A 144,179-nucleotide genomic window follows, 5' to 3' on the forward strand; every position below is an offset into this window, starting at 1 on the left:
GCAAAGTGATCCCATTTGCCTGGCACTTTGAGTTCAGTTGGCACTAAAAATCTCAAGAGGAAACTTCGCTAGAAAAATTCCTTTCTCAAGCATGTTGTGGTGGCAGCAAATCCAGCCTGTACATGTTTGCTTAGAGATTCAGCGTGGCCTAGGGGATAGAGCACAGCCCGGAGAGTCAGAGGGACGTGTGTTCGAATTCCGGCTCTGTTACTTGTCTGCTGTGGGCAAGTCACCTCACTTCCTTTATCTGTAAAATGGGGATTATGACTGTGAGCCCCAAGTGGGACAGGGACTGTGTCCAAACTGATTACTTTTTTATTTACCCCAGCACTTAGAATAGTGCTTGGCACATAGTAAATGTTTAACAAATACTACTAAACCCTATTCTCCCCCAATCCCTGACAAAAAAACAAAACACCCAAAAACCTGACTTCCCCTGAAGAGTTCAAAACACTTGTGTCACCAGTTCTCTGAACCTGTGGCTGTCCTGGACAACTGATAGAGCAATGCTTGCCAGATGCAGAAACTGTGGAACAAAGTAAATTGTCTATAGAACTACCAAGCTGTTCATAGCCTGGCTAACAGATCAGTGTCTTTTGGACTGCTCTTTCCACTTTTCTCTCCCACATCACTCTACCACCCCTTTGGGAGATCAGGGAGAGAAATTCCTCAGAACCTTCAAATGGAGAGTTGTCCATCTCAATCTAACTCCAATTGGGAAGTCCAGTTCTGCTTTGTGCTTCTTCAGAACTTTGGTTTAGAGGTAGGGGAAATCTATGAATTAGGGTCCATTAGAACAGATCCCCTCTAGACTGTCAGCTTCTTATGGGCAGGAAATGTGTCTACTAATTCTGTTGTACTCTCCCAAGTGCTTAATACAGTGTTCTTTACATGGAAAGCTCTCAATAAATATGATTGATTAATCGATCACCAGTGGCAGCCTGTTACCTTCATTTCCAAGAAGAGAATTTCCTTCCCCTCTAGATGGTGTTAGTGAATTCCACATCTCCTGCCAGCCTTCATGTTAACAAAATAAAGCCATACTTTGGTTGTCAAAGAATGAGAGACTTGGTGCTTTAGAATGGCCAATATTAATGTCAGGGTGCTCAAAACTGAGATCTGCCACAACAATTGCCCTCTAAGCACATATGCAGTCACCTCTATTAACTGTCTATCATGTCACAAGGGCTTTTGACAGTGTTCCTGGGTGGGGGCAAACCCCTTTAGAAATGACACTCATCCTGAACAAAGGAGCTTCCTGTAGCAGGCCCAAAATGCATTTCCAATGCTGGCAGCATCTGTCTTTAGACATCATTGAATGAGTTTCTAGATGCATCAGAAGAGTAGAGGCAGCTAGGGTCACCACTTTTAATATCATTTTAAGGCCACTGATGAGTGAATCACTCATTCCTGGACTTGTTATAATAGCACAGGGATTTAAAAAGCATATCATAATATAAAAATACTGAAAATGTGGGTCCTATTTCCATTCCTCTTGATTCTAGATGATGACCATTTCTGGATTTCTTAAACAGGGAAGGCTGCTGAGTGTTTGTCACCAGAAAAACGTTGTCACTAATGTCACTCCTGCAATGCCAAGGACTGCAGAAATCAAATTTAGGGAAATTGGGAGGCCAGGCAGGCATTGGAGTTGAGAATCTTTGCAAGAAGGGGCAGGGGGACTGATTCCTCCTTGAGGACCTCAAACCCATAGCTCTCAAGGAATTCACCAGATCAATGTGGCTGCTTGCCTGCCTGGTGTTGGAGTCATTCATTCAATCGTATTTATTACCAGTAAGGGGTGGGGTTCTGGAGGCAAGGAGGGAGCTGGAAAACCATTGGGAGGGCAGCATGGTTCTGTGGAAAGGGCGTGGGACAGAGAGTCAGGAGCCCTGAGTTCTAGTCACAGCTCTGCCCCTGGACTCTTAGGTGACCTTGCGTAAGTCCCTTAACTACTGTAGGTCTCAATATCTTCGTCTGTAAAATGGGGGTAATGTAATGCCTGCCTCCCCTTACCTCGCAGGGGGTGTTGTGCGGATGCGATGAGATCATTTATGTCAAAGGGGTTTAGAAATGTAAGATCATCTCTTTCTCAGGAGCCTGGGGACTTGATGATTTCCCTGGTTTCCAATCAATGAACCAATGGTTGCCCCCACTCACCATCCAAGTAACAAAACTCCATGAGATCGCTTTGGCGAATATTTGTGACTTCCCCTCTTATTGTCTCTGGAGCTCAAAAACTACTTCTGCTACTCCCCTCCAACAGGAATGTCCCCATTTCCTCTGAATTTTAGGCCTGTGATTTGGGTGTGTGCAGCCTGATGGTAGTGAGGCTGATGGTAGCATCTGCTGTAACGTCTTTTTCCCCTCAGGAGGGAAATGACCCAATGAACACAATCCCCTATGCCTCAACATCAGTAGGTTGTTGCTTCCAGAACTGAGATCGATTGAAGTCAGACCTGATAAAATCATTTGGTTCTTTTAGAATGTTCTTGGTGCATTTGAAATGAATCTATTTATTTCTAGAGCTACAGGGAGAGGGAAGAGAAGGACTGTGTGTGTGGGGGGGTGGGCAATTAATAATTCAAATCTGCAGGGGCTATTATTCTTCAATGATGCTTTGCCATCCCCATTACTTTCATCAATAAAACATCTCCCTCAGTTGCCTGGGGACAACAGCTAATCCGAGTGCAACACTGTAACTTGAAAATGCAGTGTGTCTCTTGAGCCAGATTCAAATAAGAGTTATTCAAACTGTTGGGGAAACTGCCAATAGAGAAAATGATTGTCTAATTTCCCTACTTATTCCTCAAAGGTAGGAAACATCTTTTGAAATACAGGTCCCTGTAATAGGATGAAGTTACGGAATGAAAGGAATTCTCTTCTTAAAATAGTTCCTTCCCTTTAGGGAAAGGCTGTCTGTTCTTTGGCTTTTCCAGGACCTTTATTTAGTCAATTTGCTGCCTCATGCATTTAGCGGGGGCTGGAAGTAAAAGTATCTGCTGTGTTATCTTGGACAAGTCGCAATCTTTCCGGGCCTCAGCTCCCTCATCTGTAAAATGGAGGTAGGTTACCTGCCCTGCCAACCTCTGGACTGTAACCTCTTTGTGGACAGGGAACATGTCTACAAACTCTGTTGTGTTTTACTCTTCCAAGTTCTTTGTACAGTGCTCTGCACATAGTAAGCGCTCAATAAATAATCAGTAATTGATTTCAATGTTTTGAGCACTTACAGTGTGCACAGCAGTGTACTGAGCACTTGGAAGAATACAATATAACAGACACATTCCCTACCCACAATGAGTTTACAGTCTAGAGTGGGAGACAGCCATTATTATGAATAAATAAATTACTGATATGTACCTAAGTGGGGCTGGGAGGGTGGGGGAGAAAAGGGAGCAAATCAGGGTGACTCGGAAGGGAGTGGAAGAATAGGAAAAGGGGTCTTAAAGAAGGCCTCTTGGAGGAAATGTGCCTTCATTAAGGCCTTGAAGGAGGGGAGAGTAATTGTCTGTCGGACGTGAAGAGGGAAGGCATTCCAGGCCAGAGGCAGAATGTGGAAGAGTGGTTGGTGGTGAGATGGATAATAGAGGTATAGTGAGTAGGTTGCATTAGAGGAGTGAAGCATGTGGGCTTGGTTATAGAAGGAGAGCAGCGAGGTGAGGTAGGAGGGTAGGAGGGGGCAAGGTGACTGATCCTGGGAAATTTTCCCAATCTGCTGTATATTAGGGTGACCCTGACCCTCAGGGAAACAGATTAACTTGTCAAATGCTAGGAAAATCTAAGGGAGTCCTTGAGTGCTCAGTCCTATTATAAAGTTGGGGCCACTGGGCAGATCCACCTTGGCTAGGTTAGTGTCTCTCGGTGTTCCTATTGCTTGAATGTAATTATATATTAGTGAATTTACATTTATCTGGGCATTTCTGGTATCTCCACTGATGTATGTTTTCTCAAAAAGAAGGGGCAGGGGCAGAGTTTCCTCTAAACAAATTCACCGTCTCTGAATCATAGTTTTCTTTCCTCTCAAATTGTAATGATATTGTTGTTTCCCAGAACTTCACTATCCTTAAAGAGACTGGCAGAGATGATCCTAATGGAAAAAAAAAATAGGTAATGATCCCTGCGGAAACATAAGCCATCCTCCTTTCTGTTGAAAACCACAGTGTTCTGGCAGCAGTGTGACGTGATGCATTTCTCAGACAGAATTCCGGCCAAAAGCCTTGGTTTGGGTTACTGGATCAGTGAGCCTGGGTTTTGATTTGTATTTATTGAACAGTCACGTGAAGTCCAAAGACTTGCCAGAATGGGCCTAGTCTTTGTGGCGGATTCTGGGACTGGAGTGATCAGGGACTGGTCCAGATTTCTGGGGACTCTATCCACTGGGAGGGGAGCTGTGTGGAGCCCAGGATGGACAGATTCCCTTCTGAATCCAAGGAGCTCAACAGGCCTTTATCAGCTCTGGAAGGTAGCGAGACAAAGGTTTTTGACTTGCTGCTTTTGGGATGTTACTGTGTGTTGATGGGAGGCTAGATGGAGATGAACCCCTTCCATAAAGGGTGGCTCTAGACTTGAGAGAAAAGCCCCCTTCCAAACTCTGGAAAAGTCCTTAGAAGGGGCTCAGAGCCCCTGTACCCTGACCTATACAGCGGTTCAACCCTGGTTGGGGGTGCAAGGTTTGCTGGCATACAGAGGGATCAAGAGGCCTTCCCCAATTTAAACCCATTTCCCCAAGGCCTATGTAGACTACTGGATTGAGTGCATGGAAGAATAACAGTGCAATAGAGTAAGAAAACACATTCCTTGCCCTGAAGGAACTTACGGTCCTTAACAATTCTGCATCTATGCCCATTCCCAGCGTTTACATGCATATCAATCTCTTAAGTAATGGCATAATTTGTGAATATATATCATCCCCCATTAGATTGTAAGATCTCTGTGGGTAGGCAGTTTCTTTGGCTTGCAATGTACTCTCCCCAAGTGCTCCTTATAGTGCTAGTAGCTCAATAAATGCCACTGATTGGCCACAGCCTCCACTACCCAAATGATCTCTTGAACAAGATCCCGCAATAGACACATAAAATCAGCCTTGTTCTAAAAAAAAATTAAACCCTTTTTATTAGCGCATTTATTTTATATATAAAAGAAATACAAAAAAATGAACACAAAGAAAATGGTATTTATGGCAAGTCAGGTTTGTCCACACTTTCTGCTTGGGCTGCTGCCTCGGATCCACTGGAAGTCAACAAAGTCCGTCGGTTGTAATGTCCCTTAATTATTCCAGAGTTGTTGTTCTCATTCAGTATTTGCTTCTGCCTCTGCCTGTTAAGTGACTGTACAAGTCCGAGGACAACAGCTGCTAAGGAATACTGTCCAGGCAATTTCCTTGGCGGTAAGATTAAAGGATTTGGTTGTACTCTTCCTAGAAGAAAATATGTTTTGATTTTTCCTTCCTGCTCGCTGATGCCCTTGACATAAATCTCTCCTCGGTAGTCAAAGGCAAAGCCTCGGTCCTTTAGGATGAGGTACGTCTCCTCGGGCACTTGAATTCTGCCGCTCACCCCTGTGCTGTCCATACGACTGGCTAGGTTCACCGTTTTGCCCCAGATGTCATATTGCGGCTTCTTCGCACCGATCACGCCTGCCACCACCGATCCATGGCTGATACCTGCCCATGATGCAGAGGGCAAGAAAGGCCAGGGGAGGTCAAACTCTCTACTTGTATTTAATCGCCTAAGGGCCCCACTTCCTTGCCTAATTTTGACCACCCCAAAACTAGGGAGGGGCTGTGACATGGGCAATTAAGTCTAGTAGTAAGGGGAGTGGGACAATGAGTGGGGGTGGGGGGGAAGGAGGAGGGAAGTGGGGGAGAAGGAAGAGAAAGGTAAATGACACTGTATCTCTTGTGCTGCATACAAGAGGCACTAGATGTATTAGAGTAGCACCCGCCCCCCCACCATTGCCTTTTCCAACCCAGAATTCACAAGTCTCCATGAGCCCTTACCCACACTCAGCACTGTGACCTTAACTCTCTTCCTACCCACGTGTACATCGCTATCCTTGCTTGCCCAAATCATCTTTTCATTTCCTCCAAATTCACGAAAGGAAAATTTGTGGGGGGCAGGCCATTATGCGAGTGAGTACAGTATCTGCATGATGAAGACCAATCATCTTATTTTCTAAACATCTGGTTACTATGTAATTGCTCCTGCACCGGTGGCCTGTGAAGCAGTTAGGCAGCCGTATGCTCCCTCAGCCTCCCACACCAATGGACCATAGAGCAGGGTCACCAGCAACCTGTGCTGTCCCCTCTCCCAGTGTCACCTGGAATCTCGCTCCCAACATGCCCTGTGTGAGCGGAGCTGGAGGAGCTTAGGGGTGGTGGTGATACCTCCACAAATTCCGGTAGGGTGGGGAAGACCACAGCGCATATGATGGCACTCCCATGGGCCTGGGACACATTTGTCTTTGGTCATGGGCATTTTCCAGAGACTGCACCTCATACTTACCAATGCGGAGCTCAAAATTGTTAAATGAATGCTTGTTGATCTCCTGGATGCTTTCGTTCAGGGCGAGAGAGAAGTCAGCCAGAGCACATAAATGACCCCACTTGTCTTCGCATTGCTAAACAACACATTCAAGCAAAATATGTTAACTGTGTCATGTGCTTTCCAGTGAAACAGCCATTTCCTCACAGTGCATTGGATTTAGTCAGCATGTACTTCAGAAGTAAATAAGAAATGAGGCGTTTATTAAGTGAAACACAAAGTTAAGAGATTGTCCCACCCAGGGCTTACAGTCTAAGAGGGAGGGAGTGCAGGTATCTTATACCCACTTTACTGATGTGGAAATGGAGGCCCAAAGAGGTCCAGTGACTTGGCCAAAGTCACACAACAGAGTGAGTCTCTTGACCTGCAGTTCTGTCATCTTGAGAAGCAGTGTGCTCAGTGGAAAGATCATGGGCTTGGGAGTCAGAGGTCATGGATTCTAATCCTGGCTTTGCCACTTGTCAGCTGTGTAACTTTGGGCAAGTCACTTAACTTCTCTGTGCCTCAGTTCCCTCATCTGGAAAATGGGGATTAAGACTGAGTCCCATGTGGGACAACCTGGTTACCTTGTATCCCTCCCCTCAGTGCTTAGAACAGTGCTTGGCACATAGTAAGCACTTAACAATTCCATTATTGAGAAGCAGTGTGGCTCAGTGTAAAGAGCCCGGGCTTTGGAGTCAGAGGTCATGGGTTCAAATCCCGGCTCCACTAATTGTCAGCTGGGTGACTTTGGGCAAGTCACTTAACTTCTCTGTGCCTCAGTTACCTCATCTGTAAAGTGGGGATGAAGACTGTGAGCCCCCTGTGGGACAACCTGATCACCTTGTAACCTCCCCAGCACTTAGAACAGTGCTTGGCACATAGTAAGTGCTTAATAAATGCCATTATTATTATTATTATCTTTCCAATAGAAGTCACGCTGACTTCTCTATACTATAATTCCTGAAATGAAGTCTCTTCAGATCCCCTTCTACCTCAGCAGATAGAGGTTAATGGGGAGGGGATACCTTCTCTACATAGATCCCTCTATTACTCCCCATCCTGCATGGGTATTCCAAGTACAGATTATTCCCATTTAGTTTGGGATTTCTGCATTGGCCAATGGCAACAGAAGCATGGGGAGAATGCGTAAGTGTTCCATGACCTACCTCAAGCCAAGGTCTACTGATGGCTTACTTGTTCAAGGGTTGGGCATATAGGACAGGGGATATTAGAAGGTTTCATGAGTGAGACAAGTACCCAAAACCTTTCTCTGTTATCTCTATAGAGCCTTGAACATAGTGGCAGGAATTTGGATTACCGACCAAAGGCCTATATGATTTTAGATGGTAAGAGCCTTGAAGACAGGGACTATACCCTTCACTTTAATTTGTGGTATTTGTTCAATGTTTAGTATATGCCAAGCACTGGGGTAGATACAAGCTAATTGGGTGGGACACAGTCCATGTCCCACATGGTGCTCATAGTCTTAATCCCCATTTTATGGATTTTAGACTGTGACTATAATTTAAATATAGACTATATTAAATATATATATAGTATATATAGTATACTACTATATATAGTATACTACTATATATATATATACTATATACTATATGCACTATATATACTATATATAGTATATATATATAGTATATATTAAAATATAGACTATAATTTAAAATTATAAATTTTAGACTGTGAGCCCACTGTTGGGTAGGGACTGTCTCTATATGTTACCAATTTGTACTTCCCAAGCGCTTAGTACAGTGCTCTGCACATAGTAAGCGCTCAATAAATACGATTGATGATGATGATGGATGAGGTAACTGAAGCACAGAGAATTGGGAGTTGCCCAACAGTGAGGGCAAGCAGTGTGGCTCAATGGAAAAGAGCCTGGGCTTTGGAGTCAGAGGTCATGGGTTCGAATTCCGACTTCGCCAATCGTCAGCTGTGTGACTTTGGGCAAGTCACTTAACTTCTCTGTGCCTCAGTTCCCTCATCTGTAAAATGGGGATGAAGACTGTGAGCACCCCGTGGGACAACCTGATCACCTTGTAACCTCCCCAGCCCTTAGAACAGTGCTTGGCACATAGTAAGTGCTTAATAAATGCCATCATTATTATCACACAGCAGACAAGTAGCAGAGTCAGAATTAGAACCCGGATCCTCTGACTCCCAGGCCTATGCTTTTTTTCCACTAGGACATGTTGCTTCAATTGTACTTCTATTGTACAATCCTCCTTATGCAGAAAATGCTCAATAAATACAGTTGAATTGATTTTTTTTTCCGATCAATGCCTCTGTTGAATCAGAAAAAGGAAGAAAAAGCTGTCTAGGCAGAGAGGGATAGATACAAAAAGATGGAGGAGTAGAAAGAATAAAAGAGAGGGACACTGATGCTGAGAAGAGAAGCCCATGTGAAATAGTAGCAGTAGTAATACTAGCAGCATTTCCTGAGTGTACTATACTAGGCACTTGAGAAATACAGAAATAGAAAAATGGAAACTAAACAAGAATAGAAAGCAGATTGAAGAGGAAAGACTTCTCTGACTTGATGCTTTTTCTTCAGATATATTGGTTTTGTGCTTCTCAAGGCTGAATTCCTCCAGTTTGTTCTTTATCATGAATTCCACACATGCTCAATCCAGAGATGCTCAATAAATATTCTTCAGTGATTTCTACATTTTTTTTCTGTCCCTTTGAAGCAACCTCTCCCCCTTTACTATTTTCAATTCGATTACCTGAATACTGGCTGCATCTTCTGTAGTATTAAAAAAGGCCCTAATTCCTGAAGCCTTTACCCCTGCTGGTTAGATCACATTTCCCTTTCTCTCTGGTCTCTCTGTCTGTTTCCAAAATGCAACAGTCATTCAATTTATACTAATTGAATTGAATCTCTCAGCCTTCCGAGACTCAGCTTCAGCTTTGTGTAAAGACTTGTTCACTGACTAGAGCTGAGACATTAGAGTGCTATTTTAGAGGCACAATCCACATAAATTTTTGAACAAAGTCAAAAGGAGAGGGGCAATGCACTAGAAGACAAGTCTGCTTCACAATTTTTTTTTTTTGCCGCAAACACACAAACAATACCACCACCAGATGGACAATGAAAGGTCCTCAAACCAGCAATTCTGATTGATTGCTGGCTCTAAACCAAGTCTTTACCTGTTTATCAGGTGATAAGCCTGATACAGCCATGTAGGTGCTGCCGATGGTTTTAATCTTTTCAATGTCTTGAAATCGGTCTTCCCCAAGTAACTGGAATGGATTAGATACAATCATGTTAGCCCAGGATTGTCCTATTCCAAACAAGAAACAGGCTGCGGGATAGAGCAATCTCTTCTGAAGAGCTAAGGACTAAACACTTGAGAGATTACTTCACCGACTTGCTCAGATACCCCAGAAGTGAGGCAGGTTCCCTTATTCTCAGAGCACTATACATATTGTAATGTGATGATATATTGTTTCATGAGTTCTGTAAGAAGTCTTTCTATTCATAGTTCCCAGATCGTGCCCATAGGTTCCTGTCAGGGTAAGGCAACAAACCCTTCTGTGTTTGGTAGGATTAACTCCTACATAGCCCACTGCATCTTACCCGAGTCACTGGAATCATGGCCTATGACATACAATGCAAACCAGCATAAACAAATGAACATAACATTCAAATACCACCAGATTATTTCAAGGAAGTTGCCTTGATATTTGATTGAAATGACCCCACAGCCCATTTCTTTCCCCCTCTGAAATCTTGAAAGATAACAATTTTAGTTCACCTTTCTGGAATGGTATCTGAGGAAATAGGAAGGGAACAAAAGTAAGGAGGGTCTGAGCTGCAAGTGGTGGAATCAGGTTTGAAGCCCAGGTCCTCTGACTCTCAGGCCTGAGCTTTATTCAGCAGGCTAAGCTTATTCAATTGGTGTTTGGTCCTGGTTCTGGGGTTCAGCCTGCATTAACCCATGAACCTTTCACTTAGGCTTTTTACTTGAAATGTTTTAGTGGAAACCTACAAATTCTTTGACAATTCTGCCCTTCTTTTGAATAGGTCCCTCTGGCTCTCTGCTCTTCCCAGAGATCACTGTGTTTTGGGCTTGTCATGCTCTCTTGCTTCCTTTCTACAAAGCTCTCTGGCCACAGGCCAGAGCCACGTTGAGGTAAACAAACTCATCTCCACTCTAGAAGTGTATTAGCAGTCAGCAAGAGACCATATTATTCCATTTAATATCGGCACTGAAAACCTATCTATTACACTGCTGAAAGTGTCTGAGGCTTGTTGTGGTCCCTAATTAAACACTTTATTAATTAAACTCTAAGCACTGAGGTCTCTAATGTGAGAGAGCTCGAGGCTCCTTGGTGAAGAGAGATCTCGGCTGAGGAATTCTCCAGGAATGCGATTGCCTGCTGTGTTCCTGCTCCCCAGGTGCCGGTTTCATATTCTACAGTTATTTCCCTGTATTGTTTGCATTATTACGCAGTCTTCATTGATCTGGAGAATAAAGACGATGTTATTTTGGGGCCTGGAAATAATTAGGTGAGAGACAAAATCAATGGTATTTATGAAGAGAGAGGCTGACAGCAGAGTAGGCGTTCAGCCTGTCTTCGGAAAGGATCATCTGCCAACCTGGGGAAAAATTATGGTGCTTCAGAACACAGAGAGTGTAAACTCCTTGAGTGTAGGCAACAGGTAGCTTTCTTCTTCTCTGCTCTTCCAGGTACTTAATACAGGGCCTAGCATTCAGCTAGTGCCCAGTAAAAGTCACTGACTGAGAAAGCTAAAATGATTTTAGTCAAAACTTCCTCGTTCTCCTCTCTTCACATCTCTTTTTCTATTTTTCTTCCTCTTCCTTTCATAATACTGGAAAAAAGCCTCAGGAAAATCATTAGTTTTTTTTTCTGGGTTTTTATTAAGCACATGCACGTGATACTAGACAATCAGAATGGACACATCCCTCCCCGCCATGGGACTCACAATCAAAGAGGGAGGGAGAGATAATAAATATTTTATTACTATTTTCAGAAGAGGGCCCTGAAGAACAGAGAGGGTAAGTGATTTAATGAAGATCACACAGCAGGGCAGAGGCAGAGCAGTGATTAGATTAGAACCTCCTTTTCCCATTTTCTCTTTGCACAGGACCACAGTACCTCCCATCATTGAAAAGCAGCATGTGCTAGTGGATAGAGCACAAGCCTGGGAGAGCACCTGGGTTCTAATCCCAGTTCTGCTATTGCCTGCCAAGAAACCTTGGGCAAAACAATTTCACTTCTCTGTGCTTCAGTTTTCCCACCTGTAAAATAGGTGTTCAATAACCATTCTCCCTCTTACATAGACTGTGATCCTGTGTGCAACAGAGACTGTGCCTAGCCTTATTTTCTTGTATCTCAGTGCTTAGAACAATGTTAGGCACATAATAAGCACTTATCAAATAACACAGTTGTTGTTATTATTATTATTTCTGATGTCACTTCCTGCCTCAGTCATCTCCACCAAAAAAAAAAAGGATGTCATAACCAAAGGTTAATCCTAGCCAGGTCTCTTCAGACCAACACATGGAGGTCTTCCACTTTCAGCTCTACCTTCCATAGATAACCTTTCACTCTCTCCACTGCCAGCCTCTCTCTTCTGACCGCCCAGCAAGAATCCCCCACGACCCCACCGTGCGCTTTATTTGATTCAGAATCTCCAAAGTTACCTCATCAAAGTCAGCGATAATTTCATTTAGCAGACGCAGACATTCCACCCCTTGGTTATTCATTTCCGTCTGAGAGTAAAAGTCGGCAAATCCCGGGATAGAAGCAAACATCACTCCAACAGCATCATAGGACTGAGAGTACAGTTCCTAGGTGGGAAGAAAAAAATACAGTGTAGTCGAGAAGCTTATTCCAAATGGGACTCAGTGCTTCAGCTATGCTGCTTCCTGCACCTGTGATGCCCTGTTCTCCTCTGCCCCTCAAGCCATATCACCAACCAACCCACCCAACCATACCTTAGCCAACCTTCTATCTGTCCCTCACTCTGGGCTCTCCCACCTCCATCTTCTTACTCACACTGTTGCCCTAGTGATGTTTTCTTTTTTTTAAATGGCATTTGTTAAGAGTTTACTTTGTGCCAGGCACTGTACTAAGCGCTGGAGTAGCTACAGCTAATCCAGTTGGACACAGTCACTGTCCCACATGGGGCTAACAGTATTAATCCCCTTTTTACAGATGAGAGACCTGAGGCACAGAGAAGTTAAGTGGCTTGCCCAATGTCACTTGGCTAACAAGTGGAGGAGCTATTAGATCTCAGGTTCTTCCTACTCCCAGGCCTGTGCTCTATCCACTAGGCCATGCAGCTTCCCTTATGGTTGGCACATAGTAAACACTTAATAAATAGCAGAGCAGGGATCTTCTTCCCTTTTACAGATGAAAAAACTAAGGCCCAGAGAGGATAGTGTCTTGCTCAAGGTCACTGAGCAGGTAAGCGGCAGAGGTGGGATTAGGACCCTTGCATGTTCTTATAACCATGGCTGGGGTGGGTGGGGGGAAGGGTATTTTTAATATCTGGGGCTGTGAGCATCACATGGTCCCTTCCAATGGCTGCCTCCCATACAGCCCCTCTCTCCATTCCACCACACTGGCAGAATTCTTGACAAAGTACTGATACATTTCCCTGAGAATTCAGTAGATTCCCTCTCTGGGTCTAAGCACTAAAACAGCACAATCTGTTGTTTGCTGCTTAAACTGGGCTGCCTGGGTCAGTGTCTGCATGGTCATGTGGTCCCAATTCATTGCCTAAATGACAACATTTGGATGGCGGCTGGTAAGCTGCAAACTGAATTTGGGCAGGGCCGTGTCAGAGTTCTGTCTGCCCGGAGATTTCTGGGCAGGGGGGAAGGAAACCAGCCTCCCAGGGAGGATTCCTCAACTCGCCTGGTGATTCCTCTCTGGAAATGATCCTGGAGGCCCTCTGGGAATTACAGGATTATCCCAAAGGCCACCAGCTGCTCTGTTCATTCATAAATCCTCCTTTGCAATAACCCTCTTGGAAAATGACCTCTGGAAGAGCAGAGGCAGACTGTCGGGTGCATCACTGCAGCCACTGAATACTGAACCGATGCCCCAGATTTCTAACATCTGCTCTTAATAATTGTGGTACTTGGTAAGTGCTTACTTTGTGCCAATTACTGTACTAAGCACCAGGGTAAATACAAGGTGATCGGATGCAGTCCCTGTCCCACATGGGGCTTACATTTAAGTATGAGGGAGAACAGGTATTGAATCTCTGTTTTCTAGATAAGGAAACAGGCCCATAACAGTGAAGTGACTTGCCTAAGGTCACTAAGCAGGAATGTGGTGGAGCTGGAATTAGAACCCAGATCCTTTGACTCCCAGGCTCTTTCCATGCAAGTACACTGCTACTCACACTGCTCTTGAAGACCTGATAGTCGGTATTTTTGAGAGGATGCAGAAGAGGTGGCGTGCAAGTTTGTCACCTAAACAAAGGCCCCATTTCTGCCTGGACCACACATGAGTCAAGAATCGTGTCCGTCCTCAAGTCCCTGAAGTCTGGGACCACCTTGGACTCATTCTCCACTCACAGGACATTGATAACAATAACCACAGTATGATTAACATTTGGTAGGTGCCATATTTTGCATTAAGTACTGGGCTAGATACAAGACAATCTTGTATCTTCTCAGACACAGTCCCTGTCCTATCTCATCCCTCTTTTGCAGATGAGGACACTGAGGCCCAAAGAGGCCCAGGAACATACAGCAGACCAGGAGAAGAACTGGTTAGAATATAGTTCTTCTTATTCCCAGACTCGTGCTCTAACACTAGGCCACCATGCCTCCCTTCGGGTATGAGAGGTTGCCAATCCCCTTTCTTAAAGCTATTCAGGAATAGGGAGGCCAAGTTTGTGACCAGAAAACCAGGATTATAGCAATCTGAAGAAAGGAATGACTGAAACTCCTAGAGCCTATTGAAAGCCCATGGAGTGATCTTTGAGTGTTCTACTGCCAGATAGGAACAGCAGGGGAATGCAGTTGGGCTACTTGGTCTCACATCATGCTTGGGTTGGATCCTTGGAAAATCTGGAGAGGCAAAGGATTAGCAACTCTGCACAGTACGTGCTTCCATATTCCCTCGTGTGTACATACAAAGACTCTGTCACACACACAAAAATCATCCCCCATCTCCCCATACACACAACCTTCCCCATACACAAACACTCTTCCCTGCCAGCACACACACAATTTCCCCCCTCTGAGCCCACGCACAATCTGTGTTTTGGATGGGTAACTAGGAGGGAGATAAACCTAATTCCCTCTCAATCTCTAAATCCATCTGTGGCCTTGAGTTGGCCGCTGAAAGTCCCTGCCTCTCTCATCTGCTTTTCCCAAGAGGATAACCCCTTTTCTGGGTGGATTCATTTATTTTCTAATGAGTTTTGGAAATGAAGAAACACTCTCATGCAAATGTCTCCAGGACATTCAGTGCTTTTTTGGTAGAAAAAAGCCAATTTCCAAGCCGTGAACATACTTGGCTTCAAGGCTTGGGAGTTGTTGGGGGCAGGGGGGAGGCAGTGGCGGCGATGATGATGAGTTTGGAAAATGGAGATGATCATGGGGGCAGGGAGGATTGTGTAAACTTCTTTTATTCCTAGGTCTCTTTATTTACAGTCCTGTGCTCTGTCCACTAAACTATGCTGCTTTTCTCCCTCTGGTCTTTGGTTGTTACACAGTAGGGGTCAATTTAACCAACCTGTGAATAATCTACATGCTCATTTTCACTTCCTCTCTCTCTGTATTCTCTGCTCTTTGGGACCGCCAATGGGATTTGGAAGGAATGCTGGAGAATGACATACTGGTGAACATGGCAGAAATTATTAGCTATAATTGGAGGGCCCTTGAAGTAGGGATCAAGGATCTTAATATTTGAAGTTGGGGTGTGGCCTAGAAGCAGGGGCCTGGACTGGTTGACTTTACCTATAGGATTCTTGGAGTTGGTTTGCATTACCAATTGACTGAATATATTTTTCACAGAAGTAGCATGGCCTAGTGGAAATAGCACAGGCCTGGGAACCAGAGGACCTGGGTTCTAATCCTGCCACCACCACTTGTCTGCTGTTTGACCTTGGGCAAGTCACTTCTTTGGCCTCAGTTACCACATCCGAAAAATGGGGACTAAGATTGGGAGCCCTATGTGGGACAGGACTGCATGTCCAACCCGATTATCTTGTATCTACCCCAGCGCCTAGTACAGTGTCCGACACAGAGTAAATGTTTAACAAAAGCCATTGAAAAAAAAAGTAAAAAAACTTGGTCTATGTAAAAATCATGGGGAGCTGAGGATTGGGAGTAGTAGTGCAACTTCCTAAATTTATTTCCTGCTAAACTCTGGGCAAATCCATCGCCCAGTGCTTTAAATTAGTGCAATTAGGGCCAGAAGGCCTAACTGAACTAGGAAACTTCAAGCTATTTTGTCTGTTATAACACATGGACAAACCAAACAAATCGATTTTAGGAACTGTGGATAAGCTGTCTTCCTGCTGGCAGACTTTCCACAGTTGCTGCTATTGCCTGCTGTAAATCTAGGACTTCTAGCTCCGATCCAATTGATCAATCAATGGTACTTATTAAACACTTACTGCATGCAGAGCCCTCAGCTGAGTACTTGGGAAAGTACAACAAAGCAGTGTTGGTAGATGCAATCCCCACCCACAAGGGATGGGAAAGAGAAAAATTGGGCTATGCGAGAGGTTAAAGCAACAGTTCATCTTGCCCTTGGCAACAATCTGATTTAACTTAAACAGAAAGAACTTCCAGAATCACTAGTTGCAGTACCAGTGCTGTAAGACTTATTTCATTTGCCTTCATTCCCATCTCTGACCCTTTCTTTGCTCACGCCCTGGCCCCTTCTGGAACACAAACAAATCTTCCGGACCACACTTCTCCCCATATTCAAAGCCCTCTTGAAATCCCATTCCACTTTAGTTTGGGTTCAGTCTAAGGTCACCCTGGCCTGGCTGGGTCAAGTTTGGCCCCTGGTCCAGTATGAAGACTCACTTCGTTGTCTCGGTCTTTCTCCAGGAAGTGCCGAGCGACATGGCTGGGTAGGATGTTACGGAGCATATTCTCATTGTGCTCCCTGAGTTCCTTCATTTCATTGATCTCCTCTTTGGCCTGCACTCGCCACAGGAAGTCAAGCCTGGCTGTGTATTCCAGCTGCAAGCATTTAAAGGAGAGAAAATTAAATACTAATTACATCACATTTCTCCATGCCTCCAAAACCTCCAGTGGCTATGCAGTTAGCTAAGCAGCGAGCAGAAATTCCTGATCATTGGCTCTGAGGCATTATATCAGCTCTTCCCCTAAGAAAGCAAGGTCTGATTTTTCCATTTCTCCAAAATACATGTATGAGTCCCTGGAAATCTACCTATGTATCATCTACAGTGCTTGGGGCTTAGTATCTGCTATATAATAACCATGCTGGAAAACGTATTGATGGTTAAGGATGACAGGTGGGATTAAATCCAACCATGGCAGACAAAGTCTCATTTCCACATGAATCACCGAGTCAGTCAATCAATGATATTTTTAGAGAACTTATTGAGTACAAAGCGCTGTGTTAAGTGCATGTGAGAGTACAGCAGAAGGCAGACGCATGAGAATATAGCAAGATCGGGGCAGCAACCATTGGCTCTTGTAAAAATTCAGGCTTCCTCTTGCCACCCCAAAATTAGCAATCAATCAACCATATTTATTGAGCATTTACTTTGGGCAGAGCACTGTTCTGAGCACTTGGGACAGTACAATATAAGATATTTTCTGCCATAAGGAGCTTACAGTCTAGAGGAGTAAACAGACATTTTTATAAGTACAATTGAATGAATGAATGGATTATGGTTATTCGTTCATTCATTCAGGCCTATCTATTGAGTGCTTACTGTGTGCAGTGCACTGTACTAAGCGCTTGGGAAGTACAAGTTGGCAACATATAGAGACGGTCCCTACCCAACAACGGGCTCACAGTCTAGAAAGGGGAGACAGGGTATGGTTATGTACATCAGTGCTGTGGGGCTGAGGGTGGACTGAATAAAGGGAGCAAATCCAAGTGAAAGTATGATGCAGAAGGGAGAAGAGGAAATGAGGGCTTAGTCGGGGAAGGCCTTTTGGAGGAGAAGTGCTTTTAATAAGGCTTTTTGGGTGGGGGAGAGTGATCACCTGTCAGATATTAATGGGGATGGAGTTCAAGACCAGAGGCATGACATGGGTGAAGGTACAGATAGGTAAGATTAAAGTACAATGATCAGGTTGGTATTACAGGAGCAAAGTATGCACTTTGGGTTGTAGTGGGAAATCAAAGAGATAAGATAGGATGGGGCAAAACTAGCAGATGTTTAATAATAATAATAATGGCATTTATTAAGCACTTACTATGTGCAAAGCCTGTTCTGAGCACTGGGAAGGTTACAAGGTGATCAGGTTGTCCCATGGGGGGCTCTCAATCTTAATCCCCATTTTACAGATGAGGTAACTGAGGCCCAGAGAAGTGAAGTGACTTGCCCAAAGTCACATAGCTGACAATTGGTGGAGCCGGAATTTGAACCCCTGACCTCTGACTCCAAAGCCCATGCTCTTTCCACTGATCCACGCTGTTTGTTACAATATATGTGATATACAGGCTGCATAATGTGATGTCAGATGAAAATCTGTGGGACCTAAAAACTGTGCCTCAGGGGAGTCTCCTGGCCCCCACCATTGCTCCAGAGCTTTTCCCCTGCTCCCTACAGTTGCCTGTGAACAAAGCAGCGTGGCTCAGTGGAAAGGGCCCGGGCTTTGGAGTCAGAGGTCATGGGTTCAAATCCCGGCTCCGCCACTTGTCAGCTGTTTGACTTTGGGTAAGTCACTTCACTTCTCTGGGCCTCAGTTCCCTCATCTGTAAAAATGGGGACTAAGACTGTGAGCCTCCCGTGGGCCAACCTCATCACCTTGTAACCTCCCCAGCGCTTATTTCAAGCACTTAGTACAGTGCTCTGCACAGAGTAAGTGCTCAATAAATACGATTGAATGAATATATTAGTCATGGCTCTTGATGGCTAGAGCTGAGGCCAAGAGGAATTGGGCATTTAAAAATTACTAAGTGAAACGACTTCTGTTACTGTCTGCAACCGGGCAGGAGAAAGACCAGTTGGAAACTGGACTGTCCAGAATAATAATTATAATAATAATGATGGCATTTGTTAAGCACTTACTATGTGCAGAGCACTCTTCTAAGCGCTGGGGAGGTTACAAGGTGATCAGGTTGTCTCACGGAGGGCTCACAGTCTTAATCCCCATTTTACAGATGAGGAAACTGAGGCACAGAGAAGTTAAGTGACTTGCCCAAAGTCACACAGCTGACAATTGGCAGAGCGTCATTTGAACCCATGACCTCTGACTCCAAAACCCGGGCTCTTTCCTCTGAGCCATGCTGAGGCAGAACCATTTTAAGATATTGGGTCTCAGTCCATTTTTGTTATGGAGAATTACGACTGACTTACAAAACTTTCTAATATTGCAAAAATGATATTTTTAACACTGAGCACCATCAATATTACCAGATAGGCTTTAGATTAGCACCTGACATTTACTCTGTATCATGTGGGGCTTTATGGAATATTTTATTAAAGAGAGGGGAATATGGGCAGAAAGAGGGAAATATGGGCTGAACACTGCCTTTTTTTTTTTCACAGACCCCCTGAGAGGAAAGCATTATTAGCAGAGAGAATGGAATTTTCAAGGAAATCATTTTTGTTTTTCTATTAAGTTATGATGTTTCTGCCAAGATGGGCTTGAACCAAAATGAGACTGTATTAAAAATGGGCTCTTATTCTAAAGTCAGGGCTACCTCTTTAGTTTTCAGTGTACAAAGATTTTTCATGTATTTCCCCTGATAAATTTTGATCAATTTAACTTAGAAAGAAAAAGTAAAATGGATGGTATATGTTGAGATTTCTCTTTGGAAAAGGTTTAGGGAGATTTTTCACTCTTTCACATAAAATATAATTGTCATGGTCAGTAAAGACCCCTGGGTCAACAACTATTTGGCAAATTGTTTTACAAATCCACATTTGGCACCAATGTGGCACTGTGCCATATTGACACAGTGGTACTTACCGAGTGTTTAAAGAGTGCTAAGCTTTGTATTAAGTACTTGGGGGAATACAGCAGTAGCGAGACACATTTTCTCCCCTCAAAATCCTAATTTGCATAGTCCTAATATACTAAATCCTAAATGAACAATCCTCCTCTACCCACTAAGCACTTTGTTAAATGAATTTTTGAGCTGAAAAATAGTGTGGCTCAATAGGCAAGCCCCAGTCCATGTCCATCTTACTTGGTGCCATGGAGAAAGTCAGTTTGTCTCTCTGGGCCTCTTATTTCTCATATGATGATGATAATGATGGCATTTATTAAGCACTTACTATGTGCAAAGCACTGTTCTAAGCGCTGGGGAGTTTACAAGGTGATCAGGTTGTCCCACGGCGAGGGCTCACAGTCTTAATCCCCATTTTACAGATGAGGTAACTGAGGCACAGAGAAGTTAAGTGACTTGCCCAAGGTCACACAGCTGACAAGTGGCGGAGCCGGGATTTGAACCGATGGCCTCTGATTCCAAAGCCCATGCTCTTTCTACTGAGCCACACTCATATGTGAAAGGTAATAGCAATGTTTGAGATTACCTGGCCATAAATTATCAGAAGGCAGGGATCATGAATACTGACTAGATCGTACTCTTTGAAGTGCTTAATACAGTGCTCTACACACAGTATGTACTTCCCAAGCACTTAGTACAGTGCTCTGCACACAGTAAGAGCTCAATAAATATGATTGATTGAATGAATGAATGTACTCAATAATTACCATTGACTGATTGGGAATTATCCATTAATGATTATACAGCCTGGAGTCAATCAATCAATGGTATTTATTGAGTGCTTATTGTGTTCAGAGAACTGTACTAAGCACTTGGAAGAGCACAGTACATGCGAGTCCCATGTGGGACAAGGACTAAGTCCAACATGATTACTTGATTTTTTCAGGGTGATAAGCCCTGGGAGAGGATGGACTTCAAAGAGCAAACAGCCCAGGAAGCCGTCATTTTGGGGGTTTTCAGCTCTGATAGGAAACTTTCAGGTCCGGGCGAGCCTGAAAGTCCAGCTGTCAAGAGTTGTGGTGAATCAAAGGCTTCTAAAGGAAAGGTCACTATTCTCCCAAAGTAGATGAAACGCGGGCTTGACACCCAATAGATGCTCAGCGAACACCACTGATTGATTGTAAATCTGGACAGTGTGGGCTGTCGAGTCAGAGGATTGTTGTTTCTTAGCAGAGCCAGCTGTCTAAATGGATAATATCTTTCAGTGAGCCAACTTGTTGGTCATATTTACTAAGCAGATGCAGGCTCTTGCTCATTCTCTGGGAGTCTGACATTCAGCCATCTGGATGGTGTGAGAGCCACTTTGCGATTCATTGGCTTTATCGTTTGTGAACATTTGGAATGGATCTAGTGATGGTGCCGTGTTGATGCCATCCAATATTTTTCAGGTCTCATGTTGGATAATGATACAGGCAGTGAGGGGCCACTGCTACAGCAGAAATAGAAAGGCAAAATACAGGCAGAAGGGTCTGGCATAAGCAGGATTGAAAATTCCATTGATGGAAGATGGAGAGCTGAGAAAATGATTGAGATAATTTAGGCCAAAGAAACCCCTTTTCCTGAAATAAACCAACAATGGAGACCAAAATGGGTTTTGCCTTTAAATTTTTTTAAAAAAGATGTTTACTTGAATTCTCTACTTCTCTAGGTAGTCCTGGCCAGAATTTTGGAAAAATGAAATCATTCTGGGGCAGAGTGCCTAACAGAGTCCACAATACAACAGAGCATGAATGGTAAATTGGGAGTACAATTTATTGGAAAAATTCTACTCTGGTTCAGAAAATTTGGATCTTGTGTTAGAGTGAGAATCCAGGGAAATGAAATGAAGAACTCCACAAAAAAGATAGAATTTCCTGAAATATTTCAATAGACTGTAAAATTCTTGGGATCAGGTATCAGGTTTTTAACTTATACCGAACTCTCCCACTGCTCTGCCTCTAGAACGGTGTTCAATAAATACTGATGAATAAATGGATTAAATTTAAAAAAATCAGTGGGTCAGAATTACCTAATTCCTTCAAATCTCCAAATTACTTGGCTACTGTCACTAACTAAATTCTCCAAAGAAGAGGAGGAGCACATACTCATTTATCTTGTGAATTTGGGCTGTGTAGAAAAATAATTAGGATTCGGTGGCTTGAATTGCTTGGATAATTATTATTATTAATGATAATAATTGTGGTCTTTTTAAACATTTACTATATGCCAAGCACTATACAAGGTGCTAGGGTAGGTAGGTACAAGATAATCAAGTTGGACACAGTTGTTGTCCAACTTGGATCTCACAATCTAAGTAGGAGGGAGAACAGGTATTGAACTGAGGCACAGAGCAATTAAATGACTTGCCCAAAGTTACACAGATGACAAATGGCAATTACTTGACCTCTTACTTTGTCTTTCCCTGAATATCTCTTCTCCCATGCCAGGCAAAAATTCCATTTTAAGGAGAGAGAGGCAACATGGGACTAGGAGACCTAGGTTTCAATCCCAGCTCTGTCGATGGTCTGCTGTGTGACCTTGGGTAAGTCACTAAACTCTCTCTGGGCCTCAGTTACCTTACCTGTAAAATGGGGCTAAACTACCCACTCTCTCCCTTACATTGGGCCCTGTTTGGGCAGGGGTGGTGGCTGATTTTATTATTTTATAGTATGCCAGAGCTTGACCTATAGAAAGAATTTAATAATCGCCGTAACAACCAGGAAGGAGAAAGATACATTTTTATGTTTGGAAAACTTCCTTTACGGCTGCAATTAAGATTTATCAAGTACATTTTCATAAGCAGACTGTAATTAAGGCCTTTATTATATACATCACTAATTAAGATCACAGTATGTGAAGCAAAGACCAACAAAGGTATGCTTTTCATAGGCCAGTTGACACTTTAAAAGTAATCATTTAAAGCCACCTGAAACACCACCCCTGAAAACTTGGTGGTTGGAATAAAAACTGAGATTACCTGTTGCCCATGGTAAAATACAGCTAGGAGAAACATAGCCATCAGGAGCAGGGATGCCTCTTTGGTCCCCAGGAAATCTTTCCTGGAAAAGAGAAATTCAGAACCGAGTTACAAATAACAGCAATAATGATACATTGTATAAAGGAAGCTTTCTAATATTTTATGGCTTCTAAAGAAATGACAAATGGTGATTATTAAGGCTTGGAGTATTTGTTTGCATTACTGGTCCTTATGACAATTATTGCTAGTGGATGGGGAATAGCGCTTAGTACAGTGCTCTGAACACAGTAAGTGCCCAATAAATACGATTGAATGAATGAACGAATAGGATCAAAATCTATCATGGCTATGTCTCTGACTTTCGGAAGTTTCAGCTGTTGGTGTGAAACCATCAAATGTGAGACTCCCAAGCAACAAGATGGTCCTGAAAGGGTTGATTTTTATCCTTCGGTCTGTGGGATGCATAATAAATCTGACCTGTTCCTGTCCTTTAAGGGCTTGTAATGTTCCCAGCTATTAAGACACATTTCCAACTGTGATGAAGTATCAGCCTGTCAGGATTTGAGATAGGCAGGACATGTCTCTGCTTTATAAGATTAGATGTGCCCGGAATATTTGAAAGCACAACATCACTGAGGGTATTTATAGCGGTCAGGAACAACAGGTACCACTCAGAAGGAACAGAATGCCATTTACCAGGCTTGACCACAAACAGAAGATTACCCCAAGAAGAAGTAGAAGGATTTACTAGAAATACACTTCCAGTATGCACCAAAACAGCATTCTGTCTGGTTCTTTTCAACAGGTGCCAAACACAACTTTTCCCTCATCTACTTACTAACCAACAAAAGACCATGAGAACTTTGGGGGTTCAAAGTGGGGTAGCCAGGAATGGGGAAATTATGGTTTGCCACAAGGACGATGGATGCTTCCATACTGAACAAGGCTAAAAGGAAACTATCCATCAGTCAATTAGGGGGAGTGGGTCTTGAGAGATAAAATAATCATGATAATTGTGGCATTTCTTAGAGGCTTGCTATGTGCTAGGGTAGGTACAAGATAATCAGATAGGACACAGTCCTCTCTGTCTGGAACTGAAGATCTGATGATCAGTGATACAGCTGAATTGAAAAGCTCAAGGAAGGCTCTGATTCTGTTAATCCACTATTGCTTCTGGCAAAATAGGAATCAGTAATAAATAAACCACCTAAATGTCCCTTGAGTCAGGAGACCTGATTGTCCAACTCCCTCCTCCTCACCACTCTCTTTTGGTCTCTTATCTCCTCCCCCCCACTCCCCCCCCCCCACCATCCCCCGCCCCGTCTCTCCTTTGGCAATGCTTTCACGCCTACAGAACAGAAAATGGGATTAGAGGTTTCCTAACAAACCCCAGGTCAGAGTCCAGGACTGGATTTCCACCCAGAAGAAAATGTATAATCAGATGAAGTTCTTTATTGGAGTTTACTAGTTTGAGACTGTGGAACCTCAAATGCCGTTACTCATTTTTAACCGTTTGCCCATTCCCCCTCCTCTTTCTGACCTCTTACCTCTGCTTATTTTATTTGATTCTTGCGTTCTAACCCAGTTGTCCAGAATGGTTTAACTACCTGCCCCGTGACTGACTCCTTTGCACATCCCCTAGGTTAAGGATGGTGGGGGAGGGGGTGAGCATTGGCTATCTGGAATTCTCCTCCCAGCCTGAGAGAGTTTTCAGCAAGACAATTTGCTCCTATTCCAGCAAAGGAGGAAGTGTCTGTTTATATGCGATGTAAATTATAATTCCCAGGTATGTCTTCACAATGCATCATCACTTTCATGAGTGCAAATTCATAGCAGGCAACCGTTAGCACTTACTCTCCATTGTGATTGAAGTTGTCGTAGCGAAGAAAGAGCGATGCATAAATGGTCTCCGTGAGCAGGGAGTAGATGGCGATCATAATCAGTAACACTGCCAGCTTCAGCACAGAGTTGAGCCGAAGGAACACAGCACAAGTCACCATGGCCAGCACCCCGGTAAAGACAAAATACTGGTGGCAGAGAACAGGGGCAGTCAATGCAACAATTGTATCAGCAGCATGGAGTGATGTGCAAATATTCAACCCGGGGAGTTGGAGATGGAAAGACAAAGACAGACATGAATCAACTCAGAGACAAAGATAAACAGAATGAGGAGAGTAAAAGACAGACTCAGAGAACCTGCAGGAAGACAGGCAGAATTAGAAGACGTAGTCAAAGATGGAGTCACAGGGACAGGAAGAAAGACTTAACATGATAGATGGGGAGGAGAGAGTGCTTGGCTTGGGGAGAGAAAAAGTGAGGGTAAATGGTGCGTAGGGGAACTTGGAATAAAAGTTGACAAAGTCTCCCATCAGGAATGATAGACAGCATTTGGTCCTGAGATTTGAGGACAAAGATCCTGTACAGAGGAATTGATTATGGTGCCAGTGGCCCTCTCTTCGACTCTCTGATCTTACGGAGTGCAGCGAGAGATTTGGCAGGCAGTGGTGCCGCACTCCGTCAAGTGCCTGTGCCATCTTCACCCACATTAGTCAGTTATGGGAGAACCAAGACTAGAACTCAGGACTCCTGATTCCCAGATCAATGCTCTGTCTGCTGGACCCACATCAGGGTTTGGGATTGTGAGTGAGTATGTTTCCTATGCATACGTTTGTGAAGCAGGTTTTTGGCTAATGCTAATTAGGCTCTCCTGATATAAAAAGATGACTGACATGTTGAAGTCTTACCCGGCTACTCAATCTGATGCCTGCCTGGACGAAATGACAGGTCTTTAGGAGACTCGGTATGACCTTGGGATCCTGGGAAGAGCAGTGTGTTGAGGTCAAGCAGCGGTTGAAGACAAACTAAGGACAGAGCTATGCCTCTTTAGAGAAAGGCCCACAAGTAAGAACATCCCCTGAATGCAGTAGCCTCGAGAAACTGAGTCAGAGGCTCAGGAGAAACTATCCCAGGCTGGTTGGGAAATGTTGTGGGGATGAAACTAGTAATGTAAAGAGATGCGAAGTGGAGTGCCCAGGCAAGGTTATTGGACCTGTGGGGAGGTGTTTTAGGATTCAGCTTGCAGCTTTCAAGACTCCCTACTCAGCTTCACTTAGCTCTGATGCAGAGAATTCAGGTGATATGTCCTTTACTGAGTAGCAAGCCAGTCACCCTGCAGTGTTTTGAAAACAAATATGTGGCCTATTTAGAGGATTAAGCTATGTATAGTTAAATAGAAGTCCTGTCCTGTTCTTTACTTTTTCTCTACTCTGTGTTGCAATGCTTCCCATTTGTTTCTATGTTCCTCTCTCAAAAGTAGATGTTTTTCTTAATTACCAGCTGAGTACTAGGACCTTATCTGTCAGCCACGCTTTACTAATTTTTTTTAAAGGGTCACACAAATATCTTGACATATGAACAATTCAAGACAGTCCCGAAGCAAATTCTAAATACCTCAGGGTAGGAGCAGATATCTGAGAAGGAGACTGAAGAGTTGAAAGTCTGGTTCTTCATTAGAATCGTCTTGTCCAAGTCACACCACAGCTACAGAGTTTAAAAAAGAATGACAGAATCAGCCTAAGGGGGTACAGAGAGGGAAGATGCTGGTTTCTACTTAATTAATAATAATAATCATAATAATGATGATGGTATTTGTTAAGTGCATACTATGTGCTGAGCAATGTTCTAAGCGCTGTGGTAGATACAAGGTAATCAGGTTGTCCCATGTGGGGCTCACAGTCTTAATCCCCATTTTACAGATGAGGTAACTGAGGCACAGAGAAGAGGCAGACCAGGGTTAGAACCCACAACCTCTGAATCCCAAGCCTGTGCTCTTTCCACTAAGCCACACTGAATGAATCTGCCAGGTCAGCCAAGGTGTTGATCCCCTTACTGGGCATCTTATGGTCTTGAAAATGCTAGTAACAACAACAATAATATAAACAATGATAATAATAATAATATGTATTGTGCAAACTGTCTGTCAATGTAATGTGTTGGGTAAATAAAAGATAATCAGATTGGGCACAGTTCCTGTCCCACATGGAGCCCTCTAAGTCAGAGGAAGACCAGACTTTTAATCACCATTTTTACAGAGGAGGAAACTGAGGCACAGAGAAGTGAAATGACTTGCCCAAGGTCACACAGCAGGCAAATGGTATGAGCAGGATTAGCATCCAGGTCCTCTGACTTCCGGGCCTGTGGTCTTTCCATCAGGCAATGCTGGAAAAGGAAATCTGTCCATGGGAGACCCATTGCTTTTGTTTGCTCTGCAGGTACTGAAGAAAATTAAGGCCTCGTGGGTGCCAGAGTCATGACAGAGATGAGAGGGTTGGAAAGCAGCATGGGAGAGAAGAAGGAGACAAGAAAGAGGAAATATGTTCTAGGTCCACCCAAATTGTGTGGACAGCTCTATCCCCTGCTCCAGGGGGACAGGAATATTTTGGTATGTAATGAGAAGACAACTTTGGGAGGGAATTAAGATATCAACAATCCTAAATTTAGAAATCTATTTTAGAGGCAGTTGAATGGCTCCTGCGTAGGGCTTTTAAAGATATCTCTAGGTACTTTTTTTTAATGGTATTTATTAAGCACTTACTATGTGCTGAGCACTGTTCTAAGCATTGGGATAGATACAAGTTTATCAGGTTGTCCCACGTGGGGCTCACAGTCTTAATCGCCATTTTACAGATGAGGTAACTGAAGTCCAGAGAAGTGAAGTGACTTGCCCAAAGTCACCCAGCTGACGAGTGGTGGAGCTGAGATTAGAACCCATGACCTCTGACTCCCAAGTCTGTGCTCTTTCCACTAAGCCATGTTGCTTCTTCCCTGGTGATTGGGGGTTTCAGGTGTTTTGCTCTGAAACAGTATTTTTGGATTTGGCTCCTTGAAACTCATCCTCTTGTTGAGTGGCCAAGAGGCTTTGTGGTTCAGTGGAGTTGGTGTAGCCAGTCTCAGAACTGGCTTTCTGGGTCACCTTGGGCAAGTCACTTATCCACTCTTGTGCAGCAGTTTCCTCTCCTGTAAAATGGGGGGAAATATAATAATACCTGCCTCTCTCTATCTCACAGGGATGGTTTGATAACAAATATCAGAAGAATGTATAATGGTGTTCTATAGATTCCAAATATTATTAGCTCCATTCTTCAATGTGGGATTATGCCTCAAGGTTATATACTGAGGCCCAAGGAATGAAGGGAAAGGGTTAAGTAATTAGTAGGGGATGAGAGTCAGAAAACAGCCAATCCAGCTAATTCAGGCCCAGAAGAGATCTTTGCTTGGGCCTCTGTTCGAGGTTGACTGGACAGGAACAACCATCCAAGATGTTCCTCTGGCTTCTTACTTTTATGGTTTCAATTTATTCAAAGGGAGCAATCTGCAACTATTTGTGGGAAAAGAGTTTTTCTGAAAAAAAATAGCAACTACTATGGTATTTATTTAACCCTTTTTCTGCACCAAGTGCTGAGGTAGAGTTCACAGTCTAAGAGGCAGGGAGAGCTGCTGTCTTGTCCCCATTTTAAACATCTAGAAACTGTGGTTCAGAAAGGTTAAGTGACTTTCCCAAGGAGTTATGGAAATCCAGGGGCAGAGATGGGAGTGGAACCTGTGTCTCCTGACTCCCAGCCCCGTGTTAATTCCATTCAGTCATGTCTCCCTCCTATGAGGAGGTAAAACTGTGGTAAAGGGAGTGTGGTGAGAGAGGGTTGGCAATTCTGTTTCGAAGAAGATGGTGAGGCTCTTCACTAATTTTCATTGGTGTTTTGCTACTATTTTTTTTCATGGTATTGGTTAAGTGCTCACTATGTGCCAGGCATTGTACTAACCACTGGGGTAGATATAAGCTAATCAAGTTGGACCCGGTCCATGTCCCATGTCTTAATCTCCATTTCACAGATGACGTAACTGAGACACAGAGAAATTAAGTGACGTGCTCAAGGTCACAGCACTCAAATGGTGGAGCTGGAATTAGAACCCAGGAACTTCAGCCTCCCAGGCTTATGATCTTTCCATTAGGCAACGTTGCTTCTCATGGCTGAAGGCCCACTGTTCTAACCGGTCTGTTACCCAAACATTGTGTGGGCGGTTTATCCAAAAATGTTTGCAGAACCACAGAATGGTGTACGCATGTGCATCTGCTTGTGTCTGCCCTTGAGTGTCAAGATTCACTTTTGGCAAGGAATCTTCTATTATTGTTTTTATCTAATGAGTCACCACCTGGGATCCACAGGAGAAGCAACTGGGCACCACAAAAACCATCTGGGAATGGGGAATAAATGAATGATAAGCCTTAGTGGTAGGGATCATAGCAATGCAGTCTTGTTAGGAAATGATGGGGGGGGGGGGGGGGGGGCGGGGGGGGTGTGAACTGAATGAACTATCAAGGACTTTTCTGGCCTTCTGATTCTCTACTTCTACCTCATAGCCCATTAGGACTATGTCTAGGTCGAGCACTTCAGTGAACAGAATCCAGCTAGACAGTTGCTCTCATACCCAAGCAGAATCCAATCTCACATTGCAAACATCCTCTTGATGGAAAACCATATATGTTATGCAATCCAGAACTTTCTCAGTATGAGTGAGGGCATGTTAATTATCTGGCCTATAAATACACTTCGGCGTAAGCTATGTAGTGTTTCAATGCAACTTGAGAAATTTTCCAGTGCATCTGGTCATTGGTGATAAACTCTTTGAGAGCTTTCAGGACCCCAAACCCGAGTTTTCTATTTCCCTGTCAGAATTCCTGAAAAAAATAATGATTCAAAGATGAAAGAATCAACTAGAACCCCCTGAAGTGTCAGCATCAATCAGGAAAAGAAGCAATTTATCCCAAGTAAAATAACACCAGGTATTCTTATAATCTATGACCTTAAACTCCCTGGATTTTTACTGGCCAAGATGTAACACTCTAGAATATAAATCACCATGAAAAAAATTCATTCAGAATTTATTCTTCTTGGGCTCCTCTGGCTAGAACAATGTTATGTTAATGAACCAGATTCTAGTAATGAATAAGTTACTTTCAGGACATCTGCTAGACAGTCTAGGAGATTTTTCAATCCCATAGGGAACAGCAACTTACTTTTAAAATAAATTTATAGTCAGGGAGTATAATATATACCCCTTAAGATCTAACTTTTTCCCACAGGGTCATCAAAATACACTTGATTATGCATTCTGTCTTCAGGGAATATTTCCATTAGTATACAATTACCATTCCAGTGCAGTTTGGATTCAACTGTGACACAAATGATAGGTCGGACCCTGGCTGAGAAGCTAGACAATAGGCTAGAACCAAACTCTTTCCTGTTCCCCTCTCATCCAGTCCTGCAGATTTAGCTTCGAGTTAATTTTCAAGAAACCATCTAATTACATTGACTGACCACAGGCAGGACACAAAGCATGAGCTCTGTGGAGCAGAAAGGAAATAAATAGCTTAACCATGCCAAATAATTTGCAGCTACGAAAGTGTGTCTTTAACAAGACTATTAATGTTGGCTGCCTTAGTGTCTTTAGTCTGATGCCAGAAAAAAATCCACATACACATAATCCACAGCCCTGTAAAAAGAAGATGCATTGATCTTCCTGTAAATTATTTTGTGGGCAGTATGTTAATTGCCCGACTTTCTGATTCTCCGAGGTGCTTACGATATTTATGATCGCTCCCAGAAAATTAATCGTGATGGAGGCAAAGATGATCACATTCCTGGCCAAATAGGTCTCATTTATCCAGCAACAACTTTTTCGTAGCACAAGAGGCAGACATTTATAGTCTTCGGCAGTGGTGATGAGCACAAGGGCCGAGTGCAACATAATTAGAATGGAAAACTGGATGACCATTGGCATCATCCTGAAAGGCAAAAAACATCAGAAACAACAGATTAAGTATCAGTGAAGGAAATACTGGTTCTTGCCATTATAATAATAATTATGGCACTTGTTAAGTGCCTTCTATGTGCCAAACACTGTTCTAGCACTGGGGTAGATACAAATTAATCAGGTTGGACACAGTCCTTGTCCCACACAGGGTTCACACTCAATCTCCATTTTACAGATAAGGTAACTGAGGTCCAGAGAAGTGAAGTGACTTGCCCAGGTCACACAGAAGACGTTTAGCGGAGCTGGGATTGGAACCCAGTTCCTTCTGACTCTCAGGCCTGTGCTCTTTTCTCTCCTGTGTTTCTCAGGAATGCTCCCCTTCCTGTTTTCATTCAAAAGTGTAAATATCTTGTGGGCAGGGAATCTGTTTATATTGTACTTTCCCAAGGGTTTAGTACAGTGCATTGCATTTAGGTGCTCAGTTAATACCATTATTCTTACTGCTTTGAGCTGCTGAAATGTTGCTTTGATGCAAATTTGGTTTTTAGAAGACAGATTCTTGGCTTGGTAGTGGCAGGAGTTGGGATAGAAAGGCAGGGGCAAACACTGGCTACCCTCAAGTGTCACCTGTCCTAGACCAACCAAAGCCTCTGAGGATCTGCCAGGGAAAATAGATTCCTAATTAGAATAATCTGAAACCTTTCCTGGTACATGAGAAGCAGCATGGCTCAGTGGAAAGAGCACGGGCTTTGGAGTCAGAGGTCATGGGTTCAAATCCCGGCTCCACCACTTGTCAGCTGTGTGACTTTGGGTAAGTCACTTAATTTCTCTGTGCCTCAGTTACCTCATCTGTAAAATGGGGATTGACTGTGATCCCCCTGTGGGACAACCTGATCACTTTGTAACCTCCCCAGTGCTTAGAACAGTGCTTTGCACATAGTAAGCACTTAATAAATGCCATCATTACTATTATTACAAGTGCAGCCAGAGGATAAATGAGTATAATGAAGGACTCAGTGGAACTTCATGTCCAGAAAACAAACTCTGAAATACCACTGTCTTTATTGAAGCAAAAAGGAGCCACCAAGTACAAGTCAATTTGAATCCAATTTGGAGGAGAAGGTGAAAAATCATTTCACACTTCCCACTGAGTGAGATGGTTAAGAGTAAGAACAACTGTGAAACAGAGCCTGCCTCCAGACACTGTGGTTGTCAGTTAATGGCCTCAGGTTCTGACGCTTCACAGCTCCAAACAGTCACCTCATTGACTATGTGAAGCAAAATGTGATTAGGAGTTAGTCATCGCTTTTTTCCCTGATTGTGAGAGTCAAAGAGAAGCCCATTCCTGACTGAGGATCAAAACTGGTGCCCCCATTGCCCAACAGTTTCAGCATTCATGAGTTTTGTGTGCTTAGAGAAACAAAGCTTGTTGTAATTGAGCTGCAAGTATTTCAAATCAAGCACTCTTGGAAATCAATAGACGTGACAGTGTGACCGAGCCATCTAAGGTGCTGGATTTATTCTCCAGTACTCTCCGGAAGCATGGGTTTGAATCCCACCACTGCTTATCTACTACTTTATCTCTTTGAGATATTCCATGTTAATGAACACACAATACACACTTGGATTGTTGTAGGTAGCTCTGACCTCTCAAATCAGGCTCTAGCCTCATGAGCTCTAGACAGGGCGGGGACAAGTTCAGACAAATAGCAGACTACCGCATGGTCTATTATAACACAACTATTGTACTGTTTCCCAAGTGTAGTGGTTACCACATTCACCTAACACACAAAAGGTCCCTGGATTGAAACTGGGTGGAAACATTGAAATTTTAGAGAAGCAGCATGACTCAGTGAAAGAGTATGGGTTTGGGAGTCAGATGTCATGAGTTCTAATCCCGGCTCCGCCACTTGTCTGCTTTGTGACTTTGAGCAAGTCACTTAGCTTCTCTGTGCCTCAGTTACCTCATCTGGAAAATGGGGATGAAGACTGTGAGCCCCACATGGGACAACCTGATTACCTTGTATCCCCCCAACCCCCCCGGGGCTTAGAACAGTGCTTCACACATAGTAAGCACTTAACAAATACCATCATCATCATTATTATTATTAAGTTACAAGAATCTCCAAGGAAAGTAAGGATGAAATCCCCAATTTCATTTATGGTCTAAGGAACTCTCTAATAACTGGAAGCTAAGCAATACCTGGCTATATTTTTCAACTTCCTGCCTCCATCACCTCAGGAGTGTAATGTGGAAACTAACAATTTCATTGTTTCACAAACAACATGGACTGGTGGTAGAACTAACAGCATTTACTGAGGGCCAACTTGGTGTGATAGAAGCAGCATGTCTTGGTGGCAAGAGCACAGCCTTGGGAGTCAGAGGAAGTGGGTTCTAATCCCCACTCTGCCAGTTGTCTGATGTGTGACCTTGGGCAAGTCACTTAATTTTTCTGGGCCTCAGTTACCCATCTGTAAAAGGAGGATTAAGCCTGTGAGCCCCACATGGGTCAACCTGATTTGTTTATATCTACCCCAGTGCTTAGAACATTGCTTGCCACATAGCACTTAATAAATACCATAATAATAATTATTATTAATGTTATATATTATATTAGGCACTTGCCTGGTGGTCAGGGAGTGTGTATACCACTGCTATTGAATTGTACTTCCCCAAGTGCTTAGTATAGTACTTCACACATAATAAGCACTCAATAAATTCCGCTGATTGATTAATTGGTCAAAACCACGGCTAACCACTATTAAAGCTGTACTTATCTGCATGGCTGCTATATGGATATTGGATGTATTTCACTGTAGCACTTTCCCCAACTCTCATCAAGGAATACCCTGCCCCAATGGCTCCTATATAACAGGAACCAACCTGGCATAGTAAGGCGTAAAGTTCTACAATGAGATTTGGCAGTCATTATTCAGAGATGAAGAATGAAATAGCAAGAATGGTGAATGGGACTCAGCTACTTTCTATATCATCTAATAAGGTTGAAAATAGTAAGGAGCCCAGATTTTGAATGTTTTCTCATGCCTTAAGAAGGGAAAAAATTATGGTAATGACTAGCTAATGGAATAATGATGCAGAGTAATATAATAAGAATAGACATTGTTAGAGCCAAGCATAACGGTCTGAATTATAGATTCAATTACTCTGCATTCAGATGCCTTGTAAATTTATGTCTGGCACAAATACCCTGGTCAGTGAGTTTCATTTTGCTCCCAACTAAATGTAGTAGATCATTTAGGCTCTTCATATTTACCTTGAAGAAGGAAGCAAACTTTGGATTGCTGTGATGAAAACAAGAACAATGAATGCACAGACCAAGTTTGACTTGAAGACTTCATCTCTCATCTGGGAGTACTGCAATGGAAAAGAAGAACAGATGATGATGGCCCAGAGAGGGTGCAGGGAAGACTTAACCATTTGAGGGTGGTCTAAGAGAAGGGGGCTAGAGAACCCAGCAATTATTTAATCGAAAGTCAAATGTTAAGACAGTTTTATGAATGATCCTTTTGGAAAGGACCTAAAAACTTCTCACAAAAATGCTTAAAAACAAAAAGAATTCAGCTTCCACTTAAGAAAGGGGGCAGGAGAGTGGTTCAACTAGTCAACTTTTATTTTATCTTCCTCTGAATGAGTGACATTATCAGACAGCAGATCACACACATGCACACATATACACACACACGAACAGTGACATTGGTTTTCTTCATGAGTAAACTTAAAGTCATTTGGGAATTATGGCCTGTTTCAGGATTTTAGAAAGGTTCTTATAGTGACATCTTTATAAATTAATTTCAGGAAAATGGTATTGCTTCTGCTGTACCCACTGCTGTCTTTTTCCAGCTTCCCTCTGGCACTGCAGAAACTTTGCTGTGATTATTCAAAGAACTTAATTTCATTGTCTAGTCTTCAAAGCTTCTGGGAGTGCAACGCCAGAAGTGGCCTTTTCTTCCTCCTCCTCTCGCTGTTGGTTCCCAAACAGCTCACAGATGATTTTGGAATCATTAAAGCAAGTCAAAACTTATCCCTCCCAGGATTAGACAGATGCTTGCCTTTTACACTCTTAAGGATTGTATCATAGATTGTAGAGGAACTACGCAAAAGTCTAAACTCCATTTCAGGAGACACTGACACAATATGGCCTCCTGTCAAAGTGCTGTTTTCTTCCTAAAGGGAAAATGAGTGCATTGAAATGATCAGAGTAGTGTATCTTGCCATTTGGGGTGGAGCGCAATCTTGCAGACTTTGTGGGAGTGAATGGGCAATGAGAGGGGACTTCTCAAAGAGGCGGCTTATAGGATGGAATCCTTCCATTTCAGAAATACTCTTTGCCTCTAGGTGGTAAGTATAAATTTGTGGCAGTTGATACAGTTTATTCAGTTGCTTTTAAAGTATTTTTAGATTCACTTTAGGGGAAGACCACCTGATGGGAAAAGTTCTCCCCGAGAGACTAACCCTCTAGATATCCATGGAAGCACTCCTTGCAGCTCCCAAGGCATACCAATACAGTGCAAACTTTTTGTGGGTGAGGAACAAGTCTTGCATTTCTGTTATATTTTCACAAGCACCTGATAGAGTGTGCTGCATTCAGTAGGCATATCACTTAGTAAGGACACCATACCTTCTACTACACATTCTCCACTTGATGGGGTCCTGTGTTCTATCCCTAGGAACTCTATTTTTGAAAAAGGAGCCAGGGCGATTACTCTAAGCAGCACTAAGATACCCTCAGTTTAGCATTTTGGATAGGGTGCTTTTAGAGAATTAGGGAACATTCATCTGATAACATGAGCCTTTTGAATACAGAGCACGGCAGCATTGGAAGAAATGATCTGTGATAATGGCATGGGTAAGGACTACAATCTGAGTTTTTCCTTCCAGTGGAGTGTTCTAAGAATGTGATCCCTGTTTTATAATGGAACTGTGTAAGAGAATTGGTCACTGTAATTCATTCTCTGCAGAAGGCCAAAAATTAGCAACGAGAAGGGAGGACCATACTGTGGCGATCATCTGAGCCAATCAGGACTTTTCTTTGGGGAGGATCTAGTCCTGCAAGTTGGAAGATGTGACTCTTAGAGGTGGCAACCTCAACGGTGAGATTTTGTTGGACAGATAATGGTTTTACAGTATGTTGGTATAGCTTGGCTCTGACTGGGCAATTCACTTCACTTCTTAGTGCCTCAGTTTCTTCACCTGCAAAATGGGGATTCAATACCTGTTCTCCCTCATACTTAGACTGGGAACCCCACATGAGACAGGGACTGTGCTGAAACTATCTTCCATTGATCCCAGTGCTTAGTACAGATTGGTACATAGTAAGCACTTAAGTACCACCACTATGTCTCATTAGGGTGGAGTATTAAAGGGCAATTGCTAATGAGAGAATTTAGACTAGAATGATATTGGGGGTGTTACTTAAATGTGGGTATGGAAAATGGGTATAAGATTGGGGTAGATGGGCTTAGGAATTGATTTAGCAAACATCTCTCAATATTCAGCACTTAGTACAGTGCCAAGCACATAGTAAGTGCTTAACAAATGCTAAGCGCTTAGTACAGTGCCCCGCACACAGTAAGTGCTCAATAAATACGATTGAATTGAATTATTATTATTATCCCCAGGAAGTAACAGTGGACTGTTTGCTTGGGCAGTAAAGTAACTTCAAGGAAAAGGACCATTTTAAATACAGATCAGTGATTCTTTCTCCAAACACGCATTGGATAAATTAAAAAGAAAAAGATGGACATCAGGCCAGCTGAAATAAAAATATACTGGAAGGTCAAGGGGCTTATTTCTTTTGAGCCTTGAAGGGTCAGTTCTAGATTAACAGCCAATGACAAGAAAATTGGCCAAGTTGTTGCACCCAATATGGGCCTCTTCTTCCAGAGGTTTGTGTGTGTGTGTGTGTGGGGGGGGGGGGGGGGAAATCCCTTTATATGGCAGTGAGTCTAATGTGGAAAACCAAATGGCCAGTGGAGTCAAAGCTTCCACTCTTTCCTCTTGGAAGTTACCCTCACCAGTGGGCTCAAAGCCAAGAAGGGAAACACTTGCACCAGGTGGACATTTTATTTAGGGTAGAAATGAATCTGACCCATGGAACAAAAGATCACGAGGGGCCCTTCTGCTCCAGCTGGTTGAGTGGGGGCCATCTGAGAAGCAGATGATATTTGAAGGTTCCTGTTTCTCTTGTGTTTCTGTCTGAATCCATGCCTCCTCCTCACTCCTGGGATGGAGAGGAAAGGCGCTTGGCCTTACACTTGAGCCCCTTCAGAAAATGGTCCAGCCATTGAAGTAAGGAGGAAAAGAAGTGAGGGAGAGCTACCATGGCAAGGGCTCTGCATAGGGCCTCCTCTGGTCCTCTCCAAGCCATAAAGGATCAAACTCCAGCTACCCTTGGTTAGGCCAGAGTCAGGCCTCTGCCTTTTCTCCTCCTCACTGCCCAGGGGAAATAATTTATCTTTGGGCTTATTCCTGGGTTGTGTGGAATCATGTCTTTGAAAACTTTGCCCATCACCAGTAGTTTGTTGGTGGAATTTAGAGAACAGTTTCCCTCTAAGAAGCTCTAAGGTCTAGAGTCATGGTATTTTGTTACTGAAGTTCCCGCTACTGCCAGGTAAAAAGCTTTGAGAAGCAAAGAGATGTTAATTGGGTCTCCTGCAGGCCATGCTGATAGCCAAAATAATTTGTCAGCCAATTGGCCGAAGAAGACTTAAGCATCTTATCAGTTTTCTGGGTGGATGAGGCACATCTACTCCAAGAGGTCTTCCCTTACCAAGCCCTCCTTTCCTCTTCTCCCACTCCCTTCTGCATCACCCTGACATGCTTCCTTAATTCATCCCCCTCACTCAGCTCCACAGCATTTATATACATATCTGTAATTTATTTATATTAATGTCTGTCTCCCCCTCTAGGCAATAAGCTCGCTGTTATATTGTCCTCTCCCAAGCACTTAGTACAGTGCTCTGCACACAGTAAGTGCTCAATAAGTACAACTGACTGGCTGATTGGATGAGTATTTTCTTTTCAGATGCTTAAATTCACTTTATTATCCCCTAATCTAGAAATACCATTCTTAGAGTTCTAAAGGATGGGAGTCCCTCTTTTCAGAATCAATCACTTAATATATAACTCATCATAGTCTTATCTGCTTTGCAGGAAGCTCTTTTTTATATCTTGCCTGGATACCTTCTTCCACAAGTCAAGTCCATTCCACTTATTGGAATAATAAGTAACTCATAAAGGAGATCTGTCCCACTCAACAGGGCATGTCAGGAAGTTTTTGTGAAGAGAGAGAATTTCTGTGCCGTGTCTTGATGTCTCTTGCTATTTGTCACTTGACTGGTCTTGCCACTCCTTGTCATCTGGGATGAGGACTTTTAGCAGCATTGATGGGCACTTTGTTCATTCTTTTTATGGATGGTCCATTAGATGGGAAACAGAACTTATATTTTACTGAGAAACAGGACTTGGTAACTATGTTACTGGCATATTTATCGCACCAAAGAACAACAGGAGATGTACTAATGCTCCCTTTTAGTTTGGTCTGCCGTACAAATAGGCACTTGCCTGACAAATGGTACACCGTATAGCCCATTATTCAAAATGGATATTAAGAATGGAAAAAACTGGAACTACGTTCCAAGAAAAATACCTCGTCTTTCCCTCAGTCGATCAATCAATCATTTATTGAGTTCTTATGCAGAGAACTGTGCTATACACTTGAGAGAGTTTAATATATCAGAGTTGGTAGAAGTCATTTTTCTCAAGAAGTCATGATGTTTCTCCCATCTTTCCCAAATAACTGATATTTGCACATTCACAGCCCATCCCAAGGTCTCCTGAGATTGGCAAATAGGGAGATATAGGGTAGGCAGAGGGTACTAGGGTGCTATTATTTCCATTCTCACTGTTCTTATTTGGAGGGATCCAGATTTGCAGCTTATAGGCAATACTTGAGCACATTTTCATTTCAGTGAAAATGACATTGAGTCAACAAAAGAGAGAGAAGAGTTAATTAATAATGCAAGCAATCAGGTAATCAATCATAAATATTGAGACATCTGGAGGAAAGTGGACCTTTTTATTGTATTTGGTATTCACATACTATGTGCCAAACACTGCTATAAGTGCTGGAGTAGATAAAAGCGAATTAGGTTGGACGTAGTTCCTGACCTACATGGGGCTCTCAGTCTAAGTAAGAGGGAGGACAGGAGAATTGAGGCACCACGAAGTTAATGACTTGCCCAAGGTCACACAGCAAGCATTAAGCTGAGACGGGATTAGAACTCAGATCCGACTCCCAGGCCCGTGGTCTTTACACTAGGCCATGCTGCTGTCATTTTGTGAATACACTAATCTGGCCAGAAAGAGTGCTTTCACTTCTTTTTCTTTTTTTGGCCTAAATTGGTTAGGGAATTAGGCTCAGTCCACCTGATAACATGACTCTGTTGGGTTACAGAGCACTGAAGGGTTGTTGGAGATGGTTGCCGTATGCCTGAATTGCACCTGTGTGCCCTTAGGTGAATTCTTTTGGGTGTGTTTTCCTCAATATGGGCTTTTCAGATAATCCAACACTAGTATTCTACATCTTTCCAATTCTGCTTTTCATACTTATGTGTCCATCTTCTCCATTAGACTGTAAACTCCTCAAGGGCTGGTTTTGTGTATTTTAGTGCTACTGCATTCTCACAAATACCTAAGAACTTTCACACAGTTGGAGTTCCTTAAAAGCTATTCATTTTTTATCTCCTAGATCTTAAAATATGGGGGCCTAGTCTTGTGTGTTTTTTCTATTGTGCCCTGTATATGTACAACATTTATATTGCTTTTCCTTCTACTGTATGTGTACAATTTATGTCTATCTCTCCTGTTAGACTGTAAGCTTCTCGAGGACAGGGCCTCACCTACTGCTTCCACCATACTCTATCGTGCTTCCACTGTACTCTCCCAAGCATCCAGTACAGTGTTCAGCACCCAGAGGGAGCTCAATCAATAATACTAAGTGGATGCAAGGATGGATGCAGAGTTTCGTTCGGTACTTAGAGATCCTCACTCTGAAGGCAGACAGGGTAAGGCACACTCTCCCTCTGCAATGAAGGCTCCCCCTCAGTGGAAAAATGAACGTTTTCTTGTATCAGCTCATATTTTATACTCTGTCTACCACAGAGGTATAAAGTTTGAATAAAAGGGAAAGGAACCTGAGTAGACTTCACCAGTAGTTTAATGGCCAAAGTGAGCCTTGTTTTCAGTTCAGAAATTTGGAACATGGTAATTTGCCTTTTGGTGCATTAAGCACAATCTATTTGCATTTCTGGAGCTGGGTTACCCCTTCTGTATCCAGCCCATCTGGGCTCCTAGAGATAAGAAAGTGGGTTCATAGTATGGTGTTCTTGTTCTTAATTTTTGATTGGCTGGGACTTGGCCTGAGTGAGAGAGCGTATTTGAGGATTTCATTCATTCAGTTGCATTTTTCGAGTGCTTACTGTGTACAGAGCACCTTCCTAAGCACTTGGGAGAGTACAATATAACAATAAATAGACACTTTCCCTCTTTGCTGTTCATCTCTTCACGCTTCTCCCCCTGCCTGCTGGGTCTTGATATAACCCATACAGGCAGTAGAGTTGAGAAAGAGTGGCAAAGGAGATAAAAAAGACATATGCTGAAGACTCTAAGATCCTTGTGGACAGGAATTGCATTTTCTAACACTGTTGTATTGTACTTTCCCACTAGTGGAGTGCTCTGTACAGTAAGTGTTCAGTAAATACCATTGATTGATTTATTGATTGCTCTGCATCTGACATGTATACTCTGGATTTTCTGGAAAAGCCTTGGGTTGTCTGAGGTAAGTTTAGAAAAAAAAATATTCAAAATTCCAACATTTACATTTACTCACCTACTTAACCCTGTTTACAATGACAGACCACATGTGTGGGTGTGACTGAAAAACTGTATGTACAAGTGACAATCCCTCCCACACTGTGCGCTATATCTTTTCTACCCACTGTGTCTGATGCTATTATGACTTTTATACTTTATAATCATGATATTTCAGCTAGGGAATGAATTCCAGGCAGGCTGGGTGCCTCAGGAGAAAGAACTGAGGAGAAAGAGGTGAGAATGAGACATGTTTTTAGAGCAAATCCCTATTCACAATGCCAGATTTTAGCTTTTAGCAATTTCCTTTAAAATGGTCCAAATAAAAAAGGCAGTAAATGTAAACATTTCTGAGACTGTAGCCAACACCACCCTTTCTCAAAAAAGGGGCAGCTGTTTCTTTCCAAAATGACTTCGCATTTTTGCTTTCACAAGTGTCAAGCCATCATTACTGGCGAGCCCAATATTTAAAGGGGCAGAATTTCACTTTAGAAACTGAATTGCCAGTGCCTAGAAATTATGGATTGGATTCTATTTCAAATCTTTCATATTCAATATCAATTATCTTCCCCCCAAAATATAAGTGGGAGCCTTATCTTATGAGACCAAGAAAAATGGCCTGAAGAGAGCTCTGATCTTTGACTGAGAGAACATACATTACTGGCAGATTCAGGGGTATAGACCATCTTGTCTGGGAAAAGAGGGCACAAACCCTAATTTCACCTTGACTCAAACCATAATTGTTGCCATGTTTGAAAAACTTTGGTGAAATTTTATAAACAGGTGCTCATTAAGGATTCCAACCAAATAACCAAATGCCCCCTTGCTTTCTCTTCAGAAGAGAGGAGGGACCCTCCGTGGGGTGGACAGGCCATGCAAACTAACTGGCCAACCTGGGCTGCAAAGACTTGAATTTACAATTAAACCCCTACAGAATTTCAGTAGTTGATGAGAAGCAGCATAGCCTAATAGATAGAGCACAGGCCTGGGGTCAGAAGGACCTGCATTCTAATCCCAGCTCCATCGCTCGTCTGCTGTGTGACCTTGGGCAAATCTCTTAACTTCTCTGTGTCTCAGTTGCCTCATCTGTAAAATGGGGATTAGGACTGTGATCCCCATATGTCCAACCTGATTACCTTGTATCTACTCCAGCACTTAGCAAGTTCTTAATAAATACCACTAAAATGAATGAGAACAAAATCCTCTGAAATTCCACTAAGGAATTAGGATAATGTGGGCTCTGTGTTAATAGCAATCATTTGAGTTTTAATTACTAATATATTGTTACTGTTATCATTAATGTGGAGTGAATACTCACAGGCAATGTCTAGCCAACAAAAAGTTAGAACATAGTCATTCGATGGATTTAGGTCTGTTCCCAAGGCTAGACACTACCTGTGGGAATTCCAGATAATCCAGGTAGGGCATTCCAAAAAAAAATTAATAATCTCCCTTTCCTGAACCTTTTTTTAAGCACTTATTATGGGTCAAACATTTTTTCCAAGTGCTGGGATAGATACAAGGTTATCAGGTTGGACACAGTCCCGGTCCCGTATGGGGCTCACAGTCTAGGTAGGAAGTGTGAACTATGTGGTTTGACTGTGTGGACAAGTATTAATTACCAGCATTATAATTACCATTATCATCATCATCATTATTGTGGTTGTAATTATTTCTGATATAAATTTTTCTCTCTGCTTTGGTTGGGCTAAACAGACACTACCTCATTGAATATACGAAGGGCACAGACTCTGCCCTCAGAGGAATTTAGGGGGTATTGTGGGTTTATTTTCTCCAGAACATAAATTAAGCACATTCCTCCCATAAACTAAAGATGCAATATCAAATTACCAGTAAAGTCATCTGTAGGATTACTGAGGAAACTCTCCTGAAACGTGTGGCATGCAGCCTAAATCTTACTGCTACTTTAGCAAGGCTACTTCGATGGTAAAAGGCTAGACTCCCCTCCTCACCACTCCTTGGAGGTGTGTGTTGGTGACTGGATGTATTTCCTCCCTGTAGGAACAGAAGCAGCTGTGGTTCAGGTTCCTGGGAAACACTGAAAACCCAGAGAATGGAAGTAAGTGCAAATCATTTGGAGTTCGGTCCTTATTTTTGGTGTGAAATATGTGTTGATTTTTTTAAAGCAGAGCTGAGACGATAGGATTAGCAGCAAAATGGGTTTTGTCTTTTCTTCTGCTTCATTTATGATTGGCAGGGCTATTGAGGGAACTGTTATGGGAGTTGTGTGATCATTCCATCACACTAGGATGAATGCCCAGGGGGACAACTATTACAAGGCTCCTCCAAGCATCCTGTGGCCACTGGTGGAGCCAGTGGACTGGTTGGACCACTGATCTGATCAGGGTTGGCATTTCTTATATTTTGATGTAATTTCAAGATAGGGGTCATGCATGCGGTTGACTTTGGAGCTTTTAGTTATATGTTTAGACTGTTTTCTTTATGGGTACTCTATTTGTACACTAAAGAAGCAATGGGCATATGAGGGCACCAGAGGGACACAAAAGTACACTGAACTGGTCTTCCAGAGCTAGAAATGCTTTTGTGTCCAATTCTTTAGTGTTTGCACACTCCCTGCTGTTCTGTCCTGAGGTCATGTCCAACCATGAGACATCCACAGGAAATGGAGGACTTCAGAGCTCTCCAAGTGATGGCTGTCAGAACCCGTCGGTACAAAGAAGAGATCTAGTTCCCTTGCTGGGGAAGGGAGCTTGTCTGTCCATTTCCCTTGAAAATAAGGAGCTAGGGTAGCATGTGTAAGAGTGCTCATTGGTGCCTGAATCATAAACAAAGCAGAAATGAGAAATGGAAGGATGCTATTAGCAGCTCAAATGGAAGTTGTTTCCTTAGTGCAAACCTGTGGTGAAGGTAATTCCAATCCTAATTTTATTGGGATGCATATTTGCCAACAATTTTATGTGAATTATATTAGGCTTGTGAACAGGGGAGCAGAAGGTGGAAAGGATGGGGTTGGGTAACAGAGGTTGTCCAGGATGAAATACTTGGAACCAAGCAGTTGGGAAATAAAATTGGATGGGGGAATTGGCAGGCTGGGGGAATTTTTTCTCATTTATTGCACCTTCAAGAGGGAAGGTATCAGAGGTTAATTTCTAACTCTGTGGTTGAGTCTGTTCTCACCATCGTAGCCACCGTCTCCTTTAATGGCCTTGAGCTCACTCATGATTGAAAAAAGAAAAAGACAAAACAAAGCAAGACCAGACTCTAGTGCTGTCCTGATTCCTGTGGACATTTAAGACAATTTCAGTTGGAAAATGCAGCTACCAAGGCTCAGCTACCTTATACTCCAGGCTGGAGTCTTTAAACATCAGTGAGAAAGGCTTGATATGCACTCTTCTCAATTTATCGCCACTCCGTAAGTCGATGGTGTGCTCTATTCGCTTGTTAATTTCCTCGGGCCCAGACTGGACATGCAAAGCTTGTGCAAGATGGTTTGGAAGCAGATTTATTGAATTTCTTGTTAGGGCAGCCAAAGTCTAAGGGAAAAGCACATGCAAACAGAATAAACCTGCTTGTCCCCTTGGATTAAAACGGCAGCGTTTGAGATCACACGGCATTGCAAACCGTCCCAGCATTCCATGCAATTTTTACTCAGTGAGACCTACGGAAGTCAAAAATAATGATTATCTTCAAACCCACACACACTGCACAATGAGCAGTTGCTTCTGTGTCATATCTGAAGGGACATAGCTCTCCTGCCATGAGGCTGCCCTGAAACTCTTTTGTTTGGGTGCTGCTGGGGTCTGGTGTGTCTAGTCTGTTCTCTAAATGGGCATTCCCTGTGAAGGAGGGGAGGAAACATAGAGCCCAAGCACCAGTCTGGACTGGCCCCCACTTAGGTCTTGATGTGGTGGGGAAACACGATCAAAATGGGCTGGGGATCGATTCTTCCAGGCCATGGGCCGGGGGGCTGGGGGAGGGTCTCCCTTCAGTCTGTGACCAGGAGGGCCAACAAACAGATAAAGGTTTTGATTTTGTTGAAAACAAGGAAGGAGTTCCGTTCTGGCCTCTCCAGGTTGTTTTGGTCCAGAGACCAAAGGGAAATAAAATTTGGGAATGATAAAAATGAGTGGCATCTTTTGGCTCTCTTCCCTAGGAGTTGAAGGAAGGGCCAATTGCAGGGCTGGAGGCTAGGATGGGGACACTTTGGGCTATTCTACGGGATGGGGGTGCCCTGGTTACTGGATGGTTTTTCAGTGGTCTTTTCACCGTATTAAACCGTCAGGGCCTAGGACTGCAGGGATCTGGAGGCCACCAGTCTCCTCTTCAGGATTGGCCCTTAATGGGAGAACCACAGCACAACAATGACATGATTGTCCTGCTTCTGCCAAGCTTCAAGCTCTGCCTCCTTGGCTCTCAATTTGGCAACTTCCAAGAGACCAAAATCTGTGGTTCAAAGTTAAGCCAGTTGTAACGAGGCCATTCTACTGTCCCATCCTCCAACAACTGAGTTTTAAGGCTCATTTTAGAAAAAGTTTCCTTTCCCTTTCAACAGCCTTCCAAAGTGAACTCCACAGACCCAGCTGGATGGGCTCTGAGAAAGGCAAAGAACAGGCTCCTAGTCCCCAGAGGCAGCTTGTTCTGGCTCTGGGACCACTGGAGATGAGTTCCCAAGGAGACAGTAGATGTTTGGTGGGGCAGGAGAGGCAAGAAAGAAAACAGGAGCTGGAGCTCTAGAAAACAGGACAATATGGAAAGCTCATAGTTCTGATAGTTCAATCCTCTTTGAATTTAATGGTATTACAATAACCCAGTCATAAGCAGGGACAAATTCACTTCTGACCTTGTGCCATGAGTCACAGTTGATTACTTGGGAAAAACATTTTCAGTGTCTTTTGGCTCCACAAGGAAAAGCACAAACCACAGTGGCAACTTAACTAGATTTTAAGCTCTCACTAGATTCTAAATTCCTTGGGGGCAAGATTCATATCTTCTATTCTTCTTTCTGGCCTGTACGTTCTCTGTGGGCAGGGATCTTGTCTACCAACTCTGTTGTGTTGTACTCTACCAAGCGCTTAGTATGGTGCTCTGCATACTGTAAGTGCTCAAAAAATACCATTGATTGATTGATTCCAGATGCTTAACAAGGTGCTCAGCACACAATAGGCACTCACTAAATAGCATGGATGGATTGATCCAATTGGGACATATTAACCACTTGGTTTAGAGACCCTGGGGCTCTCTGGAGTCACATACTCCTGGCTGGCAGAGCTGTAGAGAAGAGAATGAAATGCAATTCTTTTCCCAAACATCTGTCCATGTAGTTAAGTTAAAACAGCATCATCTGCCCAACTTTCTGCAATTCATGCACATGCATGTTATGGAAATGATGGTTGTTAGCTGCCCTTCTGAACTTGCAGCCTGGCATGGCAGGGCCAAGGGCATCCACACACCCAGTTGGTGCCTAAGGATGAAGGTGAGGATAGTGAAGTCCTGCAGAATGGCCTAATTGAAAAGTCTTCACAGATGTTGCCATTGGCCTCTGGAAGAAGCAACAACACACAGCACCTGCTATTCTCTCCCTGGAGCCAAAATTTGGTGTATTTTTGGAAATAACTGGGGACAATCTTGTTAGCAAAGTCATATTGGGAAGTATTATTGATTTAATTTACCCTCCTGTACTGCAGTGCCTAATTTCCAACCATGATTTTGAATAAATTGTCCCATAGACTGAGCTATCTGGGTTTCAGTGAAATAATTTCTTCATAGTGTTTAGATATCTGCCCTTCTCCATTTTTGTAACCCTGACACTTCTGGATCCTAGTGGAGATAAAGTTGGCCACTGTGGAATCGATTACTCAATGGTATTTTTTGAGCACTTACTGTATGCAGAACACTGTACTCAGTTCTTAGGAGAGTACAACAGAGTTGCTAGATGCATTCTCTACCCGTGAGCTTACATTCTAGAGGTTGGGACAGACATTAAAATACATTATGGATAAGTCCATAAATACTGGTGGCACTGAGGTTGGGGTGAATATCGAATGTTTAAAGGGTATATGTCCAAGTGCCTAGGCAATGCAGAAGGGAGAGAGAGTAGGAGAAAAGAGGGCTAATTGGAGAAGGCCTCTTGGAGGAGATGTCATTTTAATAAGGGTTTGAAGGTGGGGAGAGTGGTGATCTGTTGTATATGGAGAGGGAAGGAGTTCCAGACCAGGGGGATGATGTGAGTTAGGGGTTGGAGGTTAAATAGATGAGACTGAGGAACAGTGAATAAGTTGGCATTAGAGGAGCCAAGTGTGTGGACTGGTTTGCAGTAGAAAATCAGCCAAGTAAGGTAGGAGGGGGTGAACTCATTCAGTTGTTTAAAGTTGAGGGTAAGTAGTTTCTGCTTGAGGCTACGGTTGAAGGGCAACTATTGGAGATTGTTGAGGAGTGGAGAGATGTGAACTGAACTTTTAGCAAAGTGATCCACATATCAGAATGAAGTATGGACTGGAGTGGAAAGAGGCAGGAGGTTAGCAAGAAGGCTGATATAGTAGTCAAAACAAGACGGGTTAAGAGAAGTGCTTGGATCACCTTAGAAGCAGTTTGGATGGAGAAGAAAGGGCAGATTTCATGCGAGTCCAACCCTATCTGCCCAAAACAATCCCCCAGGTACAAGTCAGATGTTAGGAATAACTTTTGAGAATGGTTCCAAGTGGAATTAGTCCCTGACCTTCTGGAACCAGGATTTTCTTGCAAATCAACTAAGTGACTCAGGGCTAAACCCAGTGAATGAGGGAATCCATTTTAATCTTTTAGACTGTAAGCTTCTTGAGAGCAGGAATTGTGTATACTATCTTTACTGTGCTCTCCCAAGCACTCAATACAGTACTTTTCCCACAGTAGACCATAAGCTCTTTGAGGCTGGGGACTGTAACTACCAATTCTGTTGTACTCTCCCAAGAGTGTGTTCTGTAAGCAGGTAAAGCTCAATCAATACTATCGATTAACTGACATTTAAAAAACTGATGAAATCTTCCTAGACAGATCCTTACTTCAATGAGACCTGTTCGTTCCACTTAGAACAAAAAGGTTTCCCTCAGACATTAATTCACATACCGAAGGCAGGTTAAACAAAGTTTATGGGATCCTCCCATTGGCTGAGGTGTGGGTGTGTCTTCTCCCACCAATTTTTATTGTTTAGAATTCTGGGGACACAAACATGACCCAGATTTGCAGGGGTTGCCCGCCAGATAGGGCTATGACACCTCTGAAGCAGGGTCCCTGACAATCCCACTTGATCAAAGTATCTGGTCACTGCCCTGGGGCAGATCTAAGGAGTCCTCTTGATGTCCCACGTGATGAAAACTTGCCATACTGCTGCTATGATACAAAATAACAGAGTTGTGTGGCCTAGTGCATAGAGCGTGGGCCTAGGCACTGGAGGAGGTAGGTTGTAATCTTGGCTCTGCCTCTTGTCTAGTGTGTGACCTTGGGCAAGAACCTCAACTTCTTCGGATCTCAGTTTCCTCATCTGTAAAAACTGGGATAAGATACCTGTTCTCCCTCCTATTTAGACTGGGCGCCCCACCTAGGGCAGGGACTGTGTCTGATCTGTTATCCCCTATCTATCCCAGTGCTATGTACAGTTCTTGGCACATAGTAAACGCTTAACACATATCTCATTTATTAACAACTTTGTGGTGTCATATGTATTCCAGAACAGTTCTACGGCCACCCTCATAGACCACTTCAGTTTCATCTCCACAGAGCCCTGGGCTTGGGGAAAGCAGGTAGCAGTGGGTCCACTCCTCAGTCTGGGTCAGACTTCCTACCAGAGAATATTAACAATATTTATAATAATAATTGTGTATTTAAGTGCTTACTATGTGCCAGGCACCATACTAAGTGCAAGCAAATTGGGTTGAACACAGGCCCGGCCCCACTTGGGCCTCATAGTCTCAATCCCCATTTTACAGATGAAGTAACTGAGGCACAGAGAAGAGAAATGACTTGCCCAAGGTCATACAGCAGACAAGAAGAGCGGACTGGACCCAGCTGAAGTAGATGCTGGTGGGGTTGTGGCCCTATGCTGACCCCTTTCTGAGTGCCATGGCACTAATGTATATATCCATAATTTATTTATATTAATGCCTGTCTCTTCCTCTAGACTATAAGCTTGTTGTAGAAGGAGAACATATCTACCCACCTCTGTTATACTGTACTAAGCACTCTCTCAAGTGCTTAGTACAGTGCACTGCACACAGTAAGCACTCAATAAGTGTGATTGATTGACTCACTGCTACTCTGGAGGTTAGGAAAGCACCCAGGGCTACACTGGAGTCTCTTGTTGACATACACCCTGGAACAGTTACCTGACTCCTTTCCCTCTCCCCTTCCACTTCCTCCAGCCCTGCACTCTGCCCTCTCCAACGTAGTTCTTAAGCAGGATCACTAAAATTACCCCTTTCCCCCACATCCTTGAATTGCCAAATAAGAAAAGTATGTATTCCCTTTCCTCCCTTGGGGACAGACGTTCTAGCAACTCTGCCAATGTGGGGGTTCTCATTCATTCAATCGTATTTATTGAGCGCTTACTGTGTGCAGAGCACTGTACTAAATGCTTTCTGTCCAGCTATGAAATGGAGTCTCAGTGGCCTTTCTCAGGTACCCATTTCCAGGAATGTGGATCTCTGCCTCTTCATCCTGTCCATCTTCCTGTCCACATTTGACAGGTTTCCAAGACTATTGTTCCATGTTAACAAGGAAATTGCTTATTTAATCTACTCAGGACTCCCTGGAAGCTATCAAAACCACTAGCTGCTGGAAGAAAGGGAAAATCCAGACTACCTTAATGACTTTTGGCTGAAATCAGCATGTGGCCAAAGAGCTTTAGAGTCAGAAACCATCACTATGGCCCAGGAACTTTGATGGCAGAAATGAAATATCCTGGAGGGATGTGGGCAAGTGCTGAATGAAGAGTCCCTGGATCCGGGCAATAATCTAGGGATGCCCCGTCTAATGAGTGCCCGCCAGTGCTGACAGCAGCAGCATTTAAACATTTAGAAATGGAATACTGACCCTGGGGAAGAAGCCCTGGCATGTGTCAAAGAGCCTAAGAAAAACAGGCATCTGAGCATTTGCCTGTGTTAGTTGGAAAACCAGCTCATGACAGTCCAGAAAAGAACTATTGAACCCAACCCCTCCCCACCCTGTTGTTCAGGTTGGGGATTTATGGAATGGGAAAGTCTCTGACTTCAGGTGACAAAATGAAGCACCCAAATAATATCATTGTGAGTCCTTTGCAATGATAGCTTAATCCACCGAAAGTGAGTGGAGCACACACTTTTGTGAAGGGAGGGACCATGGCTAACTGGAAGACCATGGGACTGGGAGTCCCAGATCTGCTATTGGCCTGCTGTGTGACTTTAGGCAAGTCACTTAATCTCTCTGAGCCTCAGTTTCATCCTCTGTGAATTGGGGATGATATAAGCCCCTAGTGGACTGTGTCCGATCTAATAACCTTTCATTTACCCTAGCATTGATACATAGTAAGCACACCATTGATTGACTGATTGTTTGGCTGATTAAGCACCTAGTAAGTGCCATAGTTATTATTTTGATCCCTATTTTGTGGATGATGAAACTCAGGGGGACAGTTGAACTGACTTGCCCAAAAGACAGAGATAGACGTAAGAGGCTTCTTTTGTAGCCGGGGCCCAAGTCATAAAATTATAATTATTATCACTGTATTTGTTAAATGCTTTCTATGTGTCAATCTCTGTTCTAAATATTGGGGTAGATTCAAGTTAATCATGTTGGACACAACCCCTGCCCCACATGGAGCTCACAGTCTAAGGAGGGAGAACAGGGATCGAATGCTTGGCACATAGTAAGTTCTTAACAAATGCCATTATTATTATTATTATTATCATGATTATTATTTTTATTATTAATCCCCATTTTGAAGATGAGGAAACTGAAGCACAAAGAAGTGGTGGAGCCAGGATTAGAACTGAGGACCTCTGACTCCCAAGTCTGTACTCTTTCCATTAGGGCACGTTGCTTCTCTATCATTAGAAATCTGGGGAGACATGTTTGATAGTTCACATCTCTCGGGTTTTGGAAGGGCCATGCCTGTTGCAGGGATTCCCCACAACCTCCGAAGGACAAATATTGCTCAGGAAGTGACCCTGGGGGACTCTTACTCATCAGTGGTCTGAGATACTGATGTACATGTAGAATACCAGGCCTTGCTACACCCCAGAATCCCACTCCTTCTTATACTTGAGAAAGAGGGTCAAGTCAAAGTTTGAATCAGGAGGTGGATCTCAGGGGTAAGATGTGGAATCTTTTTCTGTTGGATGCAGGGGTTAAGAGGCTGAGAAGTATGTTTTGATCCCAATTGTTGCAGAAATAAGTACCTAGCACTTTAATTGTATCACAAATGCCCTGCTCACAGATTCACTTAGTTCTGTCTTAGCACAGGACAGCATGTTTGGCTGGAATGCTACAGGGAATGCAGGAATGTTCATCTGATAACACGATCCTATCTGGAGGTCTTGTGCCAAGGTGTCAGAAGAAATGCTTTGTGTGCAAAGAATTGAACATAGTGAGTACTAAATTACAAGTTTTCCTTAGTGTGGGGTTTTGTAAGAATGCAGTCCCCACATCATAGGAGAACTATCCAGGTGTGCACTCTGACTTTTTCAGGCTCTCCCTGCTTCCATTCTTTTTGCCATTTTGGGGGGACAAAACAGTTGTTTTCTTCCACACAATTGAACACATGTACCTCTGTGGCTAGGGAAGCCACTATAGCCTAGTGGAAAAAACATGAGCTTGGGAGTCAAAGGACTTGGGTTGTAATCCCAGCTCTGTCAATTGCTTGCTGTGTGTCTTTGAGCAAGTCACTTAACTTCTTTGTGCCTCAGTTTCCTCATCTGTAAAATGGGAATTAAGTCCTGTTAGATTGTCCTTGTCAGGCAGGAATTGTGTCCGACCTGATAAAATTTGCATCTACTCTAGTGCTTAGAACAGTGTTTGACACATAGTAAGTGCTTAATAAATATATTAATAATACTAATAATACACTGTCAGAATAGGTGGAGGTTACTATGAATAAATACAACTGCCACATGTATAGATTTCTACATCAGCTCCTTAGAGAGTGGAAACAGAAAAAACTTTGAAAAATTGACATCATAAGCAGATGTTTCCTATCAAAATGGTGGTGATGACAATGAAAACATCTAATGTGTTGTTAGGAAGTTTGGACATGCTTGTAATTTGGAAATGAAACCATGTACACTAGTAGCACTGTGTGGAGCAGGGCATAGCAGATTGAAGGGACTTAATTTCCATGCTGTAGCTTTAGACATTTTGGGTGGACACCCCCTTGCATTTCAGTGCCTAAACAAGGGTTTATTCCCTGCAGTCAAACAAAGATGGTGTTGCCCTGGAATGGCGGTCCCTTTTTAATGAGGGTTTCTTGGAGAGGCAAGAAGGGAGGCTTGATGGTCAAGACTACCCATCATGAGTTGGGAAACACCTAACCAAAGTCAGTTGGGAAACCAGACCAAATGCATTTCACTGCATTTCAAATACATTCCCACCCTCAACATTGGGTGTTTCCAAATTGGAGTCCTTTGTGGATGTTTCAATTGCCTTTTTCCCCCTTTTTTGGTCCTTTTCATAGCTCAGCTCTATGAGCATTTCGTGTTCTCTCACCTTCTAAGAGATCCCCATGCTTGGAAACAACCTTTTGTCATAAGTAACAGGAGATTAGCAAAAGCAGCATTTCACAACTGTCCCTGGGGCCCATTCTTACAGCTGTGGGTAGCCTAAAGAGCACCACACCTTATACAGTAAGTGACAGCAGGAACTTGATACTCGGTAGACAGGAATTATTCCTACCACAAATTCTGTGAATTTCTACCCTACTAAAGCTAACAGAGGACTTCAATACTCAGTCATTTCTATTCTACTCTACCAGAAATGATGCTGTAATGTTTCCCTCCTTTTGAATGCTACATTGACTCTTCTGAGAAAAAACTGGAATCCTATGATCTTATGTTCAATTAAATACACCTGATTATGGTCAAGATTTAATTACTGTCAATTGATCACTATTAGCTTCCATTAATTTGTTTTTAGAGATGAAAGTTTCCAAATGAATGGAGCTACTTCAGCTCACATTAGCTAGGTGACGATTACCAAGACTTGGCAGTATAGGAGAAATCATGGATGCTTCTAACATAGGAAAGTCCAGGTTAAATTAATAATGGGAACATTTGAATTGGTGTTTAGTTTTGCTGACCTCAGGAGATCCTATTGGAGAAACATTTCTATTTCAACCATTTTCACAGACTCCTAGTTCTTTGAGGTTAGTCACAGAATTAACAAATTCCATTTCCTTTACTCTGCTTCTCACTGTTAGTTTCACAGTCAGTTACGGCTCAGAATGAGATAATGAGATATTTACAAATGTAGAGGTTTTTCTCCTACAGGTTGGAACAGAGATTTCAATGGGAAAAAGACAAAGGACAGTCACACACACCAACACACACACATAAATACACAACAATTCTGGGCAGAAGCTTGCCACTTTCTCTTTTCCAGGGAATTAGCATTCAGAAATGAGCTGGAGACATCCAGTGAAATCTAGAAAGAAAGTTTTTCAGGCTGCCGTGCATGCCTACCCCTGTTTACATAAAATAAGCATTTTGTCTGCATTTTATAACTATATTGCTCTGGAACAAAGCTGACCTGAAATTTACAAAGAGACCCACTAACATCTAATGCTTCACAAAAGGAAAATTTGTTCTTCTTGGCTTATCAGTGTCTTGTCTTCTTTTTCACTGGATTGCCCTGGTGATCACCCTTTAGTCCCTGACTGGTGTTATGCATGACATCTTTTGATATACAGTTGCTTATATAGAAGAAGATTCCCCAAGCTCATGTGATAGAGGCAATGGGAGCTAACACCAACAGAGATAACACATGGAATAGAGCTAAAGGGAGGGGACAGGAGGGAGGCAGAACTGAGGAGGGGAATAAGGCAGCAACCCCAGTGCTTAGTACAGGGCTCTGCCCAAAGGGATCAGTAATATCAATGATTAACATGGTGACAAGAAGAAATTCATTCAATCGTATTTTTTGAGCGCTTACTGTGTGCAGAGCACTGTACTAAGCACTTGGGAAGGACAAGTTGGCAACATACAGAGACAGTCTGGCAAAAGGGCGTGGCCACAGAGCCTCAATGAGGATCCATCAGGAAGAACACATTCCTTTTCCTTTGTAACAAATGATGGGGTTCAGAGAAGTATCACTGACATATGAAAGGTAGAGAAAAAGGGAAGAGTTAAATGCACCTAACTGGGAGACTTCACGGGTAATTGCTTAGGTTTTGATTTCCAGATGTTGGAGTCTATTGGTGCTAAAAATAGGTGTGAACAAATTTTTCAAAATCCCACATCTTGGCTTCAGAGCAATATGGTCAGAGCACACCGAAACATGCCACATTTCATTTCAAGCAAGCGGAGAGAAGCTCTTCACTAAACGAGTGATCATTTGTGAGGGTGTTCATGCTTCCTAGACGATTCAAAATATGCCACAGAGACAGTGATGAAGTCAGATTTCCACACAGCCAGCTTTTGGCTCAGTTCAACAGACATTTCATACACTTTGAGCTGAGCACATAGATCATGTCACCACAGATCCTTCACATGAAGATGAAAGGCAATCCAAGCTGACCTCATTTCCCAATGACTCATCAATCTTTCAAGCGCAGAAGGAAGAGTGGTGTCTTGGAGCATTTTAACCTTTTCCATTTTTAATTATTTTAAGCAGGCAGGCTTCACGTATGATTGGATGGCAGTGAAAAGTTTCCTGTTCTATGGTATTTGGGCAGCGTAGCATGTAATATCTGCTCAGGACCAGGATCTGAGAGGATCTCCAGAAATTTAGCCCTCTTTGTGCATCAATCCCTGCATTCACCTGGCTAGCTAGGGTTCCAGCAATCACCTGTTGGATGCCCATTGTTCTAGTTTTGCTTTCTTCTCCTTGAGAAAAGGAATGAGGAAACAAGGGGAGGAACAGTAAGACTGCTTCAAAGGATGCTGCTTTATAATCTTCTTGGCTCATGAATTAATGCGACCTACATTTGCAGACCCGGTGTGATGACCTTTTGACCTCGACCTTGTGGAAAGGGCACTGACAATGGGATAAGCTAGCCTAGGTGCCTAAGACCTTCCTTTGCATACCATATGATTTCACCTAGGCGAGTTCAAAGAGTTTTAACATCACAACCCAGATTCCCAAGCATTTCATTCCATCTTGGGACATCCCTCCCCAACAGAAAGTGGCATGAAATTCCAACCTCCCCTCCCCGTGGCACTTCCCAGACACAATACAAAGGCAAGGAGAAGGGGTTAATCATTCCCAGTTCCGGGATGGGTTAGGGAAAAGGTTAAGGATGAATTAGTTTCCTCTGAAGCTCTATTAACAAGAGGCATCCAATCATGCTTTTAGAGTCACTGACATTAAGGAAGATTTGACTTACATTCTGTTTCCCCACAATGTTATCGAATGGAAGCTCGGGGCTCCAAGATCCTTCGGTAAATGTGGCCCCACTGTTTCGCTTATCCACGGAGCTGACCGCCTCCTTCATGATGTCTTCAGGCAGGGTCAATAGGCTCTCCTCTGGCTGCTTTATCAAATAAGTCTCTATATTATGTTTCCTTAAGAATTCATTTCGCTCTTTCCCGTGCCCTTCTTCAACATTATAATCACCGTTGAGGCAGTCCAGGGTGGCTTTTGAGATGTGAATTCGCCTATATATACATATGTGGGAAACAAGGTCGGCAGATAAGTGTTCTGTGACAGAGATCATATACTCTCCCAAGTGCTTTGTTCTCAGCACCCAGCAAGCGCTCAGTAAATACCGTTGACTGATGTTCTGGCTGCATTTAGAACCCAGGCTGTTCTTCCCTACTAGACTTAGAGGCCTCAAAGAATGCAGCTCATTATCCCACACACCAGGATATATTGCCTATCAAATCCTCTCTTCCTAAATTCAGACTCAGTTGAGGTGACATTCCCATCTCTCTCCCTTCTCCCCGATCTGAGGGCTGGAGGCTTGATGCAAGTTAAAACCGGGTTCCTTGCAGTGGTCTTCTAACATCCATGTGTCAATCTGCTTTTCTAACACCCTGCTATAACAGACTTTTAAAGACTCTCTTTGGGGAAAGGGCGTCCTTTTAAAATACTAATGTGGCTACTCAGGTTCATGGCCCCAGAAAATACTAGAGGGTGACCTGAAATGAGGCACTCGCAAGTAAGGAGCGAGGGAGCAAACAATCATTTTAAAAACAGTGAAATGTCCTCTCAAACAGTGTGGTATCGCATTGGCCTGCTGGGAGACAAAAGCAGCAGACAAAACAGACTGGCATATGGCAGGCAGGAGAGGCTGTGGGAAGTTTGGGAGATTGAGAAGCAGGTTTTCAAACAGTGACAGAAGCTGCAAGTGGCAAATTCATCAGTCTGAAAAAGGTGATCTTTACAGTCTCACAGCGTGGAATGGAGTGTTGAATGCACTTTGGTCTTTTTTAGTCATAACTCATAGATGGATAGGGCCCTATAATTGTCTTTGAACAGCTAGAAAAAATAGATATCATTCCTGGATTCTTTTAGAATGGTACTTGTAAGCTTTTTGGGGGCAGGGAAAGTACCCTCCCAAGTATGCTCCCAGGTGCTTAGTACAGTACTCTGCACATAATAAGCACTCAATAAATATGTTTGATTGCTTGATTAGGCACTTCCCATGTACCAGGCACTATACTAAGCAGTGGCGTAGTTACAAGATAATCAGGTTGGACACAGTCCCGGTCCTATTTGGAGTTCACGAACAGTCTAAGAGGGAGTAGGATATATTCTCCATTTTACAGATGAGGTAATTGAGGCCTCAGAGAAGTGAAGCAATTGGCCCAAGGTCCCCCAGCAGTCATGGCAGACCGGGATTAGAACCCGGGGTCTCTGATTCCCAGACCCGTGTTCTTTCCACTAGGCCATGTCGCTTCACGTATTCATAGTTGAAACTGCTGTTGAGTAGGTCTACAGACACATACACTCATGCCCACCCACACTGTTCTACTACTGGGTTTTGCTAAACGATCCCTTCATAGACTGAATGAGTTAATGTGCCTCCGTATCTAAAAACTACCAGGGAGTGACTTACACGGTAGGAAGGAGACAGTGTAATTATTCTTTGATTGGGCTGTGACTGTGTGTGCTCTGAATGTTTCTTGAAAATTCTAATGAGATCATAATAATCACAGTGTGAAGTTCCAAAAGGCATTATAATTTCAGAACCCTGACTACACCACTTTTAGAGTTAGAATAATGACCCAAAAGCTCTTATTACATGTAATCTCCCTGACCTATTCAGTATACAAGATTCATAGCAGGGAAAGTCAAGTTATGTGTGTAAGCTAAAAACAAACAGTGACCTAAATTTAACCCAGATAAGGCAATTTCATATATTCCTGTTCCACGTGACTATCCACAGATCCTGACCTATCTTAGAACATGTCCAGAGATTAATTTCTTAAGATCTGGAAGTTTATTAAGATTCTCAGAGGAAGGTACTATGTAAGTAAAACAAAAGCTTCATTATCTGGCATGCCTGGGGAATAGGACAGAATGAATCACGCTAAAACCTAATGGGCAGCCCTTACTCTTAGCTAACTGACATTTTTGACCAAACTGCACAGCTCTTTCCACAATCATGCCAGAAATCAAAGCTTGACAAAACTATGACAATAATGTATTTCCTGATCAGTAAAGGAGAAGAAACATCAGAAGATATTTAGGTGCCCTTTAAGAAAACAAACACATCTCAATTACCAAGGTGCCAAATGATTTACCCTGAGAATATTTACATGAAATTTGCTTGAAATACAACTTGCTGATGAAAACACAAAATGTAGAATGTGGAATAAGGGGTTTTGGAAATATATGACAAGTTCAACTAGAGTTCCCAGATCTCTCAGTGATGTGAAAAAAGGGAGTAAATAGTCTCCTATATGGCTCCCAATATTTTACAGGTAAAAAAAAAGTGTTTTCCTTTAAAGAAGACTGATTTATCTTCAGATTTATTTATTTTATGGTATTTGTTTAGCGCTTACTACGTGCCAGGCACTGCAATAAAGGCTGGTCTAGATATAAGCTAAAAAGGTTGAAGGCAGTCCATGTCCCACATGGGTCTCACAGCTTTAATCCCCACTTTACAGTTGAGGCAACTGAGGCACAGAGAAGTTGAGACTTGCCCAAGGTCACACAGCAGACAAGGGGCAACTCTCCACTTATCAGGTGAGGTTTCCAACTTGGATGCATCTAGATCTCTGCCTTCTCTTCCTCTTGGCCATTTGTGCTGCTGCCTCCATCTTATCTGTACCATGCACCCCACTCAATTCACAGGGGCCTGCGAGGGAAAATAACTGGATGTAGTATCCCAGTCCTATCCTTGTCATGGAGTTTTGGGAGACTGAGGCAGCAAGGATAGGAGGGGAATGGCGAGGCAGAGGTGGGGAGAGTGGGGTACATTTCCAAATTAAAGGTGGATGGAAGAGGTTTTAGAGTTTGAGGCAGGGAATTGGCATTGAGGGGAGATGGGAAAAGCTGAGGTAGGACACCCCAATCCTATGGGAAGAGGGACCAATGTTTAAAGAATGGAAGGATGACTGGGGGTTAGGGAAACACCATGGTATAGTAGACATGGGCTCGAGAGTCAGAAGGTCATGGGTTTTAATCCCGGCTCCACCACTTGTCTGCTGTGTGGCCTTGGGCAAGCCACTTAACTTCTCTGTGCCTCAGGAAAGTTAAGTTCTCTGTGCCTCTGTACCTCATCCGTAAAATGGGAATTAAAACTGTGAACCCCATGTGGGACAGGGACTATGTCCAATCTGATTTGCTTCTGCTTGGCACATAGTAAGCACTTAACAAATACCACAATTATTATTATTCTTATTATTAGATGGGGGGGGTGAGTGAAGGACAAACTGCTTAGAAGTGGCCTAGTGGTAAGAACATGGTCCTGGGAGTCAAAGGCCCTGGGTTCTAACTCTGACTCAGCCAACTGCTTGCTGTGTGACCCTGGGTAAATAACTTAACCTCTCTGTGCCTCAGTTTCCTCAACGGTAAAATGGGGATTGGACTGTGAACCCTATGTGGCTCACTTGGCTCACTTGTCTTGAATACACCCCAGTGCTTAGTAGAGTGCTTGACACATAGTAAGCGCTTAACAAATACCATTATTATTATTATTATTATTATTACAAAGTGCTCCGTGCTGGGAAAAATTCACCCCTAAATATGCTATTTCTGTGTTCTTGCTTATTAGCTTTACCCACCTCATTACTGAGATTAATATATTATGGGAGGAATCCTCTGACACTTTCTGAATTGTGTGTAGGGAACATGTCCACCAACTGTTGTGTTGTACTCTTCCAATCAGTACAGTGCTCTTCACACAGTATGCAGTTAATAAGTACCATTGATTTATTGATTAGAGAGATGCCAATGCTCCCCAGATGCCAGGAAAATCTGTCACATGCTGGAGGGAAGTGAAATACGGTAGAATGGACCATTTCAGCTTACCCAGGAATTCCACCTGATTCTAATTTATTTGCAATGTCCACATCCCATGACCACACGTCAAACTGCCATTTCCGCAGGCCGAGGACTCCGCATAACACTGATCCAGAATGAATTCCTATCCTCATGTCGACATCATGCTTTGTTCTTGATCTAACATACCTGGTTGAAAAGGTTGAGACACACACACACACACACACACACACACACACACACACACACACATACACAGAGTTAATGGAGTGACTTTGTTCTTATGCAAAATGAATCTTCACAGCTTCAGTGTCAAGGGGTGAGAGAAATGAAAAAGAAATAAAACTAGCCCTGCAGCTGATGTACTTTAAGAAGACAAGTTCATATAGTAGAATGTGCATTTAAGGCAAGCCAGGAACCCCACTGAATTAAAGGCAGTGAGCAGTGATCATAGCTGAAATTTACTTATTAATTCCTTCAGTAGTATTTATTGAACACCTACTGTGCCCAGAGTACTGTTCTGCGTACTTGGGAGGGTTCAGTGAAAGTACTAGACACAGCCTTTTGGGTTTAGAACAGAAGTGTGGTCTAGTGGAAAGATCATGGGTCCAGGAGTTGGAGGACCTGGATTCTATTTCCAGCTCTGCCAATCACTTGCTGTGTGACCTTGAGCAAGTTACTTAGCTTCTCTGTGCCTCAATTGTAAAATGGAGATTAACCCCTACTCACTCCTACTTAGACTATGAGACCCATAAGGGACAAGGACTGTGTCCAACCAGATAATCTTGTATCTACTCCATGAGATTATAATTTAGAAGAGGGCATGACAAATACTATTACAAAAAAAGAGGTGCGGAAGACAAGCCGGTGCAAACATACAATAAGAGCAGGAGGAAAATATAGGTGCATGTGGAAAAATGGATTAATAGATGGAGAAAGTATGGCAGTAGCTACATTAATTGGCTGTTGGGGTGACGTGGCCACTGGTAGGGGAAATTAGTTGGAGAATACCTCTGGGAGGAGGTGGGTTTTCAAGTGTTTTTTATATGCAATTAATATGAAGTTTAAGTCATAGAAAGCAATAAATGGATCCAGTTTTCCCAAATTATTTATCAATTCTACTCTTCTAATCAACAAATTCTGAAAATAGACCACTCCTTTGCCCTGGAAAACAGTGAAAACAGTAGGGAAGGCATTGAGAGGTGGGCAGAGAAGAGAATGTAGTGAAAAGAGGAAGGGAAAATTGAAGCAGAAGGGTGTTAGCTATGGAAAATTTCACTGCAAAAACATTAGCTCCAATATACTAGTGAAGTTCCATAAGGAAGAAAGGAAACAGACCATTTCATTTTTGTAATATTCACATACAAGGCATAAAAACAAGACAATTATAATTTAACTCAATGATCTTTTATGGTATTTGAGAATTTAACATGAAATAATAATGGTGCTGAAATAAGTTGGAAGCAAATTATTCAATGAATTTTACTTGGAAAGGGAACAAAGTAGATGAATGAAATCTCAAATAAAACTTCTTGAGGTAGGTCATGTTTGAATTGGGGGGGCAGTGGCCCTAAATCTTCCTGCTGTGGGATCTTCGGCAAGTCACTTCACTTCTTTGTGCCTCATTTACCCCATGTATAAAATGGGGTTTAAGATTGTGAGCCCAATGTGGGACAGGGACTGTGTCCAACCTGATTAGCTTGAGTCTACATCTGCACTTAGAACAGTACCTGGCACATAGTAAGTTCGAAACATATAGCATTAAAAAGAAAAAAGAAAATTGTTCGAGGCTTGATTTGCAAATAGCAGTTTCCTAGGTATCCCGCTGTCTTCCATTCTCAATCAATCAATCGTATTTATTGAGCGCTTACTATGTGCAGAGCACTGTACTAAGCGCTTATCTTAATTCTCCTCTCTTTTCCCTCCAAATGGAGCCATATTGATGTTTGAGGTTTGAAGATCACCTACTTAGCAGATGAATCAAATGGTTAAACATTAAACTGCTGGAGTACATACTGAATACTGTCTTTTCTAGTCAGTTTCAGGCCCAGTATTATTTAATATTTTTTATAGGGGAAGGATATGAGAGTGCTCATGAAATTTTCAGAGGGCATTAAAACATGCAATGCTGCAGTCAAATTCACTTCGAGTGGCAAGCAATCAATGAAACCAGCTAGATTTCAGTAGGCTTCTTGATTCCACTCATCAACCAACTGTATTTACTGAGCACTTACTGAGGGTAAAGCACTCTACTAAGCACTTAGGAGAGTGGAGCACAAAGCCCTTGTCCTTAAGGAGATTTCAACCTGCTGGGGAAGACAGACAAACGTTTCATCTTCCTTGAAATTCAATTGGCAGGTGAGGAAATAAGCCATGAACCTACAGGGAATTCCTGAGAAAAGACTCTCCCCAGTTTAATCAGGAAGTCACAGCCCACTCAGGCCATTGGTGTGTTTGCTCTCACAATCCTTTCATCATCTGCTCTGTAAACGATCTGGAGGAAGTGGCAGAGAGAGGTCTGGGGAGAGGTGCAACAAGCCATTTCAAACAAGGCAGCAGAAACCAGTGATCTAAAAAGAAGTGCTCAAAAAGTCTCACGAAGTTGTATTTGTTGCCATAACTGACCATCGAGGCTCTTTCGCTTTGAGCTTCATGGAATGTAACCGCCAATGTCGGTGTCTTCTGGGGAGCCCTCCCGGGTGTCTACTTTGCTTCTGAAATGGATGGGGTTTTTTGGGCTGGGTACTCAGGCTGCTATAGCTCTGTTTTGGTTACTGGCCTGGTCCTGAAGTTCTACTGTGTAAACTTTGTGGGTAGAGAATGGGTCACCCCTTTGTTTTGTACTTTGCAAGCACCTATCTCAGTGCACCTCACCAAGTGGGTGTTCAATAAATGCTATGCCACCTATATGCCAAGCACTGTTCAACTCCTTCTCCTCCTCTGTATCTGATGGGGTTACTTCATCCTTTCTGCAGCCTGCAAAGTGAGTGTGCCACTGAATGCAAAGTCCAGGCATCCAGAGCATGCTTACAATCAATCCATCAAATATCCAGTGATTCTTTTTATTACTATTATGGTATTTGTTAAGCACTTACTATTCGCCAGGCACTGTTCTATGCCCTGGGGTAGATACAAGAAAATCATGTTGGACACAGTCCCTATCCCCCATGGAGCTCACAGTCTTAATCCCTATTTTACAGATGAGGGAACTGAGGCACAAAGAAATGATTTGCCCAAGGTCACACAGCAGACAAATGACAGAGCCAGGATTAGAACCCAGGTCCGTCTGACTCCCATGCCCACGCTCTATCCATTAGGCCATGCTGCTCGAGTGCCAAGCAATGTACTAAGTATTTGCAAGTGTAAAAAAGCAGCAGAACATGTGCCCTTTGACCTCAAGGGACTTCCAATTCAATGTCTCACTCTCAGGGCTGCTGTAGAAAGCTGGTGCCTAAATTCACTGACTCAGCAAGTGGTTGCCCTGGTTGAAGGAACCTAGTTTTGCCCCTGGATGTGGGGCAAATGCAGAGCACTCTTGGATGCCTTGACAACTTGCAGGTCTGAGCTGGAAGTGGAGATTAAGCAAGTGGTTTTAATGGTGAATTTCTTGCCAGGTTATGGAGCTAACCAACTTACTTCATGGCCCATTTACAGACATTTTGATGGTGCATTTTCTCCCCATTTGTTAATATCTCACAAGTGAAATCCTCTCTTATTTGCATCAAGATTCTCTTTAGAGCCCTCTTCTAGATGGCTAATGAAAGATATTAAATAAAACCTGACTTAGCAATGACCCCTGGATGAACCTATTAGGAGCCTCTCTAAACTAGATACAATGGTATTTGTCATTATATGTGGAGTTAATGGACAAGCAACAGCTTCTTATCCCCTCATGGTACTTTTAGCTAAGGCAATTTTAATGAATTTAATTTTGTGAGCAAACTTCCATTAGGCTATATCTAATGCTTCATTAAAATAACACTGCATTAAATCTCCGTTAGGGCCTTCAGATAAATGATTTTGTGATTCCGAAGAGGAAAAAACAAGTTTTTCTAGTCAGATTTGTTTGTTAGGCAGGCTCAGAGAAGTGAAATGACTTGCCCAAGGTCATACAGAAGACAGGTTGTGGAGCTGGGATTTGAACCCATGTTCTCTGACCCCCAGGACCGTGCTCTTTCCACTAGTCTATGCTGCGTCTCTAACTTCTTTATGTCTCTGTTTCCTCACTGTAAAATGAAGATTAAATACCTGTTCTTCCCCATTCTTGGTCTGTGAGCCCCATGTGGGTTAGGGATTGTGTCCAATTTGATCAATTTGTCTTTAACCCAGTGCTTAGTTCAGTGATTGACACATAGTAAGCACTTAAAATATCACAGATATTAAGGAACCAGCAATAGGCTGGGTACATTTCCCTTAAATTCATTTGATTTGAGAAACCTAAGGAAAGAGCCAATGTTCACTGCTTGAACTCCAACTGTGTGAAGGGCTTAGTGAATCCTACTGCCAGAGTTTATCATTCAGTTCTGAAAAACTGTGGTTGCTTGCCTTAATACAGAAAACACAATTTTTATTGATCCCCAGGGGAACCTGGATTTGTTTATGTGCAATGAATTCAACTTATTTTAGGAATATCAAAAGATGAACTCATATCACTATGTGTTCATAAAAATAAACCATTTGCAATTGGTGTGCTAAAATAACTAGTTCCACCTTAGGAAACCTATAAAGGGAATAAGACCAATTAAATGTTTTCCACTGAAGAATTTCCAAAGTAGGGAAAATGGAACCATAGGACTGGAAGGGAGCTGGAGAAAACCTCGTCCAGTCACATTTTCACTCTCCCAGACAGATGCAACGCAAGTGTGGACCCTGCCTGAATTTGGTAATCTCTCAAAAACTCTTCTAGCTCTCTGAGTGCATAGTAATAAATATGAAATTCCCATTGGTCTAAATGGGGCTGGTAGGTCCCCCTCCTCCCACCACTACCTCATTCCTGTCAATTACACTATTTTCTGCTACAAGCTTTGCTCTTCTCTATTGCTCCAACATCCCCAAATGGAACATGGATGAGGTTCCTTTTTGCTACTGAATCATAAATTCTTTCTGAATCTATAATAGTCTAGTAATCCATCAAATTAGCAGGATTATATCCACTCTGATAGGTGATTAGGGACCTCAAGGCAAAGATGATTGGATGTCAATATCATCTAGAGGACTTTAAGCGGGGACTGCGCTTGTGCCTGTTTAGGGGCCCAGAGGAGCTCCATGAGCAGCTGGGGTCTTCCTAAATTATGTTTCGTGTTGATGAAGATGTCCACAACAACCAATTCCAGAGACCCAGAAGACTGAAGAAATAATTACCTGATTGTTTTGATCATGCTGAGACCCATTTCTACACAGCAGTGTGCATGGTCTTGCCGGGGTTCAGGGAGTCCAGAAACACAGTAGTAACAGTCTCCCAGGATCTTAATTCGAAGGCAGTGATGTTCCTAAATGAGAAATGGCAGAGCAGGGAATGGCTCGATTAGGAGGAGGGCTATGTTAAGGATAGAGAGAAAAATACCGTTTGGGAAGAAGACATAAACTGGTTATTACAGAGTGAGCTTTGGGTACTGGGATGTAATATTGGTCTGCAGTACAGAAAGCTGCCTTTCTGTCCTCAGTACTGCTGCCTTCTTGCTGGGAGATATAAAGTGAATCAGTTAATCTTTCTTTTCCATTTTTCCCATCTACCCAGGCGGCAGTGAACCCTGCCTCCACTGGGGAGAGAAGATGATCCTTGGAAAGATAAAATTTGAATTCTTTGAGAAAGGTGGCCCCTTCACTCCCAATATGTTATTGTCATTGCTATTGGCCAGAAGGCAGTCCATCAGTTTGTTCAATTCTTGAAATTTCATTAGTAGTGCATGGTACTGATGGTACTTCTTCTCAGTCTTACCCCCATATTGTGGGGAGCCTCAAAGACAGCCTGGTACCTACAAGAGGGGGTCTATGAATTCCTAGAGAGAAATGGATTAGGTCCTGTGTTGCCACTGTTATTCAACTCATATACATATAGAGAGGGGCTCGCCTGTGGCTCTTTCAGATCATCATTGAACAGCTGCTTAGGGATCCTGTTATCATCCAATCTTCCCACATTTTCAAGAAGAAAAAAGAGCTGACTGGAAAAAACCCATCTGTTTCCCTCACTAGATGGTGAGCTATTTGGGGGCAGGGATAGAGTCTACCAACCCTACTAAATTCCCCCAAGTGCTTAGTACAGTGGCCTGTACAAAGTAAGCTGTCAATCACTACCACTGGTTGACTCTACCAGGGAAATCACTCTGCCTTCCATTGCCAAAAATACTCTAGCCAAGATCCTTCCGCAAAGGTTCTTGAAGAACATAGTCAAATCATGCTATCTGAATGAACATGGGGTTCAGACCAATATGCAGCACAACAGATTCAGGAAAAGTACTGAGAGCATCACCAAGATCTCTATACATTTTCATAGACCTCCCAGAGGCATTTGACACCCTCAGGGCTCTGGCAATTCCCAAGTAAATTTCAGCTACCCTGAGGAATTAACCAAGCCCAGAAGGTAATATAGGGATAACAGAATCCCAGTTTCCACAATTACCTGATCCCTTAATGAACCCTTTAAATAAGCACATCAATGTACCAGTCCATCCCAGCCAGCTGTCTTTCATGGGACGTCCTGTTATACTTGTACAGCAAAGCAGTATGGGAAAGCAAGTGAGGTGCTAAACCCAAGACTAAGTGGTACAAAAAACTCAGTTATTCTCAGCCTCTATGTATGCTTACTGTCATTCTTAGTCCATTATTTTCTTTTTTCTGCTTCCAAAATATGTTCTCTTTTCCTAAAGTAAACTGTAGAATTAACTCCAAATCTGCCCTCCAGTCACTGCCTTCTACTGTGCCGTTCATCATACTCACTGTTTTTCTCTTTTCAGTCCACTACACAGAACCAAGGAATGAACCTTAATGCTTCTGCTGTACTTTCCTAAGTGCTTAGTACAGTGTATGGCATTCAGTGGGTGCTCAACAAATACTATCCTGGCTACTAGTACATCCTGTAATAGAAAACTTTAAAGAATAGGTGAGGAAGGTAGGGTGGGAAAGTGTCAATGGGATGTAAATTGCAGATGAACAGTATGAAACTGTGAAAATACAGTGGGACGTATTTTTCCCCTTTGTTCCTCAGTCACTGTCTCCCACAAAACCTGTGAAATGTTCCATTTCTACACTAACAGGATTTTCAGTGCCAGACAATCCAAGACTTAACAAGGTAGCATCCATCGACCTGTCACTTCTTAGGAGCTCTGCCTGTTGACATCAAATAGCATCAGGCTGGCTTTTTCTTTAGCTGTAAAAAAAAATGTATTTTTAATCATAATATTTGATTGGCCTTAAATGACCGATTTGATTTAGTACCATCACCTGGGAGTGGGGAGGGAGGGGGCAGGTTGGTGTTTTGATGTTCCTTACCTCAGATCAATTTTTGAGCACTCAGCAGCTTGGCTTCTTCCTGTGGCTGAGCACCAATCACAATGGGCCTCTGGCTAACCATCAGTCACAAGGAGGAGTGTCTGAGCTAAGCAGTGCTGACCCGCTTCACCCAGTTCTCTTGGTCGGAGGAGGAGGGATGGCTTTGAAATGTTTCTGCTCCTTAGACCCAAGGCGTTCAGTCCATCTAGAGATATGTTGGGCTCTGGGGACACAACCTTCCTCCACCGAGTGTCGGCACGTGGGAAGCTTCCCAACATTCTGGATATTGTGAGGGCCGTGAGATAGGAATCGAACCCCTTCTCAGCCATCACCACCACCATTCTCAGGAAGAAGAAAGCAGTCTCTAGACTGTAAGCTCGTTTTGGGCTGGGAATGTGTCTGCTTATTGTTATGTCTCCCAAGCGCTTAGTACAGTGCTTTGCACACAGTAAGTGCTCAATAAATACGATTGAATGAATGAATAGCTGCAGAGTGCTTACAGAGTACAGCATTCTGTGGGCAGGGACCATGTTTTTTTTTGTCTCTGTTGTACCCCTCCCAAGATCTTAGTACAGTGCCCTGCATACAGCAGGTGCTCAGTAATTGCTATTGATTTATTGATCACACTAAGCATTTGGGTGAACACAATGGAAAAAAAAGACCGCCATTTACATGGTATTTCCAAAGAGAAAATACAAAGTCACAGGAAACGGAGAAATTGTTCCTTCAGTTTTCTATGGAAAAATCAGAATCGTTGCCACAGTTTCCATCAGTGCTCTGAATGAAAAAGCTGTTCAATAAACTCTATTTAACACTTTCAGCCTCCAGAAGAAGTGGCCCTCACCTTAGTGAGGCAGTAATGAACGTGTCAAAGAGATTGAGGGGGTCAAAACAATCTAAATAATTCCAGAATTGGAAAACACATCTCTAATCAATTAGAAGGTGAGTTTTTTGAGGGTAGAGCATTTGTGTCTTGCTTCTCCCCTAGTGCTTCACTGATAGATAATGGTTGCGACTTAACTTTTATAAGTCTTTCTATCACACCAAGAAAAGAGAGCTTGGTCTGACTCATGCAGACAGTCATCCTCATTAACTGAGTGTCCATTATGAACAGAGCATTGCACCAATTTCTGTGGGGAGTCAGAAAGAAAGCACTGTGAGCCCACTGTTGGGTAGGGACTGTCTCTATATGTTGCCAATTTGTATTTCCCAAGCGCTTAGTACAGTGCTCTGCGCATAGTAAGCGCTCAATAAATATGATTGATGATGAAAGAAAGCACAGTCCTGGCAGTCCTGTCCACTTAGGTCATTGGTCCTAATCCCAGCTTCCCCACTTGTCTGCTGTGTGGTCTTGGGAAAGTCACTTCACTTCTCTATGTCTCAGTTACTTCATCTTAAAGTGGGGATAAAGACTGTGAATTCCATGTAGGACAGGGACTGTGTCCAACCTGATTTGCTTGTATCCACTCCAGCAATTAGTTCAGTGCCTGGCACATAGTAAACACTGAATGGGAGAAGCAGCATGGCTCAGTGGAAAGAGCCCGGGTTTGGGAGTCAGAGGTCGTGGGTTCTAATTCCGACTCCACCACATGTATGCTGTGTGACCTTGGGCAAGTCACTTAACTTCTCTGAGCCTCAGTTCCCTCATCTGTAAAATGGGGATTAAGACCGTGAGCCCCACATGGGACAACCTGATCACCTTGTATCCCCCAGCACTTAGAACAGTGCTTTGCACACAGTAAGCGCTTAACAAATGCCATTATTATTATTATTAAAAATATGATCATTATTATCATGATTATTATTATGAGTGAATACATGGTCCCTGCCTTTAGCTACAATGAGCAATTTCATATGGACCATCTAGTGTATCAGCTACCTTTAGAGGAGGCAGAGTTGCCAGTGGTTTGTTACAAGTCAGAGGGGTAGCTACGGAGAGGTGGAAGGGAACCAGAATTCGGATAGTATTTCTGAATGGATAGCCCAGCCAACTAGCCACAACAGGCATTGGCGTTGGAGTATTTATTGTGTTCCCAGTATGCTGAGGACTGGGAACCAAACCCTGGTTCCAATACCCCCCACTTTTTCCTCTTTTTCCTCTCCTCCCCGCCATACCTCCTTCCCCTCCCCACAGCACTTGTATATATATTTGTACAGATTTATTACTCTATCTATTTTACTTGTACATATTTACTATTCTATTTATTTTGTTAATGATGTGCATTTAGCTTTAATTCTATTTGTTCTGATGACTTTGACACCTGTCTACATGTTTTGTTGTCTCTCTCCCCCTTCTAGACTGAGCCCATTGTTGGGCTCTATATGTTGCCAACCTGTACTTCCCAAGTGCTTAATACAGTGCTCTGCACACAGTAAGCGCTCAATAAATACGATTGAATGAATGAATAAATGAATGAATACCTCGTTCCCAAGCTTTTACCCCTTTCTGTTGTACTACTGATTGTATCTACCCCAGAGCTTAGTACAGTTCTTGGCACTATAAGAGCTTAGCAAATAGCACAATTATTTTAGTAGGATTACTTATTCTTCACAACCATCTCTGAATGGCAGTGAGTGGGGAAGAGGCTCATGGGGAGAGGGGAGCTATAGGCAGAGGTTTGGGAGAAGAGGGATCATGTGCAGAGGTCACATATGACACCACCGAGAGGCAACGAAGAAGGGTAAGCCACTTTAGACTCACCCCCTTCCTCTCTGAATCCCTCCCATCACCAATTTCTGCAATATTCTTTCACCTCTTCCTAAAAAATCCTAGAAACACACCCCATCACTCACAATAACTGCTCCTTCTGCCCATTTTTGCCAGAATGACTGGAAGTGTCTCACTAGAACAAGCCCAGTTGTGAGAACCTTCCCTTTATCTTGGAAAGAGTGATGAGAGTGTAGAAAAGAAAAGGGACAGGAAGGGGGTGGGGAAAGCTCAGTGTAAAGAAAGAAGAGAAGGGTACCTAACAGATGGGCGTTTTCTGGGCCAAACAGACAAAACAGCAGCAACAGCATTTCCTTTTTGTTGAAGAAATTGGTCCACCTGCCCATGTCTGAAAAATATGCGCTTGGCAAATGGGGTCTCATTCTGGAAGGCAGAGTGGTTGGCATGGAAGTGGGACCCAATAACCAGGGATCAAGCACACTTCCTGTCCTTCAGTGAGCAAGCAACAAGGCAGTAGTGGCATAGCCTGAGTCACAGGCACAATGAATAATAATAATAATGATACTGATGGTATTTGTTAAGCACTTACTATGTACCAAGCACAGTTTTAAGTGCTGGGGTAGACAGAAGCTTATCAGATTGGACACAGTCCCTGTCCCACATGGGGCTCACAGTCTTAATCCCCATTTTTCATATGAAGAAACTGAGGCACAGAGAAATTAAGTGACTTGCCCCAGTTCACACAGCTGTCACAGGGTGGAGCCTGGATTAGAACCCAGCTCTTGTGTTTCTCAGGCCCAGCTCTAGCCACTGGGTCATGCTGCTTCTCTAGATTGGGGAATGGGGACTAGGGGAATGGTGGGGTTGGGGGGAAGAAAGCAGGTAAAGGTCTCCTTGAAGGCCCCTCCTTCTGGCCTGCGGTCACTGACCCTGTTGCCTAAGAAATGGCAAAACTCAGGCAAGAGCATCCCAGTATGTGTGAGTGTGTGTTGGGTGTGGGGGAAGGTTTCTGTTGATATGGGTCCCAACCCCCTAAGGAGACAATCCAGACCAATAACACCAGCACTGGGTCACTGCGGCAGAAATCAGACTTCCTAATTACAAATGCAACCACACGCTCCTTCAAAAGACTAAGAGGGAATTAAATTCAACTCACATGGGCTAGTCGATCAAATCTGGCAAAGAGTTCGTTCAACATCCTGACCAGCTCCTGTGCTGACAAGGTCGTGGAAAGGTTAGTAAATCCTTTCACATCTGCGAAGAGAATGCTAAACAAACAGGGGGAAAGCATATTAATATTGTAATCTGTTCAGGGAGTAAAGGAAATATAACACATGCAATATGCACATTCTTTTGCCAAGGCTTCTAGCCCTGGGCTGGGGCAGGAGCTGGGACTAAATGGGGCAGAATTTCACTGAAGCCTGATCCAAGAAGAATGGGATTCACCAGCTCAGAGAGCATGAGGGACTGCTGAAATCCTATCTCTTTTGAGCGGGGATTTGTCAAGAAGATGTTGGTAATCCTAAAAACTCAAAACTAATGCCATCACTGAAGATGCTAATCACCGAGAAATACAGAAAAAGCTTTGGCAAGTGGGCCAGCCAATGCCTCATTATAGGAGATATGTAGGAGGTTATACCGCCCGCCACAAAAATGGTATATGCCAACCGCCCATGGGATGTGGGCTTGTAAAAGTCAGTGCTGTCCTTAACTAGAAAGGATAGCCCTACCACTGCTCACCGAGGGTGGGTGGGGTGGGGGGATGGTCTTTGGCTGCCCTCTGCCACTCTCCCCTTCCCTCAGTTTCTCCAGCTGCAAAGCTGGTCTCAGGTGGCTACAATCCTAGCAGAAGCAATACCTTAGCTGTGGACAGCAGCTGGTGGGATTTTCTTTTAATGGTATTTGTTAAGCACTTACTACACACCAGGCATTGTACTAGATGCTGGGGTAGATAGAGCCTAAAGCCATATTGGACAGAGTCTGTGTCCCACATGGGGCTCACAGTCTTAATCCGCATTTTACAGAAGAGGTGACTGAGGCATAGAGAAGTTAAGTGATTTGCCCAAGGTTGTACGACAGACAAGTGGCAGAGCTGGGTTTAGAACCCAGGTCCTTCTGATCCCAGGTCCGTGCTCCACTCACTAGGCCATGCTACTTCTCATAGTCAAGTAATGGTTCTCTGAACTCATAGAGTCTTGGTCTGGGTTCAGAGGAGCCAATGTTGAGGTTACCAGACGAGTGTGCTCCAGGTGGGGGAGAAAGTCTTCCCCCAATAACTGGAATGGGCCAAACATCTGCGCCTTTCCCGTCGGCCTCCAACACCCTCTTCCTGGGAGAGGTTCGGTGTGATCCCAGGTTTTCTCCAGGCTAAATGTTAATGATTTCTCATCTTTACTCATGGGATTCGTTGTTACTTTTGGAATCTGCCTTTGCTCATAGGAGTTGTACTCATGGGATCTATTTATCAACCTCCTCTTCCTTTGGAATTCACTCAGAATGCCACATCCTCCATTTCTCTTTCCATCCTGAAGCCCAGAGGTGAACTCACTGTTTGCAAGAGGCCTGACGGGGAAAGTATGTGCTTCACATCACATGTATTTCTAGGTCTTCTTGTACAGGAGGGACCCTGCATAGTTTCACAGACTGCGCAGTCATAGACAGTGAATTCCTTATTGCCATAGTGGCTATTGTGAGATTCTCTCCCCTTCTCCTTCTCTTCCCATCCTCCTTTTCTCTTGTGTCCTTCTTCTATCCACCAGGTTCCAGCCTCTGATTCTTGTTCTTTTCTTCTCCCTTCCTCTTCTCTTATCCCAACTCTAATTTTGACCCATTTCATCTTTAGCCTGTTCCGTTACTTTGAGCTTCCTCTCCCACTTCCCTTTCCTATTGCCTGGGATGCGGAGAGTGGACCACTTGGCTAGCCATTGGCATATTTATGGCTCCAGTGGATTATGAAGGAAAGGAGAGGAGAGAGCTGTGACAGGAGCAGAAAGAGGTGAGAATGAGGCCTAACCTTCAGCCAGTACAAGTGTCTTCTGTTCCTGCCAACTCAGAGAACCATAATATGAGAACATAGGCCACTTACCAGTTGGCATATTTCACTTTGCATAAAGCAGATTCCATCCATTGCAACACATCTGCACTATGGGGACAGCAAAACGTGCTTTAAAGTTCATGACAGGATTGTTTTGTTGTTGTTAAAGCAGGAAACCCAGGAAATGTACTTATTAGAGGAAATAAATGATGTCGGCTGCTTTAAAAACAAGCCAAGAGTTCTGCAGTGGGATTAGCAATGGACCAAAAGGTCATTTAATTAGATTTAAAGAGTAAGGGTCCTGCCACTTATGCAGCACGAAAACAAGACATAGTAGCAGCTTGGTTAAATTGGAAGTCAAGTGAAGGAAATTACGACTTGGCAGAAGTAAAGTCATTATAGCCAAGAAGCTCCTGTTAAATAAACAAACTGAAACAGCATGATGAAATTCAAGCACTTTCTGAATTTAGAGAGAAAGTGAAACACTCCATTTGCTTAGACTCAAAATGAATTCTAGAAAAGGGATGAAATTTATGAAGAACTGGAAAATCTTCAGCTGATTGTTTTAAGTAAATGGCCCATGACAGGTACAGAAACAGAAACTGAAACTCGCCAGAGATGACCCAGTAATAAGTGGCTTTGGGACTTGAAACAGACCCATAGATAGTTGCAGATTCTTAAAAAATCCCCCAGTGAGTGGTGGCAGGGGGAGGACTGTGACTGTTTCTTTCTTGGGGAGTGGGAGAGAAGGGAGGGAAGAAAGAGCATCTATGTAGGACAAGATCCTATTTTAAAATCAAACAGCTTTTAAGTGGGTTGTTTCTGTTTGCAGGTAATTTCCGATTCCCAATCTTTGGTCCCCACAGATATCACTAGCATGAAATTGGGACAGGTGGGCGTGGGGGAGGTTTGAGGGGGAGACCTAGGGACGTGGTGCCAACAGGGTGGGTGGATATTTCTTCTCCAGGAACAGTTCTCATCTGCCCTGGCACTTTTGGAATGTAGGGCAGAAAACTGCATTTTACTTTCTCATAATATGAATTTGGGGAAAGAGTTAGGATCTCTGAGCCCTCTTTGCCAAGGAAAGGAAAGCGAAGAAAGCCGATAGTGGGTGTGCCCTACCTGCAGACCGAGAGCCTTGTCTGCGGCCTGTGATGATATGACAAGTCCCTTTTGTCCCACCCATCAGGGCTTTAAAATTGTTTCCCCTTCCTCCCCTGCTCCCGGTCCTCCCCACCGTCCTGCATCCCCAGAGCCAGTGTTATAAAGGCAGTGGGTACTGTGAAATCAACCAGTGTAGTGGGGAGCTGAAACAGGGTGTGAGTTTAGAACTGTTTCAGGAAATGCTCATCCTAACTCAAAGTGTCTTAAATTGAGGACTGTCTGGTTGCCCACCCCTTTCCCATTATATTTGGCATTTAAGTGAGCAGATGCTTAATTTTTCAGTTTTCCCAAAAATGGCAGGGAATTTCCCTGGCCTGGCTGCACCATGAAAAGGGTGTGATGTCTTAGCATGGCTTAAGGAGGTTGAAGAGATCCTGTTAGAGAAGCCAGCTAATAGTCCTGGGAGACACTATGCAGTGTCATGTAGTGCTGTGCAGTGTTATGCAGTGCTGTGTAGCAGTAGCATAGCACAGTGACTACTCCTGTTGCCTTCATCCTCTAGACTATATAAGCTCATCTCTAGACTGTAAGCTCATTGAGGGTAGGGAATGTGTCTGCTTATTGTTACATTGTACTCTCCCAAGTGCTTCATACAGAGCTCTGCACACAGTCAGTGCTCAATAAATATGATTGAACAAATTAATTCTTCCTCAGATGGAGTTCAGCTGGCCTGCATGACATTTTATCCAGCAGTCACACTAGCAGTAGTGACTCCACCAACAACTCAAGGGAAGACAACCGGACCAAATGATCAGAAGGGAACTGCAAAATAGGTTGAAATCTCCAACTTCCAGTTGGCATTTGGGCAAGAATTCATGTTAGTGGGACAAGGAGACACCTGCTTGTTAGTGGAGACTTCAGACTGTCTTCTTGACCAATTCATTAGATATAGATGGACCCCTTCTTTTTGCTATTTTGGTACATGCTGAAGATGGTTCAGGTGAGCTGATTTGCTGCCGCAGTGGGGATAGGCAGTAAATCATGATGATAAGCATAAATAAAGGCATCCCTCCAAATTCAGCTCCTCAGCTCAATCGAGAAATACACAGATCTCGGTCGACCTGCTAATTAACAAATCCATCAAGCCGATGGAAAAGTCCCTGACGCTCAGTGCAGGCAGCAATCATTATGATGAGATGGGCTACAGAGGCAAAACAGCGTCTTTTCTCACCTGACATTCTCATAGCGATGGATATAGATCTTGTGGAACTGGTGTTGCAAGTGTTCGTCTTCCACGTTGGTCATGTCATTGATCATTTCTAGGACCACGAAGCGAGGCAAGACTGACAGCACCAATCGTTCCTGGAACAAAGCAAACGGGAGTCTGTGACTGCCCAACTGTTTTGCTGGAAGGCAGCACAACCGATGGGCTAATTCTTCGATGAGAAGTTGCTCTCTGAGAAAGGACACTGAAAAGTCACTAACAAGAAGAGTGAAGTGGGGCCTTAATCCCATGATTAGGAGAAGCAGCGTGGCTCAGTGGAAAGAGCCCGGGCTTTGGAGTCAGAAGTCATGGGTTCGAATTCTGGCTCTGCCACTTGTCAGCTGGGTGACTTTGGGCAAGTCACTTCACTTCTCTGGGCCTCAGTTCCCTCATCTGTAAAATGGGGATTGACTGTGAGCCCCCCCGTGCGACAGCCTGATCACCTTGTAACCTCCCCAGCGCTTAGAACAGTGCTTTGCACATAGTAAGCACTTAACAAATGCCACCACCACCATCATCATCATCATCCTTTTGTCCTTGTGGTTGTCCTTGGCAGCCTTTCCCTTTCACCATTTACCTGAAATGAAGAACTTCTCCATTTTGTTTTTTCATGGAACTTAAGTACTTACACTGTGCCAGGCACTGTACTAAGCATTGGGATGGATACATGATAATCAGGTCTAAGTCAAAGGAAGCAGCATGGCCTAGTGGATAATTAGGGAGAAGTAGCGTGGCTCAGTGGAAAGAGCATGGGCTTTGGAGTCAGAGGTCATGGGTTCAAATCCCAGCTCTGCCAACTGTCAGCTGTGTGTCTTTGGGCAAGTCACTTAACTTCTCTGTGCCTCAGTTACCTCATCTGTAAAATGGGGATTAAAACTGTGAGCCCCATAGGGGACAATCTTATCACATTGTAACCTCCCCAGCGCTTAGAACAGTGCTTTGCACAGAGTAAGCGCCTAACAAATACCATCGTTATTATTATTATTATAACATATGGGGCTGGGAGTCAGAGGACCTGGGTTCTAATCCTGACTCTGCCACTTGTCTGTTGTGTGACCTTGGGAAAGTCACTTCATTTCTTTGGGCCTCAGTTATTCCATCTGTAAAATGGGGATTAAGACTGTGAGACCCATGTGGGACATGGACTGTGTCTGACCTGATTAGGTTGTATGTAGCTCAGCACTTAGTACAGTGCCTGGCACATACTAAGTGCCTAACAATTACAGTAAAGGATTTAATACCCATTTTACAGAAGAGGTGACTGAGGCACAGAGAACTGAAGCGACTTGCCCAAGGTCACACAGCATGCAAGTTTAAACTAATGGATGTCTCCTTAGTTAACCCCCCTGCCCCCCCCAAAATATAAAATGGCATCCACTGACATCAATAGTTAGTTATGCGCAAAGGACAGGGACGGTGTCCAATCTGATTACCTTGTATCTACCCCAGTGCTTAGAACAGTGCCTGGCACATAGTAAGTGCTTAACAAATACCATTAAAAAATGCATAATGGAGCACAAAGCTCTGCATAGGTTTAACCAGGATATTCCTTGTAGAGTTTCAATTGCCGGCTTGGGAACAGTGATGAAATTTCTAAGACATATGTCTACCAAAAGGTTTTATGATGCGTTTTACAACCTCCAAGCACTAAAGGGAAAGCACTGGGAAGAGAAAAATACACTCTTTACCCTGGCTCGAATGTGGCCAAGGTTCAAAGGCTAAATAACTAACAAGTGTGAATGAGCCCAGAGCAGATGTTGGACAAAACTCCATATGTCAAAATGGATTCCAGTTCTGCCATCTTATATGCAACTGTTAATCATTTTCAATTGGTCTGAGAGAGGTTGTCTGGAAAATTTTTGATTTGACAAGGAATTTTAATGGGAAGAAATGTGCTCTTGCTCTGGATTCTTCAAATTTTCAAATATCTCTAATCATCATCACCATCATTTATTTTCACCATCATCATCAATAGTATCTTTTGAATGCCTATTGAATGCAGAACACCACACTAAATGCTACAGAGAGCAGAATAGTGGTTACCTTCAAGAAGCTTACAATCTAATGGGGGGAGACAGGCAGGCATAAATGATTTACTAATAGAGGGAGAGGGAAAAGATTCTGAAATGCAGCAGGTAACAGCAAAACTGTGAAAGTAAAGGTGAATAACTGAAGAAATTAGACTGTAAGTTCCTCATGGGCAGGGAATATGCCTAATGTGTCTGTTGTATTATACTTTCCCAAGCACTTACTTAAGTGCTTAGGAAAGATCACGGACAGATTGATTGATGGATTGGAGCAGGAGTGTCAAGAAAGTGGTATGGAGAGGTTAGCTTGGAAGTAACAAAAATTATGGGCTGGAGAGTAGTGGGTAAAGAGAGCAGATACGTGAGAGGAAACAAACTGGTAGAGAGCATTTTATGAATTAGTGAATATCCATTTATTTGATGTCAGACAAAGTGTTTTGCTGTCTTCACATAGAAAATGCCAGGCTCTGTGAGTGTTTCCAGCCTCTGTTGGTGACCTGCCCAAATTCTGCTTCTCTGACCACTGTAGGTCCATTGTCCACAACAATGAAAGCAGTGAAAAAAGGTCACCACCACACTTCTGGTTGGTCTTTGAGTTTGGAGACTGCAGCCAGCTGTGCAAAATCTTTGTGAAAGACAACAGTGTAAAAGAGCAGCTTGGTTTCCTGAAAACATCCCTGGAGCAGTTGAGGAAAAGTCTTTATGGAATGACACCTTAGCACTTAGAGATTCAAAGTGTTTGCTCATGCACTCCTTAAGGTCAATTCTCTAGGACAGCCTGTGGCACTAGCTGCCCGGAGTTTTTGAAATAGCAGGTGAAAACAGAAGCATTATGCGACCACAGATTCAAGAATGTTTAGGATGGCTGGCTGTACTCCTCTCCTCCCCGGAGTATGTGAGCCCACTGTTGGGTATGGACTGTCTCTAGATGTTGCAAACTTGTACTTCCTAAGCACTTAGTACAGTGCTCTGCACACAGTAAGCGCTCAATAAATACGATTGAATGAATGAATGTTGGACCCATGTATGTGCAAGGGAAAATGCTGTCAATCAATCAATCAGTGGGATTTATTAAGTGCCCTGAGGCAAGTGATTGGCATGGGTCAATAATAATGGCATTTATTAAGCACTTACTATGTGCAAAGCACTGTTCTAAGTGCTGGGGTGGTTACAAGGTGATCAGGTTGTCCCACCGGGGGCTCACAGTCTTAATCCCCATTTTACAGATGAGGTAACTGAGGCACAGAGAAGTTAAGTGACTTGCCCAAAGTCACACAGCTGACAATTGGCGGAGCCGGAATTTGAACCCATGACCTCTGACTCCAAAGCCCAGGCTCTTTCCACTGAGCCACGCTACTTCTCTGGCAATCTTCTTAATGTTGCCCACTCATTTAGAGAACCATCTCTATCAGCTGTGCCATCTTTCTGTAGGAACAGAAAGATCCTATGTCCTGGATAAGCAGAATGGTCCAGGCTTTTGGAGACTGTAAAAGGCAACTTACAGCCTGTACAAATATCTAGGAATTGGAACTTTACTGATTAAACAGTCTTTGCACAAACCTCAGACACCCATTCATGGACCAATTGCTAATGAGAAGCAGCATGGCATAGTGGCAAGAGCACGGGCCTGGGATTCAGAAGGTCATGGGTTCTAATTCTGGCTTAACCACTTGTCTGCAGTGTGACCATGGGCAAGTCCCTTCACTTCTCCGACCTGATTTGCATCAACCCCAGTGCTTAGTACAGTACCTGGCACATAGTTAAGCACTTAGAAAATACCATTATTATTATTATCAATGTCTATCCTTGCACCCACCTCTGATGCTCTAACTGTCCTACTGGTGTCCTTCCCTGCCCCAACCCTCAGTGCTCTTCTTCTCATGGGGGTGGGGTGGGGGGAAAGAGAGAGACAGACAAAGAGAAAGAAAGTAGAAAAAGAAAAAAAAAAGAAGGCATCCAATATGAATTCATTCATTCATTCATTCAATCATATTTATTGAGCGCTTACTGTGTGCAGAGCACTGTACTAAGTGCTTGGGAAGTACAAGCTGGCAACATATAGAGACAGTCCCTACCCAACAGTGGGCTCACAGTCTAGAAGGGGGAGACAGAGAACAAAACAAAACATATTAACAAAATAAAATAAATAGAATAAATATGTGCAAATAAAATAGAGTAATAAATATGTACAAACATATATACATATATACAGGTGCTGCGGAGAGGGGAAGGAGGTAAGGCAGAGGGGATGGGGAGGGGGAGAGGAAGGAGGGGGCTCAGTCTGGGAAGGCCTCCTGGAGGAGGTGAGCTCTCAGTAGGGCTTTGAATGGAGGAAGAGAGCTAGCTTGGCGGATGTGCAGAGGGATTGGGGACATTCCAGGCCAGGGGGATGACGTGGGCTGGAGGTCGATGGCGGGACAGGCGAGAATGAGGCACAGTGAGGAGATAAGCAGCAGAGGAGCGGAGGGGGCGGGCTGGGCTGTAGAAGGAGAGAAGGGAGGTGAGGTAGGAGGGGGCGAGGTGATGGAGAGGTGAATAACTTTGGCCCATTACCTTCCCTCAAGTGCTCATCACAACTAGTGACTGCTGGGGGCAGGAGGAAGCATACACATAGTACAAATAGGATCGGGATGAAATATTAGAATTATTAATTGAAAACACAAGTGCACAAGTGAACAGTCTCCTTAATGTCACAGTCTCCTTAATGTCACAGTCTCCTTAATATCACAGTCTCCTTAATGTCAGTCTAAAATCTCAGAGATTTTAACTTCTAGACTGTGAACTCGTTGTGGACAGGGAATATGTCTATCAAGTCTTATACTGTACTCTCTCAAGCGATTAGTACAGTACTCTGAACAAGTAAGTGCTCAGTAAATATGACTGATAAATTGTTTGATCTGAGGATTATATCTAAACGTCTTGAGAAATTTCTCAAAATTCTCCTTCCCTTCGCTTGGGCAGTGACCAGCTAGTGGAAGTCAATCTGCTAGGCAATCTGCTCCTACAAGTCAAAAGTCACCTGTGCTGGGCAGCAGTGGCATGGCAGTGAGTTGAGGGAAGAGACTCAAGTTTACTGCACAGAAGGCAATGGCAAACTACTTCTGTATTTTTACCAAGAAAACATTATGGATACAATACCAGAACGATTGCAGATGGAGATGGGGCGTTCTCAAGACAGATGTGTCCATGGAGTTGCTGAAGGTCAGAAATGACTCGACAGCATAAGACAAGACAAGATGGTAATATAGAGGCTTTCTTTGGTACTAAGATGGCATTGCCAATGGTAAAGCTGTAATCAAAGATGTGTGTGTGTGTGTGTGTGTGTGTGTGTGATATTGAGGAAGAAATCCCTGCAATCAATCAGGGGTATTTATTGAGTGCTTACTAAGTACAGAGCATTGTACTAAGTGCCTGGGAAATACAATATAAAAGAATTATCCAATATGCTCACTGCCTTTAATGAGCTTACAGTCTAGAGGACTTGCACAATTAACTGCATTCATGAAAATTCAGTTGGGCACGTTTTCTGGCTCCCTGCAATTTGGGTAAGCACCAAGTTCAAGTGCTCTTACGGGGCAAAGATTGTGCCTACCTACTGTACTGCACTCTCTGTACGCAGTAAGTGCTCAGTAGATATTATTGATTGATTGAATGGTGAAGTGGGGGAGAGTGTGTTTGAGTTATTTTTGCAGCAGTGGTGATGGTTTGCACTGAATAGTTCACTGGGGGCCCTTGGTGCTTTCCTCTATTCAGGAATGGGTCCCCAATCATGATTACTGTGTGCAGAGCAGTGTCCTAAGTGCTTGGGAGAATACAACAGAGTTGGTAGACATGTCCCATGCCCACAGTGAGCTTAGAGTCTAGAGGGGGTGACAGACATCAATATAAGTAAATAAATACAGCTACATACATAGTGCTGTGGGGCTGAGAGGGGAGTGAATACCAACTGCCTAAAGGACATAGATCCAAATGCATAGAAAACACAAAAGGGAGAGTAAGTTGGGGAAAGGGGGTTTAATCAAGGAAGGCCTCCTGGAGGAGATGTGACTAGGAAGACAATGTCATTCCAGCCAGACATGTCAGGAGGGACCCATTTTTATTTCTGATTTTTGATAGTCTGGAGTTAAGGTTCTGTAATCTTGTGATTTCTTCTAGTTTCTTGTAATTTCTTCATTGAAACCCCAGCCTGTCTCTTCTCCTAATTTGCAACTGTACATGTCTACCTAGAGAGGCAAAATCTCTTGCGCTCCCTTCATATGTATCTTCATTTTATGCCTCAGAGATCACAATGAATCCCAGATCAGTTTTAAAGGCAGCCGCTCAATTCAACCATGCAACACACCAACCTGCACTCTTCCCAGCACATAAGGTACTTGCAACTTGGCAAAATTAAAACACAAAATAAGGTGATACGTCCAAAAGAAAGCAAAGATCCAAGAGATATCCCTCTTTCAGTGATTTTACTGAAGGCTGGAAGTGAGGGAATTACAAAAGTTCCTGAAAACAGTTCATTAAAATTCCATTAATGTAAAAAGGTGATACCAACTTCTTGAATAAAAAGCAAGAGAAAATGAGAAAAGAATAAACCACCTGGGCCCAAATGCCAACTCTGCTACTTGCCTGCTGGGTAAATCACTTAACATCCCTGTGCTCAGTTTCCTCATCTGTAAAATGGGCATTCAATTCCATCTTCTCCCTCCCCTTTTGACTGTGAGCCTCTTGCTAAGAGATAACATTATTATTTGACAATCAGTGGCAACACCCAAAAAAGGAATCTGGCCAGTAAACAGCCAAGATAATAAGCCTCTGTCCTTTAATCCAGGCTATTATTCCTTCAATGCCCCAAGCCTGGATTAAATTTCAGACCTGGCCTTCAAAAACCCAAGATATTAAATAATAACTTTAGTGTTATTTAAAAATCAGTGTGCATTTTTATCATTCATTTGCATAATGTTGTTACAGTCGCAGGCATGTGACAACATAGGCAATGCTTTGTAGCTCTTTTTAACTCCCATGATTCATGTTTTCAATTAAGGACTCTTCCTTGAATCAAAATTCATCTTGTCACTTTGGGAGATGAAAGGCCTCCATGAGTCTCTGTGCTGCTACAGTGCTGGATTTGGTATGCAGAGTGTTTATAGTGATAATTGATGTCCTCTATTGGGTCAGGGATTGGAGAAACCAATTGGATGCAGACAAATATCAAGGTGACAACCTTTCAAGGTTCTGATTAAAAATGAGCAAATCACTGCTGAGAGTTAGGGCATGGATCTTCAGTGATTTACCCCAATAAATCCAATTATCATGTTCTCAAAATTAGTTCTTCTAAATCATGTTCTTAAAATTAAGGTTAACCCCCTCAAAAATCCAATCACACCTAATTGTACCATGATCGACCTAATGTAGTTTAGCACATTTGTATGATAAATTGCCAGCATCTCCACCAGCATTAATAAGATCAACCCATAAAGAATTTACTGAGAGAGTGTGGCCCAGAGGAAAGGGTAGGGGACTGGGAGTCGGGAGTCCTGGATTCTAATCCTACCTCTGCCACTGGACTGCTGTGTGACCTTGGGCAAGTCACTCACCTCTCTGAATCTGTTTCCTCATCGAAAAAATGGGATACAAATACCTGCTCTCCTTCCCTACCCCCTTTTCTATTGGAGGCCCAAGTTGAACAGGTACTTTGTCTCAACTGATTGTACTGTATCGACTCTAGTGCTTACCAAATAGTCAACATTTAGTGAATGTTTTTTTTTTTGAAAAGTTATTTTTTTAATGGTATTTATTAAGTGCTTATTATATGCCAGGCACTGAATTAAACACTGAGGTAGATACAAGCTCATCAAATTGGACCCAATCCATGTCCCACATGGGGCTCTCTGTATTAATTCCCATTTTAAAGATGAAGTAACTGAGGCACAGAGAAGTGAAGTGACTTGCCCAAGGTCACACAGCAGACAAGTAGTAGAGCTGGGACTAGAACCCAGGTCCTTCTGACTCCCAGGCCTGAGATGTATCCACTAGGCCATGTGTGTGTTTTGGAAAGGGGTAGATGGAAGGTTTGATCACTTTAAAATAGGCTATAGACTTTTTTCCCTTGTGGAATTTCCTTCCTCCCTAATCAGTGAAGGGAACAGAATTTCCTTGGGTAATCGATACCTGTGATCGGTTGGAGCTTATTCCTTGTGAGCAACACCTCTCTTGCTCTAATGGAGAACCCTCACTTTAAACCAAGTTTTGAAGATGTTTATGCTTGGGATTGATACTGGAGTCAAATACTCTAAACTCTGCATGATGCAGCATCTCCATGTCTCCCTGTCCCGACAGGCTCTGATGAAACTATCATCATCAGTAGTTATTAAGCCCCTACATGGACCAAACCCTATCCTGCTTAATGAGGGAATATGGGAAAGAAGGAAAAGACAAGGCTTACAGTTTAAGCTCCTGTTTCCTCACTTTAAAAATTAGTATTCTCCCATCAGCAAGGTTTTTTTTTTACCTCATCATGTGATACTAGTTCCTGAAAGACTCATTTGGGTCATATTCATTCATTCATTCATTCCCAGAGGGTGGTTTCCTTATGATAATTCCCTCGAAGAAATGACTATAGTTCATCTAGACTGCAGACCCAAGTGCCAGCTGCCAATCATCACTCCTCCAGAGATCCCGGTTTCCAGGGTTGGGGCAGAGGTACAGACCATGCTGACAGGACAATACAGCTGTCCTTTGACCCTGGAAGTCTTAGCCAAATGGTGAGCTTAGTTGCAAGTTGTTTCTCCTTCTTTCCTTTGACTCCAGGCCTTCATTTGGCTAGAACCCCAAGCCCAGTGCTGGGATCCCAGTGTCCTAAGAGAAAGAGAGATCCAGTACTTCTGTGGACAGAGCTCTGGGCAGGAGAAGTAGGCAGGAAGTGGAAGGGGTTGAATGGATCCCTCATCATGGGAGTCAGGGCTCAAAGCTGCCCAGAGGTGGTAAGGAGCTGTGTGGGAATGCCAACCAGAAATAGAGATCTCTAAACTCCTCCTCTTGCTCTGCTCTTCAGCTTCTCAGTAGGAAGAAGATTGGAATGGTAGTGAGAGAGAGGATAGATTACAGCCCTCTGACCTGGATTCTAATCCCAGCTCCACCACTTGTCTGATGTGTAAGTTTGGGCAAGCCACCTCACTTCTCTGTGCCTCAGTTACCTCATCTTTAAAATGGAAATTAATACTGACCCCTTTCTCTCAGTATGAACTAAACACTGTTTCTGTCTCCATTCCAACCTTCTCCTTTCCCTGACCTATTCTCTCCCCCGAGCAAGGAGATGAAGGCTTTATTTTGATGATGACAGATCTGCGGTCCAGCAGAGAACACCAGAACACCAGAAACTGTAGGGGATTTGGCATGAATGTAACAAGAGTACCATGGTTTAGTGGCTCAGATGTCGTCCCCAAACTGGATAAACAACCAAGAGTCCCAGGCAGCTCATTAACTCAATATCCCTTGTTTAGACACAGAATATCAAGAGCTGCTAGATGAATTATTGATAAGGCAGCATTCTCTGAATTGCCATTCACCCAGTGGAAATACTGACAGGCCAACTGGGTGATTGTTCTGCAAAAGGCACAGAGACTTTTACTTCCTAATTACCCACAGGAACATTGAGGATAAGTGGGGTAACAGTGACGTGAATGGATGTCATGGCTCTGTTTTTGCCCCGTGACCTGTTCAGTTCATAAGCCCAATGGGTCTTCCTAATGTCCGATGCCAAGGACGCCACTAGGAATCTGCAATCTAAACTGTGCTCTCTGAGCTTCTAGGTGCCAAGAATAGAAAAAGGGCAGTAATCTGTTCCCTTATTTTGCCCAGTACTTTTTTATGGTATTTATTATGTTCTTACTATGTGCCAGGCACTGTTCTAAACACTGGGGTTGATACAAGGTAATCAGGCTAAACACAGTCCATGTCCCATATGGGGCTCACAGTCTTAACCTCCATTTTGCAAATGAGGTAACTGAGGCACAGAGAAGAGAAGTGATTTGCCCAAGGTCACACAGCAGACAGGTGATGGAGCTGGGATTAGACCCCAGGTCCTTCTGATTCTTAGGACTGTGCTCTGACCACTAGATAACCCTGCTTCCTCATGGGTCTCATTCTGCTGTATTTACTCTCTAACCCTAGAGAGGGGCAAGTGGAGATCAGGAATCTAGGTCAACGAATAGATAATGGAGCGGGTTTGTGATATTCCTATTTCAATGGTTTTGTACATCAAGTTAATCAAATAATGATAATAATAATAATAATAATAATTGTGGCATTTGTTAAGTGCTTATTATGTGCCAGGCTCTGTACTATGCACTGGGGTGGATACAGGCACATTGAGTTGGATGCAGGTCCTGTCCCACATGGGACCCACAGTCTTTAATCCCCACTTTACAGCTGAGGTAGTTGAGGCACAGAGAAGTGAAGTGACTTGCCCGAGGTCACACAGCAGACAAGTGGCAGAGCCAGGAATAGAACCCATGACCTTCTGACTCCCAGCTTCATGCTCTATTCAATAGGTAAAACTGCTTTGAATGGCCAAAGAATTCAGTGCCAGAAGCACTAGAAGAGGAAGGAGGAATCAAATTCAAGATGTGAGGAATGGTCACCACAAACCAACCAACCATGCAATGTGTGTGTTACATTCGTCATTCCCCATCCTGAGCTGCTCACTGGCCCACCCTTTCCAGGCCTCTAATTGCTGCTCTGGGATCTGCCCACTGGACCTCATTCTCACCAATCTGTGGTATTTGCTGAGCATGTGCAGAGCACTTTACTAAGCACTTGGACGGGTACAACGTAATGGAGTTGGTAGATATATTCCCTGCCCACAAAGAGTTTATAGTCTAGAAGGAATCTAAACTGTGAGCAGACTATCATGTAATTGTACCAGATGTTGGCTTTTGGAGTCCAAGCCCTCCCATGGAAGTAGAGAAGCCCTCCCACAGGCATCGGCTCCATCTCTGAGGCCCTCCCTCCTGGCTCTGATGCCACATGAACCCCGGAGAGCACATGGACAGGACACACAGATGAAGGATGCAATCACTCTGACAGACATGGAGCATTCTGCTTGGTACCTGTCTCTGGTTCTCCGTTTCTAGCCTCAGCCTCGCTTCCACACATCTTCGAGTCTCCAGGAAGGCTTGGCGTTGAGCTCTGTCTGACAGGTAGCTAATGAAAATTCCCGCTGTGTTCATACACATAAATAACACCGCCTGAGCCACTATCTGAAACAAACAAGTAAATAGGACCCTTGTCAGAGGTTTTACACAGTTGACATTAAAAAAGGAAGAAATTCCTATTCTTCCAGGATACGACCGAACAGATTGATCTACATAAAATGCTTATTATGTCATTTATTTAATGCTTGCTCTGTGCCAAACTCAAGATCATCAAAGCAGACCCAGTCATTGTCCCACAGGGTGGTGGGAGAGTAGGTGTCTTATGCCCATTTTCTGATGAAGAAACTGAGGCTCAGGGAGGTTAAGCAACCTGCTCAAAGTCACACAGCATCTCAGGGGCAAAGCGGAAACTTCAACCTGGGTCTCTTGACTTCAGTATTGTATTCTTGTCCTAAGATCACCTTGTCTGCATATTGCATAAAGGTGTCTCTGGTATGGCTCTGAAAATAAGCACAGGTTGTCTGTCTCCCCCTTCTAGACTGTGAGCCCGCTGTTGGGTAGGGACTGTCTCTATATTTTGCCGACTTGTACTTCCCAAGCGCTTAGTACAGTGCTCTGCATACAGTAAGTGCTCAATAAATATGATTGAATGAATGAGGGAATGAATGCACAGCCCTGTACTAATAAGCATTTAGGAGAGTACAATACTGTAGAGTTAGTAGACAATATCCCTGTCCTCAAGGAGTTCACAGTCCAGTGGAATTAAAATCAGAGATGAAAATAAGGGTGTGGGCTGGTGACAAGTTCTTCTTGAATGCTTACCATGTGCAGAGCACATATACAAGCAAACCCAAACATACACATATACACATATACACACACATTCATAAAATATATGCAGGCGTACACACCCAAACATGCACACACACACACAGACACAGACACACACACACACACACACACACACACACAAACACTTCCTAAGATTTGGGAATAAGAGTTACATCTGCTTCTGGAGGCCAAGAAAGGTTCCCACAATGTGACCTTCAAGACATCCAGGGAAGGAAGTGTCCTTGGAGGTGTGGCGATAAGGGGGAGGTAAATGAGACCAGCAGTAGTAAGGTGGGATAGGTAGGTAATCAAGAGAATGCCTTGAGAGGCTGGGGGAGTCCGGATTTTCATCTGAAAGCCGAGGAGAAAGAACTCTCAGAGAGGGCAAATGACCCCTCCGAAGAGCTGATCCTGATCCATGGGCTTTCCAGGGAACACTCTGTTCAGATTATCCCCGGGGACCTAGAGGCCACTCTCGCTCTAGGTTATTGCCACAATCCCCCAACAACACACACAAACAGTACTGCCCTGTAAAAATTGAGCCCCCTATTTCCTGCCAAAGGCTTGTCTGGATTGTGCCTCGCAAGAAGAGGAAGATGGAAAAAAGCCATTCATTTTCTGTTTTATTTCAGCATAAATGACAAGCCATGAATTTTTCATTGCTCCTGAGCTAAATAACCCCCTGCCTCCCATGCTGTAGTGAAGGCATATTCACATTCTTCGTAGGCATTGTCAGATCAGTGCAGCAACCTTTCACTTAATAAACTAAAGCGGTTACAAACAGCCCCTTTTTTGAGTGGCAGGCTACCTCAGTGATGGGGGTTGGGGGTAATCTATAAATAGGTAGACATTAGGTAAGTGATGTGGAATCACATTACACGTCTTCCAAGAGGCCAATCAATCAATCGTATTTATTGAGTGCTCTCTGTATGCCGGGCGCCATACTAAGTGCTTGGGAGAGTACAATCTAACAATCTAATAGAATTGGTGGACACATTCCCTGCCTACAGTGAGTTTACAGGGTAGAGGGGGAGATGTACATGAATTCAAATCAATAAATTATGGATATGGACAGAAGTGCTGTGAGGTGGAGGTATGGGTGAATAAAGGGAGCAAATCCAAGTGCAAGGATGGCATCCAACAGCCTCCCCGGCCTCCCCTCTGTGTCACCTATGTACTCGGATTTTTACTCCTTAGTTACATGATATTCATTTCATCCACATCCCTACAGCACTTATATACTTAGCCATATACCCTCCCATTTCCCTTATCTGTATTTGAATGATGGTCTCCCCCTGTAGACTATAAGCTCCTTTTAGACAGAGATCATGTCTACCAACTCTTTTGCATTGTAAATTCCCAAGTGCTTGGTATAGTGCTCTGCAGACAATAGGCGCTCAATATATACCAGGGTTTGATTGATTAAATGTATCCTATATTCCTTAGGCTGCACAGAATCCAAATCATCCTTCAAGCACATTTTTAAGCCCCCTTTGCATTAAAACCAGATTCAAGGAAAGCATTTGCAGTCTTGTAAGAAGATGTAGCTTTGCCATGCTCTACAGTTATTTTTTATAATGGTATTTGTTAAGTGTTTACTATGTGCCAAGCACTGTGAGAAGGCAACGGAGTGCTGGGAGACCACTGCAGCATCAGACCAGCCTGGCAGGCAGCAATCACAATAGGGGCTGTTCTCCTCAAGCAAAGGTTTTGAGAAGGCCAGGATATACTCTGTTTTCTTATAATGCAGGGATCACATTCCTGATGAACCCTGCGGTAAGGAAAACTCATGGAGTCATAATAGTAGTAGTAGTAATAACAGTATTTATCAAATGCTTACTGTTTGTGGAGCGCTGCACTAAGTAATGTGAAAGAATACACATGTGGGAATTAGACACAATCCTTGTCTCTCGAGGGGCTCACTGTCTAATAATGAAAAGTGGGCAAGGGGAGGCTGGTGACAGATATAAAAGGAGAACTGAAACAAACCCACACTTTGGTCTACAACATATGCAAGCACTCAACCAATTCTTCCCACATGACAACATGTTCTACCAAGACAGATAAACACTGCTGGAAGAATATTTCCTAATTCGCTATCACAGAATTCTATCCCAAATCCCCAGAAAAATCCCACATCATGGAAGAACTGAGAATACTGCGAGGCGGGGTTGAAAACAGAGACAGACCTTGAATGGGGCACATTCATGAGTGTGGGCAGGATCTATCCTGAAGTGCAAACAATACAGTCTTGCATCTTTGTTTTCAGCCACGCTTTCACCCATGGGTGATATTTTACCACATGAGTGGGAGGCAATGGCACCCACAGCTATGTGAACTCAGCTGACCAAACCTGAGAGTTTCCAGTTAGGGCTGAAAAGGCCCAAAATGACAGTTTAAGATTTCAAACCTGTCCCTTCCCAGTCTCCACCCAGCTAAAATCCATGCCCTATTTTCACCTGCTCCCTGAAAACGAAAAGTTGGCACCTCTGTATCACATTTAAAAAGCATCATCTTCAAAAAACAAAAGGCACTTAGATCTAGTTAAACTATCACTCTTCAAATAGTATATGTAGCTCCTTGATGTTCCTCAGGTTTGTGCTTTGTGTTAACAGAGTAGAAATAAGGAAAGATCTAATTATTAGACCACATTAAACTTATTTCAGACTCTGAGAGGAGATTCAGAACCCAATTAATAATCCTACTTCTTCCCTCAAGGCGTGATTTCAGCGCTTGCGATACCCTTCTAGATTTCAAAATGCTCCAAGACCTCATCAACTTGAATCTGACTTCTAGTGTGAAGCTGACATGCTAAATGCAGCAAATATCTAGATGATTCAAGCAGAAGTGCATACCTTGGATTCATCTGTCCATTCACATAAAAAAGTCCATCTAGCCTCCTGGGATAAGGCAACTTCTTTCTGACTAAATGAGTAAGAATCTGAATTTGATTACCTCAGCTGACTCATCCTCCAGTAATGTGCCAGGAGATGTGTATCTACATTGGCCTGATCTGTCCAGTCTTGACTGAGCTCACTTTTAAGAGACTTTAAATCACTCATGTGTTTTAATCTAGGCCAGAGGGCTTAGCATCTTGTTATCTACCTCAGCCCAGAGCCAAGTGATTGGCCCAGACTAAGAGCTTAATAAATATCATTGGTAATAATGTTAATGTTGATTCTGATAGTGATGACTACAATAATGGCAATAAGAATAACAGTTACCATAAGCACAACCATATCAATAACAACAATGATAATAGATTGGATGAAGCCTACAAGAAATCGGGCTTGGTGAAAGTGTACATTTTCTTAAAAGTGGAAATTCAATATTTCCTTACTATACACATTCACAATCATCACTGCCATGACAATGGAGGGATAATGGCTAGTGGTGATTTGTGGGCTAATCCAAAGAAAGACTTTTTCAGTCAATATATTAGGTAGTTTTAAGCATTCACTGGGTACTGAGGCCTTCCGGATTCCCTCTCTATAACAGCGAGAAGGAGATAGGACCAGGGGAACACCACTAACAGTTGCTCCTAACCTTTGATATGTCCTTTCCCCGGATGTTCCCTACTAGTAAATCCAGCAGATTAAAAATTTAACAATTTGTAATCTTGGGTGTTCCACTAACTGTTTTTCCCTGGACAAATCTACATCTATCTCCCTGGGTCTGAATTTCAACAGTAAAATGAGATGAAACAAAATGCTCAAAACTGTAAACTAATAATAATCCAAACACAGTTCACATGGAAAGAATAGACCCTTGCTATGCTAATGACTGTTCTTAACCCTGCCTCTTAGAATCCTGATCTTCATGCAGCCTTTGCTCAAATAGAGCTGCTCTTCTCATGTTTTCTGCCTGCCACACTGGTCTGTCTGCTGCAGTGATAATCAAACATCATTTAGATCATTTATTCTGCCCTTCTTTCTTGCAAGTGTTCCCCATTAGTCCCTTCTTGTGTATCTTGCCGTCATTCATTCTCCTCACATGTTCTGGCGAAGTGGACTGTTGTAGCACTGAGCCTTGCCTCAAACCTGGGAAGCTGCCTGAATTTCAGAACCTTGTTATCGGTCAGCTTGTTCTACCAGATTTGGGCAAGCAAGGCTTATAGTTGAGACTGGTGGAAAGGGCTTCCCAATGCAAACATAATAACACTACTACTACTACTGCTAATAATAATAATAAGTATAGTGGCATTGTGCTAAACACTGAAGAAGATACAAGATAATCAGGTCAGACAAAGCCCCTGCCCCACAGAGGGCTCACAGTCTTAATAGGAAAGAGAACAGGTATTGAAAATCCATTTTACAGATAAGGAAATTGAGATACTGAGAAGGTTCCGCCCAAGGTGTCACAGCAGGCACATGGCAGACTCAGGATTAGAACCCAAGTCCTCGGATTCCCAGGCCTGTGCTCTATCCAGTAGGTCATATTACTCCTCAAAAGAATAGTCTTCTTTTGCCTCATTAATTGACCTCAAAATCATTTAAGAGCCCAGGAACCTTACAGTTACTCAATACAATTCTGTTACTTGATGTTCAGAAAAAAATGTCTTCAAGATGGGTGAGAGATTTAAACTAGCTTGTGTAAAATGTGCAAAAATCAGGGAAGCTTATAATAAATTAGGATTAATAGTATACCATGGTTATTATATTCATTCTTTAATGGTAGTTGTTATGTGCTTACTACGTGCCAGACACTGTGCTAAATACTGGGGTAGATACAACATAATCAGATTGGACAAAGTCCCTGTCCCACATGGGGCTCACAGTCTTAATCTCCATTTTACAGATGAGGTACCTGAGGCACAGAGAAGTGAAGTGACTTGCCCAAGGTCACACAGAGGAAGAGTAGAAGACCCTGAACTCACGTTCTTTGACTCCCGGGCCCTTGCACTAGGCCATACTACTTCTCTTGTTATTTTTTTTGTATGCGGTATTTGTTAAGCACTTAATATGTGCCAAGCACTGCATTAAACACTGCGGCAGATATAAATTAATCATGTTGGACACAGTCCATGTCCCACATGGGGCTCACAGTCTTATTCCCCATTTTACAGATGAGGTAACTGAGATACAATGAAGTTAAATGACCTGCCCCATTTCATTATTTCTACTTTTTTTTCTGATTCATTAATCAGATTAATGCTCCCAGCTCAAAATCTCATAGTTGGAAAAAATAAGACATGACTGAAGGATCAACATTCTTGTTAAAACAGAAGAAAAAACAAAGGATGCTTCACATTATCCAGTGTTAAATCCAGCTGAAGGATTTGTGCAGAGAAAAAAAAAATACATTTTCCCACTGCATCTCTCCCCTCTCTCTTCCCTCCTTAGAGTGGTGAATACCCAGTCCCTGGACACAATAAGCTCCAATCATTTGTACCTTTCATTTCCAAACATTTTTTTTTCTTCTCTCATATACCACTCTGTTCACACTTTCATAAACATCCTTAAAAGGGAAGTCCTATTTTTCACCTGTTGAAGATCTGTCTCAGGGAATGTTAAATATTGCTCTGAAGACCTTTAGTCATTTATCTTCCAACATGAAGATATTTATCAAGTCCAAAGTAGGACAGTTATTAGACAGTTTATCATTATCAATAGACTTTGGCAGCATTCATCACAGTTATACTTGGGGGTTTTAACACATCTCCGTTCTAACACTTATTTTATATACAAAAAGGCTCAGATGGAAAGAGGTTAGGTGTCTTGCCCAAGGAAGAGGGCAGCATGGCCTAATGGATAGATAGGCCTGGGAGTCAGAAGGACCTGGGTTCTAATCCCACCTCTGTCACCTTTTTGATGTTTGACGCTGGGCACGTCACTTAACTTCTCTGTGCCTCAGTTACCTCATCTTAATCTGGGGATCAAGACTGTGAGCCCCATGTGGGACAGGGACTCAGTCCAACCCGATTTGCTTTTATCCATCCCAGCGCTTACTACAGTGCCTGGCACATAGTAAGTGTTTAACAAATATCACAGTTATTATTTATTAGAACCTACGACTCCTGAATCACCAGTCTTCTGCTTCCTGAGCCTATTGTGAAGCAACACAGTGGTGCAGATAACTGTAACACCATCAAAAGACATGATTTAAAAGTTAATTTATGGCCCAATTTTTTAAAATGAAAATCTTCCATATCTCTACTTCCCCAAACTCCAAGACCTGAAATCACTTGTGGTTGGATATTAACTAAGCCTCTATTGTGAAAAGGATACTATGCTAACACTTGGGAGAATTCAATAGAATTAGCAGACAAGATTGCTAACTTCAAGGAGTTTACAATCTAGTGATGGGGACAGACACCTAAATGAACGACAGAGGAGGAAGAAGGAAAAGGGAATATGAACATGAGTTAGTGTCAAATGCAATCAGAGCTATACCCATGAATTAATTAAAGTTTATCACTACTACTGCTACTATTACTACTGCTCCTCCTCCTCTTCCTTCTCCTCCTCCTTTTCTTACTACTACTACTGGCAACAGTAATATCAGGACATAAAAGGAAAAATAATCTGTCAGTATTTTATGGGATTTGTTAAGCACCTACTGTGTTCCAGGCATTCTACAAGATCACTGGGTTGGACACAGTCACTGTGCCACATAGGGCTCACAGTCTTGATCAGCATTTTACAGAGGACAAGAAGTTAAGTGACTTGCTCAAGGTCACACAACGGACGAGTGGCGGAGCTGGGATTAGAACCCAGGTCCTCTGACTCCCAGGACTGTACTATTTCCATACTGCTTCCCCATGGAGGCTGCTTCAGAGTCCTGGGCACTGGCCTTTCTGCTCAATGGTTAAAACATTTTCATCAAACTGTGTAACAATAATGATAATAACTGTGGTATTTGTTAAGAGCTACTATGTGCCCAACACTACTAAACACTGGACTAGATACACGAAAATCAGCTGGACACAGTCCCTTTCCCACATGGGGCTCCCAATCTAAATAGGAGGGAGAACAGATATTTAATCCCTATTATACAGATAAGGGAACTGAGGCACAGAGAAATAAAGTGGCTTTTCCAAGTTCACCCAAGAGGCAAAGCGGGATCGGAACCCAAGTCCTCTGACTCTCAGAGTCTGCCCTCTCAAAGAGAAGGCTCACTCTACCTATAGAATGATGGAACAAGTAGAGGAAAGCAGAGCCAACACAGGATATTCATAATAATAATAATGATGGCATTTATTAAGCACTTACTGTGTGCAAAGCACTGTTCTAAGCACTGGGGAGGTTACAGGGTGATCAAGTTGTCCCACGGGGGGCTCACAGTCTTCATCCCCATTTTACAGATGAGGTAACTGAGGCCTAGAGAAGTTAAGTGACTTGCCCAAAGTCACATAGCTGATAATTGGCAGAGCTGGGATTTGAACCCCTGAACTCTGACTCCAAAGCCCATGCCCTTTCCACTGAACCACACTGGGATTCATTTCCATTTTGTTTTTATTCTAGGCTGGGGTCTTTGCATCTGAGTGCTGGCGGCCTACAATGAGAACCACCACAGAAATGCCTGATGCACTGACTAATTACACTCCCAATGCTGTAGCGCCATAATGATTTGCACAAATCATAACTACGGCCCTAATCCACATCCCTCCCACAGTCTCCCGTGTTTCTCCATTCCCCAGATGGTGTTGATATTGTGGAAGCTACTGCATTTCTTGAAGAAGTTTTTGTGTGCGTGTGCAGGATGTGTCACGTAATACTGTTGTTGCCATGGCAATTTTTATTGGGTAATTGGGTTTGAAGAAGCATTTTGATACATCATTAGTTACTACAGTAAAAATAGCAACTTGCTATGAGGTTGTTTGCTCTTATAATGAATTTGCTGCTCGATGTGGTTGAAGTAGACAATATGCTGATAACTGAAATCTTTTTCCGACTCATCCGGTCTGCCTCGCCTCCCGCAGGAGATCTGATTTTCAATTGGATTATGTACTCCTTTAATCGAAAACTAACACCCAAAGAACCTCCAACTAACTGTAATTGACAGATGGGGTGATTGAAGACACATTTATCCAGCTTACAACTAACCGGTCTTGGTTATTTCTAGCTGTCCCTCAGGGCTGGAGCTGACACTGCTAATGGTGAAATTTTTACCAGGGATGTGTGTGTGTGTGTGTGTGTGTGATTAAAATGGAAGTGTGACCAACAATGCCTTCTTATGCCTGTAAAGATCACCTCTTACAGCACTGTTGCATTTATTTCCCACAGTGTCTGGTGCTGTTTTTGTTTCTCCCTCGTGGTGTCAGGATCCTCCTGAAATCTCTGCCGTAAAGGCCTCATTTCTGATTGCAGCACAGCAGAGAAATCTGTCTTTTGTGGCCATCACACAACTGTCCACTACTCTGCCACCGTGTTTGAAGTTCTGTTTCACTGAATCCACCCCATTAATGGTTACTAGTGCTTAGTACAGTGCCTGGCACGTAGCGCTTTTCAAATACCAGAATTATTCTTGTTCTTATTATTTCTTCCCCCAGATTATGGTTTGCCTCTTTCTGCTCACCACAGAGCAGTTTATTTGGGTATTCTACTGTCATCCATTCCCCCTCCCACATGTCATTTGGCAAAGGTGAGTGATAAATCATTCAGGGCTACAGAAAAACACATAGATTGGTTTGGGAGACTGAATTATCTAAATTGGCCATGTTCACTTGGAAATCCATCAATCAGTGCTATTTATTAAGTGGTCACCGTGTGCAGAGCACTGTACTGAGCGCTTGGGAAAGTACAATATAGCAGACTTGGAGGACACGATCCCTGCCCACAAGGAGATTACAGTCTTCAGAAGGGGACAGACATTAAAATAGATTAGAGATAGGGGAAATAGTAGAGTTAAGTTCACCAAGCGATCACCTCTCCTCTTTTGAAGGATGACAAAGACCTTATATACCTGAATAATTTGCTTTTACTTGCCATCTACTCCCAGGAACTCCACCAGCACAAAGAGTATGAATAAGTAAAGAAGGAGAAACTTAAAAATGGAGTTACCATTGAGAGCTGAAATGGTCTTGAGAGAGCAACCTTATTTCAAACATTCCATCGAACAGCTATCAGAAAGCTATGGCTTGCAATCACTAATTACCCAAGGGCAGTTTTGCCCTCACCACATGGAGGTGACTAGTCCCTTAGCCAATTAGTAATCTTCTGAGTCTCTTAGTTACTGGTTTCCTGATGGGCAGAAAGAGAGACTGTAAATGACAGTCTCTAGGAATTTCAGAGAAAGCAATCAATCAATCAATCAATCAATCAATTGTATTTATTGAGCGCTTACTGTATGCAGAGCACTGTACTAAGCGCTTGGGAAGTACAATTTGGCAACATATAGAGACAGTCCCTACCCAACAGTGGGCTCACAGTCTAGAAGGGGGAGACAGACAACAAAACCAAACATACTAACAAAATAAAATAAATAGAATAGATATGTACAAGTAAAATAAATAGAGTAATAAATATGTACAAACACATACATATATACAGGTGCTGTGGGGAAGGGAAGGAGGTAAGACGGGGGGATGGAGAGGGAGACAAGGGGGAGAGGAAGGAGGGGGCTCAGACTGGGAAGGCCTCCTGGAGGAGGTGAGCTCTCAGTAGGGCCTTGAAGGGAAAAACACATTATGCCCAAACAGGGACATGAACCCTGGACCCTCATATTAAAAGTCTGATGTTCTACCGACTGAGCTATCCGGGCTCTTTTGATTTGAGGCTCCCATTTCTGAAAGCAATTCAGAAATCAGTCTTTAACAAAGACTACTTAGTAGTTGGGTTTCATGAATTCTCCCTCAATTCTCGCCTTTCTTTAAGCTTGTGATGGAGGCAGCAAAGGAAACAGCATAGGACTGAGGGTCAGGAGACCACGGTTCTTTTCCCGGCTTTATCACTGACCAGCTATGTGACTCTGGGAAAATCACTTAACCTCTCTGGGCCTCAATTTCCTCATCTGCAAAATGCAGATAAGATACTTGCTCTCCCTATCTCTTAGATTTTGAGCCCTATGTAGGACAGAGACTGTGTCTAATACATTGATTTTTGCATGTTCTCCTAGGGTTTAGCCGGTAGTAAGCACTTAAAAAATGTCGTAATAATTTTAAACAAATATTCCAGTTATTCATGGCTTAGTTTCTTTTGCATGTGGGAATAAGACACTTGGCTCAATGCTAAGTATATTCTTTATCGAAGTATGCAGAGGGAAAAGATTGGGTTTGATAAGTGTTGGTTTAAGTGAAAGAAGAGGGCTTTGAAAGATGTCGTTTCCTGTATTATTGAAGTAAAATAGTGACTCAACTACATCCCCAAATTTCCACCTTTTATGTGTTTAAAAAAAATAGAAGCACTCAAGGATTAGATGCTTTTCTATTTAGGGGGTTGGAAAGGAATTGAGAACTCAGAGCACATGATGTGTCTGTCCTAAGAAAATTATTGTACTGCAGCTTTCATTCACAAGATCTGGAAATGTGATTTTTAAATGTCTGGGGTACAAAATGTAATTTTGATAGCTATGTCTGATTTAAACCTGCCTCTTCCCGACACCCGTTTTAGAGAAGCCATTAGCAATGGGAGAAGCATAACTTGTACATGGGTAACTTGAAACATAACATAATGTAATTGTTGGGATCTCCACTGCAATGCAGCTCTTCGAAGCTAAACATATTACTTCAGACACCGAGGGAGAGCCGGAGGTTGTTTCACCGAGGCAGGCTAGCTTAAAAATAATCCTGTTACTGCCAGGTTCTAGGGCAGCCCACAAGGCCAGTATTTTTTTTTTTGGAAGTCAATCAATCAATCAATGGTATTTATTGAGTATTTACTGTGTGCAGAGCACTGTACTAAGCTCTTGGGAAAGTAGATACAACACCTGTGCACAAGGAGCATACAGTCTAGAGTGTGCAGAGCACAATACTGTGTACTTGGGGACTATAATCTAGTCAGTAGAAATGATCATTCATTCATTCAATCATATTTATTGAGCGCTTGCTGTTTGCAGAACACTTTACTAAGTACCTGGGAGAGTACAATATAACAATGTACAAACACATTCCCTTCCCACAACAAGCTTACAGTCTAGAGGAGGAGACAGACTTTAATATAAATCATACGGAATAAGTGGAATATGGACAGGCCTGAGTCAGGGGATGTGGGTTCTAATCCCAGCTCTGCCATGTCCTTGCCTTGTGACCTTGGGCAAGTCACTTCACTTCCCTGGGCCTCAGTTTCTTAATCTGCAACATGCGGATTAAATACCTGATTCTCCCTCCGATTTAAACTGTGAGCCCCGTGAGGGACAAGAGCGGGGTCTGACCTGATTATCTCGCATCTTCCCCAGTGCTTAGTACAGTGCTTAGGATATAGTAACTGTTTAATAAATACCATAATTGTTATCATTAGAAATTAAGTCACAGACATTAAAGAAAGAAACTGGAGCCTCTCTTCACACACCCACCAATTTCTACTCTGAATTCAGGGTACTAGGTGGGGCGTGTGGGAGGAAATAGTTGAGTGTGTTTGCCATAGGGAAGCAGTTTGGTGTATGGGAAGCAGCGTGGAGTAAGATAAACCATGGGCTTGGGAGTCAGAAGGTCATATGTTCTAATCCCAGCTTCACCACTTGTCTGCTGTGTGACCTTGGGTGAGTCATTTCACTTCTTTGGGTCTCAGTTACCTCATCTGTAAAATGTGAATTGAGACTGTGAGCCCCATGTGGGACAGGGACTGTGTCCGACCTGATTTGCTTTTATCCACCACCCCAGTACTTAGTACAGTACCTGGTGCATAGTCATTGCTTAACAAATACCACAGTTATTATTATTATTATTAGGGGCAAGTGTGAGGGGTACAGGAATGTTTAGATGGGCTACAGACATGACCTTAATCAGAGGCTCCCTGAAGTTTGGAGGACCAGGGGGCTGGCTCTCAGACAGAGCTGGTCTGTGTGGAGCCAAATATATTAGCCCAACAAGGATCTAATAATAATTGTGATATTTGTTGTGTCTACCATGTGCTGAGCACTGTACTGAATGCTGGGGTTGATACAAGATAGGTTGGACACGGTCCGTGTCCCACATGCGGCTCTCACTCTAAGAAGGAAGGAGAAAAGGTATTGAATCCCCATTTTACATATAAAGAAACTGAGGCCCAGTGAAGTTAAGTGACTTGCCCAAAGTCATACACCGGCATGTGGCAGAGGAAGGATTATAACCCATGACCCCTGCTTCACAGGCCTGTGTTCTTTCCACAAGGTCTCAGGATCTTCAGGATCTTCCCTGTCACCTTAACTGCTGGAACGTGTCCCGCCTGTGGTGGGGAGAGTGGCTACAGGACCCAATCATCATTCAAAGGAAGCCTTCTCCAGTCCCACCATTCCCTGACCCTACTACTTTGCCCCAGGGAAGATATTTTCCTTTCCACATCTGGAAGAGACTAAGACTTCCCAGAAAGCTCAACTTCAACCTTTGTGGGGTCTAAAACATATGCTACACCCTTTCCCATCATACTGCCATTTCCAGTAAGCACCCACAAAATAACAATTATTGATTGAGGCTCGACTTCTTCTTTGCCCCTTTCCTCACCCCATCGCCCTCTCTTATGATTCCCTTGAAGGAGGGTTGGAGGCAGCAGTAGCTTGAAAACCTTCTCGAGTAGCTCAAAATAAAATAAAACAAAACCTTTAGTCCTCCAGTAGAAGCGTTCTTTATCAACATCTCTCTGTGAAGACTGAACCCCGGAAACAGTATCTAACTTTCTTTAGACATTACCCTGGTCGAGAAATTACACTTCTTTTCTGCACGTTACAAGGAAAATAATGAAATTTAATAAAATCTGCACTTGTTTCTATGAAGACCCCATCAATTCAAAGCCACAGGAAAAAATAATTGCATTCAACTCAACCACAGCTGCTCAAGGAAGATATATGGTAATCACTGTCATTGAGACGGGCTTGCAAACACAGAATCATAGAGTTGCAGATGGGGACGTTCCATGACCTCATCTTTTGGCTCTATCTCTCTTGCGGGACAGATTGTTCTATTCTTATGGCTTCCCACTTCTTAAACATTGTTTCAGATTTTAAATACCTTGAACGGTCGGGTTTGAATCCCTTTTATAATAATAATAATAATGATAATAATGATAATGGCATTTGTTAAGCACTTACTATGTGCAAAGCACTGTTCTAAGCACTGGGGAGGATGCAAGGTGATCAGGTTGTCCCATGTGGGGCTCACAGTCTTCATGCCCATTTTACAGATGAGGTAACTGAGTGACAGAGAAGTTAAGTGACTTGCCCAGAGTCACTCAGCTGACAAGCGGCAGAGCCGGAATTTGAACCCACGACCTCTGGCTCCCAAGCCTCTGCTCTTTCCACTGAGCCACGCTGCTTTTACTGGGAAAGGTCCAGAGTAGAACAGAATCAAGAATGTTACTTGATATTTTCATACACCTGGGATACTTCTACTCCTGCTCCTTTTCCCACAGAATGCAGGCAAGGGATTTTTACAAGCAAGACTCATCTGTGGCCCCAGGGCCCGTGGAATATTGCTGACACTGTGCCATAGCACCAAGATCAGGCGGGTGGTTGTCATGGTAAGCCCCTGAGGTCTTTTCCTCCTAAGTTAACTGGCTATTTTTTATGATTCCTGCTGAGCCTATCCACAGTGGTCTTGGTGGTTCTTCTGTCAGAAACCTTCACCACTGATGGTACATACAAGCCTCAGCAGGAGGAATTGGCACTAGAATCCAGGTCTCCTTATCCCCAAACCTGAGGCCAGAGATGGTAGAAGAGTGATCAGATAAAGGGAGCTGAGGTTATATTTTCCATACAAGTGAGGGTAGGTAAATGGGGGTCCTTCCCATGAGATGCAGAAATTTAGCACAATAGAAGCGGAACACAGCCAGGGAGGTGATGGTGCCTGATTGTTGGGATGTAAAAAAAAAAATCTTTAAAGGAAGCATGTGGACCAGAACCCTGCCGGAATATAGCTCCTAAAAGATTAGATTTGGGATACTCTTAAGGAGATAAGACTTTCTCCCTTAGCCTATGAAAACCTCAGCTAAGCGATGGAAGTTGGAGGGATCTGAGCTTGCATCTTTGGAAACTCAAAGTCCTCCTGGATTAACTCCCAGTAGAACAAAAATTATATCAAGCCAACATCCACTTGTATATGTAGCATACATAGTATATACAAAGCATATATAGCATAAATATGGTATACATAGCATATATACATATGCATGTATGTATATATGTGTGTATGTAGTATCTGTTAAGAACTTAGTATATGCCAAGCACTGTTCTAAGTCCTGGGGTAGATAATTGTGTCAGGTTGGACACAGCCCCTATCTCACATGGGGCTCACAGTCTAAGTTGGAGGGAGGGTTATTGAATCCCCATTTTATAGATGAGGCAACTGAGGCACGGGGCAACTAAGTGACGTGCCCAAGGTCCCACAGCAAGCAAATAACAGAGCCAGGATTAGAACCCAGGTCCTCTGACTCCCAAGCCTGTGCTCTTTCCATAGGGCCATATTCATACCCATCCTTATCATTTGTGAATATATACGCATACTCAGTTGTACATTCAATTTTTCTATGATTTCCACTAATTTTGAATATTGTTTATGTCTGCTCCTCTGTTGGAGTGGATGCTCCATGACTTCTATCTTTATAGAACTCTCCCAAGTGCTTGGTATAGTGAATTGCTCAAAGGAGGTGCTCAATAAATACTATTGCTTGGGTGATTGATTGGCTGCTTAGAAACAGCATTGTCAGAGTCTCTCTCCCATCCTTTACTGTATCAACTCCTCCATTTTCCAACTTGTGAAGTCTCTGAGATTCATCCAGTTCCTCTGCTCTCTCTGCCCTGGTGAACATCAACGATGTGAATGAAGAAATTTGAGTGGGGAGGATGAGTTAAGGAAATAGAAGCTTTGTGTGGACAGGAAACCTGTCTCATGCTTTTGTTGAACATCCCTAAGATCTCAGACTGGTGCACTGCTCACATTAGGTAAGAAGTAGTGTGCTCTAGTGGACAGAGGATGAGCCTGGTTTCTAAACCCAGCTCTGCCACATTTCTGCTCTCTGACCTTGAGCAAGACAATTGACTTCTCTGTGCCTCAGTTATCTCATTTGTAAAATGAGGATTCAATTCTAACTCCTCCTACTTAGACTGTGAATCTCATGGGCTGTGTCCAGCCTGATTAACTTGTATCTACCCCCAACACTTAGAACAGTGCTGGGCACATAGTAAGTGCTTAAGTAGTGCCATCACCATCATCATCATCATCATCAGTAGGCGCTCAATAAATATCACTTCAACTCCTGCTGCTTGTTCAGACACCTCCATGACAGTAGCCAGAACAGCCAAGAATACAAAAACAGCCGAGAAAAGATAAAAAGAAAACTGCAATCTCGGCGAAGCATAGATTTGAGAAAGGAATTGTGTACTTCTAGGCAGTGGAGTGAGGTTTATCCTGTGCCTTAGCCTAATGCCCCCAAGGTCAAGTCTTCTCTCTTAATCATCCCTTTCACTGAGACCTTACATTCTCTGGCTAGGATTCACCAAGTGAGGGATACATCCAAATGCTATATTTTTAAAAATAAATCTCTGAGTGTATTGGGTCTGTGGGGAAGATAGTGACCCTGAGGACCTGTAAACTTTCATCCAAATGATGGAGAACTCACACTCAATATAAGGCCCGGATTTCTGGAGTCCACAGGAAAGAGACAAAGACAATCCAATAAGAAAAGGGTCAAGTTATCATGAAGTTGTGCAAGTACTAAGGGTCAGGGGTGTCCCAACCTCAGCAGTGACCTGCCGTCTTCCAAGTCCCTCAGGTAGCCTGGTGTCCATCGGGACAAGAATCCTGGCTCCAGGATTGGAATGGAGTCTGGAGTCACTAGAGGGGTCAGGGGATGTTTGGCAGATCCACTCCCATCTCAGCCAGGGTTGGGGGGGGTAGGGGTCTCCCTCGGCCAACAACGGCTGATGGCTTTCCCCTCCACAGCCTAAGGGCTTGATGTGCATTCCTCTGGTGGTATTTACGGAGGTTAATAGGGCACCAGTTGGGCAAACCACTTTCCTGCTTTGTTTCCAAGGATCATTTCTAAGGGTGGTCTGTCCAGGGGTCACTCCAGTGACCGGTCAGAGGCTGAATTTTCACTGCCTTAGGAGCTGCTGCAGTACATATTTAATCAATCAATCAATCAATCGTATTTATTGAGCGCTTACTGTGTGCAGAGCACTGTACTAAGCACTTGGGAAGTACAAGTCGGCAACACATAGAGACAGTCCCTACCCAACAGCGGGCTCACAGTCTAGAAGGGGGAGACAGAGAACAAAACCAAATGTACTAACAAAATAAAATAAATAGAATAGATATGTACAAGTAAGATAAATAAATAGAGTAATAAATATGTGCAAACATATATACATATATATATAGGTGACCCCTCCCTGGTCAGGCTAATTAACACTAGCTTCACCCCCACTCTGTCACACCCTGCCCCCTCCCCACTCTCCTACTTTAGCACTAAGCTCTGGGGTAGATACAAGCTAATCACGTTGTACACAGTCCATGTCCCACTCGTGGGTCACAATCATAATCCCCACTTTACAGATGAGGTAACTGAGGCACCGAGAACTGAAGTGATTTGACCAAGGTCACACAGCAGACAAGTGACGAATCCAGGATTAGAACCCTGGTCCTCTGGCTCCCAGGCCCATGAACTACCTACTAGGCTACACTGTTTCTTGAGTGAAAGAGGCCGCTGAACTACCCAACAGGAATCATCCATTTCCTGAGTTGATGGAGCATCAAAGCTCACCAATTCTGCTCTTCCTCCCTCTCACACTATGGGCTCCATGACAGACAGGGACTGTGTCTGAGCTGATAGTTTCATATCCACTCAGTGCTCAGCACAGCGCTTGGTACCTAGTGAGTGCATATTAAAAACCATTGTGATTATTATGATGAGAGCCAGAGTGGCAAACCCAACCTAGCAGATGTGTTGCTGTTGCAGTGACACATTCTTATGGGGGTCATGCTTTGAAAGAGCTGCAATTAACAAGCACGGTCTTTGTAAAATCATTAGCCACCTAATTCAGATTTATTAAATAGAACGAGAGGAAATGAGATGAATCAAAATGCTTTTTTGAGTTCTGGCTTGGGTACCACAATCAGATCCTACCCGTGGAAAACCTATCAGAGGCAGGGGCAAGAAGGGTAGAAGGGAAAACAGTGTTTTATGTAAAATAATACAAACAACAAAGGTCATTTGGAACGCTTTCAATCTGCTGTGGGAATTGTAGGCTAGTGAGCTGCAGACTTAGCATTTTACCCATCTTGGGCACTGTCATGTAGCATGAATTCTGCCCCATTTTTGCATCCTGCTTTTGAGTTTGTCCCATGTTGGAACCAAACCTGTGGTCTATCCATGAAAAGGTCTGGTTGCTCAGATGGGCTAATTAAGTTCAGATTTAGATTAGTGAAAACTCCTCCTACCAAATTGTAAGCTCCTCCCACTAGATCGTAAGCTCTTTCAGGGCAGGGATCAGATCTACAACCCTACTGCACTACTCCAACCACTTAATTCGGTGCTTTGCACACAGTAGATGCTCCCTAAATACTACTAGACTGGTTGATTTAGATTTTGTGACTATATTTTCCCCATCTGGGTTCAGGGTTTCCTTTGGAAGCCAAAGAAAGCCACTTATGCCATAGACTTAACTGTCCCTTGTATTAAACACTATTCCTTCTTAAGAGACAAGCAATCCCATGTGACTAAGCACACAAAACCAGATTGAAATCTGTCCTTAGTCGCTCACGGTAAAAAGGGGCCAAAGAAAACAAACTGTCCTTTTCATAATTAAGTGGCACGTTGGGTTACGTTCCTCAGTTCATTTTTACTTTTATATGGGTTTCTCACCCACCTAGACATTGGTTTCAAGAGATGGCTACTCCACAAAGAAAAAAAGAAGTAATTTCTCCCATCAAGTCGAATTTGCATCTTTTCCAAAACGCTAAATGCTCCCCACAGGACCTTGTTCTCTGCCGATCTTGATATATGAGGACATTCTACTTCTCAGAGGGTCATCCAATTATAAATACTTTTGCTTGGGCAGGAAGAGTGGAAAAACAACTGTAGAATGCAAATGAGGGCAAATGTTAAAATACGTGGGGGGGGGGGGGGAGAGGGGGAGAGTGTGAATTAAAGGCAGACACCAAATTAGCATTTCCATGACCACTTTCCTTCCAGTGCATCAAATGGGCAGTGAGTATAAGCTAGAATAGGAGCATGTGTGCACAGCCTAACAGGATCTAGATTGACTGGGGAATGCAGTCATTGAGAAAATGTCTCTTGTCACAGAGAAACTGCAGCGGCTCCTCAGAATGCTTTGTGGCGCAATGGTTAATGAATGTAGCCTGCATTTTTCCTCTACCCTGCAGGGCTGACTGCAAGAAACCTTGTGGTGAGAAAATATGGAAAAAGCTTAAGTGACCTGCCTTCTTTAAATAGCTCCTCACACACAAAACTCACCTGAGATCATTTTAGTGTGAAAATCGAATTACATTTCCTCAGCTGGCATTGTGGGCAGTTATATTGGCTGCCTTTGCTGAACCTCAGGCAAAAGAATATCATCCATCCTGAGGAACGATGAAAATACTGAGACAGAAAATATGCACATAATGTATTTTTGCTAACGGAAGGAAGTCAAAAATCTATGCATTACAAAACCTTCAACATTTCCAATCTTGAATTCTCGGGCCCTTGAATGTCAGCGATAGATCGAAATGCTGATTAATTACCTGTCTCATAAACAAATGAAGAGATATGTCCACTGGTGGTGGACAGTAGAGGCACTATGTGCTGGGTCCCTCGTAGGTTTGGTCTCTACCTGGTGTAATTCTAAAAAGCCAAGATTTGAGAAACAAATGCCTTCTGTTTCATGTATTGTGAAAACAAATATATACTGGATCAAACGGTATAGCTCCAGCCACAGAATGAATAGATTTCCATCAAGGGAAAATATTGAGATAGTGGAGAAATGTCACATCAACATGATCATTGTAATATCCTTTGAGAACAATGTCTGCCAGCTGCACTATACTTGGGGATAAATGATTTTTAAAGGATTCATTAATTTTCATTCTCCATTTCGCTGATTTCTGATGAGCTCTGAAAATGCCATCAATCATCAAAGTGTAAATAGGGCTAATGCATTTTCCCAGATTGGAACGACACTGCGGCAATTGCACCTGAGAAAAAATCAACTCAGTTCTAATCGAATCAGTCTCTGACCCACAGACTCCGGGCAGGTGGTGTTGCTGGATATGAAGAAAAAAAGCCTGTTCTTGCAAACTAAAGACACACAAACTACATGATCCTTTTATCAGGCCCCCAGAACAAGATATCTGAGCTTGTAAGTCATCTAGAGACTGAGATACTTGAATTGGCTTATAGCTGTCACCAAGTGAATATTTGCAAAAGCCTATTTTAGGCAGTGCAAAAGCACTACCTAAACAAAAAAGTTAAAGGAAAATGTAAGATATTTTTCAAAATGACAGGCTTTCCAACCCTGGCAAGTATGAACACTCGTGTGAAACAGAACAATCAAATGTGCTTATTGAAAGAAATCTATCTGCATCTTCTAGAATGCTGCCACCATATTTCAATCCTTGAATAATTTGCTGAAAGAAGAGGGGGAGTCAAAACTCCAGAGGCTGGCCAGACAATTTCAATCTTGAAGCTGTAAGGGGAGTTCCAAATGGGGTCCAGCTCAGCCCCTTGAACTTTTATTTTTGTGAAGAAACTGCTTACCTGAAGCCAATCCATCCCAATTAACATACAAAGCAGCCTCTATTCCTAATCAATCAATCAGTCATTTTGATTGAGACCTTACTGTTTATGGACCACTGTGTGTGTCACCTGGGAGAGTACAATAGAATTAGTGTTCATGATCCTTGCCCCCAAGAAGCTTACAATTACCAAATATTTTTTACACTGTACTATACGGGAAAATGAGTAGAATGTGCATATTCCAAGGCCTTGAGTTCAGTTTTTTTTCTTCAAAAACTAGGACCAAAATCAAGCCACCCTCTACACAGAAGTAGAAGAAAAATTCATCAAATTCTGGTTTGAGTTCCTTGAACTCTGTTGGTAAGTCAGTCACACACAATCCCTCATTTCCTCACCCTCTTCTGACCCCATTCCAGCCCACCTACCAGAAAAATTAATTAGTGAAACAGGGCTCTGGACTGGTCCCTTTTTACCCCACACCATTCCAGAGTGGCAAGTGCCACAAAGCATTTAAGTGGGTCGATTTTCAGTTGCCCAGTGAGCTGAAGTACAAGGTGAGGAGGAAAAAGCAAAGTTCTAATTTCAGCTCTACTCATGTCTAGCTGTTTGACCTTGAACATAGTCCTGGATTACATTCCTAATGACATTCAGTTTCCTTAGATGAATCACTTCACTGCTTTGTGGTTCAATTCTTCATAAACCAGGGAGAATGAAAATTACTTTTCTTTTTAGCATAATGTTGGGAATATTAGTGACTATCTGTACTGCCTTTGATTTCTGTGAAAGCCCTCATCATTGTTAATCCTTTTGGTGCCTCAGTTCTTCAATCTCTACAATGTTCTTTATCCCTAATGAACTGGGGAAAAAAAAGAATGTTGTCATCTATAAAATGCTTCATTCATCACAAGTAACAGCAATAATCCAGCGGGATTCTTTGTAGTAATTAGTAATGCAGCAGCCTTGAGTGGAATTTCTAAATGGCCCTTCAAACATCGGCTTGCTAATCTTTTCTGCACGCCTAAGATAAAAAAGGAAATTTGATCAAGACCTTGACGACGATGATGATGACGATGATTATGATGATGGTTGTTTCATCAGGAACCACAGATCAGCCGCTGTCCTGAAAGTAAAACTCCTGAGGGGAGGAACTGCTTATGGTGCTAATGGTTTGCAGAGCACTGCTCACACTCTCTTGTCCCACACTCACCCTGGGGCATGGAGTACAATGAGCAGGTCGATGGGCAGGGGTGCAGCACATTGCCAAGTGCATGTGTGGTCTCCCCCTGTCTTAGCCAGCTTTAGGCCGAACCAGGGATGAGAATATAGGTTTCCAGATTCCTAGAACAGTGCTCTTTCCACTGGATCAACAGCAGGGCTTCATCGTGACCCTAAAGATGACTAAACCGAAGCAGAAACCCTCTCTTCTTTGGCTCCCTCTCCCTATGCCCTTCGGATCTGTACATTTTGGGCATTTGGTATTCAACCCATCCTCAGGCCCACACCACTTCCGCACATACCTACGAATTATTTACTTATATCAATGCCTAACTCCCCACTGTAAGCTTCTTGTGGGCAGGGAATGTGTCCACCAACTCTGTTGTACTGTACTCTCAAGAGTTTAGGACAATGCTCTACATATTGTAAGTGCTCAACAAATACCAACAATTGAGAAAGGGCAAAGGTTTGACCAGCCCAAGCAGAGAGTAAATGACAAAGAAGTAAGGCATAAAAATCCCTTCATATAGGACCATGACTCTTTTCAAATATACACCATTCTACACATGGGATGAAATTGATTCACCATCCAGCAGGCACTGGTCCTCCTGGGGTTGTGACCTCAGTTGCCCACTGCTAATAGCTGAGCTCTCCTGAGTAGAGTAAGAAAGAGGTATTTTGAAATAGCTTGGGCAGTTGTGAGGTGCTTGCTAGCTGATGACTGTGCTCTGGAAACCCACACAGATCTGCGGATGATAATGAACCACTTGACTGAGTCAGCAAAACACTGGGGACTGACAAGTAGCCTGTAGAAGACAGACAGACTAGGTACGAGTCAACACTGGGCGAATCCAACACACCAGAAAGGATCTCCATCAGCAGCACAGGATTGAATGCTGTCCCTGAATTCCATTACCTGGAGTGCACCTTTACCAGTGGAGCAAAGAGAGAAAAGAGGGTAGAAAAGTAAATTTAGACCACCTCTGTGCCCTTTGGGAGACTCCAAGATAAAGTGTAGTGTCATCATGGCAACCAAAGTCTACAGAGAAACTGAAGCACCTAGAGAAATTGAACTGTCACCAACTCAGCATCTGGTCTTAGGAGCAATTCCTCTACTGTCACCTGCATTCAGTGCTTAACATTCATTCATTCAATCATATTAATTATTTACTATTTGCAGAGCCCTGTACTGAGCGCTTGGGAGAGTACAACAATTCACGTCGAGTTACTATTCTATTTTATTTTGTTAATATGTTTTGTTTTGTTGTCTGCCTCCCCCTTCTAGACTGTGAGCCCGTTGTTGGGTAGGGACCATCTCTATATGTTGCCAACTTGTAAATCCCAAGCACTTAGTACAGTGCTCTGCATACAGTAAGCGCTCAATAAATACGATTGAATGAACAAATGAATCAAGTGGCAAGGTAGGATCACAGGCAACAAGGTACTGGGTCACAATGAGTCTGCCAACCAGGAAGCGATGCTTGCCAGAACACATTTCCAATGGGTGGGACATGTGGGGAGAATGGATAAAGAGAGGATACCAAAGAGTTGCTCTACGGTGAGCTGAAATGACCTAACTGTGCAGGAGGCAGGTCAGCCTAGTAGGCAGCAGTCAGAAATGGGGTGACCGTCAAGATGGAGAATAGATTTGGGGAAGATCAAGGCACCATGAGGGAGAAATGAAAATGCTGCCTGGGACTGAGGTTAATGGGCAGCAGGGCAAGTCTTCACAGGAAGAATTGTTTATCACGCATCGATCTTAGCTGCACTCACACACACCGATAAGATCTCACCATTGTGGAAACGATAGCTACTGCTCCCTCACTGATTCCATATCACATCAAAAAGGGAATGGAGGAGCACTGACAGGGAAACTGATTTGCCCTTCTAGATATCCAGATGAGAAATGAGAGACCCTCCCACCCCCAATTCTGCTTAATGGTCAGTCTCTTTGTGGATGGTGGGAGACATCTTATGTTGCCCTTTAAATCCATTTTGCATCTCACAGAATTTTAGCTTCCTTTTTCATCCCACGGTGTACAGGGTGACAAGATAGGGTATATAGATAGACCTTCATCCTTTTAGTTATTTCACAAGCATTCAAGTCATTAATCCAGTTCTCTTCAGATAAAAAGAAAATGAGGGGAAGATTTACATAATCCCGATTTTGCTGGAGACGATCCCTAGTGCTCTTTGTCCTTCTAAAAACTGCAGTTTCAGTGAGTTAAACCAGCTGCTCCAGCACATCAAACTCCAAAGCACTCTGTTTTGGAAATTTATGAAGACCTTAAGTTAAACGAGTTTATTCCTCTTAATGGAAGTCAATATTAGCCTTGAGATCTGAAGAGAATCCAGACCTGTGGCCCATAGATGATAAAGTATATTCTATTTAGTAACATGGTCATTTGGTACAGCCCACCAGAGTGTTCAGCATTCCTGGTTTCCTTGTCCAGGCAAAAAATAAAAAAAAAACTCCCTTATATGCGCATATGTGAACTCCAACAGACAAAAATTCAGCAAGCATTATATACCATTTTAACCCTTGAGCACCCAGCGGTCAACATTTCATCATGCAGTCTTAAATTTCATGTCTAGGGATAAATATATTTGAGGATACTGCTATGTATTTGGTATTGATTATATTTAAATACCCTGAAGCTTTCTCTGCATATAGTAAGTACATCCAGGAGATCTAACATCATCAGTTCACAGACGCTTCCCTTTCGTGTTTTTATTTAATGGTATCTTAAAAGTGCTTACTTTGTGCCAAGCACTGTTCTAAGGTCTAGGGTAGATAAAGTTAATCAGGTCGGACTCAATCCTTATACCCCAGGGGGCACACAGACTAAGTCGGAGGGAGAACTTTTTAAAAATTGTATTTTTTAAGTGCTTACTGTAGGTCAGACACTTCCCTGGTGAGGACATGAGTGTGGATTACTCCAAAAGGTCAGCCACTTCCTTGCAGAATCTTGCAATAAATCGGCAGACTCCAAGGCAGTTCTATTATCCCGAATCGACCCCTTTCCCTGAAGAAGCCATTCCTGTATTTTAAAGGATCTAGGAGGGGCTAGATTAGAGTCTCGGAAACAAAATTCGAGGTGTGGAAGGTGATCGGCTAAAAGGCGAGGGGATTATTTTAGGTTAAAGAAAGTATTGCCACCAGAGGGAGTCAAAGGAAGTTTTTTTGAGACGGCAGGGAAGGAAAATTCAGCACCAATTACCAAGGGAGAGCACCAGGATTTATGCCATTAGGAAGGATATTTCTCTCGGCCGGATGATAGCCTTCTTTACAACATTTTAATTCATTAGCGGTGGTGAGGATAGCTCGCGTTTTTTCGTCTTGCCTTTGGGAAAGGGGTCATCAGGGTAAGGGAGAGATGGCGTGCACTTTTCCTTAGCCTTCATTCATCTGGGACTATTTAAATGGAGAATAAAACTCATCGTAGCTATACATTAGCATTATCCATTTTTCTAGAAAAAGTATAGAAACATGTTGCCATAGAAGTATAATTTGCTGACTTCGATGATAATTAACATGGCATTCATCCCCAAACTCCATATGACACTGTTGTGGAATTTCTTAGTAAGCAGCACATGTTTTATTTAAGAGAGACTATCATGTGATAAAGTCTCTCCCATGGGGCATGGCTCGTCGACATATCATTTATATAGCCAGGTAGACATTGGGTTTCGAAATTGAAGGGAGAGAACTCACTCCCAAAATAGATTTTCTCTGGTAGTACATAGGCATGCAAGTGGGACAGCAGAGAGAGGAGAGGAGAGATTTCACCACTATTGCAATGTACGCTCAAAAAAATCAATCACTCCATTCCATCTCAAAGTGGACTACATTTAAACAATGCTTTAAAAATTCACTCTTTCTTTTGTCTATGCTTTTCCCTCTAGCAATCGAAATTAGACGTTTACATGCCCCCAACTCGTGCTTTTTAGAAATCACACATTCATCTTCTCGAACGGGGAAACGATCATTACTATCTCGTGCTCGTATCTGATGCCCACACATCTGACCTAGAGAAGGGTTTCTGTATAACAAGTGAAAGCATCTGATCAGACCAGTAATCAGAATCCCCAGATGATATCACGGTGGAATAAAAGGGCTGGGGAGAGAAGGGCTAGACTACGAAGGGTCTGAGAAGCTAGAAGCCAGTTTAATGAAATCTGAATGCCCAACTGGCTAATTGAGAGGGCAGACAAATAACCGGGCCCGCATACTCTCTGTAAAGGGAGGGGAGACAGTATAAGGCCTTTGACAGAGGAGAAATTGCCCCGGCTCTCCGCCTCAGTCTCTTGCCTTGGCAGAGAGCTGTCCTAAACTGAAACAGTGGCGGCGGCAGCCTCCTGGATTTCCACATGGGTTGGATGCTACAAGGGAAACTTTCTTCCTCGTGTCTCCGGTCCCGACCTCTCTGGACTAGGATATGGTCACGTTGTACCCTCAGGCTGGGAGATGGGACTTGTGGAAGTCTTGGTGGGAGAGGAGGGAGGAGGAGGAGGAGGGCAAGAGGAGCTTTTAGAAAAACTGGCAGGGGGGACCAGAGTGTTTCAAACCACGGTCCTGGGCCAGCGTCCCCGAGACGACTTGAGTGACTAATGCTCCCTTCTCCCTGTTCCGTCCCCTCCACGGTTAAATCCTTCATTCAGTTTCCTCAAGTTCACCCGGGGAGAGAGACCGGGGGTGGGGGTTTAGATGAGGGATCTCACCTGGAAAATTAGAAGGGCAAGGCACAGACACAACTCCGAAAAGGAAGACAGACTACGAGGGTGCTGCTTCTGAGCCTCCAGTCAATCCATCAGCCCTATTTATTGGGCAGCTAGTGTGTCACGGCACCGTACTGAGCACTAAGTACAACGGGGTGAAAAGACCTGACCCCAGCCCTCCCTCAGGATCGTTCTGGAGACCGTCGAACCATCGGGGATGGCTCTCTCCGTGTCTCCTCTGCTTCAGCGCTCAGAACAGTTCTTTGCACACAGTAAGCGCTTAATAAATGCCATCATTCTTCTTCTTCTTCTCACCCCCAACTCCCAAGACGTGGGGGAGGGAAGGGGAAGGGACTGCGACTCTAGGGACTCTAGACTGTGAGCCCGTCGTTGAGTAATAATAATAATAATAATAATGATATTTGTGAAGTGCTTACTATGTACAAAGCACTGTTCTAAGCACTGGGGTAGATACAAGGTGTTCAGGTTGTCCCACGGGGGGCTCACAGTCTTAACCCCCATTTTACAGATGAGGGAACTGTGGCCCAGAGAAGTGAAGTGACTTGCCCAAAGTCACACAGCTGACAAGTAGAGGAGCTGGGATTTGAACCCATGACCTCTGACTCCAAAGCCCGGGCTCTTTCCACTGAGCCACGCTGCGTCTCTATTTGTTGCCAACTTGTACTTCCCAAGCGCTTAGTACAGCGCTCTGCACACGGTAAACGCTCAATGAATACGACTGAATGAATGAAAGGAAGGCCCAAATCAGGGCCCAGGGGCGAGAAGCATCCTCCTTGAGTGCTTGGAGAAGCAGCGTGGCTCAATGGAACGAGCGCGGGCTTTGGAGTCAGAGGTCACGGGTTCAAATGCCGACTCCGCCACTTGTCAGCTGTGTGACTTTGGGCAAGTCACTTCACTTCTCTGGGCCTGTTACCTCGTCTGTAAAATGGGGATTAGGACCGTGAGCCCCCCGTGGGCCCAACTGATCCCTCTGTAACCTCCCCAGAGCTTACAACAGTGCTTTGCACATAGTAAGCGCTTACTAAATGCCTTCATCACTATTATTATCATTGTTATCATCCTCCCAAAGGCAAAGGATTGTAGGGGTCAGGGGTCAAGGGGGTACCTGGTTGACGGAGCCGTCGAGCGGCCGGGGGAGGGCCAGCTGCAGGCCGATCTGGAGGGTGGAGGTGAGCAGTCCGGCCAGGATGGCCCAGGTGAGGGGCAGGGGGAGCATGCTGTAGGTGGCGAAGAGGGTGAAGAGCACGTAGCCGATGCCGTCGCCCAGCAGGCCGTAGCCGAGCCCGGCGGCCAGGATCTGGGTGGTCATGGCCACCCAGGTCACCAGGCCGCTGTACTGCAGGTAGGCGTGGGAAGTGGTGTCCTTGCGCACCCCGACCAGGGCGCAGATGACCACCTCGATGCCCGTGAAGAAGCCGAGCAGGATGCCCTTGAGGGGGTCCATGGGGGCCGAGGCCAGGGCCAGGTGCAGCAGCAGCCAGGTCAGCTTGGTCAGCACGTCCAGGATGTTCATGACCACCTCCGACTTGCGCCTCTGGCCCAGGAAGTAGCGCTGGTACAGGCGCTCCAGGTCCCGGGACTTGAAGGCGTTGCGCAGGGTGGGGAAGATGACCCCCCGGTACGTGGCCCCCCAATGGAGGAAGAAGTCCGAGTTGCTGGGCGCGCAGTCGAGGCGCAGGAAGCCCAGCTCGCCCCCGCTGCGCTCCGGGAACACCTTGGTGGCCCCGTTGGTGGCCCCGTCGCCAGGGCCGGCCTTGGGGGGCCCGGGGGGCCCGGGCCGGGGCGGGCGGGGCCGGGGGGGGGGCCGGCCCTCGGGGGTCGTCGCCCTTGCCCCCGGCCTGCCCGTGGAGGAAGCGCTGCTGGGTGATGTGGCGCACGGCCGTCTGCCACAGCAGGCGCTGGGGGCGAGAGCTGCCCCCCTCCTCCTCCTGCTCCTCCTGCCCCTCCACCGCCCCTCCGGCGCCCGGAGGGGTCCGGCCGATGGTGTACAGCCCCTGGCTGCCCCCCGGGCAGCGCACCGCCGACAGCTCCATGCCCCGGCACGGGCCGCCCCCCTGCCCCGCCCCGGAGGCCCGCCTGCCGGGGGGCTCACCGCCCCCTCCTCCGCCCGGGGCCCGGCTGGCATCCGAGGGCATCCCCCCCCGGGGCCCGGCTCCGCGGCTCACGCCCGGCCCGGCCCGAGGAGCCCCGGCCGACCGCTCCCATCCTCTCCTCCGGGCACGCTCAGGTGCCTTGGGGTGGGAGGAGGAAGAGGGAGGAGAAAGAGGAGGAGAGACAGGAGCAGGAGGAGGAGGAGGAGGAGGAGGAGGAAGAGCCACCGGCAGCTGGCTCCCGGGCTCCCGAGGGGGCTGGTCCAGGAGGGAGGGGAGGGAGCCTGGACCAGAGGCGCCGGCCTTAATAATAATAATGATGATGGTGTTTGCTAAGCGCTTGGGAGGGGGCTACAAAGCCATCAGGTTGTCCCGCGTGGGGCTCAGAGTCTGCATCCATTCATTCAGTCGTATTTATTGAGCGCTCACTACGTGCGCAGGGCACCGGACTAAGCGCTTGGGAAGTACACGTCGGCGACGGAGACGGTCCCTACCCGACAACGGGCTCACAGTCACCGTCTGCATCCCCATTTGTTGCCGATTTGGACTTCCCAAGCGCTTAGCGCAGCGCTCGGCACACAGTCAGCGCTCAACAGATGCGTTTGAATAGAACTGACTGAATGAATTTGACAGGTGAGGTCACTGAGGCCCAGAGAAGTCAAGTGACTTGCCCGAAGTCACACAGCTGACAAGCGGCGGAGCCGGGATTAGAACCCACGACCTCTGACTCCCAAGCCCGGGCTCTCTTTCCACTGAGCCACGCTGCTTCTCTGCTTCTCCGATCCTTCTCATCAGAGACCTGCTGAGGCACATCCTTCTCCTCCTCCTCCTCCTCTTCCTCCTCCTCGTCCTCGGGCTCCCGGGTCTCTGCAACGCGCCCCGGCTCCAGGCCCACGTCCTTCCTCTGGCCTGGAATGCCCTCCCTCCACAAATCCTCCAAACTAGCTCTCTTCCTCCCTTCAAAGCCCTAGTGACAGCTCACCTCCTCCAGGAGGCCTTCCCAGACTGAACCCGCCCTTTATCCTCTGCTCCTCCTCCCCTCCCCATCATCCCCACTCCCTCCCTCTGTCCTACCCCCTTCCCCTCCCCACAACACTTGTGTACATTTGCACATATTTCTTACTCTATTTTATTAATGATGTGTATATATCTATTCTATTTATCTATTTTGATGATATTGATACCTGTCTACTCGTTTTGCTTTGTTGTCTGTCTCCCCTTTCTAAACTGTGAGCCCGTTGTCAGGTAGGCGAATTGTACTTTCCAAGCGCTTAGTACAGTGCTCTGCACACAGTAAGCGCTCAATAAAGACGATTGAATGAATGAATGAATGAACGAAAGGGACGTCAGTCCTGGGCGCGGTGGCGAGCAGTGGTCAGGCCAGCCCTAATCCCCCGCCACAAGCACAGGAGAAAAAGTAGTTAAAGAACCAAGAACCTTCAGCCCACTCCCAGGTCATCCAGCGCAAGTCGTGCCTTTTTTTTTCCTCAAACGCATGCAGCGCCCTGCCAACTTGTACTTCCCAAGCGCTTAGTACAGTGCTCTGCACACAGTAAGTGCTCAATAAATACGATTGATGATGATCAGTTGGGGTTCACTCTCACGCCACGTGCTCGCTAGAACCCCAAAACCTTCTCTGCAAGCCTTGCCGCTCCCCTCTCCCTCCTGTCCCTTGTCGTGGATCCAGCCACGTGCCAGGGCAGTTTGCCCACGGGCACCCCATGGTGTCAGGACTATTGCTGCCCTCCACCCACCCCCTCCCCTCCAAGGGGCTGCACTGTCCTGTGGGAGTCACAGATCCGTCAGCAAATCATCAAGTTTAGGGCACTGTCCTCCCCTAGACTCTAGTTTCAACCAGAGTGACCCTCGTTACCAGCAGCAAGGGTTTTCCCCAGGATCCCGATTTGCTCAAGGAACGCTTTCCCGGCATAGGCATAGAGGGAAGGGGCAGCTGCCCAGCCCTGCCCAGTCCTACCCTGCCCTCCCTTGCTGCCTGAGTGAGCCAGCTGAACTTGCACCCTCTAATAATAATAATAATAATGTTGGTATTTGTTAAGTGCTTACTATGTGCCAAGCACTGTTCTAAGTGCTGAGGTAGATACAAGGTAATCAGGTTGTCCCATGTGGGGCTCACAGTCTTCATCCTCATTTTCCAGATTAGGTAACAGAGGCACAGAGAAGTGAAGTGACTTGCCCAAGGTCACACAGCTGACAAGCGGCAGAGCTGGGACTAGAACCCATGGCCTCTGACTCCCAAGCCCGGGCTCTTGTCCCTAAGCCACACTGCTTCCTCTGCAGCATGGCACCTATCCTTGGCTGGACACACTGAGCTGGTGGAGTCCGGCCTAGGCAGGGCCAAGCAGGAGGCATGTGTGGCGAGGTCCTTGCTAGCCATGCCCAGGTGAGGGGCCCTGGAACAGCCTGGAGCTTCTCAAACCCTTCTCCGAGGAAATGAAGGATTCTCTGGTCCCTGTTGGAACCTTCGGTTAAGGTGAAGTCCATGGTATTTGCAACACAGTGACTATTTACCAGGAAGAAATGAAGTGGAAATAAAAAGTAAGGCTGTTTAGGCAGGAGAAAATGCAGGTCCATTGAGGGCACACATGCATACATCAATCAATCAATTAGTAGTATTCACTGAGTGCTTACTCTGTGCACAGGACTGTACTGTGTGCTTGGGAAAGTGCAGTACAGCCAGTGGGCATGTTCCCTGCCCTCATAAAATATTTACATTACTCCATGTCTTCATTCTCTCTGATTATTTCTAAAAGCTTTAGAGCAGGCCTAGCTGTAAACTGAGGGAACATCAGCTTTTGTGCCTGGTGGGCTTTGAGTTTGGGCGGAAATGCCAAGACATCTCAATCGGTCCCCCTGGAGTAGCTCCAGGGTTTCTTCTCCCTGGAAAGCCAGCATGAATGAACTGAGTTTCCTCCTGCAGGTCCCCTGGACTGTGTGGCTTGCAGTCATTCGGACACTGAGCTGAATAGGATGACAGGCTTGGGACTGGGGGAAGTAGGGGCCTCATATCACTACAGATAAACAGAGCCCGAGGGAGGTAAATGACCTAGAAACCCTGAGGTCTAGGCCTAGTCTACCCTAGCAAACTATCTGGATCATTCAGGACACAGCAGAATGCGCTCTTTCATCTCGACAGCCTGAGTATTTCAGGGCAGAGGACCACTGAAATACTTTGGCCTTTTGAAAACATAGGGCATTATTTGGCCTGGATAATCCATGGATAATTTACTAGAGTAGCTTTGACCAAAAAATGACTGGTTTGACTATTTGTTAGGGGTAATAGAAGCAGCAGTAGAAGCAGCATGGCTCAGTGGAAAGAGCACGGGCTTGGGTGTCAGAGGTCATGGGTTCAAATCCCAGCTCCGCCACTTGTCAGCTGTGTGACTTTGGGCAAGTCACTTAACTTCTCTGGGCCTCAGTTACCTCATCTGTAAAATGGGGATTAAGAGTGTGAGCCCCACATGGGACAACCTGATCACCTTGTATCCTCCCCAGTGCTTAGAACAGTGCTTTGCACGTAGTAAGTGCTTAACAAATGCCATTATTATTATTATCATTATTATTAGTGAGTACCTAGCGGATGCAGTGCAATGTACTAAGAGTTTGGGAAGTACAAAACAAGCAAGTAGCACAATCTCTGTCCACAGTAACTTTACACTCTAGGAGACGAGACATAAGGAATACAATATAGCATGAGTATGGTTAGAAATAAGTACCTAAGCGCTAGAGATTGCTAATGGGTTTTTTTTATTGCTTTTGATGCTGGGAATCAACTGGGGAAGACAAATTGGTGGTGGCGGTCTTTTAGGCCTTTGAATATGGGGAGGGCTATGATCTGATGGATTTGGGGGTACCCACTCCACATCCCCAACTGCCTCCCTTTGTTAAGTCGGCATGGTAGCAATACTGGCACAGGACGAGACAACTTCATTTTCTCACTCTCATCCTTTACGCTCCTGTAGTTTAAACTAAAAGAGAACCAATTTTAGGATACAGAAGTAACCTTCCTCATTAAAATACCCACCCAGCTAATGAAGGAGGATCTTTGCATGATTTATTCAGGCCCAGATAGTGAATGACGAATTCATCCAGTCAGATAACACGGCCCAAGTTCATGGATGAAAACTGCATTACATAGAAGGAAACTCAAAGAGTTTCATGGACAAAGAGGCTGAGTGGGTTACCACATGCAGGAGAAAGAAAAAAATAGTACCTGCTAAAGGAAGCCAAGAAGTCTTCCCTTACTTTAGTGGATGTCAATAGACACGATTACCACCGTAAGTTATATTACCTGTTGCATATAAAATGGATCATTTAGGCTGACATAGAAGGGATAGGCAGACAGCTTCTCTAGTTTGCTGTGCTCGTGAAAAAAATAATTTTTGCTGGTAACCGTGTCTAACATCTCTGCTTTTGACTCCTTGGAGAAACTGCACTTTGTCATATTTCCAGTAAGCAAACTGAAGAAGAGAAACGCTTTTTCTATCTCCCAGGTCTAAGGTTTGCAGGTTAGTTAGATTCATTTCTGTTTAAGTTTTTCAATAATGTGAAGCTTTTGCCCTTGACACCTGGAAGGATGTGAAAATACTGAATTTTAACTTGTTAAAGAAAAGTCAGGGTCAGTTCAAGTAGGAAAAAACTAAACCAATGGTTGCAAGTCTGCTGGAGTCTATTGTCTGAATTATTATCCTTGGACCTTTCCTCAGAGTTCAGTACACTGCTTCACATAAAGTAAGCTTACTGGACACCATAAATAATAATAATTCAAGTTCTACCAAAGGAATGAGGCTAATTAAGGTATCCAGGTGTGGCTTAAGAATTGAGAATCCTTCAGAGAAAATGAGTCCTCAAACTCCCGGAGGAGTCCTGGGGATAGCGAGAAGACTGTTTGCTTCTGTTGTGCTCTTCCAAGGATTTAGCACAGTGCTCTACACTCACTAGGTGTTCAAAAAATACCTCTGAAGGATGGGAGTATAATTAACTGTTTTCTTTAATAGAGAGGGGGACAGGAATTGCTCTTTCAGTACTCTTCAGGAGGGGCCTACAATCTCTAGCAGAACACAGACTGAGAGAGAGTACAGGTTAAAAAAACTCAACCTGAACTGCACTGCCATAAATAGAATTGGAAAATAATGATGATGATGATAATAATAATAATGCTTGCAAAGTGTTTATTATGCTCCAAACACTATACTAAATACTGGAGTAGATACAAGATCATCAGATTGAATTATCCACATGGGGCTCACTGTCCAAGTAGGAGGGAGTAGGATTTAATCCCCATTTTACAGATGAGGTAACTGAGGCACAGAGAAGTTAACTGGCTTGCCCCAAGGTCACACAGCGGACATTCATTCAATCGTATTTACTGAGCGCTTACTGTGGTGCAGAGCACTGTACTAAGCGCTTATGTGACAGAGCCAGAATTAGAACCCAGATCCTGAGATTTGACACAGCCCCTGTCCCTAATAATAATAATAAGCATAATAAGAATAATAACTGTATTTGTTAAGCACTTATTATGTGTCAGGCACTGCTCTAAATGCTGGGGAAGATACAAGATGATTAAGTTAGACACAGTCCTTGTCCCACACAGGGCTCACAATCACAGGGATCGCAGGAGGGACAACAGGAAGGATAACAACAGGTATTTAGAGTTACAGATGAACAAACTGAGGCACAGAGAAATTAAGGGATTTGCCTAACTTCACACAATGAGCAAGTGGCAGAGCTGGGTTTAGAAACCAGGTTGTCTAACTCCCAGGCTTGTTCTCTTTCCATTTGATCACACTGCTTCTCAAAGAAAAACAGCTGATTATAGTTCCGTTCTTCAAAGGTATCTTTTGAACACTTACTAAGAGTAGAACACTGTACTAAATTCTTGGGAGAACACAACAGAAGGAAAACACACTTCCCTTCCCTCAAGGAGATTTCCCTCAAGGGAAGCGACTTGGCTCAGTGGATAGAGCACAAGCCTGGGAGTCAGAGGTCATGGGTTCTATTTCCGGCTTCACCACTTGTCTGCTGTGTGACCTTGGGCAAGTCACTTTACCTCTCTGTGCCTCAGTTTCCTCACCTGTAAAATGGGTATTGAGACTGTGAGCCCTACCTGAGACAGGGACTGTGTCCAACCTGATTTTCTTGCATCCACTCCAGTGCTTAGAATAGTGCCTGGCACAAAGGAAGTGCTTAACAAATACCATTATTATAATTATTATTATCTAATGGAAGAGAGGCTGAGAAAATGTATTCCTTAATAGTGGGTGTAGGAGGAAGTTCAGGATAATAATAATAATTATGTTATTGAGCACTTACTAGATTATGAAATAGCTTGTAAGATCCTTGAGGTCAGGGATCATATCTACTATCTCTATTGTACTCTTTCAAGTGCCTAGAACAGTGTTCTGCCCAGAATAATCACTCAATAAATATTATCGATTGATCATTCTAGGAAAAGAAAAACATCCACGATGTTAGAAAAGATAAGAGAAAGAGGGAGAGACATTTGTTTACAAGCTACATTTTACAAGAGCTGCCAATCACTTATATAGTCCTGGTAAAATAACTAGCAACCAGATACATGTCATCAAATTGGAACAAAGGAGCTGAAATTGGTGAATGGAACTCTTTTTATCATTTACTTGTAGATGCAATTGCAGTGGAGGGTTTTATTGGAGATGGTGGGGGAGGAGGGAGGCAGTGGTACCTGATTAGACAGGAAAGGGAAAAAGGGAAGAGACAGACAATATGAGAGAGTGGGACAGAGACGGTCACAGATGAGATAGATGAACAAGACCCAGAAGGAAAAAGATGCAGGAACAGATGAAAGGGAGAGTCCCAAAGGCAGACAGAGATAGGCAAAAGAGATATCAGTAGTGAGATACAGACATGGCAGAGGTATAGGGAGACAGAACTACTCTTCAGTAGGGCTTTGAAGGGGGCAACTGTGATTGTTTGGCAGATTTGAAGAGGGAGGGCGTTCCAGACAAGAGGTACGATGTGGGTCGGGTTTGACGGTGGGACAGGCGAGAATGAGGCACAGTGAGAAGGTTAGCGGCACTAGAGGAGCGGAGTGTGCGGGCTGGGATGTAGAGGGAGAGAAGGGTGGTGAGATATGAAGGGGCAAGGTGATGGAGAGCTTTGAAGCCAATAGTGAGGAGTTTTTGTTTGATACGGAGGTGTTTAGTGCCTAAATGTGTTTGGGATAAAAAATAACCTCAGGTGGAAATCGCAATGTTGAGGTCTTGGCAGTGCTCTCTATTCTTTTCCTGCTGTTTGTGCCGTGCTGCCAATATCATACCTGAGACTCGATGGGGCCTATGGGGAGTGAGGAGAGATGAAATTCAAGGCCATCTGAGGGTGGTACTTTGCTTTAGATTTGTGAGTATAATTAGGGAACTCACCCTTTGGTTCCATTTTCACTAGAGACCTACATGTTCTACAGCCCCCCATTGTCATTTTTATATTTACAGTCATCTTCATCACTTGTATATACATGCATAATCAGCTGTACACTCAAATATTTTATTCAACTATTTATTCCTGACACACACTTGTGCAGTTACCGGCTGTATCCTTGTTCTACTTCCTGTTCCCTGTATTTATGAATAATTTATGTCCGTCTGTCTCCACAATTAGACTATAAGTCCTTGAGAGCACTGACCATGACTTGTGGTCTTGTTTTACTGTTCGGATAATTATTTATTTATTTCATTTGTACATATTTATTCTATTTATTTTATTTTGTTAATATGTCTTGTTTTGTTGTCTGTCTCCCTCTTCTAGACTGTGATCTCGCATTAGGGTAGGGACCGTCTCTATAGGTTGCCAACTTGTACTTCCCAAACGCTTAGTACAGTGCTCTGCACACGGTAAGCGCTCAATAAATATGATTGAATGAATGAATGGAGACATAAGACAAATGGAAAGGGCACAAGACTGGGAGGTGGATAGTCTGAGTCCTAGTCCTGATTCTGACACTTGTTTCCTTTGGGACTGTCAGTTACTTAACTTCTCTCTGCCTCCATTTCCTCATCCATAAAATGGGTATTAAATATCTGTCATCCATGTCCTTAGACTGTGAGCCCCTTTTTCCTAACTGATAAACTTGTATCTACCCTAAGCACAATGTTTGGCGTATAGTAAGTCCTTAATAAATATGATTATTATTATCATCATCATTATGGTTTTTGTTAAGCCCTCACTATGTGTCCAGCACTACTCTCAGTGCTGGGATGGTTACAAGGTAATCAGGTTGGACACAGTCCCTGTCCAACATGGGGCTCGCAAACTAAGTAGGAGACAGCAGGATTTAATCCCCATTTTACAAGTTGAGGAAACTGAAGAACAAAGAGGTTGTGACATGTTCAAGTTCCCAAAGTGCACAACTGGCAAAGCCAGGATTAGAACCCGGGTCCTCTGTCTCCAGGGCTGGTGCTCTTTCCACTAGGCTGTTCTGCAGGACTGCATTTTGGTTTGAAACCCCAAGTGCTCTCCCCTCCTTCAGAGCCCTCCTAAAATCCTACTTCCTCCAAAATAATTTTTCTGATTAATTTCCTTCACCTACACTGTGGCAACCCTACAGCCCCCATTTTCAATTTTATATTTACAGTCACTTTCAGCACTTGTATATACATGCATAATCAGCTGTACATTCAAATATTTTATTCAACTATTTATTCCTGACACATACCTGTGCAGTTACGGGCTGTATCCTTGTTCTACTTCCTGTTCCCTGTATTTATGAATAATTTATGTCTGTCTGTCTCCCCAATTAGACTGTAAGTCCTTGAGAGCCCTGACCATGACTTGAGAGCACTGACCATGACTTGTGGTCCTCATTTACTGTTTTGGATAATTAGTGCAGCATTCTGCACTTAGTAGATACTCAAGAAATGCGATTGATCAGTTGATCAATTTCAGTTCCACCACATCTTGGGACCGGTGATGTGGATTTTCCAATCAGCAGGTGACTTTAACACCTTTTTACTCCCCTCCCCCTCCCTCTTAGTTTCCATGATTCCTTAGGGGGAAGGGAATGGTAGGCAAGCTTGGTAAATTAATATTTGCCTATAAAGACATAGCCCTTGTACAATGACCATAATCCAAGTAGGGTTGGAAAGAATTTGGGAAAAAAATTCTCTGTTGCAGCTGTAGGCTGTGATATAATCCTCAAACTTGATATTTCACTCAGCTCCAGTACTATTAAGATAGAGAAAAGAACATCAAGGCTCTCTTTTGGATATGTGTAGAAAGATGTATTATCTTGAGTCCCAATTTCATTATCATATTATCAAGGTTTTTTGACTTTTAATATCCATTTGAAGGAATCTGTGTACAGAGGAAACCCACATTTCCTGAGGGACCTAGTTTGAACAAAACAAGGGATAGAGAAACATAGCTTTTGCTTTCCCCATTGAAGAGTGAAACAATGAAGAAATAATCTAAAATGAGACAATATTGTCCCTTTCAACTTAATGTGCTATTTTATAGGATATTATTTATGTGTCTCATAATGAATCATTATAGTCATTTGATAATGGCTCTGTAAAACAATAAAAGCAGTCAAATCACATTAGAGCTATTCATTTCCTGACAAACCTTGGGTTGGCAAGCTTTATTTTCACAGATCAGCATTTGAGATGTTTCTTCAATGCGATCACACCCGTGCTTATTATCTGCAACCTCTCTCCATATAATGTATCTTTGTCTCATGTTCACTTTTACATTTAAAGGCTAATTTTCATCCTTGTTAATTAAAATGACCATATTATTTAGAGGACCATTGAAAGCCAAACTATCTTTCTCAGAGTTGAAAGGATAAGGTCAATTTGTGGAGACACAAGATTTAATTCATTTAAACACAATTATCCCTTGAGAGAATGTTCATCTTGGTGCACATCAGCTCAGTTCTGGGGCCTATGAAGACTTTGTGTCTGCTTAAAAGGAAATGTCGGGGTCTTGGATCTGAGGGTCTTTGGGACTAAGCTTTTTGAGGGCAGGGATCATGTTCACTAATGCTATCGTACTCTCGTGCTAGGTTCAGGGCTCTTTACACAGTAGATGCTTAATGATAACACCAATAATAATAATTGTGGTATTTGTTAAGCTCTTGCTAGTTGCCAAGCACGGTATTAAATGGTGGGGTAGATATAATATGAGCAGATTGGACAGAGTCTCTGACTCACATGGGGCTAACAGTTTAAGGGGCAGGGAAACGTACTTTTATCCCCATTTTTATGGATGAGGAGACTGGGGCCTAGTGAAATTAAGTGACCTGTCCATGGCCACACATCAGGCAAGTGGCAGAGCTGGGACTAGCATCCTGGTTTTCCAACTCCCAATCCAGTGCTCTTTCCACTAAGTCTCACTGCCCCCGTGCTGTTGGTAGTGTTATCATCAAACCAGAAGAGCTGCTGCTCTGTTTATCTGTTTATCTTCCTTATCTTCTCTCCCAAACCCTGTCCTCTCCCTGCCTTTCCCATCACTGTGGATGGCACTATTAATCCTTCCCATCTCACAAGCCCACAACCTTGGTGTCATCCTTGACACCACACTCTCATTCACTCACTCTGTCTCCCCCTTCTAGACTGTGAGCCCGTTGTCGGGTAGGGACCGTCTCTATGTGTTGCCAACTTGTACTTCCGAAGCACTTAGTACAGTGTTCTGCACACAATAAGCGCTCAATAAATACAATTGAATGAATGAATGAATGAATGAATTCACCCCACACACCCAATCTGTCACCAAAACCTGCCGGTCTCACCTTCATAACATTGCCAAGGTCCACCCTTTCCCCTCCATCCAAACCGCTACCTTGTTGGTTCAATCTCTCATCCTGTCCCGTTACTGCCTCGGCCTCCTTTCTGATCTCCCATCCTCCTGTCTCTCCCTGCTTCAGTCTATTCTTCAGTCTTAGGACAGTGCTCTGCACACAGTAAGCACTCAATAAATACAATTGAATGAATAAATGAATGTTGAATAAATTCCATCTATTGACTGATTGATTGATGTATAGACCATTTACCAATTGTTTTACCAAATCAAAAGAATAACTGCAAATTCCAAATTTGAGAAAGGAAATGAAGAGGCAATACAACTGTGGTCTGAATATCCAACAGTGTGATTCCTAGAAGACTCCTGTGTGTTAAATTCTAAATCTTCTGAGAGAAGAACAGAGGATGTGCCCATCATGTGCTGGGGCTTTATGAAGCACTTAGCACAGTGCCTGGCACATTGTAGGCACTTAAAGTTTTAGTGTTAAGGATGTAAACTCCTTGTGGACAGGGAATATGTTTTTTCCTTGTATTGTACTTTCCCAAGTGGTTTAACACAGTGCACTGCATCCATTGGGTGCTCAATAAACATTACTACTACTATTGCATGAATAACATGCTTAGCTAATAATTAACTATGCAGAGATGCATAAAAAAAGAGAATGGAGACCATAATAATACTCACCAAAAGGTGTAGAAGATAAAGAAAAAAGAGGAAAAAAAGAGAATATACAAGTCTGCTAATGAATAAGGAAGCATTAATGATTCTGAAATGGCTAAAACTAAGGCTGTCTGTGCCTGTTGGCAAAATGCAGTGGAGAGTTAAGGCAACAATCTAGATTTTTAAGGTTAAATAGAGGAAACCCAGTTCTCCTTTGACTTGAATGATCAGGTTGGCTGTTGGCATTACTCAAAATTACCAGATAGTCATTCAGCTCTCTACTTTGCTTTATCTGTGGAGATGCAACCTATTTTCTTAATATGGTACTTGTTAAGCCCTTACCGTGTCAAGTACTGTTCTAAATACTCGGATAGATACAAGATAATCAGGTCGGACACAGTCCGTGTCCCACATGGGGATCACAGTCTACAAAGGCACAAAAACGAACACTTTAATAGCCACTGCTGGAATGTCTATAGGGTAGATGGGGGAGAGAATGCTTGTTGTATCTGAACTTGAATGGACTGAAAATTGACTGAAATAGCATTTGCTTGGAGCAAACCAAATGTTACTATTTGTTGCATCTATTCGTTAGGTCTATTTGTGTTGGGGGTATCTGAGAGCCAGAGGGAGTTGGAAAAGGATGAATCTTCTCTAGGAGAGAGGAATCAGGGTGCTAATTCTGTCTGATCTGATTATAATAATAATAATGATGGCATTTATTAAGTGCTTACTATGTGCAAAGCACTGTTCTAAGCAATTATCGTATATCCACCTCAGCACTCGGTAGAGTGGTTGGCACATAGTAAGCACTTAGTTACCAATATTATTATTATTACTACTACTACTAATAAATAATGACAATTGTATTAGTGGACGATCCTAAATTGGAAAATATGGCCAGAAAAATAATACAAACCTTAAGAGTAGAGAAGGTTGAGAAGCAGCAGTAAGTGGGTTAGATTGGAACCCAAGGTTATGCCATCAAAAGATAAGGATATTCGCTTTCACAGACAAATATGGTATTACTTTCAAGTACCTTGAGTGCTCTGCTCTGTGGGCAAAATAAAGGAGGAAGAGAACAAAAAAGTCATGAGCGCCCCCTGCTGGGGGATGAGGGGCTCCGTGAAAAGTGCTGAGCTTCCCTGCGTGAGGGTTGGGCAGCGCTAGTCAGTCAATCGTATTTATTGAGCGTTTACTGTATACAGAGCACTGTACTAAGCGCTTGGGAGAGGACAATAGAACAATAAGCAGACACATTCCCTGACTGGTCCATCATGATTTCTCTGGGCCCTCTATGACCCAGCCTTTGTATGCAAAATCCCCACTGCCACCCATCCTTCCTCTTTCTCTCCCTCCCTTTTTTCCTTTCTCTTTTCCTCTTTCTCTCCTTTACTCCCTTCTTTCTTTCACCTCTTTCCCTCTCCTTCTCTTCCAACCTCTCTCATTTCTTCCCTCCTTTCTTTTCACCTTCTTTCTCTCCTTCCCTCTTTGTCTCATCTTCCACTCTTCCTCACTCTCTCCTTTCCTCCCACCCTTCCTTTCATCTTCTTTCTCTCCATCTTTCTCTCTCCCTCATTCTCTCCCTTCCTCTCTTATGCCTTTCCTCTTTCTCTTCTTTTCTCTCTATCCCTCCTTCCTCTTCACTTAATCTACTTCCTTTCTTTGTCCTCCCTTCTCCCTCACTGATCACAGTTATTTACCTTCCCAGATCTGAAGAGGAGCAAGCCTCTGAGTTCCTGTCTCCCATTTCTCTCCTCCACAGGGTACTTGAACCTCCATCCAGAGAAGCAGCCTGGCCTAGTGGACAAAGCACGGGCTTGGGAGTCAGAGGACCTAATTTTCTGACCTTGGCTCCTCCACTGGCCTGCTGTGCAACCTGTGTGTCACTTCACTTCTCTGTGCCTCAGTTTTCTCAACTGTAAAGTGGGGATTTAACACCTGTCCTCCTTCATTCTTAGACTGAGAGCCCCATGTGGGGCAAGGGGGGTGTCTGACATGATTAACTTGTGTCTACCCCAGTACATGGTATGTACTTAGCAAATACCAGCACCACCATTTTCATCATCATCATCATCATCATCATCATCATCATCAGATACCTGCTCTCTTTCCCCTTAATAAGGGTAGAGGTAGTCACCAGATAAACTTTCAGTCATTACTGTCTGAAATCTGTCTAGGGGTGAAATAAAATACTGCATTTTTCCAGGTTTCAAATAGCCATACATTTGAAGTTAGAAATTTTCGCAGGCTTTTGGGAGTCCACATTCACTGGTTTAGAGGAAAACTAATATCTTAGTTCTAAGAAAAAGAGCTTACAAAATGTATTGGGAGGACTTTGCGCAAACATCCACTTCCCTTTATAAGACATTTTGTTGAGCAAAATGAAAGGATTTGGGAAGTGATTTAGATTTCCTTTTTTAAAATACAGATGGTATAAAAATGAAGGATAAAGCTGGGGCAAGATAGAGTCAGGGCAGTGCTGGATGCAAAGCATAGGGAAAAGTGATTTGGATACATTGGATTAAAGGCTCTCAATTCATTCATCTTCATCAGAATAGAAGTTATGAAAAAAAAGCCTAAGGAAACTCCATATTTCCCTAGACAGTGGGTAAGATTCTGCTCTTCCAGAGCAATGGTTATGAAAGCACAACTCTGGTTTAGTAAAGTGCTTGGTTAATAACAGAAGTAATAATAATAATAATTATAGTAATAATAATAATAGCATTTAACAAAAATAACAGTAACTTGCCTGGGTTCCTACAACAGGCAACGTAGCAGGGCTGGGACGCAGACCTGAGCCTCCTGGTTTCAGGCCCATATTCTAGCTTCAAGGCCCCACTGCCGGATAATAATAATGAATAATTACCATATTTGTTAAATTCTTACCACGTGCCAAGCCCTATACTAGGCACCGGGGCAGCTACAAGATCATTAGTCCCACATGGGGCTCACATTCTGAGTAGGAGGAAGAACAGCCATTAAATCCCTATTTTGCAGATGAGGGAACTGAGGCATAGAGAAGTCAAATGTGTTGTCCAAGGTTACACAGCAGGCAGAGCTGGGATTAGAACTCAGTTCCTCTGACATCCAGGTCTGGGCTCTTTCCACGAGGCAACACTGCTGAACTTTACTACAATTATTAATTCTGGGTGCCAGTGAGGCTATTTACAACTGTGGTAGTGGAACTTGATCTAAGGATGACCTCACTTCCACGAAAGTCAGACCTTTGAGCTGATGCACCTAAATGCCCGGGTCTTAATGTGATGAAAGTGAAGTGAAAGAGGCTTAATCCCCATTTGAGTAGTTTATTAGTCGAAGGCACAGGAAGAGAGAGACTTGGGTTTTTCAGCTTGTCTGGAACAGTAGCTGTAACTGAGCAGTGTTACATTGAATGGGGATTTGTGTTTAGAGCCCTGTCACAATCATTGAAGACAATGGAAATCTCATCTGTCTCTAAGACTTTCCATTGCATTCACTGTGGCATGGAAATTGCTCTTGTGGGAAGAGGCCACTCCATTTCAAGTGGCTGGCACTGTGTGAAATCCAACCGCTTTTCCAGGACAGTTGAACAGGTTGACCCGTGTGTGGAAATGGAAAGAGACAGAACTCTTATGGAGAAGGCATAGTGTATCCACTGAGAAAATAATATCTAAGCAGTGGCTGCCATTCCTGAGAAGGCTCAGTAACACCGTGGGGAAAAGGACACTCGAACAGGTGAAATAGAGGGACATCTTTAGGGAGAGCTGGCTTTGTTACCTGCTCAGCACCTAGCACACTGTGTTCTGTTCAACACTGACATTGAGGATTCCAGAAGAGGCTCCTATTTAGCTAATCCTCAGAGAACTAGAAGCCTTGGCAGGAATGAAGAGTGCTAGTCTGAGGGTCTTGCCCTTCCTTAAGAATAGCAGTAGTAGAAATGGTATTTATTGAACTTACACTGAGTGCACTGAAGTGTATGAAGCACTTGAGGAAGTATAATGGAAGCAGGAGAACCCTTTCCTGCCTACAGAGGGCTGATACTTCAGTAGAAGTAATAATAATAATAATAATGGCATTTATTAAGCGCTTACTATGTGCAAAGCACTGTTTTAAGCGCTGGGGAGGTTACAAGGGGATCAGGTTGTCCCACGGGGGGGCTCACAGTCTTAATCCCCAATTTACAGATGAGGGAACTGAGGCCCAGAGAAGTTAAGTGACTTGCCCAAAGTCACACAGCTGGCAATTGGTGGAGCCGGGATAGAAGTAGTTGTAGTAGTAGTAGTTTTTGAGCACCTCCTGTGTGACAGGCACTGTACTACACACTTGAGAAAGTACAAGTGGTTAGTACAGTACTCTGCAAACAGTAAGCACTCAGGAAATACCATTGATTGATTACAATAGAAGCACAAGTCAAGTTTAATGCTCACAAGAAGCTTCCACTCCAACCCGGCCCAGTCTATTTCCTGAACCCCAAACTCAGGTTAAGGCACAGTTCAACGGCTAGCCTCATGTTCAATAGAACTGAGAAGCAGCATGGCTTAGTGGATAAAGCATGGGCCCGGGAGTCAGAAAGAGCTGGGTTCTAATCCCGGCTCCACCACTTATCTGCTGGTTGACCTTTCACAAATCACTTCTCTTTGCCTCAGTTTCCTCAACTGTAAAATGGGAATTCAATACCTGTTCTCCCTCCTACCTAGACTGTGAGCCCCATGTGAGATGGGGGCTATGCCCAACCTGATTAACTATATCCACCTTAGCACTTAGAACAGTGACTGACACGTAGAAAGCACTCAACAAATATCACAATTATTATTAGTAATGATAGTAGCACTTTATAGTGCGTGATTCTCTGGTTGGCCGTAAGGAAGGTACTTGCAGGGATGGGAAAGCAGCCTCCAGCCGCCTCTCCCTTTCAGCCACTATTTCTCTCTCCCACCATGGTGTTTGCTAAGAGCTCACTATATGTCAGGCACTGTACTAAGCATTAGGGTAGATACAAGATCATCAGGTTGGACACAGTCCATGTCCCACGTGCAGCTCACAGTCTTAATCCCCATTTTACAGATGAGGGATCTGAAGCACAGAGAAGTGAAATGACTTACCCAAGGTCATACAGCTAACAAGGGCATAGACAGGACTAGAACCCAGCTCCTTCTGACTCCACTAGGCCATGCTACTTCCCTAGCAGGGAATTAATAGGCTCACCAATAGAACTGAGACAATCCACATCTTTGCTACCACAAGGAATGGGGTCTTATTAACTTCTTACACCTGTCCACATGTTTTGTTTTGTTGCCTGTCTCCCCCTTCTAGACTGTGAGCCCGTTGTTGGGTAGGGACCGTCTCTATATGTCACCAACTTTACTTCCCAAGTGCTTAATACAGTGCTCTGCACACAGTAAGCGCTTAATAAATACAACTGAATGAATGACTGAATGGAAGGGTGCAGTGGAGCGGGATGTGGGGACAATAAGACTGTGGAACCCTCTGACTGCTAACTTCATCCTGCTATTCTGCCCCACACAGTGTCCTGTTTTTCTTTAAGGCTGTGCTATTGGGCAATTCTTGGAGGGAATCAGTGGTGCACCAGTAAGCTGGAAGGAGAAGGGCAAAAAGAAAAAGGTAGATAAGAGAGAGAGATGGGGAAAATGCATTAAGAAAAGGCATATAGAGGGAGAAACAGTGTGACCTAATAGATAAAGCACGCGTCTGTGAGTCAGGAGACCCATGTCCTAACCCTGAGTCTATCCATGACCTGTTGTATGGTTTTAGACAAGTCACTTAACCTCTCTGGGCCTCAGTTGCCTTGTGTATTCAGAACCTGACAATTACCTCTGCCTATGCAGAGATTAAAATCTTCATTCAAAACCTCCTGGGACTTTTGAACAGTCCCTGCAAGTTTCAGTTCCACAAAAATGGGAAAGATTTGCAAGTTGACTGATAGATAACCCTTCTTCCCATCGCACTGCTTCTTGAGATGAAACAGCTTCCTGTTTTCACAGGTCTGTTCAGAAGCAATCCCCAAACATGAAGATTGGGTCTCTGCATCAGTGAATGAAGAAAGTGGACACTGGCAAAGAGGGGATTTGCTACTGTTCTTTTTCATTCTAGATGTGGTGTGTGTGTGTATGTGTGTGTGTATAGGAGTGTTTGTTTGGTTGTAGTTAATGAAATCCAAGGAAGAAGAGAGGGCTGAAAACAGAAAAATCCTTATCTAAAATATTGAGGAAGTAGCAGGCTCTGAGGCAATACAAATGAATGTCAGACAATTTTTATAGGCAGTCATATCAACATGGCCCTGAAAATACTAACAGAACAAACCATTGTGGGGAAAAATGTTGCAGGGAAGATGGGTAATTGCAATTGCAGGTTTGATAAGCGAATGAGACAGAAAAATTAGAAAAGCAGCTATTCGCTTATTTTAGCTTGTTTTTTTTCTTCAGTTTCTCTTTTTCTGTCTCTCCATTCTGTTCACTCTTGGCACTCGCTCCTTCATTCTTTCTATTCTCTCTGACTCTTCACCCTTCTCACTCTTTCTCTCCCGTCATTAATATTGTGTGGAAAATATCAGGTTAATAATTCCTCTTTAAAATGGGTAAATTATCTGTTAAAAATGCATTGCGTGATCTGGGCAATAGAGTTACACATAAATGGGTTGTGGGGGAATCAATCAATCAATCATATTTATTGAGCTCTTACTGTGTGCAGAGCACTGTACTAAGCGCTTGGGAAGTACAAGTTGGCAACATATAGATACAGTCCCTACCCAACAGTGGGCTCACAGTCTAAAAGAAATCAAGAGAGGAGGTGCATCTAACAGATGGTGATGTTTTAGGTTTGGGAAGTGCAAGGAGAGCCCCAACAACTGAATAAGGAAATTGCCCCTAGACATGTTTCATAAGCATCTTTTATGTGACAGTCCGCCATTCAGTCTGTGACATTAGCGGTGTTCCTGGTGTGACCTTTTTCATGAGGAGATGTGTTATTCTTGGAACATGCAGTTAGGATCATTCAGCAAATGATTAGCCTTCCAGCGTCAAGGGTTTGTTCCACCTTTTTTTTGTGAACAGGTGCACTGTCCAATACCTGGAAAATTCTCTCCATTCATGCCTCCTGCCTCACTCGGTTGCTGGTGTAGGGGATCCCAAGACAACTTCCCTGACTTATCTTGGAGCTGTAGTGCAGTTATTTTTCCTTTTGCTCCTTCTAAAGTCATCTGAGAGGGTCTGAGACTATCTTAAGTGATAAGCCCTTATATTAGTTTAGCAGTTTTTTGCTTCCTAAGCATTTCTCTTTAGCTATCATCCTCACAACATCTCTGTGAGATAGGGAGAGGCTGGTATTATTATCCCCTTATTACAGATGAGGAAACAGGCCCAGAAAGGTTAAGTGATTTAACCTCTTTTAATGTATCTCACCCTGTAGACTGTAAGCTCCTAATGGACAGGGATCATGTCTACCTACTCTATGTCTTGTACTCTACCAAGCATTTAGTACAGTGCTCTGCGTTCAGCAACACTTGATAAATGCCACTGACTGATTGATGAACCTGCCGTAGGTTACCCAGTAGGTCAGGAGCAGAGCTGGGATTATAATCCTGGTGTCCTGTTGTTGTCCTATATTCTTTCTCTTAGGCTACTCACTTGTGACAACTATTTTCCACTCATTCAGAATTCAAGTGTGGCCATGTCCGCTGAGAACACAAGGGAAGCCCAGTCACGTTTCCCCAGGGGAATGTGAAATCCAATCAATAATTTTCTGGCCACTTTGCAGGCAGCTGGTGGGATTTTTTCATTTCTCCGTCTCTGACCAGTCCTGGCTCTTCAAAGCTATATTCTCTGGAAATGGTCAATGCTCTCTTTGCTGGGTGGTGATGGCCTTTTTGACAGATTCCCAGTCTGTACCTTTTTTTTACAGCATTCATTAAGCGCTTACTATGTGCCAGTCACTGTTCTAAGTGCGGGATAGATACAAGGTAATAAGGTTGGACATAGTCCATGTCCCACATGGGGCTCACAATCTTAATCCCCATTTTTTAAAGATGAGGAAACTGAGGCACAGAGAAGTTAAGTGATTTGCTCAAGGTCACACAGCAGACAAGTGGTGGAGGCAGGACTAGAACCCAGGTCCTTTGGAATCCCAGGCCCATGCTCTATCTACTAGTCCATGCTGCTTCTCCCAGGTAAAACACATTCCCAATGCTATCGCTCTGGAGAATCTGCTGTGGGTTGGGAGAGTTTTGATTAGCATTAGGAACAAATTAGCTTTACAGATTTTGGAAAATCCAGGCCACACTACAGCTCCTACTTCCTGTACAGTCCTCTGCCCAAAAGTCAGCTCAGAGCAGCCAGAAAGTGTGTTATCTTTATGTGCTTTGGCTACAATGCTGTTGGGGAAATAGACGTTATTTGCCTGCGAATGCAAGCCTTTTTGGATACAACACTCCATTGTGTCGGAATCTATCAATCATTCAGTGTTATTTATTTAGCACTCACCGTGAGTAGAGCACTGTACTTCGCAATTGGAAGAGTTGGTAGACATGATCTCTGCCTCCAAGGGTCAGAAGAAATGATTGTGTGTAAGCACCCTATCAGACCTGCGAGGTACTGGAGCATACAGTGGAGTGTTGTATAAGAGCACAATTGCTGAATTATAGAAAACTCAGTGTACGATTGTGGCTAGGACACCTAACCTTTCTGGATCTTAGTTTCCTCATCTGTGAAATGGTGATAGTAACTGCCCTCCCTCCCACTTAGACTGTTAGTCCTGCATGGGACAGGGATTGTGTCCTATCTGATCATCTAGTATATACCCCAGGATTTAGCACAGTGCTTGGCACCTAGTAAATGCTTTACAAATACCAGCAGCATTAGTTTTAGTATTACTAATTACTATTATTATTATGAATTATAATATTATATGATTATATTGTATATGAATATATAAATGTATATATTATATTATATGAATTATATTATTAGAGAAGCAGCATGGCTCAGTGGAAAGAGCCCGGGCTTTGGAGTCAGAGGTCATGGGTTCAAATCCTGGCTTGGCCACTTGTCAGCTGTGTGACTTTGGGCAAGTCACTTAACTTCTCTGGGCCTCAGTTCCCTCGTCTGTAAAATGGGGGTTAAAACTGTGAGCCCCCCCGTGGGACAACCTCATCACCTTGTAACCTCCCCAGTGCTTAGAACAGTGCTTTACACATAGTAAGCACTTAATAAATGCTATCATTATTATTATTATTAACTTCTCTGTGCCTCAGTTACCTCATCTGGAAAATGGGGATTAAGTCTGTGAGCCCCACGTGGGACAACTTGATTATCTTGTCTCTACCCCAGTGCTTAGAACAGTGCTTTGCACATAGTAAGCGCTTAATAAATGCCATCATCATCATCATCATGAAGCAGCATGGCCCAGTGGGAAGAGCACAGGTCTGGGAGTTGGAGAACCTGGGTTCTGATCTCGGTTCTGCCACATGCCTGCCGTGTGACCTTAGGCAAGTCATTTCACTTCTTTGGGCCTCATGTACATCTGTGAAATGAGGATTCAATACCTGTTCTCCTTACTTACATACTGAGCCATGTGTGGGACAGGGACACAATTATCCTGTATAATAATTGATATTAATAATTACAGCACTTGTTAAGCGATTACTATAAGCCAAGCACTGTTCTAAGTGTTGGGGTAGATACAAGTCAATCAGGTTGGATACAGTCCCTTTCCCACTTGGGGCTCACAATCTTATCTTCATTTTACAGATAAGGTAACTTAGGCAGAGAGAAATGAAGTGACTTGCCCAAGGTCATATGGCAGACATGTGGCAGAGCCGGGATTAGAACCCAGTGCTATGTCTTCTCCAGCACTTAGTAAGCACTTAACAAATATCCTAAGTATTATTATTACTGTTGTTATCATTATTACTCACATTACACTTCCAGTGATGAGTACCATGGAATTCCTTTGTACAGAAATTCCCAATTTAAAACATCCTCAGAAAAATGTTTTATAGATTAGTAGATAGAGCACAGGCCTGGGAATTGAGACCATGGTTATAATCCTGCCTCTACCTCTTGCCTGCTGCATGTTATTGGGTAAGTCACTTAATTTCTCCAGCCCTCAGTTTCCTCATCTCTAAAATGGGTATTCAATAGCTGTTCTCTCTCCTAATTAGACTGTGAGCCCAGTGTTAGCCAGCAATTTTGGCCAATCTGCTTATATTATATGTGCCCCAGCAAATAGTTCAGTGTTGGGCACATAGTAAGCACTTAACAAATACTACTATTGTTTATTACTATTATTATTATTATGAACACTAGGATGTGGAAAGTGCCAGCAAACATCAAATGAAATTTGGAGAGCTACAAAATTAAGATATGTGGGAAACTCTTCTCAGTCTTATTGAGGACACTTGAACAACTCATCAAGAAGAGAAGTGGAGAAAGGTTTTGGGTCAGAATAAATGATCATTTTCTGGAACAGCAAGATTTAGAACCAATAAGGAAACATCCTATTCTTGGTTTTCTAAGTAGTGGACAGGATCTGGTACAGGAAGTACATGTAGGGCGGTCATTCCTCAATTGTGACCGCAACTCAGTGAAAATTGACATCCTTGTTTGGAGAACAGTTAATGCCCCCAAAAAACCCTATACAAAGAGAGAGATTTAATTTTAGAAAAGGACAGTGAACATGCAATAAATACTATTGAAAGAATGAATGAAAGAATGACTCAATCTCCTGTCCTGTTGCATTGTTTGAGGCTGTGGATCATCATAACTTTACAGTGGGTGGCACTGGAACTGATCAGTCAATCAATCAATGATATTTACTGACCACTTACGTGCAGTACACTATACTAAGCACTCGATCACACTTGCTTAAGATTCATAAGAGAAAACTGGTCCACAGAAACTGTCCTGGAACTCATCCTTGTGGTGTATGTGTATAATTGTCTATAAATAAACAGCTTCTAGATTTATTCTTATACAACAAATCACTCTAATCTTAACTTAATCTCACTTCCTGCATTTTTAATGAAAGGCTCTCTATTTTTAAAACCCTTTTTTTCCTTTGGCTCAGGCTTACAGGAGGAAAAAAAATTCCTTTTAACTTCTCTCTCACTCATTAAACTGAAAAGGAATAATGAGGAAAGGGCCAATATAAATTCAGTTGGATTTGGTAACACTATTTGCAGTCCATTTCTCGCTGCTTTCAAGAGCTCTCTACAAGTGAAGTGGCCACAAAGAGGAGGATATTTCTCTGAGAGATAAAGGGAATCATCCTTGCTCTACTTTGTTACTTCCTAACTTGATCGCCTGGGCACACAGGCCTGGGATGTCAGTCAAGTGTTCACGTTTGTGGCTGGATGCAGTCTTCCCTTATGAATGGGGTACATGCCTCATATAGCACTTGTCCACTTTGGGCAGAGGGAAAATCCTTTACAAAATAGTCTACAGTTCAGCCAACAAGTGGGTCTCAAAGAGTCTTAAAAGCATTAACTTTTGGTACATTGCTCTGCACACAGTAAGTGCTCAATAAATATGTTGTTTGATTAACTTGTGTTGGTTCAAAGACAATATATTTTTCAACTGATTACATCAGTTACATTGCAGATTCCTAGAGGATAGGGAATCTTCTTTGTTGTTGTTGTTGTTGTTTTCAATGGTATTTGTTTAGTGCTTGCTATGTGCCAGGCACTGTACTAAGCACTGGGGTGGATACAAGATAGGTTGGACACAGTCACCATTTTGCAGAGGGGATAACTGAGGCACAGAGAAGTTACCCAAGGTCACACAGATGACAAATAGTGGACCTTATGGGTCTTCTTTTCTCAATTTCACCTCCTCTGTCATCATTCTCTTAAGTACTCCTCCTGAGCACTCAGAGAAGCAGTGTGGCCTAGTAGAAGGAGCCTGGACCTGAATATCAGGGGATCCCCAGTTCTGCAACTTTTCTGCTATGTGACTTTGGACAAGTCACTTAACACCTCTGACCTCAGTACCCTCATGTGTAAAATGAGGATTAAGACTGACTCACAGTCATGGAGTGTGTCCAACCTGATTAGCTTTTATGTACCCCAGTACTTAGTACAGTGCCTGATGCATACTAAGCACTTAACAAATGCCGCAATTATTATGATCATTATTATTAATCAATCAATCAATTTTATTTATTGAGCATTTAGTATGTGCAGAACACTGTACTAAGCACTTTGGAGAGTACAGTACAGCAGAAATAGCAGAAAATCTACAATCTAAAGGAGCTTACAGTCTAGTAAACTAACAATAACTGTAAGCTAACAGATTATTATTATTGTGTTGAATAAATTCATTCATTCATTCAATCGTATTTATTGAGCACTTACTGTGTGCAGAGCACTGTACTAAGTGCTTGGGAAGTACAAGTTGGCAACATATAGAGACGGTCCCTACCCAACAATGGGCTCATAGTCTAGAAAGGGGGAGACAGACAACAAAACAAAACGTGGTCAGGTGTCAAGTCATCAGAATAAATAGAAGTAAAGCTAGATGGACATCATTGACAAAATAAATAGAATAATAAATATGTAAAAGTAAAATAAATAGAGTAATAAATCTGTACAAAATATTATTATTATTATTATTATTATTATTATTATTATTATTATTACTTCTTGAGTTCCCTCATTCCTTCTTCAATGTTAGGTCCCAGAATTATGCACAGTATTGTTCTAAGAATCTGAATTATCAAGGAAGATTTCAACATCATTCTAATCTTCTATACTGCCATAAACCAGGGAGGTTTCTGGGGGTTGTTGGGGAGGGGGTCCTGTCTAAAGGCAAGATGATGACCAGATGAGTCCTCCATATCCCCTTCAATTCTATCGCCTCTTTAGATTTCTCACAGGAAAAATTATTTTCATGACAAGAAGGTGAAAGTTGGAGGATCTAGGTCCACCTTCTCCCCCAGCCAGGCAGGCCATGTTTCACAAGCCTCCTCTCTCCTTACCCTTAAAAGACCCTTCCTGATATCTTGCCCTACTGAACCCTTAGCAGGTGAAATTCTCCCTTAACAGAAAGCAGCCTATGTGCTGGGCATTACCAGTTTCTTGGGATTTGTTTTTAGGGTGAGAATTTTCCTTCACTTTTCTCTCCATTGCAATGAGAACCCACGTGAAAGAAAAAGACTAGGCTGGGAATACTACAACAACCACATACATGCTTGAGAGGCTTCTGGTTCATAAATGATTCTGCTAACCATGGGAATAACGGAATAACTTTCCTTTCAAAACACACTCATCCAATAAAAGATGGGTGAGAGAAAGTGAATGCTCCTCCACAAGCTCTCTTTCTTATGCAAACAATAGCTTTTCATACGAGAATGGAATGAAAAGGAATTCATCTCAGTGTTGATTTTAGCTCATCAGCAGTGGTTATGATAAGACTGGCAGGATATGATTTACAAGTCGAGGCAGGATCCTTCCGCTTAATCACACATGCAGGCTCTTGTTTTGTTTCCTGGACTGAAGGATGATTCTCTAGTATTATACATTCGCTGCTCCTGCTATGAGATCCATTCTGACACATACGATGTGGGTTGATGGGAGAAAGAGGAAGAAAACCTAATAGAATACTGCAGCAAAATTGAGAATTTTAAATGTTTAGGTTCAAACCCAGCTAAGACACTGCACAGAATTGAATGCCCCCTGTACAAGGTGCCTCTAGCTAAGTAGAAAAATCTATCTCATCATTTTCACTCTCTTCTCAGATTTGGCAAATCCTGTCAATCCCCAGCCTCCAAACTGCCATCTCTTTTCCCTTCTTCTAGACAGCCCATCTTTAGGCCCAAAGGTCAAACAGCAGACAAGTGGTGGAGCCACAATTAAAACCCAGGTCCTCTGACTTCGAGGCCTGTACTATTTTCACTAGGCCACAGCTTTTTTAATCAGATTTCCCTAGTTTAAAATTTTATCTCTCCACATTAGAGTGCAAAGACAGCTGTTCCACCTAAAATTGACCCATTCTTCACTGTTGTATTGTGGGGTGTGCTTGAATTACTATGACCCCTGCTTACCCTCCCTGTGGCTACCCTCCCTACCCCGCTATCTTCGGACCTTCCCTTGGGACTGGTCTGGGAGGGTCAGGAAATCTCTGCTTTGAAAAGAAAAGTAGACTTCCCAAAGAGAAAGACCTATATTTGTAAGTATGGAACACTGCAACATAAATTCAGAGTGTTTGGAAAGAAGCAGCACGTCCTATTGGTTAGACCACGTGCCTGGGAGTCAGGAGGATCTGGATTCTAATTCTGGCTCTGCCACTTTACTGTGTGACCTTGAGCGAGTCACTTAACTCCTCTGTGCTTCAGTTTCCTTATCTGTAAAATGGGGATTAAGACTGAGCACCACGTGGGTCATGGAATGCTTCCAACCTGATTACCTTATATCTACCATTGTGCTTTGAACAGCGCTTGGCACATAGTAAGTGCTTAGCAAATACCATTTTAGAAAAAAAACATAACTGTAAAAATTAGGACTCAGTACCTGTTTTGTTTTTTTTAATGGTAATGTGGGAGAGGGACTCTGTCCAACCTGATTAACTTGTATCTTCCCCTGCCTTTAGAACTATGCTGGATACATAATAAGCACTTAACAAATCCAGCTGTAGTAATAATACTATAAAATATATAAAATAATAACAATAACCCCCTAGGATGAGTTCTAGGGGTTAAACCTCCTCAGGATCCAGACTAGTATTATCACTTATGAAACAGCTGCTCTGAGGGCGGGCTGCCCTCTGCCTTCAGGCATGAAGGGGAGAGAGGGAACCAGGAAATGCTCTGCAACCAGTTGTTACCGATTTGGCCACGGATCACCACGTCTGGTGACTGACCTCTGGGGCTTCCAAGAGTGGCAGTTCTCTGTGCCGAAGGCCTGCGCATGGAGGTCGGGTCCTGGGAAACTGTGAGGCAGGAAAAGGAGATTGCAAATTGCATGGTACAGAGGCGGGAGAAAGGGAAGGAAGCTGGGATTGGCAACTTCTGTCTGCCAGCCAACTCCTGACAATAGCCATTGCTTCACATGGGCCCGTCCTCTCCCTTTGGGTGAATGAACTTTTGCCAAAAGTAAAGCCATTCCTAACAGGAGTGCTGGCATAGTCCGGTTGCCCTGTGACTTTAAAAATAAGACAAAGTCCAATAGAAAACCTGATTGGAATACTTGTCTAAATCCTGCTTTTAGCATTGACCTCCGGACAGCTGATGCTTCAACTATAGGGGAATGTCTGGTGGTAATAGTAATAGTAATAATAATAATAATAATAATGATGATGATGGCCTTTGTTTAGCGCTTACTATGTGCAAAGCACTGTTCTAAGTGCTGGGGGGATACAAGGTGATCAGGTTGTCCCACGTGGGGCTCACAGTCTTAATCCCCATTTTACAGATGAGGACACTGAGGCTCAGAGAAGTTAAGTGACTTGCCCAAGGTCACACAGCAGACATGTAGTGGAGCCAGGATTAGACGCCATGGTATATTACAAGAGGGTGCTGGGGCTGGGGTCTTGGGAGGAGGGTGCTTAGATCAGTGCCCAAGAGTTTAGTGCAGTGTTCAAGTGCTTAGTACAGTGCTCTGCAAATACTAAGTGCTCCATAAATTTATTGATGATGATCTTTCACACTCAATTTGATGATTATCTGATACTGCAGAACAATGATTTCAGGGGCTTGGGGCCACTTAAAAATAAACATTCAAGAGGTCACTTTGTTTTTCTCAATGGAGAATATTCTAGCCACCTAATGTGCAAGGCTATCATCATGTTCAATATAGCACTGATATTTTGATCATCTTTATCAAAATATCTCTTTGGTGCCAGTAGGAAAAGGTCACTAATGTTTCAAATCCACCTCACCCCCTCAACCAAAGAAGTCACCTGCTAACCACCTGTCAATCTGAGACCTCTTCCCACATCAGGTGAATTTTGATCAGTGCCAGTGATGACTTATGCCCCATCACCTAATGTCGAGTATGTTCATGACAGAGTTTTCTGGAATCCAGCTATTTTGAGAGAGTTGTAAATCTTCGTACCATGCTCTGCATACAGGAAGTGCTCAGTAAATAGGATTGATTGATCATGCCACACCAGGATGATCTGTCCTAGAGAAACTGGCATGATCTCCGATTTCATTTTTTTTGTGTGTCACCAGGGTTGACATTTGATGAACCCAGAGTTCTTCTATGACCTATGTTTACCCTCTGTGGTTGGAAAGAACACCGTTGGGAATTAGGAAATACTCTTCTGATAGGGTTTAGTGCCTGCAAGTGTAGGACAAGTATCTGCTTCAGCATGGATCGATCAATTAATGGTATTTATTGAGTGCTTACTGTGTTTGGAGCACTGTACTAAGCATTTGGGATAGTACAATCCAAGAGAGTTTGTAGACATGCTTCCCTGCCCTAACTTGGGATTCACTGAGAGAGTAGCCCCTGCTTTATAGAGGAAATGAGTGTATTAATGATACCTTTATGCTATTTTTGTGATCGAGAAATGTGCTACAAGCATTCTAGCTGAACAGGATTGAAAGCCGACTTCCTGATGTCCTTTGTATTACAGGCAGAGGGCAGTGAGTTGGGAATCCAGCATTCAAATAGAGCCTTGGCTTAGACAAAAGATGCTTTTAAATGGTTGTTTATTCTCTTTTCTGCATGGACAAACCTTTCACTTCCCCCAGCACTGAACCCTGATCTGTCACATAAAGAATAAATCTTGGCTGAAATGTTGGATGTTTTTCCACTTCAGCCTTAGTGTGAAACCCCAGTCATCTTCATTTATGGGGAAGCTCTGGCAATATCATAAAATAATTAATAATAGTAATTGTGGTATTTGTTTAATGCTTACTTTGTGCCAAGCACTGTACTGAGCACTGGGGTAGATATGAACCAATCAGGTCCCATATTCATTCATTCATTCAGTCGTATTTATTGAGCGCTTACTGTGTGCAGAGCACTGCACTAAGCGCTTGGGAAGTACAAATTGGCAACATATAGAGACGGTCCCTACCCAACAATGGGCTCACATGGGGCTCACTGTCTAAATAGTAGGGAGAACTGGGATTGGATCCCCGTTTTGCAGATGAAGGAACTGAGGCACAGAGAAGTGACGTGACCTACCCAAGGTCAAAGAACAGACAAGTGGCGGAGCTGGGATTAGAACTCAGGTCCTCTGATTCCCAGGCCTGTGCTCTCTCTACTAGGCCACACTGCTTCACCCTGTTGAAGAAGTTCCCGAAATCCAGGAGCTAGACAAATTAGTAACGGGCGATCTTTATTGACTGACTGTTCTGGGGCCTTGTAACCTCTAACGATCTCCTAATTCCAGACTTGGAGAAATTGGTCCACAAACAGTGGTGTAATTTACCAGGGCAGCTAATCATTATTATTATAGGCAAAGCTTGATGCAGCTGGCACAGCTAAAATTGGAATGCCAGGGCTGGTACTTGCTTCGTAGTCATATGATTTGATAATTATGATTCTGATAATTGAGGCATTATTTGGAGAGCTCGGGGAAGATATTGCCAAATACCCTTCCTAGGTGTCCTGTACTCCTGAAGAATCAGTTAAAAGGATCAAATCATGAGATCTTGAGGGCTGGTTTAGATCTTTATGAGAAGCAGCGTGGTTCAGTGGAAAGAGCTTGGGCTTTGGAGTCAGAGGTCATGGGCTCACCACTTGTCAGCTGTGTGACTTTGGGCAAGTCACTTCACTTCTCTGTGCCTCAGTTACCTCATTTGTAAAGTGGGAATTAAGACTGTGAGCCCCCCCATGGGACAACCTGATCACCCTGTAACCTCCCCAGCAGTTAGAACAGTGCTTTGCACATAGTAAGCACTTAATAAACTCCATCATCATCATCATCATCATCAGTTATTGTCTTTACTTATCCATAGTGCACCTTAAGTCTCTTTCCTACTCAGTACTCAGTTCCTCTTCCGTCACCCCCAGTCTCTGTTTCTACTGATAGAAATAATAGTATTTATCATTTTATTAAGTGCCGTCGAGTTGTTTCTGATTCATAGCGACTCCATGGATATACTTTCTCCAGAATGTCCTGTCCTCTGCCATGATCTGCAACCTTTCTAATGGTTCTTTTATTATCATTGTTATAGTCTTTATCCATCTAGCTGCATTCTGCCTCTTCCACATTTTCCCTGGACTTTTCCTAGCATTAGTGTCTTCTCCAGAGAATTAGTCCACCTGATTATGTGTCCAAAATATGCTAATCTAAGTCGAGTCATTTGGCTTTCCAAAGACCACTTTAGTTTAATTTGCTCCAAAATCCACTCGTTTGCCTTTTAGGCAATCCATGGTATTCATTTAATAATTAATAATAATAATTGTGGTATTT

The 144,179-nt window shown here is 43.4% G+C and overlaps 1 protein-coding gene and 1 non-coding gene across 3 annotated transcripts; both read right to left on the minus strand.

Annotated features, from left to right (window-relative positions):
• Window positions 1-5,092: 5,092 nt before the first annotated feature.
• Window positions 5,093-114,309, minus strand: ADCY8 (adenylate cyclase 8). Of its 2 annotated transcripts, XM_038760437.1 has the most exons (19): window positions 114,082-114,309; window positions 113,382-114,029; window positions 85,644-85,793; window positions 74,483-74,613; window positions 70,270-70,381; window positions 64,319-64,446; window positions 58,988-59,146; window positions 54,894-55,164; window positions 43,687-43,884; window positions 33,753-33,853; window positions 30,307-30,508; window positions 26,116-26,205; window positions 24,520-24,692; window positions 22,666-22,747; window positions 16,577-16,735; window positions 12,218-12,364; window positions 9,696-9,788; window positions 6,507-6,621; window positions 5,093-5,665 (listed from the first exon to the last, which is right to left on the minus strand). In XM_038760437.1, exons 1-19 carry the CDS (start codon window positions 114,307-114,309, stop codon window positions 5,178-5,180), a joined length of 3,675 nt encoding a protein of 1,224 aa, XP_038616365.1. In that variant the 3' UTR covers window positions 5,093-5,177. The 2 variants fall into 2 exon arrangements, with proteins under 2 accessions (XP_038616365.1, XP_038616364.1); XM_038760436.1 differs by lacking the exons at window positions 43,687-43,884; window positions 114,082-114,309 and having other exon boundaries at window positions 113,382-113,873.
• TRNAK-UUU lies at window positions 96,149-96,221 on the minus strand. Its single transcript has one exon. It is a non-coding gene; the product is annotated as a tRNA-Lys (tRNA).
• Window positions 114,310-144,179: the final 29,870 nt, after the last annotated feature.

The sequence above is a fragment of the Tachyglossus aculeatus genome, chromosome 18, assembly GCF_015852505.1.
Source record: "Tachyglossus aculeatus isolate mTacAcu1 chromosome 18, mTacAcu1.pri, whole genome shotgun sequence".
Lineage (NCBI taxonomy): Eukaryota > Metazoa > Chordata > Mammalia > Monotremata > Tachyglossidae > Tachyglossus > Tachyglossus aculeatus.

Coding starts and splice junctions, on each gene's coding strand:
- ADCY8 (XM_038760437.1), bottom strand. CDS start 114,309: ATGGAGCTGTCGGCGGTGCGCTGCCCGGGGGGCAGCCAGGGGCTGTAC. Junction 16,736..22,665: donor TATTTTACCATGGGCAACAG/GTAATCTCAGTT, acceptor AAATGCTTGCAG/CTGGAATACACAGCCAGGCT. Junction 9,789..12,217: donor TTATCGCTGACTTTGATGAG/GTAACTTTGGAG, acceptor AATCCATTCCAG/TTACTTGGGGAAGACCGATT.